Here is a 144,179-nt window from a genome sequence, read left to right as displayed (position 1 = left end):
TGACAATATGTCCCTGTCCATGAGCTCAAGTGAGCTGGGCAGGCAGTGAGCAGGGAAAGAGGAACACGACAATGTTGCTGGGGAGCTGTGAAGGGCAGCCCCAAGAGTGATGCTATTGCGCATCTTTGCCCTGAACAGCTTTCTAAAACCAGCTCCCCAAGGGCATCACTGTGCTTCTCTATCCCTTTTCACTGCCTGCCCAGATCACCGCCACCAGCCCCACCCCAACACCTCAGTCCTGTGCTCGCCTCCTGACTGCATCTTTATAATAAAATAGAATCATTGTAAGTCCTTAGCATGCACTGACTGCTTCCCTAAGAACTTGTATTTGCAAATTTTCTGACAGCCTTTAATTGCAAACAATTCATATGCAACTGCTGGTGTTAAGAAGCAAAGAGCAATTGTTCTTACTGCCAGCTTTGTGACTGCGATATCTGCAGCTTTACTTTCAAATGCAGAAAATAATATATCCAACCTTTCAAAAGCCAAGTCAGACTCCAGGAGATCTTGTTTTGAAATAGAATTATTTCTGTGGGTTAGGTGACCTGAACTCAGGTCTTGAAGGTTGATGTTTTAGAAGAGGCTACCCATGACAAATTGACAGTATCCTGAACAAAACCACACATCATAAAATACCAAGTCTAACATCTAACACTACTACACAAGTGTAACATCTAAGTACCCAGATCATCTAACATCCCTAGATGATCATCTTACTTCTACCTACTGTTTTTATTTCTTGTTTATCTGCCATCTAGACATGCTCTTCCAAGACCTTTTCACCTAATTTTCTAAATATTCCCTTTGCAAACAAGAAGGCATGTTTTTATTCTAATTTAAAGAGAAATATATGGTACATCAACGCCTGACTTTTCTTACAATGGCATTTTCACACACAGAGCAACAGATGCGTCTGTGGCTTTATATACAGGTACAGACAGAAAGATGCTTCTCTCTCCCCTCCCTCCCTCGCTGTACTCAATTCTCATTCATATATACTCAATAGAACAAAGCACATTTCAAGGCATTGTAATGTAGCTCTTCCATCTCTTTATAGCAGCACATTATTTTTATTTGGTATTAATACTTCCACAGGTTTTAAATAGAATCCATCATGGATAAGTCAGTGAAAGGAAGACAAAATGAAAATACGTGAATAAAACAGGACAATATATTGCCAGAGCATGCCAGCTGTTGAAAATAACCTGTTGCCCCTTCAAGCTAGATGACTTGATAGTAATCTAGAAAAAAAGAAACTGACTGACAAGCCAAGAATGTAGTGTCTGTTTATGACAAGACAGGCATACTATTACCTAGCATGTGGCAGTGAGAAGCACCCAGATCGGCAAGGATGGTCTTTAAATTAGAACGATGAACTCTATTAGGGTGTTTAAATAGATTTTTAAATGGGCTACAATTAAGGCATTCCAGCCAGGAAGGTCCATTTTAAGTGTTTTTTTTATTAATTCTAATGAAAGGAGTAGTTTAATATTGCACTGTGAGTTTCACAACAGTGTTATATAAAGGAACCATTTACAACAACTTCTAAAAATCACCTAATAATTATCTTACTGCTCCCATTCACAATACCCTAGACTTCAGCTAAAGATTCCCCTTTAACAATGGATAATGTATGGTAGTATTTCTTACCTTTACTTTTTCTCCATATGGAATTCTTCAAGATTCTTTTACATCCATGTCATCTTCGGCTTCTAAGTCCTAGCTGTCTTTTGAGTCTTTTGAGCTTTAAAGTCTCATGGGTTTTGCTCCTTGAGGTATTTCAATGCATCTCCACCATAGGTTTACCTGAATAATGAATCTGGCTGTTCTGAAGCATACCAGAGGTGCCTGGTACATTTTCTGAGACTCCTGATGTGGCCACAGTGGCCAGGCATTAGCCATGGCCAAGAAAAGATTGAGTCTAGATCAGCTAGCAGCCCAGAGCTTCAATATACAGCAGACCACAGCCTGTGGAGGAAAAAATTGAAATCACAGCCTCCAAAAAGCTCTTTGCTCACACAAGACCCCTTCCCTTACAGTCTTAGGCTTCTCCCATGAAGGATTTTGCCACATTTGGATATGACAGCCTTTGATAAACATGTAAACTTCTTCAGTCCATTCTGATTTAATTGTCTGTGGGTCTTGGTTTTTCTTTCTTGCTACTGCCACAAGAAGACTCCATAGCAGGACATACTACACAACAGGGCTTTCTTAAGTCAAGAGTTTGGTTGAGCTATCAAATTATTAGGATTCTGAGGACCATAAAATCACTTAATTTCCCCACTTCAATGTCTCACTGTTGACTGCCCCACATTTCTTGATTTACAGGGCTGCCATTGAAGAGTTTGCAAAGTAATCAAGGGGTCTGATTGCAAGAATCATTGTTTGCTCATGCTCATTATTCCTCTTATACTCTTTCTAGCTCTGGCACATTTCATGCAACATAGGCATGTACAGCATATATTTGCTGAGTTCTTCTAAGAACTAGGCATTTATCTTACTTAACTTTCCATTTCAGAAAGTTGTGAACTTGCAGATACAACTCCATATCTAGGGCAAGATTGAATGAAGATGGCCCAGCAGGTTACAAGCTACACTTCCCATCTTTAGCACAGCTCCTTTGTACTGCAGGGAAATTAATTTCCTAGGAAGATAGGAGGTATTCCTGCATAACCTTTATTTATGGTGCTGCTGCTCTGAGCTTTCATTTTTTCCATGGGCAGTAGCTGCTATGGGGAAATAAAGGCTTCTAAGCTGCAGATTAGAAGGAACTAGCAGCATCTGAAAAAAAAAAAAAATCTGTAATTATAATAGTAATTAAAAAAAGAACTTCTTTCTAGGCTGCCATGACCTAAAAGCATTGGTCCCAATTCCCAGCTGCAGTCATAATGAGCTGAGAAAAACACAGGTCTAAGAATAGGGCACAATAAGCAATCTTAGCCCTTAGAAACTGATGAATCAGGACAAAAACTAGTATGATCTTAAACAGAAAGAACATAAGGACCACTTTGGTACCAGTCCTCAGAGGTTTGGCTCCTCAGCAAGTTCTTAAGGGAAAACTTACTAACCTCGTTTCTTGTCTCTGCCCATCTAACCAACCCAACCTCTATCAGTAAATTGAGTCCTCAAACAGGTCATCTAGCTGGTTTTGTGGCTAATTTATACGAGTTAGAGAAATTTCCTTATTGTCCATGTTCTCTCCTTAACTTGACCTAGTATTTGCATACTCTCTTGTCTTCACTTGGTTAGTTTAATTTGAAATAAAGCCACAGTTTTTTCTTGCACCTTTGCCATTGCTTCCTTGTCTCCTCTGCAGTTTGAATTCTTTGAAAATACAGTGTGACAGCTGCATGACTAAGGTTAAAGAAAAGCAGAAAGTCTGATTCATTGGTGGAAATTTAGAACAACCTCCTGAAACTAATGGTCACAGTAGAGGGAAATGGTGCAATTGAAGTGAGAGTGCTGGTGCTTTGTGTTCCCCTCTTAAAAGGAAGAAGAGTGTGAGGTCAAGCAGAAGAATGAAATTTAGGATCCCTGGATACATAATAAGATTATTTGATAGATAGTTTGGTACTTTGCTGTAACTGCAATAGTTCTGCTGCCTTTAGCATTCTGAAAATAGGGATCATGAGGCTGAAACATAAGCAGAAAAGAAACAATGCTCAAGGGGGAAAATTAGAAGGAATAGGTTAAAGAAGATGAAAAATATAAATCAGTTTTGTGGTTTATATTACGTATTTTTCATTATAAAGTTTATTCCTGTGTTACATGTGCTGTCACCTTGCAGTTAACACTGTTTTTTGCTTGAACAATGTTATTCCCTTACAATGATATTCAAGCTGTAGCTTATGAACCTGGTATTAACACACAATTATTCAAATTGTGCATTAAGAAACTGGTGCTAAAGTCTTCCATTTGTACAAAAATGGGTCTATTTCTGAAGGTAAAAAAAAAGAAAAGCAAAAAAAGGTATTCAAATTGGTTTTTGAAGGCACGTTCTGTTTGGCAGAGCCCCCTGTGTGGAGACTTAACTAGACGATTATGCTGGCTGCTACGTATTCTGCTGTTGAATCTGTAATTCTATTATTTTCCAGTTGCTAAATGATGGTGAATTTTCTGCCTGCTCTTATCTGAAGTTTCTTCCTGGCTGATAAAAAATCTAAACATACTATGGAGATGCCTGTTGACTTTTGTGAGATTCTGACTCTCAATGCCACTATAACTACAACTTTTCAAGTCCAAGTAAATCTCATGAGCAGCACAGGTAAATAACAAACAAATCAGATCCACTGTGAACCAAACCTAGCACAACATCCCAATGATCCTTGCATTTGAAAAACTGTTCTCCTTGGCCAGTTGTAGTCCTGCGGTCTCTAGGGAAGTCTCTCACCTTTTCTTTATATATTGCTTTCTGAACAGTACAAAAGGAAAATTCCTTTAGGTGATGTGTTAACATTGTCTCTCCACTACTGAAAAGTGGCAGTTGCCACAGAAAGTGCACTGAGCTCCTATTTGGCCACAGTCAGAAGCAGATTCTACATCATTCTGAGCATTGCCTATGGCACCCTCATGACTTGAGCAAGGAATAAACTGTCCTCTAGGGAAAGTACCTACCTCTTGTCATTTGTGACATTCCCTGTAAAGCTGGTGGATGCTTGCCCATAATATCTGTGGCTGCAGACCAGCGTGGCCCTGAAAGACAGGTAATGGCATTTTTCCTATTTACCAGGTACAGCTGGCATTCATTTTCTTTCAGTCACTCAGCATGTCACTCGGTGACAGCTGATGTGGTTAATAGTGTTTAAATGCAAGCTGAAAAGAAGATTTTTTTTGTGGAAATCACAGTTACCCATATCTAATGGCAAGCAGATCACTGCTGTAACAAAAGCAGCAGCATGCCTTCAAGAAGACTTTTTCTTTTGAGCAAATATAGAAACAGATCTCCTTTCTCACTAGACTTCATAAAGCACCAAACATACGGCTGAGAACATTTCTCTAAACAGTGTGATAATTCCAGTCATTTGCTTACCAGTTGCACCCTATATCGCATAATTTTAAATGAAAAAAAAAGGTTTCTTACTCTTGTGGGGTGCTGTTTTTTTCCTGCCTCCTGGGAGACATATATGTCACATGTCTAGAAAGAGCTGGCAGCAGCGGCAGTAGATAGGTGGATTGTATCAGGAACACCAGGAGCTCACAATGCTTGCAATGGCCAGTTAGACTGTGCTGCCTCCTGAATGATCCCATCCTAATATGCCACTACTGCAGAGCTCACTGGCTGTAATCTTGCAAGGCAGCAGAAGCACCAAAAGAAAGGAATGTGAAATCTGCTTTGGGGGATACTTGCTAGTTCTCTGGTTTTCATTCTAAGGCTGGCACAACACATGCAAAATGCTGACATTTTGTCGTCTTTGGAACATGACACAGTTCCAAAGACAGGTTAACAGCAGCGCTCTGTAGCAAAGTTGTTAATGCAAGTAATGACTCTTAGATGAGAAAATATTCTTTCACTATACCTTGAGAAATAGTTGTCTTCCCATAAGCTTAACAAATATTGCACTATTTAGACCTTTATATTTTTACAGCTGTCTTTTGTCCAGCCTATCAGTCTCTGAGCAAAAAACTGTTACAAATAGTGCTGGTACGTAAGTTCAGGTCAATATTTAGCGCTTCAGCCAGCAAAGTTGTCAAAAAGCATTTCTATACCAGAAATGTAGATGCATTAATACTGGAAAAATAAACCTGTCATTAATATACCTTTCATTTTTAGAATTATTGTGATTTCTACTAGAAAAATCAATATCCCTCTTTGACATGCTTTATATCTCTTACAGGAAAGTTTCCAGATGTAGAATTCCAGACAGCTGCACCAAGCTTAAACAAGGCATGCATTTTCTGCTTAGTACTTGTTGATGTATATTTACCTCTTTAAGCACAGGCACACCAGAAGCAATTTTGATTATGTTAATAGCATAAGAAGAACACTGGTGAGGTTATTATTTTTCCCTTAATTTGTGGGGGTTTTGAAAAATAAACAACTTTCTGCATTTCAGGTTTTGAGCTCATACAAAAACAGATATAACAAAAATTCAGGACTGCTTTTTTTCCTAGTATCTTGTCCACAGACAGTAGGAAAGTATTTGTTTATCTACAGCATACACATTTACTTTCTGCATACCCACAGAAGTATGGTACGAACAGATGCATTTTGATGTGATTACCAAACAAATTTTTGACATCAGTATGCTTCAGACAGTATGTTTGGCTGACTGTTTGAATCAGGCTGCTGGCATAGACTGACTCTGCTGGCACAGCTAGTCTCTGGACTGGTCTTGGTTGAAAACCCCAGGAGAAATCCCTCTGTGTACCAGCTGTCCTGGGTTCAGCAGTAGCAGTCATGTTACCTGACTGGGTTTAAACCACGACACCAGCCCAATGTCCACTGACCACAGCAGCCTCGTTTCAGACATCAGCTGGATTAGCAGTCACGGAGATGACATGTTGTTGCCCCTGATGTGTGCTTGGGATGCATGCTCTTGAAGAAGCCACAGTCAGATCAAGCAGTTGTCACTTCTTCCACAGAGCTGTGTTCTGTTTATTGTAGACCACCGTTTCACCTTGAAAAAGATCTAAAGAAACAGACGCAGTGATACTGAAACAACCGCAAAGCTGTTCCACAATTTAAAGCTGTAAGAACAGGCTTTAAGATGACTGTAACTCTCTGCTTCTTTTAATTTACTAGGAGGGATTTTCACAACTCTACTGATTCGCTTGACAAGCCACTTTAGAAGTACAAACCTAAGACATAAGTGTATGGAGGCCATTTCTTTTGAGCTGTCAGTAAAACACTCAGGACCCTATGGGCATGTAGTGGCTGAGGAAGCTCTGTGGAAATAGACCCTTTTTAAAAAAACAACAACAAAGTCTTCTGGAAATTCTTAATTACATCTGCAGATGGCACAGCATCATTAGCAGCATCTTATATCCCTAGTATGGTGGGAAAAAAAAACCTTCTTCACTGGTAAAAAGTATTGTCAAGACACTATATTATGGATGCATTTATTATAATTTATTTGTATAGAATTTATACCGTTGATATCCCTCCTCACTTTCCTTCTTTATTCAGGACTTCTGCTTTTTAATAAGATGTCTAAAACCTTAGAATCCTTTCAAATTATTTCATCCAAATTAAATCTACTGCTTAGGACTTTTTTAAAAGGTAGCATGAAAAATACTGTAGGTTTTCTTTCAAAAGCCAATTTAAACAAACCCTTCAAAACTACTTTCTAAGCATTGTAACGATGTTCATCTAAAGCAATTACAGCTTCAATTAACTGCAATTTCATTTGAGAAGTGTTCATGCTGGAAAAAAGTGAAAATTTCCTTTTCTTTCAAAAAGAAACATCTGAGCACTTTGTAAACAAAACTAAATGTTTGAGATTACCCACTTGAATGCTGACAATGGAATAATTAAACTTCTACCCTTCCTCTACTACACATCAATGTTAATACAATGCAAGTCAGATCTGTCCATGTTTTTCTTATAAGAGTCTAAATAAATAGGTTCTTCAAGCTAAATTTGCCATGCTACGTTAAAGTGACAGTACGCAGTTTGACAATAAATTAATGGAATTATTTTGCTGCTATGCAGTCAACAAATGCATCTGGTATGCCCAAAGCAAAATAATTATCATTACTGGAGACCTCTTCAACCTGAACTCAAAGGTCATTAGGTTGTCAAGAATGAAAGCAAGTTGTAAAGATGTGAATGGCATCTACTACTTTTTCTGCAGGTTACCCAGCTGCCAGGCAAACGAGCTACCCTCAGGTATGAGCATCATCACAACGAAGTGAAAATGATTATACATTCACCACTGTTCCTGTAGAGCATCTTTGATATTAAGTGTCCAACATGATGATTGATAGTATTTATTTAATGTCTCACCTCTCCTTCTCCTCATATTTGATCCATTAATAGGGACAAAAGCAGTTACTCAGCTCATTTAGATTTTCACAACTAATATTCCTCTCTTACCATAAACCTTGCCTCGGACCTGAAGTCACTGCCTCTGCAGTGAATAAGGAGAACATTTTAGACTCCAGGATCACATATGTTTCAAACATTATGGCAAAGGTCATTACTACATCCACTGCAGAAATGAAGGAAATACCATGCTGTGGTAGCCCTGTCTTTGTCAATGACATGTATTTGTAGTGCAAAGGAACAGGGAAAAAATTTTGCCATTAAGAAAAAGTGAAAGAAAAGCACATCAAGAAATAGATTTTTCTCTTGTACCCAGTCAAGCTCTTACAAAAACACTGGATCAACCAAATAGGTTTTCTATTAGACATCTACTTGCAAGTTAATGAAAGTTCCTAATGTAAGCCTACAGGCTAATACTTCGACATTAACACAAACATGGCATGTGACAAAACACTTAGATGGGTACATATCTTTCTCTTTTTTAATGTATTCACTCAGCTGTGGATATTATAGCAAATATCTGTTCTGTAGGACTGATTCGTATCTAGTGTAAATCAATGTGGCTTGCATTAGTTCAGTGTAGCTGTGCTAATTTACACCAGTCTCAGATGTGGAGCATTGATTCTTTTATTAGATGGTAGGATATCCCATTCTGGGTAGTTTCATGAGGCATTGACTAGTAATTTTCTATGTCTACTTTTTAAAGAGAAGCAACAAACTAATTTTCTCTAATTTATGTTAGGGAATTAGTATATTCCTGAGTTTTTCAAATCTGTATTTCTTATTCACCCTCCAACTTCAGCTCAAATTTGCAGGTCAATATATATTCAGGGTGAAAAACATTCTTATATAAGCTCTTTAGTTGTCCTTTGGTCTAGGCTTCTGTCCTTAATAAATTTTCTGATTTCTGCATAAGGTTTGCTGATAATCTCTTCTTATATATATTGAATTAAGGAGAAAGAACTACTCTGAATTTCTCCCACTTCAGAGTTCTCACATACTTGCTCACCTTTTTCCTCTCATGGGGCTCTTATCATTTCTTCTAATGGTTATATAGCTGGTTTTGCAGAAATTTTCATTTTTCCTGACTTGTACTTGAATATTTTTATTTTAATTCAGGTTTTTTTGTTCTTCTTATTTTGAGCCTATATATGTAAACTTATCCTACTTCTATCAATCTCCTTCTTGGCTTGATTTTCATTTGGATTTTTTTTATCAAGCTCTCTTTCAGCTTCAAAAGATATTCAACTATTTCTTCTATATTTTTAATAATAAAAAATCTGATTTGTTACTGTAATGTCTGCTCAATAAGAAGGTAGGGTGAGGCTGAGGGAGATTAAACTTTCCTATTCTTATTCTAGCAGCTTTCAAGTCAATGTCACCAGGCAGTATAAACGTTTAAAGAACAATTTTAAAATATACTGATCCTAGAAATATATTTTTCAATTTGGCACTGTGCTTATTTTAGATTATGGTTACCCTTTGCATTTCATCAATGAACAAAATTAAAATCTGATTCATATTTTTTAGTGATTTTCATATCAAGCCTCTGTATGCATTTACATTGGAATTCCAGCAGATCTTCAAGAGAATTTCTCTTTTCCCACTTTGTAGCTGGTAGCATGGTAAAAGCACCCAAGACAGCTGACTGGAACCATCTCTAGAGAAGTCTGGCACTAGGTATACCTCTAAATAGTTTTGCTCAAATTAAAACAAAGCAAAACACAAATAAACAAACAAACTGTGATATCCCGCAGAAGAAAACTGTTGGTTTTTTTTTTCCTGGCCTCTGGCCTCCTGCCCACCCCAATCTATCTTGTAGTCTCATAAACTTTTTTGGGCTCAGCCAGCTCTTCTGCCTTCTAATGAATTAGGATACAATTCGACTATTTACGAGCTACAGAAGCAGATGGACAGCCCAAAGTTCTACCAACTGGCAAATTTATGAGCCTGCCAAGCCACAGCACAGTCACTTTGACAACAGAGGAACCAGCCTGACCACAGAGGCAGGGCCAGGCTCACAAGAATTAGGAACCAGGGCAATCAGGCAGCCTATCTAATGAGCCATTTGGGCAAAGGACATCCCAAGGAGCAGAGAGTCCACATTTATAGACATGGTAAGCCAGGAAGATTGGGTACAGTCATTCTATGTTCCTGGTAGTCAGAGCGCCAGGTTGGCTAGAGAAAGAGGAGGCAAATGGAAAATAACAAAAACCCTATGAAGCAGCATCTCTGGCATTATCTCCCTGAGTGTCAAAGGACAATACAGGCCATTGCAAAATGTTTCAATCCATCAAAACACCTTTTTTTGACATCCTGTGAGAAAATTTTGTCTTTGAGCTCAAAAGTTAGTGTTGCAAATAACAGAAAATTATACTCTGTTCTTAACGCAGTGCTGAGGAACCTTCTAGGAGAATATAATTATATGTATCAGTATGTGTTTAAAAATGAATAAAAGCAAAAAGAAATGCAAACGTTCTTCATGATTTGATTTAGGAGTCATGAAAGATCAGATAGTTCAAAAAGGAACTCAGGAGTTCCACACACCAGAAGAAAAATCAGTCAAAAATCCTCCCACCCACTTCAGTGTGCATCTCCCTGAGCATGTACCACACAGCTGATAATTTACATGATCATGAAAAACTGTGAAACTGCAGAGACTAGATAGCAGAGACAGTGAATCATAATCAATTCATGCCTTAAGAAGTGGAAAGAAAAACTCCAAAATCAAAATGGAATTTCACAGCAAAGCAGTGCTGGGAGTAAGTAGGAACTATATGCATGAACAGTTAAATTTGTACTATCAGCTCTTGCCTAGTGAAGGAAGAATCATAGGTGAGCTGCATTTTGGATCTAATGTGATAAGGGAAGCTGTAAACAAAGCACAAGATCCGAGCAAGTTAGCAGAGCAGCAGTGCTTGAGAGGTTTCCCATGTGCACTGGAGCTGTATCCCAGAGAGTTTCAGCACTGAGACAAAGCATTTATTCAAATCACTTTCTGTCTGAAAAGGAATTAGAGTTCAAGTAGAATACAGTGAGCCAGGTTAAAGTCTCAGTAGGTCTACAATCACATTGTAGTCTACATATTTCCTTCACCTTCGATGTTTCAAATTATTTGAGAAGTTAAAAAACTAGTGGCTAAATTTTTCAGGAATAACCAAGACTCACTTTTGTATTTGCACTTGAAATATTTCAACAGTGGCTGCTGTGGGACTTACTACACATGAGCTTTCTTTGGAGTTCCTCAAGTATGAAAACTCAAAGTAAACATGGAGATACACAGTTCAATAATTAATTATGGAAAAACAAACCTTAACCCTGTAAAGGCAAGAATTACCCTCTGTGTACCACCCTTGTTAACTAAGGACCAAACCTTCAACATAGCTTCAGTTCATTTAGTGCCTTTATCCGTGGAAAGTATCCCAGCTTTTGGTAGCCCTCTGTACAACAAAGACAGCCGTGATGGAGGCTGTGCAATCCATACAGATAAGAACAGTAAAATAGGAATTATATTTTCAGGACTGCAGATTCTAATGCTTCAGGACTCAAGCCCACGCACTTCAGTCTCCAAATTAATCTCTACATATGAAAGCTGATTTCCAAATGTTTTCACTTAAAGATCTATTTAACAAATAGATGTCCTTTTAGTGAACTGACCTCAAGCTCTAACCTTCATTTTTAAGCTACAGCCTTCATAACAATAAGAATAGATGTACAAACAATTTAATATTTGGCTTGCAGCTTTGGTGATTATGGATCATAATGTTTTCAAAGATATGATGTTTTCAAAGTGAGTAATTTTAGTCACATTTCTTCTCAAGTCTTGCTGATGACCTACATTATATAAATATATTCATCATATACGTGTTATATATTATTGTGTACAAGTAAGTTATATAAATACCTTGCAGATTAAGATCCCTCTTACGTTTTCTCAGGAATCACCCTTAGATGGTGGATATATTAATTAGATCACTGGATATATTAATGAACTTAAGAAGTGAAGCTCAACAGTGACCATACTGCAAGGATGATCTGGGTTTAAACCACAGAGGTTTAAACTGTGACTTGCACTTACAGAAATCAATGTGGGCATAATGATAGAGATCTCATAAATACTTAACATAAGCAAAAAGCAACCTTAAGGTAATTCACAGTATGTCCAGAGGTGGGGACCAGACAAATGTGTGACTGAACTTCAAAAGGCATGAGCCCAGAGACTTCAAAAAGGCAGTTACCATGTTTTCAGTGAATGACCTTAGTAAAGCCACACCACCTAATTCCTTTTTTTTTTTTATAAGATGGCCACCTCACACACAGATTTCACATGTCCTTTAGTCTCTCAAATGACTGCAATTACTGTATTTACATTCCTGATAGAGTTAAACAGATGTCACTGCAGCTACATTTGAAGACAGTGGATTTAAACATACAAAACTGAAGGACAAGTAAAGCACTGCAGAAAAACGGCACCCAGTGGTAATTTTAAATGCCTGTTAGGACTGGCAAAAAAAAAAAAAAGAATCCATCTGGAATACAGTAGGAGAAAAGGCCTTGACATGGCAGTCAGGTGAAGCTCCTGATAACTGGAAAAAGGGAAATACAACCCCCATTTTCAAGAAGGGGAAAATGGATGACCTGGGGAATTACAGACCAGTCAGTCTCTCCTCTGTGCCTGGCAAAATCTTGGAGCAGATTCTCCTGGAAGGCATGCTAAGGCACATGAGAAACAACAAGGTGCTTAGTGACAGCCAGCATGGCTTCACTAAGGGGAAATCCTGCCTGACCAATTTGGTGGCCTTCTATGATGGGGCTACAGAACTGATGGACAGGGGTGGAGCAGTTGATGTCATCTACCTCGACTGGTCTCACATGACATCCTTTTCTCTAAATTGGAGAGACATCAATTTGATAGATGGACAACTCGGTGGATAAAGAACTGGCTGGATGGCCGCACACAAAGAGTTGTGGTCAATGGCTGAATGTCCGGCTGGAGACCAGTGAGGAGTGGTGTCCCTTAGGGATTGGTGTTGGGACCGGTCTTGTTCAACATCTTTGTCACTGACATGGACAGTGGGATTGAGTGCGCCCTCAGCAAGTTTGCCGATGACACCAAGCTGTGTGGTTCGGTTGATATGCTGGAGGGAAGGAATGCCATCCAGAGGGACCTTGACATGCTTGTGAGGTGGGCTGATGCCAACCTCATGAAGTTTAACCATGCCAAGTGCAAGGTCCTACACCTGGGTCAGAGCAATCCCAGGCACAGCTACAGGTTGGGCAAAGAAGAGATTCAGAGCAGCCCTGTGGAGAAGGACTTGGGGGTGTTGATAGATGAGAAAATGAACATGGGCCGGCAGTGTGCACTTGCAGCCCAGAAAGCCAACCATATCCTGAGCTGCATCAAAAGGAGCATGACCAGCAGGTCGAAGAAGGTGATCCTGCCCTTCCACTCTCATAAGACCTCACTTGGAGTATTGTGTGCAGTTCTGGTGTCCTCAACATAAAAAGGGGATGAAACTGTTGGAACAAGTGCAGAGGAGGACCACGAGGATGAGGGCCACTGGAGCACTTCTCATATGAAGACAGGCTGAGAAAGTTCGGGATGTTCAGCTCTGAGAAGGGAAGGCAGTGTGGAGACCTCCTAGCAGCCTTCCAGTATCTGAAGGGGGCCTATAGGGATGCTGGGGAGGGACTCTTCATTAGGGACTGTAGTGATAGGACAAGGGGTAATGGGTTCAAATTTAAAACAGGGGAAGTTTAGATTGGATATAAGGAGGAAGTTCTTTACTGTGAGGGTGATGAGGCACTGGAATAGGTTGCCCAAGGAAGTTGTGAATGCTCCATCCCTGGTGGTGTTCAAGGCCAGGTTGGACGAAGTCTTGGGTGACATGGTTTAGTGTGAGGCGTCCCTGCCCATTTCAGGGGAGCTGGAACTAGGTGATCTTAAGGTCCTTTCCAAACCTAACTATGCTATGATTCTATGATTCCCTGAAAATATAAGGGTAATGGAAAGAAGAATGACTCAACTATTGTATATATATTAAACCTTAGTCGTGGTAAACAGAATACCTATGTTAGAAGTCCCTCAAGAAATGCTTCGTCGTGTTGTAACACAGCCGCAGTCATAGACAGTCAGTAGAGACCCGTGAAGTAGTACACATCCTTTCATTTTCCACAGCATAGGCTTTGCCCTGACCTTACGAAGTCACATTGACACTGGACCTCTAAATTACGTCTTAGTTCCAGGATTATTAAGAGCATTTAGGAAGTGATGGAGAGCTTAGAGCAGGCAAGATGTGATTTAACCTCGAATTTTAGCCCTAGTAACTACAACAAAGGGCTGCAGTTATAGAGTATGATACTTTAGCAGCAAACTCATCAAGAATTAACATTTTATACCAGTCTAATGACCACTGTTGAGGTTAATATGCTATGCAATTGTTTGGTTTTTAACTGTGTGTTTTTAATGGCAATTGTTAACTATCTCTCTTTGGACTATGGTATACCTAACTCATTTATTACTACTCATATTTCTGATAATTTACAGACAATCTTTCTGTTGTCTTGTTCTTTCTCTTTTTGCTTAAATGTGATTTTTATTTTTTTTTTAAAGGAGAGTTTTTTTCCTAGTGTCTTTATATTCTGTTGACCATAAGACAAGGGGTCCACTTTGCCATTCAGTGTGGACAAATGCACCGTCACAACCCAAGTAATAAAAATCAAGATGTTTCATAAGCAGTAGTCACTACTTTGGTGCAGCAATTGCCAGAGTTTGGACTCCTAATTAAAGTAATCTGGTCTCAAATTTCTATGTACTGTATAAATGTGTTGTAAAAAGGAGTCTCTTCAAACAGATTTATGGATGAAGTTTGCAGAGTGTCTGTGATCTACGTTCATTAGTTGGGTAAAGCATCATAATTTTCAAAAGATGAAAGGATTTTCTCTACTTTTTCTCCTGAAGTTTTCACACTTGGTATAAAACAATTAAAGAAAAGGAAATGAGAAGGGAGGGAAAGGTTGCATGAGTGAGGTTCAGGCCTCTGCCTCCCAGATGATTCACAAAGCTGAAGAATTACCTGCTCTCTTGTACCCAGTGATTATTTAAAAGTTATGTGACATGAAAGAACTTCATCACATAACTTGACTTCAGAACACTCTCCTGAGAGGTGATCCCCTTCAAACATATGGAAGACCTGAAGCTGACACTTCAAAATACTGAATAAGTGCTTTAACCATGGTGCTAAGGCAAAAAAGGAAAAAGTGATCATCACTCAAGTTTTTTGGAAAATCATTGTAGGCACTTGCCACCTTTAGCTCTGGGGAAGAAAACTGAGTAGATGGAGAATGGGATTTAGGACACATTCTGGCCCTCAGTATTTCACTGTCAGACGGAGTAGGCATCTTCCTGTTCAAAGATCTAATTTCCGTGAGCTCTCACTAAACATGCTGGTGGTATTCCAATGCATTTTATCTTCCTTATGCTCACTGCAGACCTCCCTGCCACAGATCCCAGCTTCTGCAGCTCAGAGTTTTGTTCTCTGACACTCAGTACTGATACATTTAAGCCCTAATTCAGATGTCAGCCTTAGAGTTTAAAATCACAGTTTTCAAACCAAATTTGGCATTATAAGGTCAATCTTCCTTGAAAGTAGCTTTGGAGAAAATGGCCTGAGGGTCTTGGTCGACAACAGGCTACCTGTGTGCCAGCTATGTGTACCCTCGCAGCAAAGGAGGCCAGCAGTATCCTGGACTGCATTAGGACAAACATTGCCAGCAGGCTGAAGGAGGTGATATTTCTTCTCTACTCAACCCTGTTGAGACATATCTAAAGCGCTGGGTCTAGTTTCATACTTCCCACCCAAAAAGAGCTTCACAGGGCCTGTAGAGCAGCAGCTATCTGTTTTAAAGCATGATTTGATTTTCTTTGCCAACAGGTAATAAAGCCTTCCTCTTTTCAATTCTACTTTGCAAATGTTAAAGAAGGATCACAACTGGATTATGTTTTTCTGCAAACAGAAGGGTGTTTTTTCCTCCCAGGATAGAGGTAATAATACTATGAAAAAACCCAACATAATGATTTCATAAGAAGTCTGAAAATACCTGTTGTATCACTGAAAAGGGCACAGATTTCCATTAAAATCTTCTCATCTCCAACTGACATATCCTACATAAGGTCTATAAGATAAAGTGAATTCCTATCCACAGTTTGAATTCTTTTTAAAGAAATTTAAATAAATTCAAAAACATTGAGATAAAAATGGGAAGTCAAATCTGAACAACCCTGAAGGGAAATTACTATTATGTATTTATTTTGACTGTAGTTACTATCTTACTGCATTCTGAGTCTAATATTGACCATTATCTATGGTTAGATGTTACAGATATTTATTTAAAAGTAAATGATTACAAGGCATACTGTAACAGTCTAGAACAACTGCATTGTTGCTGACATAAGTAGAGTTACTCAGGTACAAATGTTTGTAAGTTTAAAAAAGATTTTACATTTTCTCTTTATTTCTTTGTCACTTCCCTTGCTGACTGCTCCAAGACTCTGCAGGAGAGAGCAATAACCACAAAATCTAATTGTGATTCCATAGGTCAAGGTATCTGTCTCCTGCAACATCAAGTTTGTTATTCTCTGAGTCAGCTAATAAAGGACAAGCGGAGACATGGCTTTCTTACAGTTTTTAGAAAGATCTAAGAGACAGGGTTTGTCTTCTGAAATTTTGAAAGAGATTTTTAAAATAGTAGTCCCAAATGCTTTCAACAGTACATTCGCTAACACCTGATAAAAGCAAATCCAACCAGTCAGCATGCTTTATGCTTGCTTCTAAGTGGGTAATATGATTATCACTAAAAGTACCAACAAAGAAGGCAGAGAAAAGATATTTCTATGTCATTTGACTTTAGAACACACAGATGCTGGAGTCTGGGATACCTAAAAGCTTATGTAATAAGACTACTGTCCTGGGTTCAGCAGTAGCAGTCATTTTTCTCCTTCTTGGTAGCTGGTGCAGCGCTGTGTTTTGACTTCCAGCCTGGGAACAGCGCTGGTGATACTGATGTTTTCGGCTGTTGCTAAATGATGTTTACCCCGACCAAGGACTTTGTGAGGCTGATGCCGTGCCAGAGAGGAGGGGAAGCTGGGAGGAAGCAGAGAACGGATGCCTGACCCACGCTAGCCAAAGAGCACATCATGCTCGGCGGGGGGGGTAACTGGGAGTTACCCGGAAGGACAGGGGCTTCTGGGTTGGACTCGTTTCTTGGCTGGTGGTATTGTATTCTCTTCCCTTGTTATTTTCTCTTATCATTGTTGTCACGGATGGTAGCGGTGGTGATTTGTGTTGTACATTGGCTGCTGGACTGTTCTTGCCTCAACCCGTGGGAGTTGCACTTGTTCGATTCTCCTCCCCATCCGTCCAGGAGCGGGGAAGGGTAGAGCCCCCGGGGGGAGTGGGCTCGATTGCTCTCAGCCCGGCACCACTCACTGGGAGTGAGTGAACAAGCTGTCTGGCTGGGGTTTAAACCACGACAACTACAAACTATTTTCTTACTTATTTTTTACAAATGGGAAAAAGCAGTATCTGATCCACAGAAGACTACAAATTAATTTACATTCATGTGACAGTCTTAAATAAATAACAGAAAATCAGTACCCACAAATAACCTCATTGCTAATGACACTGAATGTTGCTTGCTAACTACTAAGCAGTGTCCAAAGTTGATTATAAAGAGCAAGCTGTTAAAAATCTCATGAAAGTAGACTTTCCAGTGAAGAGCCCACGTGGCATGTTGATAGTACTGTAATAATACTGAACAGAAACTGTTGAATTAATGGATCATAAAACTACAAGAGTTATGACATACTCTTGTACGTAATAATGCTCTTGTACAATAGTTACAATATATAAAATTCTGTCATTGCACTACTCTTTGCAACAAAGGTGCTATCTGGAGAGCTAACAAGTTGGAGAAGACATAAAGCAGTTTCAACTCCACAGGTATATCAGAAAGTATATATACCTTCTTCCGTATAAAAAAAAAAAAAAAGGAAAAAAAAAGCCCACCCTATCTGGAAAAAAATAAGGAAGCCAAACGTTTTTGTTTGCCTTAAAAAAAAACATGTCCAAAGAAGGATCACTCCTCTGTAGCCCAAAAATTGTTAGAAATGTCAGCAGAGGTCTTTGAGTAAAGTAACAGAGGTCAGAGATGCAGCAGATACTGCAAGTTCGTTTTATTTTCCTCCTTCCCCAGTCATTTCACAGACAAGAGGGCACTGTCAGAATGCCACAGCTAACAGTAGCAGCAGTTCCTTTTTCAGTGGTCATATATAAAGTAATCATAAAAAGCCAAATGATCAGGCTTTTAACCCAAACTCACCTTCCAGCCTTAAAATCTCTCCATGTGTTTCACATTAAGTTAAACCAGACACCTGCTATTATCTAGGCTAATGATCTAAGGACTTGTATTACAGCAAAGCACCCAAATGATGTTCTACTGGACATGGTAAGTTGAGTAGTATTATTCTGTTTATTGAGTATTTCAATCTTAGAAGCATAATTCTGTTAGCCTTTTACAAATCTCTAACATTCTTATGACAACACTTGTAAAACACTGAATCATAGAATCATAGAATAGTTAGGGTTGGAAAGGACTTTAAGATCATCTAGTTTCAGTTCCTCTGCCATGGGCAGGGACACCTCACAATAAACCATGTCACCCAGGGCTCTGTCCAACCTGACCTTGAACACCACCAGGGATGGAGCATTCACAGCCTCCTTGGCAACCCATTCCAGTGCCTCACCACCCTCACAGTAAAGAACTTCCTCCTTATATCCAATCTAAACTTCCCCTGTTTAAGTTTGAACCCATTACCCCTTGTCCTATCACAACAGTCCTTAATGAAGAGTCCCTCCCCAGCATCCTTATAGGCCCCCTGACATAGACAGTGGGATTGAGTGTGCCCTCAGCAAGTTTGCCAATGACACCAAGCTGTGTGGTTCGGTTGATACCAACGAAGATGTTAAAAAAGACCGGTCGCAACACCGATCCCTGAGGGACACCACTCGTTACTGGTCTCCAGCCGGACATTCAGCCATTGGCCACAACTCATTGCGTGTGGCCATCCAGACAGTTCTTTATCCACCGAGTGGTCCATCCATCAAATTGATGTCTCTCCAATTTAGAGACAAGGATGTCGTGTGGGACAGTGTCGAACGCTTTACACAAGTCCAGGTAGATGACATCAACTGCTCCACCCCTGTCCATCAGGTCTGTAGCCCCATCGTAGAAGGCCACCAAATTGGTCAGGCAGGATTTCCCCTTAGTGAAGCCATGCTGGCTGTCACCAAGCACCTTGTTGATTTTCATGTGCCTTAGCATGCCTTCCAGGAGAATCTGCTCCAAGATTTTGCCAGGCACAGAGGAGAGACTGACTGGTCTGTAATTCCTCAGGTCATCCATTTTCCCCTTCTTGAAAATGGGGGTTATATTTCCCTTTTTCCAGTCATCGGGAACTTCACCTGACTGCCATGATTTTTCAAATATGATGGCCAGGGGCTTAGCAACTTCATTCACCAGGTCCTTCAGGGCCCACGGAGGGATTTCATCAGGACCCATGGACTTGTGCACGTTCAGATTTTTAAGATGGTCTCGAACCAGTTCCTCTCCTACAGTGGGTGCAAGGTCTTCATTCTCACAGTCCCTGTGTCTGCCTTCCAAGACTTGGGTGGTGAGGTCAGAGCATTGGCCAGTGAAGACTGAGGCAAAGAAGTCAGTAAGAACCTCAGCCTTCTCCAAATCCTGTGTAGCCAGTTCTCCCAAGAGCTTCCAGAGGGGGCCTATGTTCTCCCTTGTCTGTTTTTTATTTACTAGGTACCTGTAGAATCCCTTCCTGTTATCCTTAACATCCCTAGCCAAGTTTAATTCTAACTGAGCCTTAGCTTTCCTAACCTGGCCCCTAGCTTCCCAGACAACATCCCTGTACTCTTCCCAGGCTGCCTGCCCTTGCTTCCACTTATTATAAGCCACTTTTTTCATTTGAATTTTCCTCAGCAGCTCCTTATCCATCCAAGGAGGTCTCTTGGCCCTCCTGCTGCACTTCCTTCTAGTTGGGATGCAACACTCCTCAGCTTGTAGCATGTGATCCTTGAATATCAACAGTCTTGGGCCCCCTGCCCTCTAGGGCTATATCCCATGGCACCTTACTAAGCAGGTTCCTGAAGAGGCCAAAGTCTGCTCTTTTGAAGTCCAGGGCAGTGAACTTGCTGCACGCTCTTCTCACTGTCCTGAGGATCTCAAATTCGACCGTCTCGTCCTGCCCTGGAGCATCACATTTCCAACCAGACCTTCCCTGTTGGTGAGCACGAGGTCAAGCATGGCACCTCTCCTTGTCGGCTCCTCTATTACTTGCAGAAGGAAGTTGTCTTCCACACAATCGAGGAACCTCATGGATTGCTTGTGCCGGCCCGTACCATCCTTCCAACAGATGTCAGGGTGGTTGAAGTCACCCATGACAACAAGGGCCTGTGAGCGTGAGGCTTTTCCTATCTGTCTATAGAGTTCTTCATTCGCAGGTTCTCCTTGATCAGGCGATCTGTAACAGATGCCCACAGTAATGTCTCCCATAGCTATATTCTCTTTAACCCTGACCCACAAACTCTCTGTTGACTGCTCACCTGTCCCCAGACAGAGTTCCATACTCTCCAGCCTATCCCTAACATAAAGGCCAAACCCCCTCCCCACCTGCCCGGCCTGGCTTTTCTAAAAAGCCTGTAACCTTCCATTCCAACACTCCAGTCATAGGAGCCATTCCACCATGTTTCTGTGATGCCTATTATATCATACCCCCGTAGACGTGCACACATCTCTATTTCCTCTTGTTTGTTCCCCATGCTATGGGCATTTGTGTAGAGGCATCTGAGCCAAGCACCAAATGAAGCCAGCTCATTGGCTGGAGCAGCTGGGATATCTCTACATTGCTCTGAGCTTTTATTATAGGTGCTGGCAACTGACTGGGTGTGTTGGGATGGAATGATGCCCCCCTCCCCCAACACATCTAGTTTAAAGCCTCCTTGACCAGTCTGGCAAGCCTCCTACCAAAAGCGCTCTTTCCCTTCTTTATCATCAGACCAGCTCCACCAGTCCCCACTAGACCTGGCCTACAAACTTGGGTCCCGTGTTCAAGGCACCCCAAACCCCTGACTATGACACCACCCTTTTAACCATTTATTAACCTGGCTAATCTTCCTAGCTTTTTTTAGGTCCTCCCCTGTATCCTGGAGAATTGACAAAAAGACTATCTGAGCTCCAGAGCCCCTAACCACTCTCCCAGGGCTCTGTAGTACTTTATGTTACCCAGGCTGTTACTACTATCTATATCCCTAGCACCCACATGTATCACCAGGAGTGGGTAATAGTCAGTGGGACTTACTAGAGCAGGCAGCCTCTCTGGAAAATCCCTGATCCGTGCCCCTGGTAGGCAACACACCTCCCTTGAGATGGGGTCAGGCCAACAGACGAGTGCTTCTGTCCCTTTCAAAGTAGAGTCCCCTACTGTTACACCTGCCACTTTTTCCTGGCAGCACCAGTAGAGATCTTCTTTACCAGGGCATTGGCCGACCGTTTCTGGCTCGAATGCATTTCCTCATTAGCTCCCTGCAGGACAGCAAAGCGGTTCTGCGTGGGGACAACAGATTTAGGAGGAAGCTTCTTGGTTTTGGTTGTCCTTTTCCTCCTTTTTTTGTTTTTGTGGATTTTTTTTTTTTGTTTGTTTGTTTTTTTGTTTTTTGTCACTAATTCCCAGCTTCCCAGGTTAACGGCCTCCTTCTTTCCTCCATGAGTTAGAGGTGAAGCTCGAGGCCCCTGCACAGTCTGGGCCTGGAGCAAGCATTCCTGCTTCCTCTCAGCTTCCCTGACACCTTGCAGTCTACTGACAGCGTCCCGCAGCTCAGCCACCTGCTGCAGGAGGACCTTCACCAGGGAGCACCGAGCGCAGCCCTGCCCATTGCGCACCCTCCCCTCACCAGACCAGTGCAGGCACTCTCTACACCCCGAGCTCTGCACTGCAGCCTCCCCTCTCATCGGCTCTGTCTGGGTGCCTACGCTGGGCACCGCCGGGGCAGCCAGAGCAGAGCTCCCGGACCGGGCCCTGCTCATACACCGAGCGCTCACCATCCCGCTCGCCTGCCCGCTCAAACTGCCTCGACCCTCCCTGATCGCCCTTAAACTGCCTCACCGCACTCCTGGTCGCTAGCGCTCCCTGGGCAGGTTTTTACCCAGTCAGGGCCGGTGCCGCTCCTCCTGGCTCCGGCCCCTGTGAGTCAGCTGCTGGCGTCAGCTGAGCTGCCGGCTCCAGGGCAGGTCCTGTCGAGGACTTGAGGCTCCCTCGGTGGCTCTCGCCGCTCTGAGCTGAGGCTCCTGGACGCTGATCTGCCCCCCCTCCGGTGTTGAAGGCGTCCTCTCGAGGTACTCACCTCAGCAATTGACCAGTTGGATGATTTTTAGCAATTCTAACAAGTCATGAGGAAAACTTCCAATAGGCTCATCTTCCCATTACAGTCTCATTGATCCCTGCTGCCACTCAGCATAAAACCAACACTGGGTGCAACACATCTGGTGACACCAAGGTGCCTGTTTCCAAGTTAGTCACCCCAACTCCTTTTATAATCACTGGAGCGAAACAAGCACTTCTGGATTCAATTTCATCTTGAAAAGGATGTCTAAAATAGGTCAGATGAAACTTATCCTAAAAGTACCTATTTCTTTCCTCAGTGTTTGAAGAGAGCTGATGGCAGCTGACGTTGGCAGACATCTACATGAAGATGCATGTCAGACTGTGATGGTGATTTTTGTACAGAGACAGTCATGATCTGACCTGATGCAAGGGTTGCAGATGAAGCAACTTTCACTGCCATTTGGAATTCTACTTTTATTGAGAGGCCTCTATGTGGACATCACTGAGAATTAAGCACCTTGGGAGGAGCATACTTCTCACCTTTACCCCCAAAGTGGCTATCCAGAGGGGGCAGAGTGGGGAAGGCAATGGTGGCACCTGGCCCTGCCTTGCTTGCTCTGCTACAGGGCATCCTTTGTCTTTTAGGTTGGGATGCCACTACTGCTACCATTGCTGCATTTTTAGTTATGAGGAGAGGATCTCCTGCAATACCAGACTCAGAAAATCCCTTGCTAAGCCACCAGCTGGTGGTCTCTTGCAGGTGCTGTGATCATCTTCGTCCAACAGCTGCCTCATATTTTCAGCAGATTTTCAGACCAGGAACTGGTGGGGGACTACTTGGTTTTAGTACTCCTGCTGACCTGTAGGACCACAATAGTAGAAATGTGTTGCTGAAAGGCACAGAATCCGGGCATTTATCATGCCACACAAATTTACAGAGTTGCTTTAAAGCTGGTAATAAAACAGCCCATGCTGTTGGGTGGCAAGCTATTTCTGCCCCAAGCTGTTAATTTTCCTCTTGACCATGATCTCCACAGGGACAAGGGTCATGAGACACATGTGAGCTTGAGTGCCACTGTGAAATACGTGGTTTTGACTATGCTTCCTTCCTCCCCTTACTTGGCTGGTCAGCCTTTCTGGACAATGATATTCCTGGAAAAGACAGAGAGTTGGCTCAGAAGAGTTATTTCAGTGCCCCCCAGTATAGTAAAACAAATACAAATGTCTTCATCATATTCCATTGGTGCTCAAGGCCAGTTGAGCAGAGAGAGGACCAATCTGAATTTTACCAAAGGCAGTCTGGTGGCTCTGTCTTACTTGAAGGCAGCCTGGTCACCAAAATCAAACTATCCTGGAGAAAGAGATGGCAAAGCAGAACAAATGGAAAAATCCCTTTCAGGTCTCCTGACATCATCCTATAGGCCCCTGCCAAGAGAATTCATTTTGAAAACAGAAATCTTTTTCACAGTCCACTGTATATTTCTCATAAACATACTTTGAGATCTCTTTATGTTTCTCCTGTATTCAGAAGTACTCCCCACTAAGGAAGTAATGTCTGCAGTGTTCTAAAAGTCACAGATTTGTGTAATTATCTTCAATTCATATAAGCTTGTCAAAGGCTCACAAAAGACCTGTTGCACTCAAAGACATTACAGAAAGACACCATTTCAATTATTTGAAGGATCATAGGAATGCTATCATAGACATTTCAAAGGAACACAGAACAAAGTAATAGTGTAGGAATGTGGAGGTGGGTAGGTTTTTATTCACCCTTTCTCTTTACACAGCAATTATCAAGATAAGATCAAAAATACAAAATCCCTCCTCAATACATCAATAAACATGTCACATGAGCAGTGCTCTTGCAGTGTGTGCTGGTCATGTTCAAGTCTGTAATTACTTCCATTTTATTTCACTTTTTCAAAGCAAGAAATATCTGCTTGTTTCACATACTGAAGTTTTTTCTGTAAGTCTCCAGGAAAATAAAAATCTAAGCCTTACCAAAGTGATGTGAAAAAACGCCACTGAATTCTGTGAAGGCCAGAGATTCACACTAAATATTTGGGTTTTAGATAAATCTCCAAGATTGCAAACCATCCCTGGTCCTGTGAAGACCCAAAGCTGTAATCTCCCTCATGGTTATCCATTATCTTCCAAATTCTTTATGCTAAAATGCTAAAGCTCGCAGCTGCCTTCATTCAGTGCTTAGGCATTCTTTGTTCAGGTAAATGCAACATGAATCTGGAGTCGAAGCAGAATTTGTGCTCAGTGATAGTTACTGCTTTGATAGTTAATGCTTTTGACCATTAAATCATGCAGTAAAAAGCACATATGCACCCTCTCCAAAATAGAAAAAAAATTATCGGATAACAGCATGCAGAAAAAGACCACTTCTATGCATGAGACTTTGTTGCTAGGTGCTGTAGTAATAACATTATCTCCCTGTTGTTTGAGTCTGAAAGTCTAATGTACTGGTTCACCTTCTACTTTGACCTATCCCCACTTGTTCCCCATTTTCCTTCTTCTAGTTTATAACCATGTGGAAAAGTAACACAGTCCTATTGATATAAAATGCTCTGGTTTATGTACTATGCCAATAAACCTCTGTGGCTTCATTTTCCTTCCAAACACAAGCAAGCCACCTCTTTTTCCTGTGCTCTTCTTTTATAAAAGTGAGCATTCTGAAAAATAAAACATACAGTATTGCTTTGAATTAAAAATGTCACAGTATGTTTTAAAAGCTCATCCAAATTGGAAAATGCTTTCCCCATGGCATGTTGTAGGAAAATGTTTTGATTTAATTGAGAAATCATTTATGCATTTGCTCTTATTTTATATATTGCTTTTAGTGTACAACAATCTATTTCCCCATGAGAGTTCTTAATACTCCAAAATGGTCAGGAATTAAAATTGAATGTTCAAAGATTTTACCATCTGATGCATTCAGATATCACACTTCTGATACTGAAGTTTAGTTGCCAGCCCCAAATATTTAGCAATTGATTGAAAGCCTTTATTTTGGTCTTGCAGGAGATGAGGAAAAAAGGCTCAGTGTGCAATATGACAGATGTGTGTTCTTGGAAATGTGTGAACTTCAAAGCTTATTATGCAGGGAGATATGGCTAGCACTGTGGACACAGAATATTCAGAGAGCCTTTTGGATCAATATTATAAACATTATGCATGTGTGTGTTCCTGCTTCCCTGATGCAAAAATGCAGGAATACCAAACACACCTAGAGAAAGCATCATTCTCCACAGTACGTTTGCTTATGCCAGCTTACTCTGGTACCAATCAAGAAGGCAAAGTTTGAAGGAAACACCTCTGCTCAAAGCATGTATACAAAGGAAAAACCGGAAATCTGACAAATTTGTACCTGCTCTTCCCAGGATTTCACAGAACAAATAGGTAATGTCTCAGTAACTCAGAAAGTAGGATAAGTGTTTGCAAGGCTTTCCCTTTTTAGTGTTTGACCTGTAATGCTTTGTCCAGAGGATAAATACGCTGCTTTTTAAAACATAATTTGAAAGTCCTAGTTCTCTCCTTTCTTATCCCAAGAGAAAATACTATGCATGCAGAGCTAAAGCCAATGCTGTATTTGGTGTCCCATTTTCCTTGATTAGGCTACGAGTGTTCCTCTGTCTGTTGTGCTTTCTGATCCTTATGGAGTCTTTGTGTTCTCCATGATTATCCCTCAATCACATAACCTAACATTCCCAAACTCCAATGTGTGTGTCATGGCAATATGATTAATCTTGGCATAAACCTCGTAAGACCATTACCAATGTAACACACAAAAAACTTTTTTCTTTTTTCAAAAAAAAAAAAAAAAGAAGTTGCTTGTTTCTTTTTGGTTTTGTGGGTTTGGGTTGGTTTTCTTTTTTTTTTTCCAGAAAAAAAAAGATCTTTGATTTCTTTTTTTTTCATGGTCAGTTTCCCCATCAGCTTTCTTACAAAAATATTTTCCCACACAGATACCTTTTTTTCACTTGCTTGTTCACAGGAAAGGGAATGATATTTAGGTGACATTTACACCAGATATGGGCGTGGTGGGCTATATCATTTCGTGTTACAGTCACTGTCTGCGTTAAATATTGCTCTTATGGCTGCATCATATCTGGTAAACCAAACTGTATATAAACTAAAGCTAAGTCACAACAAATAACTTATTCTTCAAATCCCACCTCTTGTCTCATGTGAGGGAGGTTTATAATTTCCTTTAATTTTATACTCACATTTAGTTGAGGAGGTTTGCCTTTGTGTTTTTCACAAAATATCTGTGGACTGAATATAGAGTTTGATGTCAATACTCTATACATATGCAATTCTAGATTCAAAATTCAAGCTTTGTTACTTACACTTGAATCAGTTACTATGATTTCTGTTCCTTCAATACAAATCCATGTTTTTCCTTTGTGTTAACTGTAAAATGCACATCTACCTGATGCATTGGAGATCTAAAGGCTAGCTAGAAAATTAATGTTCAGATTGAAATTGCTTCAATATTTACACAAGAATATAAGAAATAGCAGCATCCCTCTTTCTTGAGAAGGACAGCTCATAGAGTATATATGAGTGATGGTACATAGAGAACATTGCTTTATCCTGTGTCCATTGACATGCATCTTCTCAAACCCTTAGCATTACTGCACAATTGCAAACTGCAGGATGCAGTAAAAAAGAAAATACTGATTTCCTCATAGACGTTTAGTAAACCGAAGACACTACTCCCGGTACAGTAGGAAAACTGTAGGCACTTGGCACTTAGAAATTGAAGTCTAGTATAGTGACAAAAAAAGCAAACTGGTGAATGGACCCCAAAAGAGGGCTATGTGTTCATTCCCTTCATGTCTTGCTCTTATCTGAGGTCTGTTGCTCTCAGTAGCAGCTCCTTTGCTGCATTTGCATGAGCATGGCATTTTCTAATACAAAAGATAAATCAAACATGAGTAAGGGAGTAACCTTATGCTACAGGAAGCTTCTGATTGCTGGAAAGCCTTCACCAGGCTCACCGATGTTGGTCTCCTGTAAGACTGTCTCAGCCAGCCATGATCCTGCACCAGTGTAATATTTCAGGTTAATAATATTATCAGACGTAAAGTCGTAAAGTCCTATAGCCATCTCACTTTTAACTATTACACCAAATATACACAGGGACTGGAGGTACTGGAGAAGCTAGGTCTGTTCTGCTCCATTGCATAGAGGTGTCCAAGGAACTTGCATGGCTCCCAAAAATGAGATGTTTGGAGATTGTTTAACTCTCTTTTGGGATATTTGCTATCAACAGGGGTCCTAAGGGCTTTCAGCAGTAATGTAAATATACTTTTGCTGGCAATTAGATATTGTTGGGCACTGTGGCTCACACATCTGCTTCCAGGGGTAATTCAGGCGCGAAGAGTTCATCATCTCAGTTTAACACATAAGGACAGTTTCTGCACTGTTGAATGCACACAGGCTTTGAGGTCAAAGAACTTCAAGCTGCCAATGCAGCTCGTACTTTTTTATCTTCCTACGTCCCTCCTGGCTAGATTTGACAATCTGTTATTTTTTATTGAAAAACACAATTAAGCTTACTTTATTAAACATATTTATCAAAATTTTTTTGTTTGTTTTGTTTTGTTTTATTTTCTGTTCTACTCTCCCTTCCTAATTTTCTCTGTTGGTCCAATTTTGCAGCTGTATTTCTTTGGCTGAAAAGCTTTTTACCATAATTATATAGAAACTGTAATTTGAAAGGCCAGAAAATTCCCCTCATTCACTGTATAATGTTTACTGTCATGGAATTATGCATTAATATAATAAGAATTGGCAAACATGACATTGCAGGGAAATTACCTTCAGGTAAAATGCACAATGAAAATGTTATCTTTTATATAAAAGTATTTAGGACACTTGCGGAGTTCCACTGCCAGCCAAGTGCTCGAGAACTTACCTGCTTTCAGTCTAGCACATTCAAGAACTAAATCCCACTCCTCTATGCCACCAGTCTCCTTGAAAGATGCTGTAACTACCCAATGATTGTCACTGCTTATCTCTTTTAGCCACTCTTGGAAATAAATTCTTAGCTACAAGTGATGAAAAATGTTTTTTTCCAGCCAATAGATAACCTTCACTCCTCATCATTTCCATCAGACTTTAACTGCTCCTTTTTCTGCTACTGCTGTTTTTCCTAGAGTCTTCCCACTAGTGTCTTCCCATGAAAGAAATCTAGCACAGATATGAGTGTATATATATATGAGTGGAATAACCTTAATTTATTAAGGTTATATAATAAATTAAGGTATAATAAATTTAGGTTATTTAATTCTGCTCTTTCTAAAAAAAAAAAAAAGTTATTTATTATGAATAAATAAATTTTTACCATTTGGATCAGGAGAAATTCAGAAAATTCTTGGAAATTCAATGCCTTTACATGGCTACAAGCATGGATCACAGAAAAAGAGGAAATTAAACTGAAAAGGCTTTGTCTTATTACTATGGCAAAGTAAGCAATTCCCTCAGGATACCCTGAAGATATTTTATACACTTGATAAATCCCTGCCTGTTAATGTTTGTATGTGTTGCAGTTAAGGTTAGTAGAACTGTAGTGTTACTCTTCCACAGAAAATAGACTACATGCAAACTCTGGTGCCAAATAAATGACAGATGGTTAACCTACATATTACAAATATGAATGTGAAAATAGTTATTCTTTGCAAGAGCATGTATGAATCCCTCCCTTTCCTTTTTTTTGCTCATCCCCAACAAGTTGTTACAAATGTGTTTGGGTATGCTTAACTTCAATAGCCTGAGAAGTTCTCTTGAGAGTAAGTTTGTATTTCTTTAAATTATGTGTCTGTGCTGATATGAGGATCTTGGCAGGGGCCTGAATGACAAAAGCAGCTCATTTTTGTGGGAGAAATTATTTTCAAATGTTTTTTGTCAGCACCCTTTACACAGTGATATCATAATGCAGTTATCATCTAAGTTATGAAAGCAAAGATTTTATATTATGGTAAGCCTGCACACTGCCTGTTATAATGGGATTTTAATTCAGATAGCTTGTCTAGAAACAACGGGATGATGACAAAAATGATAATGCTGCTAATGGCAAAGAGGACAGCGATGTGGCAATTTCCACTGACCTTTACAGATAATGTGTAACTACAAAAAGGCATTGTAAATGTTATGCCTTCAACATCTTTATCTACAGCTGAAATCAAGCAAAAGAAGAATAACTTTAAAAAAAAAAAAAAAAATGCAAACACCAAAATCTTTATACAAAACATAGAAAGTTGATTTCATTAGCCCTTGATGAGGCCAGTTGGGCAATTTAAGGCTAACCAAGAAGGGAAATCTCTTCAAGCATATATTTTAATTGCATACTGGTTGCTTACAAAGCCATCATTCATAAAAATGTAAACCAGGTATCTTAGAAAAGGTCCCGCAGTTTTGCAGTTAATTTTTGTGCAGTCTTTTACTAGGCTTACGGTACTGCAGAGACCTATCTCACTTCCCTCAGTAAAGAGAAGGTTTCTGTAACTCTTTTCCACCTTGCCTAGTTACACAACTTGAAGGAGATGGGTAATGAGTAACAAAGACAGTGATCATAACAAAGTTTGGTTTCCTTTCTAGTTGTTTCTGTATCACAATATATTCTTTGAGGGCTGCACACCCCTTCTCCCTAAGGGTTCACCTATCCTAGTTTGTGACAAAAAATTTGCATGAAACACACTATAAGAATTTAGGCGGTTGGTGAAATGTTTTTGTAGAATTCTAACACATAGTAATAAGTTTAAGGATTTTTCCCCAATTAGAAGATAAACTTCAAAATAAAAGTATTACTCTATTTTTATGGGGTTCTTCCAGACATCTAATTAGAAATTACATATTGCTACTGAAGACCCTTAAAACTGTAACCACATTTGCTCTTAAAGCAAGTATGGATAAGTATGTTTTCAAGGATAGGGAGGGCAGGGAAAGAGAACAATTGCAATTCATAAAAATAGGATGGGTTGTTCACATTTGAAGGGAGTCAATTTTGCAGTGAAATACAGACCGTGAGACAAGATTACTTTGCATGAAAATCTACTGCTACATTCATCATTTCTTCTCTGAAGAAGGTAATTCAGCTGGAAGTATCAAGTCCCCAACAGCCATGCCTATCAAATGAACCACTTTAAAAATTAAGAGGAAAGATAAAAAAAGGAATGACATCTAAACCAATTGCATAAAGAAATCCTTTTGAGAAGGAAATAAAATAAGAGGGTTTATTCAGTGAACAGGAGAACTTACCTCATACTGTTTGTTATTTTTAATAAGCTGCCCTGAAAGTTCTGCAAAGTAAGACAGCTTGATTTAAATCTTTGTTACTATGTCTAATTCTGAAATAAGCAGATTGTATAATAGTTTAAAAGACAATATGGATCTGAAAGGAATTCCATTACCTTTGGGCATGAAATACAGGTGAGTGAACATTTCTTCATGCGCACTATTGTTACAGGCTCACTTGCTCTTGTGAATGCATACTTCATCCAGGAATTTGATGTATCCACATTGTCTGTGATCTACTAAGTTTCAATTCATTAATAAAAGCCTATGCTACTTATACTTGAAAGCATTTCAGCTGTTTGAAATAAAGTAAATGTTTAATTTATCAAACGGCAAAGCTTGCTATGTTATAGTTTACGTTGTTTTAGTATTGCCCTGATTTTTCACTATATGACATTCTCTCAAAGCTAAATATTTGAGATGTTTTCAAAACTTGAGATGTTTCCCACTGCTGCAGAAATTTATTATCCCATTATAAATAAATGCTTCAATTATGAATAGAGCTAATAACCTGCTACTCATATTGACAGGGCCAAAACATATATCACCCTGAATTAGCATTTTATTTACTTTAAGAGAAGAGAAATCAATGTATCTTACCTGGTTCAATATGAAAATATTCCAGGGAAGTATGTCAACAGCACAGACAAACCTGCAGGATACAACTCAGAGGGTGGGAGAGGAACAGAAGGAGCTCTAAAGAGATGTTAAATAAATTAGACAGAAACACAGGAAAACCTCTTTCAGAAGATGAAGTTCAGAGTCAACTGCTTAATGTGATGCAAATGTTATACGATATTGATACACTTCTTAGCTTTAAGACCAGTGAAGTGTTATTGGTGGCTAAATTCTGGTTAATCTAATGTATAAACCAATATAATTGCATATTTATAATGTTCTTAGTGATGGAAATACTATAAATACTAACAGTAGAGACATTAAATACTGTTGTCTTTACTCATGATAGTCTACACATTTTATTTCTTTGAAGGGACTACTGAGAGTTACTTAAAATCCTTCAGACTTTTTTGTTTGTTTTCAGTGGAGTTTGGAGTATAACACTAAGACTGTTGTATCAGAATTCAGTGACGTTTTAGAGAATTTTCCCAAAATAAAACCTAAGGGCCCTAAGCATTACCATCTTATAGGACCTAGACAGATATAGCAACATCGAGTAGGTTAGTAATTTCTCTGTTGCTGCTTCTTTGGTCTTGAGATTAGCAATGGACAATTCCTCATAACACCTAAAATTAAAAGATCCTATAATCATTTCATGTAAAAGTCTGTTTTCCCTTCCTAATCTTTTTGTTCCACAGCCTTCCTGAAACAAAGATTTGAATGAGAGTTTTCCATTATGAATCGCTTCAACTAATACTAGAATACCTTTTAAGAAGGTACAGACATAAGGGGGGGGGGGGGGGGGGGAGTTACTTTGTGTAACAGGAAGAACTGCATTTACCATTTCCAAAATAGACTGCCACAGTTCAGTTGCATGTAGAGATAGAAGAATATTTCCTTTCTTAGGTACCTACTTTCAGATTGCTTCCAAGGCACAAGATTTTGGGGTTTGCTCTGTAAAAGCATCTGCATCTGATGTATTTTTGGTTCTTTTCCCTTCCTAAGCCCTTTGAGCCTATTTCTCAGGATTTGATCCTGGACAGGCACCAGACCACCTACCTGTACTCTGCCTCCAAACTTGAACACTAGATTCAGAGTAACTTCCTCTAACCCAGTAAGACCACCTCCTCACACCTGTGCCTCACTATACAAAAGCTGGGAGACTGGAGCTAGGTGAGTACACTCATCTGCTAAGTGAAATGGAGCAACTGGCTAGAAGCTTTCCCACTATGAAATAATCTCCTAGTGTTTGGAGGATAATACAGTAATAATGTTGCCAGCAACAAGAAAACTATACTAATCATTACATGTTTCCCTGGGTTTAGATTTCAGGGGAAAAAAATCCACAGAAGCAGAAATCTCTTGGAGGGGTTATATGATAGGTAGTGATACCACTACCACATCAATGTCATTTTAAGGAATTTCTTAACACACATTGTGAAATATGAACAATTTTCTTTCTGATTTCAGTGAGCCTACCAAGCTTCTTTATAGCCTACAGGCCTGGTGGTTTATTTCGTTTTCTGGCTTTTGTCCCTTTAACTTCATTAATCTTCCACTCAGGGCAAAAGTATGGATTCATGATTCTCACTTCCAAAAGCAAAAGTACTGATTGACTTTCTCCAGATGGCATGGATTAAATCATCTTAAACCCTTAAGGTTTAATATAAAAAACAGTCATGCTCTGAAATACTGAAATAGACTGTTTAGATATAAAATCTGGGATCCATAGATATTTGCAAGTGTTGTCTAAGACGTAACAAAGAGCTGTGGCCGAGTAAGATAGAAAATTTTTGTCTCATTCTCAGCCTCCTGTTGATGTGGCAGATCTCTGTTTGCTTCAGTTCTTGCACAGAGTCTTACAGCCTGATCCAAACATATTTGGTGGAATTCCTTTTAAAATTGTAATGGCTGCAGCAAAAGGAACACAGAAATAGTCCTTGAGGCTTACATTACCCTGAGCATGGTATAATGGTTATTCAACTGTGCAGCCCCCATTGATATTAATACAACTGGCATGGCTGAAAATCTGCATTTGACTTCACAATTTAATTGGATATCATTTTTCAGCATTTATTCAGCTGGTAGACAGGCCACTGCTGACAGCAAATAGTGCAGTGGTAACAAAAGAAGAAAAGCTGACAAATTCACTACCTTCTTAATGAGTTTAGATTGATGATATGGAAATGACTGTGCACAATGTCATCCTACTGAAAAGCTATTTCCAGCCTGTAAATTTAGCACCATACTGCTCCACAGCATCAGGGTGATCAGATTGTGTTAATTATCAGCCAGGCCCTGATCTTTAAATCAAGGGTAGCTTTGGTACTAATTTGAATGGGACCATCAGAGTGGGTTGGGGTAATAGGTGTCCATAGAAAAGCAGAAAAAGAAGTGTCTCACAAAAAGCTCTTCTGCATGTGCCAGTGACTGAATGATGCAGAGCTCAGTGATAGACTACATTACACAGGGATTTGAACACAGCCTGCAGAAAACAGCTTTAATTCCTAGCCTCTGAACACAGAAGGGCTACAGAGAGACATAGGAAAATATGTTAAAAGTAATGCTTGAGGAAATGATGGATTTTTCTGTTTATTGAGGAATTAAGGAAAAAATGAACTGTTAGGAAAGAAGGGAGATTTTTGACACTTCAGGTGAGCTGGCAAGTAAATGAATACAATTTATGTGGTAAAAAATAAATCTGTCATTTCTAGAGGACCTTTTCTTTCCAGTTTCAGCCATTTAAAATGTTTCTGGGTGCTTTAAAACCTGAGTTAACTTTCCAAATAAAAGCTTGTTTTTAATGAAAAAAAAAAAAATCTTTGCAAAGTAAAGAAATAAAATGGTGGGGAGGTAGTTTGCTTGTTTAGGGGGCTTTAAGAGATCGTTTCAGTAGGCAAATATGGTATTTCTCTATATATCATCTGACATATTTGGAAGAGTTGAGCACTTCTTGGCACCAAACCCCTCCTATCAAGCCTCACATTCATTGAATAAAAGGATCAGACTTTTACTGATAGGAAAGTGTTTTGGAAAAACAAAGAAAAATCAAATATATTCCGATGACCCAAAAGCTACCTTTCTTTTGTCAAAGTGGATGAAATTTCTCACCATTCTGTATTCAATGGCACATATTTTTATTTCTATTCCCTAAAATGCTCATGAAAAAAGGCACTTCCTGCATAAACTGAGCCTTTATTTACAAACTCATGCTAGATGATTTAGGGTGCCATTTTGTGGCATAGATAATACCTATTCCTACACAGAGCATACTACAGGCTGAAGATCAGAAGATGATAGAAAACCTGCAATGAAATGACAGAGAGCATCTTCTACTCTACTGCATAGTCCCTAGCACTCTGGCTAAGTCCAGAAGTCTCATTAGCAGTATCAGACAGAAGGAAACACCTTAAAGATTGTCTTCTTTCCAGATGTTAGTCTAATTTCCATCTGCTAACAGAGGATGATGAGAATTCACAAACCTGGAAAAATAAATGGTGACAAGAGAACAAGTAAAAGTCATAGTCTCTATTTCATCTCAACTATATTTCTTCTTATGCATTTCACTCCTCATTTTAAACCACACTTATCTGGACTAGATTCTTGAATTTCCACATGTGAGATAATGTACCCTGAGTTAACAATACATATAATCTTTTTCTCAACCCGCTGTAGTTTCTGAATGACTTCATGCTGCAAGGAATTTCTTGAATGTTAATTGCTGGGGAATTATCTTGACATAGGTTGGGACAGGGTCTTCTACATTTATTTATCCTGTACTACCCAGAATGCTGTTGGACTACATAAATGCCTGACGGGTTGTAGCCTTGTATCTTACCTACAATGGGCCTAATTTAAATTTCTCTTAGACTGATTTAACTGCACTGGAATCAATAGAATTCCTTTTGATTTTCATTAGTGTACTATACGGGACAGGGATCAGGCTCAGTATCTTGAATACAGAAATTTTTGCTGGGGTTTCTTTTTTTTTAAGGACTGCAAGTAAAGCCCAGTGAAAAGAATGCAATTAGTGCCATTCCAGGCTGACATTCTCTTTTGTTCTCTTCTCCCTTTTTTTATTTTGTTTCAGACCAGCCTATAACTGCAGGCTATGAATCAGATTTTTCTGTCATACTAAAAAGCCAGAGAGGAAAGCAAGCAAAATTAACTCTGTAAAAATCCCTGCAACTCTCTTGAAATGAGCTGATCTGCACAGATGTGAGAGAGGTTAGAATTCACTTTCAGGAAGCTGGAAAAATACAGTGGCATTTCTAACTTCATGAAGACAAAAATGCATTTCCAACTTGTAGAGAGGTAATCCAAAAGTTTTAGATTCCTCCCTATCTCTGATTAAGGTTTATGTCTCCTATCAAAATAAAATGTGGGCAATACCCATGAAGGATCATCAGAATTATGGCCTCAGAGTTCAGGCTGGAGACAGTTTACAGGTGAAGGTTAAAGACATCAGCTTACTAAGAAAGGCTATATCTTGCATAAGACAGAAGGAATAAATGAGTAAGGGTCAACTTCACCTATTAACAATGCTTATTGAATAGACAAACCTGTCTATAAGCCCTTGGAAATTTGTGAGGGCAAAGTGTTCTAATTAGGCTGCAGAAAAAACTACAAATGCATCCAGGACATGTCTTCCAATTCCTACAATTTCTTCTTTATTGCTGTTTGGCATCCCCTTTGAGCCTTGCATTGATTAGGAATTGAAATCATTGCATTTCAGTGTATATGTCTGTCTGTGCTCAGTGCATGATGGCCAATCTTTCTTGCTTCTGCAATACTGCTAGAGGTTTTTTGAAAATATCTCCAAGACTCCTGGCCAGCTGCAGCTTCTCTTAGAATATTCGTTGTGTTAACCAGGGTGAAATCCCTGCTCAGTACTATCCCAACACTGTCTTTTTGGTTTTTCATCTTCAAACTCCCCAGCTGCCTTCATGCAACACCCAAAGGCTTGCGACGTAATTTCAGGCTCCTGTTATAAAAACACTGTTCTGAGAAATTGCTACATAATCCCCATACTATTTTAGACACTTTAAACTGAAAGGAAACACAAAGAAAATAACAACTTTGCCTTACAGCATCATGGGACCCAGAGGAGGCACAAGAGCAAGTGCCTCGGAGTTTGGATGTAGTTTGTGTTATTTGGCCTAACAGCCAAGACATGGTCCGTGGCCTAATGATACTTAGCAGCACAGATGTGGGCACTAGGGCCAGGTAATCAGGGATAGAAACAGAAAGAGAAGCATTTCTGAGACCCTCCAAAAACCTCAGAGATCTGCTTTAGCTGCTATAATAGCGTAAGACAGAAGTAGGGAAGACACAGGCACGGTGGATTCTTATATAACATTTCTTCTCTAGTTTCAAAGAGAAAACAGTGTTATCTAAATAAATGTGCAATACCTCTACCTGGGAATGTAAAGCATGCACATCAGATACAAAGTTGAGCTGTTGAGGAAATATCAGGATTTTTTTCTGTCCAAAGCATGGTCAAAGGGGTCTGAGCTTTTCTTGCCTGGGATTTTTTCAATCTCCTCTGCAATGCTGTCCAAAACCATAGAAGAGAAACATGGGGCTTTTGAAACATGGAAAGGAGGGGAAGGAGAGAGAAATTCTGGCACTCTGTGGACTGAAAATAAATGTTTTATTAAACAGGAAACTGCTTTCACAGGAGTCAGCTGCATCTGACACTTTGGCTGCAGTAAATCTAATGTGAATCTTCAGTAAGAAAGGCATAATGAATAATTGTCATCTATACACTAACCCGTACAAAACCAGCAAAGCTAAAATTTATCATAATGAACGTTTTACCTTTGTGCTGCAGCATGGTGCTGTGAGAAGATGTGGACCAGTTCCTGCACATTGTGATTCTGGGATGGACAAAGGAATATCTGTCTAGAGGAAAGATGTTTTTCACTGTCCACTGTAAAGATGGAAAAGCCCTTAGTGACCTCTTCCAGGCACATGGGATCAGAATAAACTTTGGAGGCAAGTCAGCTCTTCTGCACAAGTGGTTTACTTGCATCTCAAAGACTGCCATGTCTATTGTGCTTACAATGCATTTGAGTTGCAAAGCTATTTTCCCTTAGAGAGAGCACCTGAAGTCATTCTGTCTTCACTGTGCCATAGGTTCTGCAGATGTCATTTGGGTCCAAAAAAAAAAAAAAGAAAAGAAAAAGCTTGAAGCTCATTCAGGGCTCCCTTTTGTAAAGATTTTGACATTGTCAACATTTACTCACTGAAAAGGAGGTGAGAATCTTCTGAAAGTAAATACTACAAGGAACATAATAAGATAAAGGAGACACTTTTTCTTTTGAAATATGTTTCAAAACTTTAAAAGTGTATAATTGGAAAACTTTAATTTGAAGCTTATCTTCAACAAAATCAATACTTGGAATGCTTGGTGAATTGCTCTGTATTTAGACAAGGAAGACATTTTCCCCACTGCTCATTACAAGGTAGGAAAGGACTTAATAAATTCTGTGAGTTTTAAAAGGGATCTAAGAAGTAAGAGTTGAAGATAGACCATTAGACTATTAGTACTTCTGAATCGAGTGCAGATGCTGTATTGAGTCTTTTAGTAAACAATAATTCTTACTAAAGAGGACCATATCCAGCTTGTTGGTCATTTAAAACGTTTGCAATTTCCTGCAAGTTAACATTTTTCAAAGAAAGTGGCTGAATCAAGTAAAAGTAATCTCCTTCAGATAAGGCAAAATCATGAGGTCAAGTCATTGAAGCTGATGTATACCATTGAGAAACCTATTTCCAGCTTTTCTGCTTTGCCATGGTATCTTTTAAGTTAGATAAGAATAATTTCTATGGAGTTTTCATCAATTTTTTATTGTAACAGACCCTTCAATGAAGGCATTATGTAATAAACTTCAGGTCATAAAAAATGGCACTATTCTCATTCTAGGTCTGTTTCACAAAGCAGATTGTGGAAGAAATATACCTAGTTTTCAGACACTGAAATCAACTCTCTATCATCCCTATTTTTATCATTTTTGAAAAACTTAAAAATTGCCACCAGGCAGTTCTCATGCAAAGTATAAATGTATAAATCATGGGAAAAAACAAAGCTGCAACTTTTTTCCCTGCTGGTACACTAACCGATATATTTTTGATAATGTATGAAGCTTCTGAACTAGTAGGATATATTATTTTACTTAAAGGTTAATCTTAGAACAAAATGCTATTCAATTCGCTGATACAATCAAGTGATCTGTTTTACTCACTGCAGCTGATAAAATCAAGTTATCTATTTCAACAAGTGCCCTTACTGCACTGCTGCTGTTCCTGCAACAGTCACCTTGTCATTTTTTGTATTTGTGCATTTGTAATTGACTAAAAAAGTTTCTAGAGTTTTGTTCTGATGAGCTGAGCTAGAATCAGATTCACCCATTGTTTTCCACCTGAAAGTTCAACATAAGCAATTGGGAAACTTATGCATAAATTACTGTAAGCCCTATGGCAACTGCTGCTATCTTTACTGGTCCATGTAAAATCATTTTTCTACTCATGACAGACAGGGCACAGCTTTTTCTTCTCTTGAGGGCATGTAGCTAACTTGTTAATAGAATGCAACCATCACAGTCACTGTCACACTCATAGTCCCTGCAGGGACTTAATCTGAGACACTAAAAATACATTAATAGTTAGATTCAGTTTGAGACCATGGTAACTGTTTCACAGCCCCTGCTACTGGCCAATAAACTCTGGATATCATAGATAATGCTATCAGTGTGTAGCCAACTATCAATCTGTGTAGCCAAGTATAAATTTATGGGGTATTATCATTAAATACACAGATCGTTGACTATATATAGCAATCCTGGTCGCGTTTCTTTTAGATACAGAAAAGGTTCACTGAAAATATGTCTCAGATATGGTTTGTGGGGGTTTTAAGTGGTAAAGTCGCTTTATATGCAGGTTGCATATAAATGTAGGGTCCTTTGCTTTAGAAGGCACTGCACAAGGGTAACACACTCATTTGCATACACAGAACTCAGCCAGGAAGGTGACGAAAAATGAAACAGATTTTCTTAAAAATATTTCCAGCTTCATGACTCAGAAGTCTCTCCTGGGAAGGTGAGTGCGCACAAGACTCTTCACGGCACCCAGCTTTAAACTGGGTTTTGTCTCCATGCACTGGTGTAGGGATTTTTCCAAGGAAGATAGATGAAACCTTCACCTCTCAACTCCTTGGTTTTAGATATTTTTCCACCCATTCTTCCTCTCAAACCCTGACCCTGCCCTTGTCATAAGTTGACTAGAAACCTATCTTATTCCTTCTAGGTCCATCATACACCTCTATGCTTCCCTCATACAATTTGTTCAGCAGTTTAGAACTCACAGTATGCTAAAGCTTCCTCACCCCTAACATACCCCACTATTTGCAAATTGCTGAGACTGTGTAAGTCATCTATGACCAAACTTATTACAGCAAGAAGGAGCTGGCTTCCTACCATGCTTTAGGCCATACCATGAACACAGTACTCAGCCTTTGCAATAACACAAAGTCGTGCCTACATACTAGAAGCATTTTTAAACTGAAAGAGGGTACGTTTAGACTGGACATAAGGAAGAAACTTTTTACAAAAGGGTGGTGAGGCATTGAACAGGTTTCACAGAGAAGTCATGGAGGACCCATCCATGGCAGTGTTCAAGGCCAAGTTGGGCAGGGCTTTGAGCAACCTAGTCTAGTGCAAGATGTCTCTGCCCATGGCACAAGGGGTGGACTAGCTAATCTTTAAAAGTCACTTCCAACTTAAACCATTCTGTGATTCTACAATTTGCTGTTTAAATCAGAAAGTTTCCCAAATCTTCCTTGAGTGCTATTTTCTTACCTATGTTACAAGTGCAAAAAGTAGAAATATGGTATAATGTCACATTTTAATAGACATAAGCTCTCAGGCACAACTTCGATTTCATGTGCGATGTACACTGTAATAAGTTAACTTTTCTTTCCTTAGCTGTGCGATTTGAATTCATGGTTAAGATTCTCTAGCTTAAATTCTGAACCAGGTTTAATTAGCAGTAACATTGATTTGTCTTGTTCTGCAGAGGTCCTGATTGAGCTTTCTACTTATTCATGTAAATGAAATAAAGGAAAACCCTTAAAATAAATGATGTCTTGTAAATCAAAGATGTGAGGGACAGTCCCCTAAAATAATGTGCTAGGTACAGAGTCTGCTCAAAGCTCTCCTCTGTACAGGCACCAAATGGAGGAGTGCTGGCTTTCCTTAAAAAATAATAATTAAAAAAATATGCATTACAGCAGCAGCATCCTCTCCTCATGCACACATAGGTGCATTTCTGAATTACAATATAAATACTTATCATAACTCCTGGCAAGGAGATGATAGACAGGTCTCTGAGGAGGCGGACCATATCCCCATCTCTTCTTCTCTACCTTGCCTCTAGAAAAGACTCCAACCTTTCTATACTCTATTGTGGCAGGTATATGGGGAATGATGAAGGGGAAGAGGGAAGAAGACTGTTTTTCTCAGCTCTTCTTATTGACAGGTCATTTTGCACCCAAAAAGTGCAAAAACCATGGAGTGAGAGCGACAGCAATTACATGGAGTGGAGCTGGGGTTTCAGACCCCATTCACTGCGATTTGTGTGCATTTGACATGAGACCATTGCTGGGTTAAAAAACACAGAAATGAGAATCTTGGGTCACTTTCCTTCCAGGAAAACACTCTAAACATTAAGCTAGCCAGTTTGCCTCCCTTTATCCTCTCCCTATGCCTGCACTTGACAGTGTTACCCCAGGCACCAGCACAGACCCAGCACACTGCTGTCTGTGTCTGGAGCCTGCATTTCTCAGAGGGACCCAAAGAGGCTCCCTGGAACTGGACAGGCTTCCGGGAAGGCTTCCAGGCAGGCTTTCATCCCTTCTTTCTATCCGCTGCATTGTCATCAGTCCATAGCAGAGGAAATAGGAGGGGCTGGCATCCCTTCCATTTATTCCTCTCTTGCAGATATCCAGCACCCCAGCAACGTTTAGTAAGAAACCTGTAAGACACCTTTTGGTGTCTTGTGAAAGTTTTGTTCCAGTTTCAAGGAAAAAACAGCCAACATGACCTGACAAAGGACTACATTATTTTTATGTATGTACACAGTAAAAAGATAAAGGTCTGAAATGTGAGGACAATGAAAGTCTGTGGAAAAATAGCAGAGTAGCCAACAGAGGCAGTGAGATTCCAGAAAAGACTAATTGTTACCTTGTGCCACATGTCTCATTTACTTTATATTTAAAAACACCCCTATTTTGAGCTGGAAGCATTTACTCCCTCTGATGTGTGACAGCCACTGGCATGGCCAGACTCAAGCTTGTTTCAGGCTCCTGGAGAGAGGCAGGAGACAAACCTCTGTGCTCATGAGTGGTTATGAACACATGCACAGGGCATGGACTGGCCCATAACTCACCCTTCTGCAAAACACAGGGAATTGGAGAATGGACCCTGGTTGCATATAAAATTAACAAGAGTCCCGGGAAGAGAAGAATTTTAGTCATTCTGCTGTAAAGTCTAAAAGAGCAGGAGAAATACAGCCCAGACACACTGGGGGAGCCAGTCTGGACACACAGAGTGTTTTCCCAATTAAATAATCTCCTCTTTAAAATTCTAAAAGAAAACACTTGTAAGCTAGGTTGTTTTTCAGAAGTTATTGAAGCTCTAATGATAATAAGAGATTGACCAAAAAAAAAGATGTTTTATGACTTTTAGCTTTGAAAGTCAACAGCTATTAAATACACTGTACTGCCCTGATTAGAAAGATCTTAAGAAACAAAGTTTTCAGTTTTTCAGTTTATTCTGCAAAAAGGGCCTTGTTGACTGCTTTGCTGTGAGTGCTGGTTGAAGACAGGAACAAAGTGAAGTTGCCTCAGAATTTGAAAGCATTGCCTGATGATTGATTGATTATGCTTGATTGATAATACCTCAAGGTGATTCTGCAAACCAAAAAATCCTGTCCTGGTCCCACACTGACGGATTACTGAGGTGTATGAGGTAGACGAATTGCTTGCTGTGTTTACAGACTAATAGTAGAAACCCACCCTTCAAATAAAAATGTCAAGGAGTGGAAAAACAAACATATGCCCTTGGTAAAGTATATTGCTAAGGTGTGTGTTCCAGCAATCCAAATTTACGGTGTTCTGTAAAACTAAATATTAAATTGAGCACAAAATGTTAAAAATGTATTTATGATCTTTAATATGTTTTAGGAAGCAGTTATTACCAGTTTATTTTCTGTTGTTATTGGTGAAGGTGGTGTTATTGCTGTTTTGTTTTTGTTCTTATTGCTATAGTGGAACTTCTTTTCTCCATGGGTCGAAAGAACTTTTTATCTGAGTCACAGGCTCTGTTATTAGATTATATAAAATCCATTCATTTGCTCTAGTCAAATATGATATATACTCATTCTACAAAATATAAAGGGATGTATTCACTCTTCTGAGGAGACACCTTAGGAAAGGGCTTTTTGTTTCTGGTTATCTTATGCCACAAAGTCACTAGGAAAACTTTTCTAAATAAATAACAGATTTCAGGTGAGGACTAAAAGTTGATAACAAGAACAGTGGAGCTCCAATGACCCCAAGAACTTCTTAGAGCAGTAGCTTTCTGTTGAATCACAAAATCAGCTAGGTTGCAAAAGACCTGCAAGATAATCAAATCCAACCATTACCCCAGGGCTGCCAAGACCACCACTAAACCATGTCACTGGGAGCCTCATACACATGGTGTTTGAACACTTCCAGGGACAGTGATTCCACCATTTCCCTGGGCAGCCTGGTTCAATACCTGACCACCCTCTCAGTGAGAAATTTTTCCTGATATCCAATCTAAGCCTCTCCTGGCGCCGATTGATGCCATTTCCTCTTATTCTTTGTTATTTGGGAGACGAGATTGACCCCCACTTCACTACAACCTTCTTTCATTAGTTGTAGAGAGTGATAAGGTCTCCCTTGAGCCTTCTCCTACCCAGACTAGACAAACCCAGTTCCCTCAGCCTTCCTCACAACACTTGTGTTCCAAACCCTTCACCAGCTTCGTTACCCTTCTTTGGACCCATTCCAGCACCTCACTGTCTCTCTTATAGTGAGGGGCCCAGAACTGAACACAGGATTTGAGGTGCAGCCTCACCAGTGCCCAGTACAGGGGGATGATCACTGCCCTGGCCCTGCTGGCCACACTATTTCTAATACAGGCCAGGATGCTGATGGCCTTCTTGGCTGTCTGGGCACATGCTGGTTCATGTTCAGCCATCAATCAGCATCCCCAGCTCCCTTTCTGCTGAGCAGCTTTCTATACACTCTTCCCCAAGCAGGGGGTTGTTGTGGCCCAGGTGCAGGACCTGGCACTTTGTCTTGTTGAACCTCATACCATTGGCCACAACCCATTGATCCAGCCTTTTGCAGTAAGTTAACATGTTGTGATGCTCCAGGGACTGTGACATGCACATTAACCTCTCTGCAGAGGGTAGCCGGCTTAAAAGGTACATTGACTAGTGTTGAAAAGCCTCCACTGAACTCTGGCAGCACACTGAGTTTAGCATAAAACTCTGATGCAAGCCAAGACCACTGGCTGCAGGGTGACTTTCGCATTACCATTATCCAAACGACCATGGGCTCAGTTCCGCCTGTGAGGCTCAGTTTGTAGCTGCAGAGCTCTATTAATCCTATGAAGCAGGCAAAGTAATTTTGCTTGATGACTTAATGTACACAGAACACTTCCCTTAGGTGAGTTTTGTGGATGCCTTGAAACTCATTAGAGGATTATCTCTTGAGGTTTCTGAGCACATGAAACACCTCACAACATGAACAGCAATAACAATATGGGCTTAACAAAGCAAGACCAAAAGTACCATTCAGAGCATGAATAGATTCTTGTTAGAAAACCCAATTCTACTCTGCTATCTTTAAAAACTAGTAAATATGATGAAGCAGCACATCTGTCTAACTGTTATGGCAAGAAGTTATTAAAAAAGTCAGATTTAATGAAGACAGATTTAGTCTCACAGTTGGTATGATTCCAAGCGTGGCTCTCAAACATCAACATGAAAGATCATCTGGTTGCCTCAAAAGAAACAGTTAAAGATGTGTGAAGTTCAGTAAGTGGTTTCAGCCAACTGAGACACAGCTTCTGGTTCAAGAAATAATGTCCCAGGAGCTGCTCCCTTTATTCCAGTTTTCTCACTGGGAAATTGTCTATTTGGATAGACATTTTCTTGGAAAATATACCACAAATTACACTAAGCACATTGCTTCACTTGTAGCATCACTAGTGAGTTCTGTAAGCATACACTGTCATTATTTGAAGGCAACATAAGGATAGGTGGGGGTTCCTGAACTGAAAACTAATCCAGCCTAATAACAATATAGCAACAATAAGCTCTAGTTGTTGTACAGTTATAATTTGATGCCTGTATTTTTGTCTCAGCATCAACCTTTAAAGACCCATATGAGGATTACATGAAAATTCAGAGCCTGTTTTCTTGGTCCACTGGACTGTCACTTGAGAATTAAGCCTGCCAGACACCAAGTGCTCCGGAATGCACATCACACAACAGTATCCTGGGCATTTTGCTGAGTCTTTGAAATGGCATGTTCCATCACAATGTTTTCAAATAGCTGTTCATTTCCTTTTCTCCTTTCTTTCTTCCTCCCTCTCATGTCATAAAGTGGAGAAGAAAGGTGAATTTAGATAATAATATATCATTTCATGTGTCTCTTGGAGTAAAAACAAAACACTTGTTTGGAAAGAAGCTTTTTTTTTATTTATTTATTTTCACAGCAATTTTATTTACTTGTTTTCATTACTCTATAGTTTCTTATATAATGAAGGATATAGCTTATTCTCTTTCTTCTTATACACTTATTTCCTTTGTCACCTGAAAAGTATTGTTCATACATAATAAATTTATCTTCCAGATACATCCTTTTTGTAACTGTGAACAGACAAAATTGGTTCAAAATCCTACTTGAAGGTCAGATAAAGCAGCCTGCTCGGACCTAAAAGTAACCAGTTTCTTGAGTGTTCATAGAACCAGTAGGATGAAGAAATGAAAGGAGAAACTTGGAGTGCGTGTGACATTAATAATGAAAGACAGTGCTTTTCACCTCTACACTACCGATTCAAAATGAAAGTTACTACCCTGTGATCACTATTCAGTGACCCACATGAAATGTGCGGATGACCTCTCTTTAGTTCCTAGTGGGTATTTGTCTGTCTCCTAAAAGCAAATACAAATGTTACTAGTGTCCAAGTTAGAAGTTCAAAAGAGTTGCTGACAACTGCTCTAACACTGTTACTGTTATTTCTAGATCTGTGTAGTTTCACTTTATGGCTTTGTTAGTCTGCAACTTTGAGGAAATAGAAGATTGATTTAAAAAAAAAAACAATAAAATGATGTCAAGCCACATGTTAACTTGGATGGCATACGGAAGTCTGTTTCTATGGAAGCAAAGCTTCTGTGATACATTTTTTCTTGCTTTAGTCTGATGTTCTTATCCCTCACAACACCTGCTTCAGTAACTTTGAAAGACTTAGAAGCTTCTCATTACACAGTCAGCAGCTCACCTGGGATTAGCCCTTCAGTTCTTTTGATACAATCAGTAAATTGCAATATACAGCCCATGAAAGAACTACCAACATTTGTGAAAATGGGAGGAGCCAAGCCCGGAGACCTCATGAATTTTGTGCATTTGGCTCAGTAAAGAACCTAAAATCACATCCAAGATTCTCTGATATTAGAGCCTGAAGGAAATTTTCTGCCAGACTGTCTTTAGGGGATGGATATTCTTGAGTACCTACATACATCCATTACACTTAAAAGTGTGTGAAAAATGTGTTCAAAATACCACTGAAGTCTTCAGAAATCCCATTAGATTCAATGGACTTTGAGGCAGACAGAGATATAGCACAGAATTGCTGTAATTCCCCTTTTATACAAATGCTCTACATGATCTCAGACAGACGACACTTGTAATGGTACAGAAAGGAGAAAGCTAGCCTTTTGGGGAAGCCACTTAAGCGTGGCATAGTAGATTAATTTTTTTTTTGGTTTTGTGATGCTAGAACACTTTTTCGTTTTCCTCTTGGAAAACAGTACAGTAAATCTCCACAAAAATGGGTGTGATGAAAAAAGGGTAGTTGTTTTTTTCTGAATGCAAAAAGAAAAAGATCAGTTTAATTTTTCCCAAGAAACCAACCAAGATCATTCTACTACAGAAGCATTCATATAAACCCACTGCTGCTAACACTCTTAGACCCACCACATTAACTCAAGATCAGACCAGTGCAACATCTCCTATTTAATCTCAGCCCACTTAGCTAGAAGCTGGACAGTAGGTTGTACTGACAGCAAAAGGAAGAAACCAAGTAATTGCAAAAGTGAAACATTAACAGGATTTTAGAGAGTACAGAAGTAGCTGAGAAACTGTGAAGAACAGCAAGTAATACAGAAATGCAGTTCAGAAACAAAGTATTCACCAAACAAATCTCATAAATAATTAAATCTCACGGACTCGTGACATCTGTTACAAGTGACTTTCCTTTTATGATAACAGATGATTTCTCACATCTTGCCAAGTTTATAGTGCTATTACCCTGCTATTTGAGGAATAATTCTTCACTCTCTTTCATATCTGAACTTATTTTAAATTTGTGAGACCTAGTAAATCCACTTTAAAACTGATTTATTACTTCAAGCTTTCAAGCCTAGCAAACTCAAACTGTTCACAGTATCACACAGTATCACAGTATGCTGGAGATTGGAAGGGACCTCAAAAGATCATCTAGTCCAATCCCCCTGCCAGAGCAGGAACACCTAGATAACGTTACACAGGAATGTGTCCAGGCGGGCTTTGAATGTCTCCAGGGAAGGAGACTCCACAACCTCCCTGGGCAGCCTGTTCCAGTGTTCCGTCACCCTCACTGAGAAGAAGTTCCTTCTCAAGTTTAAGTGGAACCTCTTGTGTTCCAGTTTGCACCCATTACCCCTTGTCCTATCATTGTTTGCCACTGAGTAGAGCCCGGCTCCATCCTCGTGACACTCCCCCTTTATATATTTATAGACACTTATAAGGTCACCTCTCAGTCTCCTCTTCTCTAAACTATAAAGACCCAGCTCCCTCAGTCTTTCCTCATAAGGGAGATGCTCCACTCCCTTAATCATCTTGGTTGCCCTGCGCTGGACTCTCTCCAGCAGCTCCCTGTCCTTCTTGAACTGAGGGGCCCAGAACTGGACACAATATTCCAGATGGGGTCTCACCAGGGCAGAGTAGAGGGGAAGGAGGACCTCTCTCGACCTACTAACCACCGCCCTTCTAATACATCCCAGGATGCCATTGGCCTTCTTAGCCACAAGGGCACAGTGTTGGCTCATGGTCATCCTGTCGTCCACTAGGACCCCCAGGTCCCTCTCCCCTACACTGCTCTCTAGCAGGTCGTTCCCCAACCTATACTGGAACCTGGGGTTGTTCCTGCCCAGATGCAGGACTCTACACTTTCCCTTGTTATATTTCATCCCGTTATTCCCTGCCCAACTCTCCAGCCTGTCCAGGTCTCGCTGGATGGCAGCACAGCCTTCTGGCGTGTCAGCCACTCCTCCCAGCTTAGTGTCATCAGCAAACTTGCTGAGTACACTCAATTCCCTCATCTAAATCATTGATGAATATATTAAATAGTACTGGTCCCAGTACTGAAGGCACTCCACTAGTTACAGGCCTCCAACTAGACTCAGCATAGACTACAACTCTCTGGCTTCTCTCCTTCAGCCAGTTCGCAGTCCACCTCACTACCTGGTCATCCAGTCCACACTTCCTCAATTTAGCCGTGAGGATGCTGTGGGAGACTGTGTCAAAGGCTTTGCTGAAGTCAAGGTAGACCACATCCACCGCTCTGCCATCATCCATCCACCGTGTTATTTCCTCATAAAAGGCTAAGAGATTGGTCAAACATGATTTCCCCCTGGTGAAGCCATGTTGACTGCCCCTCATAACCCTCTTATCCTTGATATGCTTTAAGATGGCACCAAGGACAAGGTGTTCCATCACTTTCCCAGGTATGGAGGTGAGGCTGACCGGTCTATAGTTACCCGGGTCCTCCTTCTTGCCCTTTTTGAAGACCGGAGTGACATTTGCCTTCCTCCAGTCCTCAGGCACCTCTCCCGTTTCCCAGGACTTGGTTGATGGCGAGTGGTTAATTTTTCCCTCAGCACCCGCGGGTGCATCCCATCTGGACCCATGGATTTATTCCAGATTGCTCAACTGATCTCTAACCCATTCCTCATCGACTAAGGCAAGTCGCTTCGACCTGACTTTCTTCAGGACTGCCTGCAGCAGAGTAGACAGAGACAAAGAAGGCATTCAGTAACTCTGCCATCTCTGCATCTTCTGTCACCAGGGCACCCATCCCGTTCATCAGTGGGCCTACATTGCCTCTTAGTTTTGTCTGCCATGTACTTGAAAAAGCTCTTTTTGCTGTCCTTGACCCTTCTTGCCAGGTTTAATTCTAAGGAAGCCTTAGTCCTCCTAGCTGCCTTCCTACATCCCCTAGCAGCAGCCTTATATTCCTCCCAAGTGGCCAGCCCCTCCTTCCATGACCTGTAAACTCTCCTCTTCCACTTGAGCATACCCAGCAATTCCCTATTTAGCCACACAGGTCTCTTGGCCCTCTTCCTTGACTTCCTACGTGTCGGGATGCTCCGATCTTGAGCACGGAAAAAGCGGTTGGAAAAGTCACTTTTACCAGCAGAACATTTTTGTATTTTTTTTATGTTATTTTCTTCTCCCTTTCTTGGCTGACAGTACTGAGTACCGGGTCTAAGGTTTTGTATTAATTTTTGAGAAGGAACTAATTCATTGTGTGTTGGTTTATGTCCCTGGTTTCTTCAAGGTGTTCATAAATTATTCTCAGAGTCCTGCTTCCAGTGTGACTGCTTCTTTGTGGATGTGAAGATTGTGCATGGACTCGAAAGACAAATAATTTAAAGAGAGGGAAAAATCCACTGGTTTTGAACTAACAGTCATGAGAATTTCCTAGCCATTCTGATTTTTATATGTCAACAAAAATAGAGAGATAGTGAGAGGGTATAGACAGAAAAATAAAGCACAAGAAAGAACAAATTACCTGAGCGAATTCAGCTGCAGTTCTAGCTCCACTGAATACTTCCAAATACACAGCATGACCCAAGCTGAAATTTTTGCTCATGGATGCTTTAACCATTAATTTTGACTGCCTGTGGGCGCACTCTCTGTCCCAATTAATATTTAAGTAGAATTATTTCAGCGAGGGAAGCTGAATTTCCTGCTCCTCCTCTCAAAAAAAAAAAACAAAAACAAAACCAAACAAAAGACATCATCGGGCAGAAAGTGAAACACTATATTTGCTGCATGCTGAGCATTATAATTAGAGAGTGACCAACTGCTGCTAGTACCACCTTCTCCTACAGGCATGTTTTGAAAGACAAGGACTGCAAGGAGAACGATTTAAAACACTGTCTGTTTTAGATCAAGCCTGCTCCAAGAACTGTTGGTGAAGCTCAAAAGGAAGGTGGCCATAGGGCCAATGATATTAAAAAAAAATGGTCTGTATTTTATGTGGTGTGCCTGTTAACTGAGCAGAGGACCCAAATAGATTAAAGATTTTCTGTTTTCCCTTTTCTCACGCAACACATACTGAACGCCTTGTCAGAGTTGCAGACATGTGTCGGTGTTTACAGGAATAGGTTATAATTTTTATTTTGAAGATGTCTGAAAAAATACACATCTGGGAAGGAAAGCTGCAGAGCAAAGTAATAAAGGTAATCCTGGCAAGCTGTTCAATTTGTATATTATCGTGATTAGCAGGCATTACATTTGCAGCTATTTCTTTCCCAGGAAAGGTAATCCCACTCTGGAAAAGAGGAATAATACATTTCCTTGAACTACAATTTCTTTAAAAAATAATATAAAAAATAAGCAAAACAGTCTGAGTAGAAAAGATCTGATAAAAGATGATATTGTAAACACTGTACAACGTCCTAATTGTATCTACAAAACTTTTCCTTCTTTCCTCAATGTTTCACAAAACCTTCATGTTCTAGCCTGAAGGCAAAGTACTTTTAGGTCATTAAAGACCCATCACTGGGTTTTATCTGCTTGCCCAAAATTCAAAAGCACTGTATGCTTCACATGTTGCCTTCAATACTGTTATCACACTTCAGCTACCCACGACATGGAAAGATGCTTCAAGGACAGGATCAGCATCCTTGGAGAATAAAATGGGTGAGTGACTTGGCAACTATAGACCAGCAGGACTGTCTGAGGAGGTCAATAATTCCTTAACTAAGTTACTGTGACCAAAAATGACAAAACTGCTAACTCTCTAGCTGTAAGACTGAGATGGCAGCGGTATAGTGAGTTGTTAAAAATGACCCAGAAATGGCCTATTTTTCTTCCTATTTGAAATTAAAAGACTCTTTTAACCACTGACTTCAGAGAAAGAATTTTGAGAAACAATTTTTTCAAAAGAGACTGAATTCATGGAGTGTTTATTCATCTCTCTAGTGGATAATAAAAATATCAGTTTTGAATCAGGCTAGCTCCCTTTGGCTTTAATAAGTTCTGTACTTAGGTAGGAACTGAGTAAAGGTGAAACCACATGGTCAACCACGTCCATTTTCCTGCATGTCCGTGCTTTTCTGTCTGAGCTATTGATAACGCTAAGAACATGCACAAACACCACTGAAGAATGGAGCTACATTTTTTTTTGGTGCTACTTTTTGAAATAAATGCTCAGAAACTTTTCATGCTAACTTCATATACATTGGTTGAATAGTACACAATACTTTCTATTCTTTTTTCTCCATTAAGATAGTTATGCGATTTTCCAGCTCTTCTTTTATGCAACTATCAAATCTATGTTTCTAAGACTATTAAGCAGCTGTCTTGGCTCACATGAATTTTAAAAGTATAATTTCTGAAATTTCAGACCTCTTCTCATTATTTTCATATTCTCCATGTATATTGTATGAAACTGCATGTTTATCATGTTTTGTAACATTCTCATCAAACACATCACTTTGACTACCTTTGCTTTCTCTCATCTAAATCTTGTTGCTAGTTTTCTTGTTTCCAGCAGCTCTTCTAATTTCATTTCTATGCCCTCATTAGACATTTTTATTTAAAATGAACATATACAGCTGATTAGAACTTACACTACCTAGAATCTTCATTTGCTTTCTCCTTATCACTATTCTCTCTTATTTCAGAGTGACCATATTTTTGCTTCAAGTTTTATTTTTTCTGCAAGCAGAAAAACAGAGCACACGTATCACCTTTCACTTTTCTTTTCTGTGCTTTTTTACATGCTTAGTACTTTAAATTTTCACCTCAGATCTTTTCTAAACCTACAGTTGTTGAAGATTCAGCTTCTTCTATTAAGCCTTTCTTAAACTGTGTGGTTTTTAAACATTATTCTGGTAATTTTAACTTGCAACATTTGCTTCTATAACTTATAGGTTTCCTCACATGGTTCATGCTTGAGGAATCCTACTTGAAAAATAATGTAGGTGTTTCTAAAATATCCTTTATTTTAGAATAAATTCTTCCTTTAACCCTTTCATTAACCCTTCATATAATACCAACCAAGGCTTTTTAGTCTGCAACATTCATATTCCAAAATTAAAACTGAAGTTTATTCGGTTGGCTCAACCTGTCTATACCTTTACTTAAATGCAGATCCATTAGCTTTTTTTTTTCTAAATCTTCCCAGGGATCTCAATTTTTGAGTCTTATTCCTGGTCTCTTTTTAAACACGGTGTATTGTCCTTACTCATCTGCCAGGGAATTCACAAGTTCCCAGGTGTTCTTGGAAAACATCAGCAGCAATTCAGAAATCCCAGATATTTCTCCTAATGACAGTGTACCCTATCAAGCTTAGCTATGGACCTTGCAATCCTCTCAAAAGTGGCCGTAAGCACATTCAGGATATAATGCAGTCAGGATGGCATTCTCTGTTCCAGAGTATGTTTTCTTAGTGAGTTGAGTGTTGCTGTACTTGCCACAAGATTCATGCATAATTAATTCCAATTCATTCTACCAATTAACTGCCTTCCTAATGTTTGCACAGAGTTACTGGAAACAGTCTTGTTTGCTTCCATCATGAATTCCTTCCTTAGTGCTTGCTTTAGCCTCATTGCTTACCATATAAATCTATATTAGATCAATATACTATGTGTACTTCAGGTTATAAGGCATTATAACATCACAAACGTGCTGTAATATTAATGTGCACAAAACTGCAGTGCAATGTTGTATTGAACAGAAATGGAAAAGCAATCATCATGTACATTTGAGGAAAAGTGTGGTCTTTATTGTTATTGTTTACAAGGTGGTAAAAGTATGGCAGGTCACTGGAGATCTGAATACATGTTTTTTTCTACTGGTAATATAGGTATTTGGACACCAATTCAAAGTTGTTTTCAAATACTTAACTATTTCTTTGCCCATCCCATTACAGAATCATAGAATCATAGAACAGTTAGGGTTGGAAAGGACCTTAAGATCATCTAGGTCCAACCCCCCTGCTGTGGGCAGGGACACCTCACACTAAACCATGCCACCCAAGGCTTTGTCCAACCCGACCTTGAACACTGTCAGGGATGGAGCGTTCACAACTTCCCTGGGCAACCCATTCCAGTGCCTCACCACCCTAACAGGAAAGAATTTCATCCTTATATGCAATCTAAACTTCCCCTGTTTAAGTTTTAACCCATTACCCCTTGTCGTGTCACTAATGAAGAGTCCCTCTCCAGCATCCCTACAGGCCCCCTTCAGATACTGGAAGGCTGCTATGAGGTCTCCACGCAGCCTTCTCTTCTCCAGCCTGAACAGCCCCAACTTTCTCAGCCAATCTTCATATGGGAGGTGCTCCAGTCCCCTGATCATCCTCGTGGCCCTCCTCTGCACTTGTTCCAACAGTTCCATGTCCTTTTTATGTTGAGGACACCAGAACTGCACACAATACTCCAGGTGAGGTCTCACAAAAGCAGAGTAGAGGGGCAGGATCACCTCCTTCGACCTGCTGGTCACACTCCTTTTGATGTAGCCCAGGATACAGTTGGCTTTCTGGGCTGTGAGCACACACTAAAGCCGGCTCATGTTCATTTTCTCATCGACCAACACCCCCAACTCCTTCTCTGCAGGGTTGCTCTGAATCTCTTCTCTGCCCAACCTGTAGCTGTGCCTGGGATTGCTCCCACCCAGGTGTAGGACCTTGCACTTGGCATGGTTAAACTTCAAGAGGTTGGCATCAGCCCACCTCACAAGCGTGTCAAGGTCCCTCTGGATGGCATTCCTTCCCTCCAGGGTATCAACCAAACCACACAGCTTGGTGTCATCGGCAAACTTGCTGAGGGCGCACTCAATCCCACTGTCCATGTCACCCACAAAGATGTTGAACAACAGCAGTCCCAACACCGATCCCTGAGGGACACCACTCGTTACTGGTCTCCAGCCGGACATTGAGCCATTGACCACAACTCTTTGTGTGTGGCCATCCAGCCTGTTCTTTATCCACCGAGTGGTCCATCTATCAAATTGATGTCTCTCCAATTTAGAGACAAGGATGTTGTGCAGGACAGTGTCGAGCTCTTTGCACAAGTCCAGGTAGATGACATCAACTGCTCCACCCCTGTCCATCAGGTCTGTAGCCCCATCATAGAAGGCCACCAAATTGGTCAGGCAGCATTTCCCCTTAGTGAAGCCATGCTGGCTGTCACCAAGCACCTTGTTGTTTTTCATGTGCCTTAGCACGCCTTCCAGGAGAATCTGCTCCAAGATTTTGCCAGGCACAGAGGAGAGACTGACTGCTCTGTAATTCCCTGGGTCATCCATTTTCCCCTTCTTGAAAATGGGGGTTATATTTCCCTTTTTCCAGTCATTGGGAACTTCACCTGACTGCCATGATTTCTCAAATATGATGGCCAGTGGCTTAGCAACTTCATTCGCCAGCTCCTTCAGGGCCCACGGATGGATTTCATCAGGACCCATGGACTTGTGCATGTTCAGGTTCCTAAGATGGTCTCGAACCAGATCCTCTCCTACAGTGGGCTCAAGGTCTTCATTCTCACAGTCCCTGCATCTGGCTTTCGAGACTTGGGTGGTGAGGTCAGAGCATTTGCCAGTGAAGACTGAGGCAAAGAAGTCATTAAGAACCTCAGCCTTCTCCAAATCCTGTGTAGCCAGTTCTCCCAAGAGCTTCCAGAGGGGGCCTATGTTGTCCCTAGTCTGTTTTTTATTTGCTATGTACCTATAGAATCCCTTCCTGTTATCCTTAACATCCCTAGCCAAGTTTAATTCTAACTGGGCCTTAGCTTTCCTAACCTGGTCTCTAGCCCAGACAACATCCCTGTACGCTTCCCAGGGTGCCTGTCCTTGCTTCCACAATTTATAAACCTCTTTTTTCATTTGAATTTTCCTCAGCAGCTCCTTATCCATCCAAGGAGGTCTCTTGGCTCTCCTGCTGCACTTCCTTCTGGTTGGGATGCAACACTCCTGAGCTTGTAGCATGTGATCCTTGAATATCAACCAAGAGTTTGGGCCCCCCTGCCCTCTAGGGCTATATCCCATGGAACCTTACTAAGCAGGTTCCTGAAAAGGTCAAAGTCTGCTCTTTTGAAGTCCAGGGCAGTGAGCTTGCTGCACGCTCTTCTCACTGTCCTGAGGATCTTGAATTCGATCATCGCATGATCACTGCATCCAAGGCTGCCCTGGAGCGGGGCACTAATCTGGGGACTAATCTTGATTGCTTGGTAATTTCTCCATTATTTGTAAGTACTTGGGGCTTAACCTAGAAAAGTATACACTTAACTTCAAGAACATCAGTAGTCTCATCATTATTCCTTATTTTAGGACAGAATTAAGTCCTTTGCTGGGCTGAGTCACACCTAAATGATATAAATTTCAGTCATTGTATCCAGAAATTTTATTCCTTGACATTCAGTGGGTTCTACTGCAGTGGGCTTGGTAGTCCAAGTCATGGGGGTTTACTTCCATTCCCTGAGTGAATAACTACACCAAGATCAAAACTGTGCTCTTGCGTAGTAATTACAGAGGTGATTTGTGTTTTCATTCAGTCCCATCTGAGGAACCCTATGAAAACTGGCCTTCAATAAATGGCAAAGCTCCCAATGGCTTCATTGTATTTACAGTTTCACCTCCAACTTCCTAGTGAGACTCAGTTTGTTAAAAAGTTTAAAAAAGAAAAGTGATTTAAAAAAATAAAAGGGGGGGCAATTATTTGGGAATTGTAGAAGATGTATCAGGTCAATTCTGCCTTTCTGAGAGAATGAAGATGTTATGAGCTCCTTATCAAAGACTGGTCAGAAGTAGAGATCACTATTCTGGTTTTATTTCTTGGGAGTAATGTCTCTGTTTAACATAAAGAGTGGTTGGGTGAGGTTTTGTGGTAGAAAATGAAGGTAGTGGAAACTAAAAAAAAAATTTAGTGCAAAACTTTTTTTTTTTTCTAATCAATAACTTCACACATTGATTGGCAATGAAACTCGGGTCTTCAATGTGTCCATTCCATACAGAAGAAAAGTCCCCCAGAATGCTAATTGCTGAGTATGCTGTGTGCCTAATAAACTGGCATTCTAGACACATGCATTCTAAAGTCCAAGTTTAATTGAAAGATATCCTCTTGCAGTTTGGCAAGAAAATAAGATAAACTGTTGAAGACTTTGCTTGTGATGGCAAAGCAGCTGCTCTTATTTTTTAACTAATCTTAATTTAATGCCAAATCAAGAGACTACTTTCATATTTCTAGTGCATTTAACAAGCTACTTAAGTTTGCAATCATGCAATTATCCTGCCTCACCTGATACTTTTTGTATAGTGAAACATTTGCAAGTCACAGACTGCAAATGTTTTAAAAAGGCTGGTTTCCTCATGTACATCATAGTAGAAAAACCTTATCTTCTAGACTAAAACTATCTTCATCAGTCATGAAGAAGTGGTTAAAAACAAAAGTGTGGGAATCTGAGCAAGCGATTACCTGCTTAAAGTGTAACACTTGGATTAGAATGCAGGAAAATGGTTTCAAATATATTAGTTCAGAGGGCAAAACATTTATGGCATGCCTGATACTATAAAACTGGGCATAACTCTACCAGTGGCAATAAAGTTCTGCCTATTTACATCAGAAGAACAACTGGCTCTGTTTGCTTCTTGTACATTCCTTTGTAAAACAACAGCAAAGAGAACAGATTCTCTTTATTTTTTGAATGTAGTAGCACATAGAAACACAATGAAAGATTAAAATCCCATTGTTATCGGCACTGAAAAGGTGACCGAGGAGAAATATGTTCTTGTTGAAAGGAGCTGAAACGGAATGTGAACTTACACTTAACAGATAAAGGAAGAAACAGAAACATGAGTCTGTGCTGGTAAACACAGAAATAAACACACATATCAAAGCTGTTCTCTTGCTATGTTGATCATTATGTGGAAAAAATTAGAGCAGTAATTCAGATGTCAGGGAGAAGTTATGAAGCCTCCCAATCTAGCTCTCATATGGCATAAGCTGATATAAGTACCTTTTCAGCTTTATTAATCTCTAATGAATATCATGGCTATCCACAACTAGTCAGAAAGCAAGGAAGCCATTTCACTGAAAATGGGAAAACCTTACAGCAAAGGGTAAGACTTCCCTACTGGATGAAAGAGACATAGGCAACATCCCTACTTCACATTTAAACAGCATTTACTTGAACCTAAGTTGTCTACATCTCTATTAGGGACTCAAGACATGAAGTAATTTAAGCTGTTCTCTGCACATATGTGGCCACAAATCTTTCTTGGACCTGAGAGAACCTCATAAAAAAAAATCATCAAAAAATTATGTTGTGTAATAAAAGTCATTTGTAGTTATTTTTCCAACTAGCTCAAAGCAAGCGTTGCTTCACAGACCAAATTCTTTGAGGTCCAAGAACCACTAATACCCTTAAGCCCCAGCAAGGTGAACATATGCTATTGTTTTCAGGATTTGATTTCCTGCAATGTTGCCTCAGGCTAGAGGAACCAAATAAACTTTAAAATTTGATTCATCTCTTTCCTTTTCTCTTTACAGTCTTGTCATTACATCAGGGTTATGATGCAGCTGTGTGTGAGATCGTGAGTCAGTTTAATCTATGGAGATAAGACTCAGCTCCCCTCCTCTAATTCATTACACTTGGAAACTCCTGGTACCTACATAAAATTGATCTAGTTAAGAGCAAATTTGCCTTAGATGTCACTCTGTTTGATTACAGAGAGTGACTTTTTATAAGAGCATGTAATGATAGGACAAGGGGGAATGGCTTTAAAATGAAAGGGCTTTAATGTGAGTGTGGTGAAGCACTGTAAAATGTTGCCAGAGAAGTTTTGGATGCCCCATCCCTGGGAGTTCCAGGTGGGATGGGTCTTTGAGCAGCCTGGTCTATTGGAGGGTGTCCTGGCCCATGGCAAGGGTTTGGAACTAAATGATCTTTAAGGTCCCTTCCAATCCTAACCATTCTATGATTCTAAGATACGTAGAGCCAAAGTGAGGAAAGATTAAAAACTGCAGTAGATCTCCTGTCTTAGAGTAGTGAGAATTAATTTGCTTTTCTCCAAAAGTGGTTGTAAACAGATGCTTTGGAGAGTTAAGAACAGTGGAAATTTGCACTATATTGCTTTCCCTGGATACATTTCTGGGTTCCAACTATTTTCACCTCAGGGACTTCCTGGTCTAGAACTTCCAGAATAAATTCAGTGGAACCTCTTCCGTATCTGAACTTCACTGGGAAGTATTTTCACCTTTTGCTAGTAAGTGCTTGTAATTAGCAGGATTTATATACGGAGTGTCATGGTTTAAACCCAGCCAGACAACTCACTCACTCACTCCCCCCCCTTCTTTCCCTCCCCCTACTCCCGGAGGGACGGAGAGGAGAATTGAAAAGAATGCAACTCCCATGGGTTGAGATAAGAAAAGTTTAGTAACTAAGGTATAACACAAATCACTGCTGCTACCACCAATAATAACAATGATAAAGAGAAATAACAAGGGAAGAGAATACAACACCTCACCACCAGCCAACTGATAACTCCCCCCCCCCAGCCCAACCAAGCACCGACCCATACCTCCTCCAACCCTTGCAGTCCTAGCCCTTCCGGGTAACTCTCAGTTTACACCCTGGGCATGACGTGCTGTGGTATGGAATACCTCTTTGGTCAGTTTGGGTCAGGTGTCCTGTCTCTGTTTCCTCCTGGCTTCCCCACCTCCCTGGCAGAGCATGAGACTCACAAAGTCCTTGGCCAGACCAAAACATCGGTGTTATCAGATCTGTTCTCAAGCCGAAAGTCAAAGCACAACACTGCACCAGCTACCAAGAAGGAGAAAAATGACAGCTACTGCTGAACCCAGGACAGGGAGCTTCAGTCTTCCATCCAGCTTCAGTCTTGGAAGTCTCCAGGACTAAAAGAATCCATGTTGCTTTACCATAAACCATAATGAACAATACATCACAAACTATGTCCAGATTGGAGGTATCTACAAAGGTCAAAGACCTTAGACACAGTAAACCATCTGATTTCTTTCAAAATCAATCAAGCAGCACTAACATGTCCCTTTGAGTATCTGGCCTAAAATGCCAAGTGTGACAAGCTCCCTCTTTCTGGACTCTTGTCCCTTCTCCTTGGTGTTCTGTAATTGCTAAAGTACCAGCTGCTGTAGAAGAGGGAGAGCTGTCAGACTACATTCCCCTCCTTCTCAACTGATAGTGCACTGGCAGAGAAAAACACATTCATGGGGAAACCATTAACTAGAAGCTAATGGGTAGTATCCCTGGCAGTAAAGCACTTAGCAAAAAGAGAAAGACTGCAATAATCAGAACACATTTCCTATAACATTTACCAAGTAAGCAACTCAGTGGCCCTAGGCCATATTATGCCACTCCTTGTTCAACAGATATCCCTACTGACTTCAAAATGGAGCTGTTTTGAAAAACTGACAGCAAGGCAGATCCCCTGGCACACTTGTGCTAAATTTTAAAGTTGAAACTTTACTTAAAAGTTCAAGGAAACATCCTATCACACTGCAGCATGTGAAAGAACTCTCTCTGACAGGAAAGGCAATAAATATAGAAGCAAGTTCTTAAACACAGCATAAGACTATACTAGAATAATTATTATTTTTTTTTAACTTGAAGGCTAATTTTACCCTTATTTTGCTTCCTACTTTTGAGTTTGCTCAACAGATTTGTTGCGTGAAATTTTAATGGAGGAACATGTCAGGAGAGGAAATTTGTCCCTCTCAGACCAAAATATTTTGTGAAATAATAAAAAAAACCTTTGTCCCTCTGAAAAGATTTGTTGAGTTAGCAAAGCTGTTGATATTCACTGTGGAAGATGACACTTCTCAGTGCTTATCATTATAAAAAAATATTTAGTTTCATAAAGGCTTTGGAAATAGGAAACTCTACAACTACACAGATTTAGTAACAGTTACTCACAAATTAATAGAGCACTCAAACATTTTGTGTCACTATCAAAAACAAGAAAAAAATAAGTGTAGTAATCTTAACATCACCCACAGCACTTCTTTTATGAAGGCATTATTTCTTTACAGTAACTATAAATACCCCTTTATTATGGCAGGCAAAGAGGTACAATTACTTAATTATCTACTGCTAATCTTTCTTGCTGCTTTTACTTGGCTTATTTGCAGTAGGACCTATAACTGCTTCCTCCTTTAACCCCAGGGGAGTTGAACACAGAACCACAACCTGACAGTGACATCCCTCACAGGACAAAACTTTGGCCTGGATGTGGCTTCCTCTACCTGTCCCCACACAATATGAAACTGTCCATTTCCTTTCACATAGCTATTTCCCCAACATCTTCCTTTATTGCAAGAAGACAGACCTGCCCTGTTTCCAAGACAATCCCTTACCCTTTTCCCCTTTGGGCTCTTTCCCTGCAAGGTGACCGAGATCATTGCATTGATTACACCAGATTCAAAATGGAGCAACACTGAAACCTAAAATGCCTCAGGCTGCCACCAAAACTGCTGGGCAGGCATAATCAGGGCTTCCCCATCCATTTCAGTGCAATGGGCAGCAGACCCCAGCAGTGTCATCTGTGCCAAGGGGCCCTGAGCCTGATCCGGGGATCTGAGGGGCTGATGCTCCCCACTACCCACAGGCATCTGCACAGCACCCAGCATCTCTGCAGTTCCCAGCTGGGAACAGAAAGTCTTTCATTTCAGCCATTTACAAATATTATCACAAAATTATGGGGAACAAAAAAAAGCAAAACAATTTTGCTCAGTCACATTTCTTTTGTTTTCTGACCCATGCAAATCACACCTGGGGCAGGGGGGTGGAGTGGGAGAAGAAGTGTTAGGCGTGTTTGTGGCAGTAGAGAGGTTCTGAATTAAAATTTTGCCCGTCCTTCTTGATGTGCCCATTACAATGTCTCTACCACTCATACTCCAGTCCCTCAATCTCCTCCCCTGAGTTTCCAAGTTCACAAGAAGGAAGCAGAGCTCATGACAAAAACATCTATGCTGCCTTTGCAGTCCTCACCACCTCCTCTGTGCTGACCTGTGCAAGAGCTGCCACTGTTGCGGCTCCTGTGAGCTCCTTCGCCAGCTAGGCTCTGCCTGGCCTGCTCTGCCCTCTCTCCTCCAGGACATGTACTGCTCTTCTCTGGCACAAACCTGGGTCCAAGCAGTCCTCCTTCATCCAGCCGATGGATGTGAGCCAGCACTGAGCTGCTCCCTCAATGCAGACAAATTATAAATTATGAAAATTTACATTAACAAAAACAAATCAAGGACAGCAACGTCCCAACACCACCACCACCATAAAGTAAATGCTTTATTCCTTAGTCCTCTCAATCTGCAAGCAAAATTATATTTATCTGAGTCTTGCATATTCATGATTTTTATGCTTAGCTGGAGTAGTCTAGAGCTGTTAGATTTCACCTTTCGAAGCAGCGGGAGTCCCTTTGCTGCCTTTAATGGTGCAGAAGAGACATCTAAGGAACAGGAGCTCTGTGGAGCCCCAGTAAAGATCAGGCTGACAAAAGGAAGCCTGCCATGATCCTAGGCAGGATGAGTGCAGACGCCACGTTGATGGTGTCAGCAGGGCCACTGAAGTGAGAATCACAACATTTTTCTTTGATGACAAGCACCATTAAAATTTCTCCTTGCGGGCCTCCCCCAGCTCTGACACATAAGGGGCTGTGACAGCTCAATCAATCTGCTCCATCAGACCCTGAGGAAACCAGCCATCCACAGGGACCATGATACCCACCTCAGGGGCTGAACTGGATAGCTAATATGCCACTCCTTGATGCATAAGGCCCAACATATGATGTTTTTTTCAGATTCATCCTCCCAGATGCCAAAATTGCCAACCAAAATCTCTGCTTCGTTTTTTACCCTCTCTGCTGTTTTCAAGGCTAATTATCAATCTTCTGTCAAGCTTAATTTCTGACCCTTAATTCTACTTCAGCAGCTGGTCCCTCCATCAGCCCTGCTGCACTTAAGTTGTGCTGCTCTTTTAGCTGTGCCCTCCCCATGGACCAACAGAGAAAGTTCAGAGCTGCATCTGCTCAGCTTTGACTCCAGTGCTAGTTGTGATTAGATTCTCCAAGGAAAAGGATGGAGAGCAGCCTGCCTGACACAGTGAGACATGACAGCAGGTTCCCTGGTCTGATGGGGACAGCAAGCAAGAAAATCAAAGTTTTCCTGGTTCTGGGTAATGCTTTTAGAGAAATGCAAAGGAATATATTCTTGTCTTCAAAAATAAAATGCAAATGACCTTTGCTCAAGAAACCAGAGAGCCACTAATCTTTTTTGACCTAAAGTAACTACTCTCCTGTGTAGAAAAGTCCTGTACTATCACTGAAATATGTTATAAATTAATTTAGGAAGGCAAAGGAATTTGTTGCAATGATTGATACAACAGCTCCTGCACAAGGCTCAGAGAATACTTATAGAAATATACGTTAAGTTGAAACTTATTAATATGCCCTCATTTGTCTGGGAAAGTACAAACATAGTGCAATTTTTTCCTCTTGTCAGTACCTCACAGTTGTCATTTTTAGCTCTTCTGTCTGTACATAAATAATGAACATACTCTCACAGATGGTGCCACAGGAACAAAACGTGTTATCTTTACAGGTAAATCCAATGACTTTTTTCTTTTAAATCGTTAAAGCATGCTCACAGAAACAAGAAAATCTACTAAAAGGACATAATTTTTTATATGCTACAGTACTAATTTAGGAAAAGTATTGCCACAAGACAGCATCATGTCAGCAAGTCTAGAAGAGCTATATATAGCCTTCAACATGCATAATAAAATTACTATCCCCACCTTTCTTAGAAAAAATACAGAATTTTTTACCCTAGAGACAGAAAAACTGAATAAACCATTGTCATGGCTCAGATCAGAAGCACGAGCTAGAAGCAGGAGGTAGGAGTGAAAATCATGGGATTTAATTTGTTGTCTTCAAGGTTTACTGAAATTTTTCATCCAAAGAATTTATTCATAAAACACATAGGTGATCTCACCTCATCAGATCAACATCAGTTGATGTGAACAGATATTCACATAATCAAGTGCACTGGGTGAAAATTCCAATTGGAAAAATAACGCATTAAAAAAAAAATATTAAACTCTGTAACTTTCATTCTCATATTTTCAAAATGTCCCTTTGTTTGAAGATGATGAAACCCACCACCTTTTCTTTTAATTTAATCTGATTTTAGGAATTGTCGTGGTTTAAACCCAGTCATGCAGCTTCTCTCTCACTGCCCCCCTTCCTCCCTCTGGCTCCCGGAGGGATGAGGAGGAGAATCGAAAGAATGTAACTCCCATGGGTTGAGATAAGAGCAGTCCAGTAACTAAGGTATAACACAAAACCACTACTGCTACCACCAATGATAATAATGGTAAGGGAAATAACAAGGGGAGAGAATACAACCACTCACCACCCGCCAATGGATACCAAGCCCGACCCAAGCAGTGATCCTAACTGAGGGCAGTTACCTTTTGGATAACTGCCCTCAGTTCTACATCCTGGGCATGGCATGCTGTGGTATGGAATACCTCTTTGGTCAGTTTGGGTCAGGTGTCCTGTCTCTGCTTCCTCCTGGCTTCCCCTCCTCCCTGGCAGAGCATGAGGCTCACAAAGTCCTATGTCAGCCTAAACATTACTGAGCAACATCGGTGTTGTCAGTGTTGTTTTCAGGCTGAAAGTTGAAACCACAGCACTGCACCAGCTACTAAGGAGAAAAATGACTGCTACTGCTGAACCCAGGACAGAAATATACCTCCAAAGTAAAAATAAAAATAAAACCACTATTTTTTTAAATTTGTCAGTCAATCAAAAAATCAGTTATTTAAGTACAGTATGTTTTTAGACTATTTCACTTTGAAGTATTGATATCGATCAAGGCAGTATTATATTAAGACACACTTAATGCAGCAATTCTCATGTTCCTCTAGGAATAAGGACATTTGAGCAAGTTTTATTTGTTAAATGGATATGTCATCCCCATCATAGATATTGCAAGCAAGATACAAAAATGAGTGCAATCATCTCCTCATATTTATGTTTCACTACATAGTAACTTTAAATTTAGAGAACAGGACATACAACAGTTTGCCACTGGATTTATGCACAAATACAATCATATGTGCACATATATTCAAACAAAAAAAATTTTGCCCTGCTTTTTTTCCAGAGGTCATAAAAAGCCTAAAATACTCAGTGCACATTACAGAGCACTACCCTGAATAAGAGCAGAGCATTGCTGCTGAGGAAGTGCTGATGTAGCATCAGCATTTCTGTAACCTATGGCTCCCTGAGAGCCCAGTAATTCACCCATTTTCCTCCAATCTGAGCATATTGAAAGCCTATGTTTTGGGGGTGTATCTCTGTTTCTTCAATGATCATGTGTGTCAAAGTGGTAGGAAATGGTATCTCCAATAGTTGTGTTGCCTATTACACTTGATTTGAAGACTGAGGAATAACATGAACAGGCAACTCAGCGTCCTTAACAGATTAATAAAGTATTTGTGTATCATTCTTCCTTTGGTAGTAAAGGGAATTTGATGATTTTGTGCTTCTGAGTTTTTCACAGGGCTCAAATATGTTATTTCCACACAAAATAAGTACCAGTTCTCCACTAACAATATCCCAGTGGTTTTGGTTCTATCTTTTTAGGGATAAACCTTAACACATGAATTTCATTAAAGTGATCATGAAAATACCTTGTCCTGCTTGGATTTTCAGTAACCTTTGAGAACTGAGAAGGGCCAGAGAATTTCCTTCCTCCTGTTATTTCTAACACATATTCAAAAACACACCCATACACACATACACAACCCCCTCACATACAAATATTTTGTATAGCCATCCAAAGGTTACCATCATGATTCCTACACTCTCTGTAAACAGAGATATAGAGGAAAAAGTGCTCCTGCAGTAACAAGTGGGAAATTATTATTATTATTTTTTCTTTCTTTCTCATTATTCATTCTGCAACAAATTTCCGGGTTTTGGTAGGCTGCAGCAGAGAGAGCAACCTCCTGCAGCCTGGTATAGGGAGAATCATGCTCCCCAATGTTGAAAAGCATTTCCTGGACACTGGTACGGTTCCATCTGACAGAGCATGTGGCTTTATAACCAAAGTAGAGCCATAGGGCAGGGGAATATGTGCCCTAATTTGATCCAGTCACAAAAATCTACTGACACAGAAATCTTTTGCACAGACCTCAGTTCCTCAAGATGAACCAGGCAGCTCAGAGTTAACAACTAGCTGGGAGGAAAATCAAGATTAAAATAGTAAAATTAAATAATAAGAGGCACATACAGAACATAAATTAATTTTTTAAACTAATGTCCCCCACAAGGAACCACTTAATGAGGACAAGGGGATTCAGCTCTATGCTAAAACAACAGGACAGGGTTACAGCATTATACAGAGTCATAGCACAGGCAGAGGCACACGTTTCCCTCTTCTCCAGATCAAAGTAAATCCTGGGCACCTTCAGCCAACTAATTCAATTTCTCTGCTCTCCCTTTCTCTGGACCATTGCCCATGATTTCTTTAGCCTAGCAAATCTCTGGGACAAGGGTTGTCTATTATGACATGTTTGGATGGTAGCAATTCCAGTGGGGCTGAATGAGATCTCTACACACTAACAAGTACAAATGAATAACAACAGAACAAGAACAGTCTCTTTTCTTGAAGCTTTTTAATTCCTTTTTTTTATTCCCAGGCACTTCAGAGTGCTTAATAAGCATATGAGGGAAAGCCACAAAAGGACATTGTTTTGAAAGCAAATGCTTGCTTGCAATTTTCTATGGGTAAGCGAATCATTTTTTAATGTGCAAGTTCAGTAAGTAAAGACTTGGCTACTTCATATTTGAGAGCAAATCTTTCTGGACATGCACAAAACCTGTCAGCCTGAAAAATTGCAGCAAATTGCCTAGCAGAAAACAAAAAGCCCAGAGACAGTTGTTGAAGGAGACCAGTAGAGGACTGTTGCAAAAAGCCTTCACAAAAGTGTTTGTAGGGATCAAGGACTGGGAATACAGATAACTTCAGACAGAAGATTAAGAATTTGCATGGTGTAAAGATGACTGAACAGTGTTCTCATAAAACTTTGCAAAGTTTGTAAAGCTGTACCAACTCACAAAATGCGAGTTCTTTCTTTTTAGGCTATGATATTGCTTTAGCTTCTCTGGCACTACTGTTCTCTAGTGGACCCACTGGGAATAAAAGCAGAGCTGACTTTTGCCTTTTGTGCTGATTTGCTGTTGCAATGTGTATGAGAAGCTGATATAGAAACCATTACATTAGAGGGAGAAAACCACAGTAAAAATGTCCACTGCCTGTATCACCCGGTGATTTAAATCTAACATCCCAAGGAAGTAGAAAGACAGTTCACTGGAGAAAGGAGACAAATGGGTGGTTATGTGACATGGGACACACTTCACTAGATCAAATGCTCGTCTGGAGGCCCTTTGTGTAAATCAACCCTGATGAGTGCCCTTGCTTTCGTTTTATTAAGAAATAAACAATGCAATGGAGAAACAAATTTCCCTAGTTTATATGGAGACAAATATAAACCAATGTTAAGAGAGGAATGTAAATGTAGAGTGTCTATATGCCTGAATTCCATTTACAACACTGATTCCCAACAAACTGGAGATTTCCATCAATTCTGCCCTCAGAAACATCATGCTGAGCTGCAAGAAGATAATTGAATGTACAGCTTCCTCTTAGCCAAGACTAAGCATCATACAGGATCCCCCATCCTGCACTCTCCTAATTTGACAGTCCAAAGTCTGCCTTTATACATAGCACATACAATTCCTCCTGAAGAGGAGAAAAGTACTTATGAGCTATCCTCACCCTTTAAGCAGAACATAATTTGTGCCGTTCCGACTTCTACACCCCACTGCAACAATTGAAAATTCAGGAGCCTAGAGAAGTAGTTTGGACTTTTATTGTTACCTAATACAATGCTAAGCTGCATGTTCACACATGCTGACTCTTCATGGGAGGTACAGAGCTAGTTGCCGTTCACTCCTTTGTTTTCCCAGAGCTGACAGTTAAAAGCTCCATTTTAAACATCTGGAGCAGTAATAGCAAAACCACCAGCAGCAGCACCAAATTCTATATATCAGGGATGAATACTTTGTTTTCCTCAGCAGCATTTTCTGCTGTGCAGCACTAAATGCTTCAGCTGAGCGCATTATAATCATGTGAGTATGTCACCATGCTCTTTTTGAGAATTCCCAAAAGTACCATGTACCACAGGTTATACTTGAAGCAGAAGGTATCTCAATCTCAGCTTTGCACTCACCTACCTAACCAAACTAGAAATATCAGATCATTGAGAAGAAAGCTTTTGTCAATGTTCTATTTCTTCTTATTAGCTATCATTATCATAACTACCAACCCTACTTCAGCAAGAAGATATTAAAAGTTAGATTGATGTCCTGGGGACTTTATAAACTAAATTAGAGAAAGCACATCAGCAGATGGCAGGCACACAAAGATGTGGAAAAATGGGAAAAGACTGAATAGAGATGCTTCTGTCACAAGCACATTGCATGAGGTTTTGTTGTTTCTTTTTTGTCTCAGCACCAGTAAGTACAAAATGATCATAAATGCAATGCCATAATTCTTAATCATACTCACTAAATTGGATCTTCACCCAGCACACAACTGGCGTAATGCTGCTTCACTCCATAGAACTGAGCTGACATTGAACTTTTTAGACTCCTGTGTATTTCCAAATTACATTTCCAACCTGACCGTGCCCCCAGTGAAGTTAAGAGGGATCGTTCAGTTGTTTTTCTTTCAAACGGAGGAAGGAGTTGAGTCCAAAGAAGATTTTTTTTTCCTTTGTAATCTTAACTACCTCATTATTGCAGAGATTCAGTCTAAGTTTAATCCTTTTTCTGTCTAATTCTAGTTTCAGCAGGTTGAGTGTTGGTTGGTGAGCAAGAGCTAGAATAAAAGTCCAGTTTAATTTGCTAGTAGAAACAAAAACCCTCACCAAATATAGATTTCAGAAATATCACCCTTTCTAGGGATGAGAGTCTATTTTTATAAACAAAACCATTTTTAGAGGAGAAAGGACCTGCAATGCAGAGAGAGGCAGGCTCGCACAGCCAGGGAGGTCCAATGGAAACTCCCAATGCAGCTTTGTGAGGGATCCCATTGCGCTGAAGTCACCACTCTCCTTTAAACATAGAGCATCCACGTGGTAAAGCTTTCTCAATTAAAAATACATACTTTGTGTGGAAAAATACTAATAAGGACTTTTTTTTCCTTTTCCAGAGAGTGTGGTTAGCAACCTGAGAAGACTGGTCATCTTCTCCTTAGGCATCTGTGCCAAAAAAGTGTTGTTTTCCCTGCAGCTGAGGCTGCTGTCCCAAGAGACTCTGAAAGCACTCTCTAGCTTAGAAATGTAATAAAATGCTAAAATCTGGAAACTTTGACCAATCTTCCTTTCATTACCATTTTCATACAGTTTCACTGCACATGCTTTCTTCACCACTGCTGCTTTCACACTTGCTTTTTTTTATCTCCAGATACAGCCATTTCTATTTAACTTAATCTTGTAAATCATCTTTTTCTTTTTTTTTTTAAACTTCTTTCAGTATGTGCATTTCTTCCTCTGGCTGCATTGTCCATCTCTATCACAGGTGCCCACACTTATCCAGGACAAATGAAGATCTTTCTCCTCTCTCTAATTTGTGTATCCAAAATCTTTCCCACAGTGATCACCTACTTTGTCAGTTCTTTTATACGGTATCTTCAGATCATTTGAAACAGAAAGCAGGATTTGTGCCCATCACTCCTTGCTGTCCCTCTGCTCCAAAGACTGAGAGTTCAAGAAGTCATTGGTGGCACTATTTCCTACCAGAGTGTCCCATCCAGCTTATCTGCATTTTCACACCAGTCAGCATTGCAGGCATGCGGCCTGATGACCATCTCACAACACCTCCCATAGTAGACACCATGAAAACACTGGACTTCCTGCTTTCCAGAGGACATAGGTGGAACCTATCACCTGCTGAGACTTTTGGGGAGGAAAAGAAGCCTTATGCATGACAGCACTAGCTGTTCACAATGTGTTTGGCATTCAAAGGAGTGGCAGTTATCATGTTTTTCCGCATGTGTTTTCAAGCCAGTCACTGGAAAGGTTTATGAAAGGATGATTAATTTAAAAAAAAAACAAACAACAAATCTATCCAAGGAGGTGCTCAAAGATGAACCTAGGGCTACCCACACATACCTCACACACACAAAGAGAACTGTATCCCACCCCAGCAGAGACATGTGCCAGTGACATCCGTGCTCTCACAGGTGATGTAAACTACTTCAGGAGTGTGCTGGTGTGCACCCTCAATCCAGCCTGTGAGCACAGCGACTGAAAGACAAGAATAAAGACCAGAGGAAACAAAACGGTAACTGAACAGATGTAAGCAAAACTCATTGAATGAGCTGGAACTAAAATGTAGCAGGAGCTAAGGTTTAAGCAGCAGCCAGGGATATGCCTTCTCAGATGAAGGATGGAGCCAGACATAAATATTCCTGTTCACCTTCCAGGAGGGACAGACAAGAGCCAGCTCAGACCTGGAAACTCGGCCAAAGAGGTGGTAGATAAATGCTTGGGCACAGTATCTCACTAATGCAGCTCTGCAACTCAGAGAGCAGAGCTGGCTTCCTCTTGGCTGGCTCTGAGAGTGGACAGAGAAGCTTACAGCTGTCTGCTTCCATCTGCATAGACATGCCTTAAAAGCTCTACTGAATCTTTGCCTACCAACACCAGCTGAGAAGCTTGTCCTAAATTTAGAGTATTAAAACAATTTGGCAGAATAAATAAAACTATGAGGGACCAACACAGATTCTGTATCAAAATTGTAGAAGCACATCCAGTTTTTGACACGTTAAATTACAGCCTAACTTGTCAAATTAGTTTTAAGGTCTCAGGGGAACAAATTCTGACATGAAAAATAAACAAACAGAAAAACAGATTGCCAGAACTAAAGAAACCTTCAGAACCAAGCATACAACAGCCAAGGAAAAGCAGTGTTACTATGACTACTGACAGCCAAAACCACTTCACCCTCAAAAACATAGCAAACAGCATCTGTGTGTCTGACTAGACTATTCGGGGGGAGGACGGACACACCTGAACATCCTCAGGTTTCCTGTGCTTCCTTTGCACTAAGATATAAATGTCAATAGGAGAACAAGATGTAAATGTGTCAAAAATATTCTCCTACATTACATGCTTATTGAAATCAAACATCTACCTATTCTTTAATTTTTTTTCCTTTCCTTTTTCTTTTTTTGCCCGTCTCCAACTGTACAAGTAACCAGAACAATGAACCAGAATGTCTTTAATAGAGGACATTTTATGCCTCTCAGCCCTGCTATGGAACTGCACTCACAGGGAAGGTCTGGAAGGAGCAATGAGTCCTGTATGGTGCATTGTGTTGTGTTATGCTTGTGTTGTGCAATACTGAGCAGTTAGAGGAAAAGTCAGGCTACTTGCCACTCACTGGATGCAGAGCAGCACAGTTCTAGGCATCCACACAGATCCAGACCTTAGTATAGACTTGGCAAATTTTGTGACAGCTAAGTGACAGCTGAAGTAAGACTTCATTCAGATTGCCTGATAATGGAATAGTCAACCATATGGAGGGCTTGACATGTAAATATTATTCATGTGCAGGCTCCAGTGAAGTAAGCAGAATTAATGTGCAGGACTAAAAGCGCAGTGGGGACTTCAGTCTCAAACCTAAACCACAGTGTTTCAGCACCCTGCATTTCTTGCTGTGAGCCTCAGCATTTCCCCCTTCACTATCCCTAGAAACTGAGGGCTGCTTCTTTACCTCAAAGGGTATTCATGAATATCCAGAGTAAATGAAACTATCTGTCCCTACAGATGTATCCACTCCTTCTACATTTTGGCACCATGTAGATGTTGCAAGTACAGCAGGACTAAATCAGTTAAATCAGTATTTCAATAGCTTGAACAAGCAATCAATAGGGAAAGAAAAAAAAAACACAACAAAAAACAACAAACCCAGAAGCAAACAAATCTCTCTTCACCCCTAAAAGTTACATGGATCAGCAGTTATCACATTAGCTAAAATTCCTCCCACACTCCTTTAACCTTACCTTCCACCAAGCTTATGACATTGAACACCCAGGTTTGTACCTCCTTTGTTCACTGGGAAAGAAATAAGATTAAATCAGTTTTATTGCTGTTACACTATGACAATTTATCACTTGTGTAGCGATCAACAGAAGTCAGAATTGTATAGCCCAAGAACCCCGAGTTATGCCCAACTCTGAGGTAAGGGAGGTTGCTCTCTCTGGAGGGTGATGTTTCTTTGCTCTGGGGCAGACAGCCTGGTGCTACACAAGGCTGGGAGGTGCAGCCAATGTCTGGATTATTCCCAGTTCACAGTACCACAGCAGACCAAAAATGACACTTCTAGAAACATGCAGCAAAGTCTGTCTCTCTCCAGTGATACAGAGATCCCACAATGAATGGGTCTGTACTCTAATCCCTTTAATTAAGAGAATACTCAAAGGTAGTTAGGCAGCATGAATATAGGCCCACAACCGTTTTTAGAATTATAGACTTCTGAGCAAAAACAAGAGTCTCAGGCACTCTTCCATGTTGTTACCTGCAAAGCATGGGCTACATGTATATTTAGTACATGAAGAAGGACTTGTGTGCCAAAGAGCTTGTGGGTTTTTCCCAGATAAATAATTTCTCACTGACTTATAAAGAGGAAAAATGAGAAGCATGTAGAATTAAATAGGTAGGCAAGCTCAATCTTCTGTTCTGGAATCCAGCTAAAATCTGGGTTCCCAAATGCAGGGTCTGACTCTCTGCATGCGTTCGCCACTGCCATTCATATTCATCTCAATAAAGTGTGCAGGAAAGAAGTAAGCCAGGATAATTGTGCCCAAATGGTAATATATATGAAAGGACAGGTCTCTGCCCTGCCTGAGGATCTTCCAGTAGAGCTTTCAGAAAGTACAATGGTAATCCAGGCAATTTGACGGTTAGAAATATAAATGGAAGATGGTGCAGCAACTGAGAATCCTAAAGCGAAATAAAGATTGCAATCTTGCTTATGCAAGCCAATTGCATTTATTAAGCTTATTTTTCTGTAAAAAAAAAAAAAAAAGAATCTGTTTTGCCTATTAATATGGGTAATCTTGACAATACCCTTCAGTTCAGCATCAACAATGAAATTATTTTTTCTATATATGTCCTTAATGACTTGAATCCTTCCTGTGGAAAAAATCCCATTAAACTCAGAGAAGTCCTGTGAATGGAAGAATTCCAGATGCAAAACCAAAACTTATTATCACATCACTATGAAAGAATTTGAAGTCCTGCAAAATGTAGTTAATAGCAGCAAGGCACTGAGAAAAAACACATTCTTTAGCAGTAAAAAGTAAACACATTGTGAAGCTAATGTCAACATTCCTGGCACAGTCCACTACCATTCTAAATCAGGTAGTGGGCTATGTGCAAATACCAGTAAAACTGTTAATAAACGTGTATTCACAATACAGCTGACGGTTGCAGTGTACCTTTACAAGGATTCTTGTTTAATAGAGTAATTTTAACTGAAAAAAAACCCAGATTTATTAAAACCTAAAATGCTTGTGAAAAAGAGAAGGTGAGAGAAATGGAAAAAGGGGCAATAAGACAAAAAAAAAAAATAAAGTATTGTCAAACCATTTGCCTGCCATTTATCAATCATTTAGCATATCAGTTTATTTGCAGTTATTTGATTTACAAATGCTGTCAAATTCAGATAAGTGCATAATTAAGAAATAAATAGCCTGAGCACAAAACTGAAGCATTTTCAAATAGTTTTAAAAATCAAAGCTGTGTTGATGAAATATTCAATTATTGGTGATGCATCATTGTAGCTGCTTTAGCAAAGTGCATCATGCAACATAAGGGCCAGTAGGAAAATTTTGCTATGAGTTTCAAAGGTTTAAGAAATAAATGAGTTTTAACGCCCTTAGGTCTGCTGTGTTTTCACAACATAATATTTCTCTCCCTAGTTAAAACCTACACTGTTGTCTGGTTTGGAATTTAAGAATTTGTGTCATCTGAAGATTTTTAACCCAAAATTTCTGAAATGATTTTTTCACACTAAGAAATTAATTGCTTAAACCCCTATTTTTTCATCCATAACAGGTAAAATGAGAACTTGCTGAGCAGGTAACGTATGGATTTCACTGGTAAGATGCTTTCTTTATGTACTTTGGCTAACATACATGCCAAAAATACTTTTGTATAAGAAATGTGGATAATGCCATCATATATTTTTGCTCTCTTGAATTACTGATATATGATGTTCTGTGAAATGGAACAAATAAAACCAATCTAAAGTTCTAGTTTAGAAAAATAGATAGTTATAATTCTTTGGTTAAAATTTCTGGCTCCTTGTCACCTGCATAAACACTCATTTATTCTGTTCACTCATGTCAAAATACACCAACTGCTAGTACTACACATTAGCTATGATTTGTTCTTTTTTTCCATTTGGGAAACAGTCAACTCTTACTTGGAACACGGTTTCTTTCTGACACAAAAATGTGAATAAAATATTGTATAAGTAATCAAACTTATAATGTCTAAGACACCCAAATTTAAATACCTAGATATGTATCTGCAAAGTTTTTTAGACATATGATGTTCACAATAAATTTTTAATACTTCTATTTATAGGACACTTTGCCTCATGGGAGGCATATATGTACACTACTGTAACATTCACAGCAAGTATAAAGGTAACAGCTGAATCTCTGTACTTTGGCAGCACATTGTTTCAACTAAGAAATCTAGACTTTCTATAGAAAATCTCCCATTGAACAAACGAAACACTTTCCCAGGGGACCCAGGTTATATTTTTTTCACTTATATGAAAATTTCTGTGACTGTCTTCACATTCAGAGCTTATAAATCAAGGATTCTCCAGTTTGCAAAAAATGTCAGCAATGGTTTAAAAAACATTTAATCTGACACTGTAACAGTAATGGGGACTGCAAGAATGGTACCAAGCTCTTCATAATATTTATATAAACTGGTTCATCACAAATGAAAATATTATCATATCATTTTCCTTTATAACTTCTTTTTGCCTGACACGATCAAAAAAAGCACTGCAAATACATCTGTGATTCTTAAGGTGAGTAAATCAGAAGGAAAATACTTTAAATATGGCCTTTGTGAACAATTAAACTCTTGATATACTGGGCTTGCCGTACCATAAATGCTAAATTGAATGTGACTTCCAGTGTTTTGCTGCCAGGATACTGTCTTTGCTCAGGGACAAAAAAGAGCAATTAAGCTTAGATAATTTCCATTCAAGTGGAAGCAGATTGTGACAACAAACTTTCCTGAAGCCATCAGAAACCAGCCCAGACATGTTCTTCTGTAAGGGCTGAGGACTGAATGATGCTGCCTTCCTTTGCCTAGTCCATGTGCTTCAAGTTTTCCCCTTCTCCATGCAACCCACCAGCTAGCCAAGTACTTATGTACAATTTGTTGCCAAGAGAATCCCCTTCTTTCAGAGGTCTCTACCTACAACAGAAAGAAATATTTCTTTGATACTGTGCTAAAGATGGCTTTTGCCAATAGCCACAGTTAAAATGCCTGTTATACACAGCAAGCCTCTATATCACAAAATATCCTATAACTTAGAGTGACTGATGGAATCAGCTTTCAAGAGACTTGAGCAAGAAGTGGCAGGTGAGGAGGGTAGAGGGAAAGCTGGGTGAGGGAAGCAAAATGCCCGTGCTGTTTCTGTATCTAACCACCACAGCACCAGTACCTCAGCCACCTACAAAATCACTAACATTTCCCACCCTAACACTATATTCCTTCTTTCTACCACTACCAAAATCAACCCATTACTTGATAGTTCAGCTATGCGAGTAAGAATTAACTCACCCTGTTTCACCCCTGAACACCTACTCACCCTTCTTGTTTAATTTTACAATGTTTCGGGGTCAGTTTTTTTTCATCTCACAGCTGTGGTAAAACCCACAGAAGGAAAAATAGAGTCTTACACATCACACGTTGGAGCCTTACAATCCTAAGATTTCATCCTTACATAAATATAAGAGTTAATACATCTAGTTATATGAAAATTAAGCCCCCTAACTGATGCCAGATCTGCGGTGTTCTTATTACTACTTGTGTTCCAGCTGTGTTATTTAAAGCTGTCAACCACAACTTCAGTGTTTGCATTAGACTTTCTGAAAATGCTTAAGTTCTTTCTTCATGACTCAGTGCTCTCTATTTACTCTTGCCTTTCCTCTCTGAGTCACCACCTCTCTTATCAGCTTCCAGGCTCCTTCCTTTTTTATTAGAATTTAGCACCATGTTCATGCTTGCAGGGTTTCCTGTAAATTTACCAATAGCTTTTACAGTCATAGGTGAATAAGTGCTTCATCAAGCAGATATCAAACAGTTTAATATGCAATTATATGTTGCAATAAACAACATTACTGAAATATTTCAGTGGTATCCTGATGTTTAATGAGATACACTGTCAAGCATGGAAGTAACAAAGGGTTGGTGGCATTGTTAGTAGAGACTTCGTTTTAGATTATTGGTCAACTTTATAGATTTATTTAGGGAGGTTTCTGATTCATTAACCTGGTCTCTACACCCAAACAGTCAGTTCTTAGTATCTAGGATCTATGTGAGGGTATATAATAAACAAAATAGTGAGAGCACACATCACGGATTTCAAGCTTGAGCCAGTTATGGATTTTAACTTAAAGGAGCTCTGGGACATGACCAGACAGAGCACTGCTCTTGCTTTTTTTTTCCCTGTGAGCATCAGGACCAAAGGAAACATGCTTGAGAGGCACGGGAAAAAGTATGAAGGGGTGGGGGAAAGAGCAAACACTGAAAGAAAAGTGATCAGTTGAGACATAAGGGCAGAGATTGATAAATTTAGAGCTTGAAATATCTAGATAACTAGACAAGAAACTACACCTATGTGGCTCTGGAAAAAGAATTTGCAGACTGAATTCTAGAAATAACAAAAGGATCACTATCAGCAAAATTAGTGGTAAGGTTGTGGGCTTCGCAACTGACAAAATGATACACATCTGAGCCACAGTCGTGTACAGCACAGAGTGAGGATAAATGTCTCTATAGCTAGCTCTGTATGCCTTTTGTAGTCAAATCTGGTTCTCAAGAGTTTCCAGGCTGAGAAAAGGTTAAGAAAGGTTCAAGAGACTTTCTTCTGCTAATATGTGGTTGTACAAATCCTGGAAAGCAGAGAGTTAGACAATGCACCCATCTTCAATAAGACATGATCAAAATATTTGTCTCAGAATTTATAGGTTCCTTTTACTTTTGATGGACACCTGTTCTCTTTGAATAGATGTTTCTATGTGAAGACTTCAGATTACTTCTCATGCATTCATTTAATGACTACCGTAACACAAAAAAAAATCAACATTATTTTAAACTATGTTCCTTACAGGCACTACATTTGGTCTGTACTGCAGGAAAAAAAAATGCCTTTGGTTATAGCTTGAGAATTTACTAATATTTGTTTTGGCAAGTATTGGTGTGTTTCAAATCCAGATTTTGCATCCCATATCCTACTGCATCACCCACTGACAAACAGCCACTAAAGGATCAGCTTTCTGATTTTGTTATTGCGCCTTGAACCAAGAGGCAAAATCAATCCTAAAAGAAGTGATTTTTGAAAGCTTTTCAAACACATGAACTGTTCACCTAAATGTACGCACATGCACATACACAGGGAAGAGAGAGGAAAAAAGAGAGGGAAGGAAAAGGAAGGGAGGGAAGACTATTGCTTCTTAGGAGCTCTCTTGAAACAGTACTCTGAACCACTTAAAAGCAGTAAAGAAATAAAGATTCCCATACAAATACTATATAGCACTGAAATAATACCTTGATCCATCTGACCGTGTATGCTTCAGTTAACTGAACCAGTTAGTAAAAAAGGAGCTTGAAAGGCCATAATAGAGTGCTCCAGTAAGGATATTCTTAACAGCTTTTGAAAGATACTAAAGGGACAAAGTCCCTCGCAAATATTAATAACAGCACAGACAGTAATGGATTAATTTGGGGTTTTTTTGTATTAAGAAGAAGTTATAGCCTATGCTTTTTTAGACAAACCTTATGAAAATAAGTTAAATATTTAAAAAAACATATACAATTATACATTGATCAAAGTCCACTAGATACACCTGGGACAACTGACCTATGGAGACTTATTTGGCTTAAATCTACGAAAAATGCTCAGACAGATGGCTAAAAACACAAGAACTGCACTTAACGCAGAACCTACAGAAAATTACCATCCAGAATGGTGAATTTTCTGTTTGAAAACTAAGTCAGAAATTTGTGCCTTCTTTGACAAGCGTTTGTGTTCCACTGTGCAATGCCACATCAAGTCATCAAGGCTGTATACTCACTACGTATCATTTAGATGGGTTTACATCAAATTAAAAAAATGCCTTTCCATAGAGTGCAAAATGGCAAGTAGAAATGAAGGCCAAGAAATAGTAAACACTTCTAGAAATTGCTATAATCCCTATTTACAGTGTCCAATACAAGCAAGCTCTTCCTGAACTCTATGGCCCCAGTGTAAATAACTGTGCTGCAGTTTGTTGCCATGAACCTGGTTTGCCATGTTGGGTCACCTGACATACGGCTCAGGCCAACACCTCTCACTCACTCATTGAACACTGCCATGTAAAATGAGACACTGAGGTTAGATATAAGGAAGAAGTTCTTTACTGGGAAGGTGATGAGGCACTGGAACAGGTTCTCCAAAGAAGTAGTAAATGCTCCATCCTGGCAGTGCTCAACTCTCTTGGACAGAGCCTTAGAATCATAGAATCATAGAATCATAGAATAGTTCGGGTTGGAAAGGACCTTAAGATCATCTAGTTCCAGCCCCCCTGCCATGGGCAGGGACACCTTACGCTAAATCATATCACCCAAGGCCTCGTCCAACCTGGTCTTGAACACTGTCAGGGATGGAGCGTTCACAACCTCCCTGGGCAACCCATTCCAGTGCCTCACCACCCTAACAGGAAAGAATTTCATCCTTATATTCAATCTAATCTTCCCCTGTTTAAGTTTTAACCCGTTACCCCTTGTTGTGTCACTAATGAAGAGTCCCTCCCCAGCATCCCTATAGGACCCCTTCAGATACTGGAAGGCTGCTATGAGGTCTCCAAGCAGCCTTCTCTTCTCCAGGCTGAACAGCCGCAACTTTCTCAGCCTGTCTTCATACAGGAGGTGCTCCAGTCCCCTGATCATCCTCGTGGCCCTTCTCCGGACTTGTTCCAACAGTTCCATGCCCTTTTTATGTTGAGGACACCAGAACTGCACACAATACTCCAAGTGAGGTCTCACGAGAGCAGAGTAGAGGGGCAGGATCACCTCCTTTGACCTGCTGGTCACGCTCCTTTTGATGCAGCCCAGGATAGGGTTGGCTTTCTGGGCTGCAAGTGCACACTGCCGGCCCATGTTCATTTTCTCATCAACAACGCCCCCAAGTCCTTCTCTGCAGGGCTGCTCTGAATCTCCTCTCTGCCCAACCTGTAGCTGTGCCTGGGATTGCTCCGACCCAGGGGTAGGACCTTGCACTTGGCATGGTTAAACTTCAAGAGGTTGACATCAGCCCACCTCACAAGTGTGTCAAGGTCCCTCTGGATGGCATTCCTTCCCTCCAGGGTATCAACCAAACCACACAGCTTGGTGTCATCGGCAAACTTGCTGAGGGCGCACTCAATCCCACTGTCCATGTCAGCAACAAAGATGTTGAACAAGACCGGCCCCAACACCGATCCCTGCGGGACACCACTCGTTACTGGTCTCCAGCTGGACATTGAGCCATTGACCACAACTCTTTGTGTGCGGCCATCCAGCCAGTTCTTTATCCACCGAGTGGTCCATCCATCAAATTGATGTCGCTCCAATTTAGAGACCAGGATGTTGCGTGGGACAGTGTCGAATGTTTTACACAAGCCTTTACACAAGCCTTGGGCAACATGGTCTAGGGTGAGGCGGGGGGGAACTTTATGAACTTAAGGTCCTTTCCAACCCTAACCATTTGTCGTGGTTTAAACCCAGTCAGGTAATTCGTTCGCTCACTTCCCCCCCCTTTTCTTGCCCTCCCCCTGCTCTCGGAGGGACAGAGAGGAGAATCGAAAAGAATGCAACTCCCACGGGTTGAGATAAGAACAGTTTAGTAACTAAGGTATAACACAAATCACTACTGCTGCCACCAATGATAATAATGATAAAGGAAATAACAAGGGAAGAGAATACATCATCTCACCACCAGCCGACCGATAACTCGCCCCCCCCAGCCCGACCAAGCTCCGACCGATACCTCCTCCAACCCTGCAGTCCTCCAACCCTGCAGTCTCCCAGCCCTTCCGGCTAACTCCCAGTTACATCCTGGGCATGACGTGCTGTGGTATGGAATACCTCTTTGGCTAACTTGGGTCAGGTGTCCTGTCTCTGCTTCCTCCTGGCTCCCCCTCCTCCCTGGCAGAGCATGAGGCTCACAAAGTCCTTGGCCAAACCAAAACATCGCTTGTTATCAGCTCTGTTCCCGAGCTGAAAGTCAAAACACTGCACTGCACCAGCTACCAAGAAGGGGAAAAATGACTGCTACTGCTGAACCCAGGACATTATCCACCCCTTATTCCATACCATTCACGTCGTGCTCAGATCCCACATTTTTCAATACACCATCGCTCTCCCACATATATACATCCATATACATACAGACCAAGAGGAAAAATCATTTTCTTAGTGCATGGACCAATCCCTATAATGCTGTCGAGTCCATTCGGTCCATGATGTTCAAAGTTCATTCTCTGTTGGGATGATGGCTGGAGGGAAGTCAGGGCCCGTCGCTGGTGACCTGGAGACATCTAGTTGATGGGCTATAAAAGCATTACACAGCAGGCAACAGCATACAATTGAGTTCACTGGCTGTTTTCCCCTAAAATCAAATCCCCTTGAGGTATACATCGGACTTCCCCATCTTCCCGCATTACCCACCAAGTATATCCAGGTCCCTGAGCAAAAGCAATCCCACGAGTGGGTTTGCCTTTACCTGAAGCAGGAATTACCCAGACTGTCTTTCCCAGCAAATTCTTCATATGCACCACGGGAACTTTGTCCCCCTCTACAATATGTAACAGTTCTGACTGGGCTGGGCCAGCTCTGTTGGCAGATCCTCTGGTGTTGACCAACCAGGTGGCCTTTGGTAAGTGTGTATCCCAATGCTTGAAAGTTCCCCCCCCCATCGCTCTCAGTGTAGTTTTTAACAGTCCATTGTACCGTTCGATTTTCCCAGAGGCTGGTGCATGGTAGGGGATGTGATATACCCACTCAATGCCATGCTCTTTGGCCCAAATATCTATAAGGTTATTCCGGAAATGAGTCCCATTGTCTGACTCAATTCTCTCTGGGGTGCCGTGTCGCCACAAAATTTGTTTCTCAAGGCCCAGGATGGTGTTCCGGGCAGTGGCATGGGGCACGGCGTATGTTTCCAGCCACCCGGTGGTTGCTTCCACCATGGTAAGCACATGGCGCTTGCCTTGGCAGGTTGGTGGCAGTGTGATATAGTCAATCTGCCAGGCCTCCCCATATTTATACTTCAACCATCGTCCTCCATACCAAAGAGGCTTTAACCGCTTGGCTTGTTTAATTGCAGCACATGTTTCACACTCATGAATAACCTGGGCAATAGTGTCCATTGCTAAGTCCACCCCTCGATCATGAGTCCATCTCTGTGTTGCATCTCTGCTCTGATGGCCTGAAGTGCATTGGGCCCACCAGGCTCAAAATAATTCACTGTCCCCTTCAGCAGTTTCTGCAGCTTGTTGCTGGGGACTCCGTACAGCTGCCTTCCATCTCCAATGCTTCCAAAGCACTGGAGGGGCCCAGGGGACTAGATACTTGCCCATACTGTCCCACACACCCTGCCACTCATGACTGTCCAGCTTTGGGGAAAATCTCTTGGTCCCCCCATACCGTCGTCTAACCCCAGACAACACCCAAACCTGACTCTGCTTAACTTTTGAGATCAGACAAAATGGTTGTGGGTAGAACACAGCCTGTGTGTGTGCCAACATGCTGATCCCCATCACAATCAGCAGGCAGGTCCCAAGGACACCCAAAGGCCATTCAAAACCTTCAGAACTCTTAGTTGATGCTGCTGTACTTGTCACTGGGGCTGGTGTAGCTGCTGTACTTGTCACTGGGGCTGGTGTAACTGCTGTGCTTGCCGGCTCTCCCACCACCAGCTTCTCTTTTCCTGAGTCCGGCTCTTCCTCCTCTGCCTTGCTGGGAAATGCTGCCTGGTCTCCTGCATCCTCCTGGGGCTCGGCGGGCGGCTTCCGGGAAACGCCATCGGCCGTCGCGGGGCTGGGCTCGGCCGCAAGCCTCGGCTCCGCCGCGGGGCTCGGCTCTTCCGCGGGGCTCGGCTCCTCCGCCGCCTTTTCCCGCTGCTCGGCAGCCGCCTCCTTCCGCTCCTCGACCGCCCCGACCTCCTCCACCGGCAGCCGTCCCCTCGCGGCCTCCGGCCCCGCTCCCGCCGCCGCTTGGTCCCCGGGGCCGCTCTCCCGGGCCGGTTCGGCTGCCGCCGGCTCCCGGGGCCGCTCCCCCTCGGCTCCCCGCAGCCTCACGAAGATGGAGAGTAGGGTGAGGGCCAGGACGGTGAAGAGCAGCCGGACGGCCACGTACAAGTCCACGGCCACGTCCGTCCCGCCCTGCTGCTGGAGCCCGCCCGTATTACAAGCCATTGCCATAAAGCACAGTGAGACAAGAACCTTAGCCCAGGCCCCATACTTGATAAACACTAACACAGCAAATACCGGCTCTACGTAAGTTACAACATTCTGAAGCTGTGAGATCAAGCGAAAGAACTCTGAGAGCCAATAAATCAGCATTGTGACGAGTGACTATTAATCCAGTCAGATCTGTTCTTATCTCAACCCTTCGTGCCCCACGTTGGGCGCCAAAAAGAACTGTCGTGGTTTAAACCCAGTAAGGTAATTCGTTCGCTCACTTCCCCCCCTTTTCTTGCCCTCCCCCTGCTCTCGGAGGGACAGAGAGGAGAATCGAAAAGAATGCAACTCCCACGGGTTGAGATAAGAACAGTTTAGTAACTAAGGTATAACACAAATCACTACTGCTGCCACCAATGATAATAATGATAAAGGAAATAACAAGGGAAGAGAATACATCATCTCACCACCAGCCGACCGATAACTCGCCCCCCCCAGCCCGACCAAGCTCCGACTGATCCGTCCTCCAACCCTGCAGTCTCCCAGCCCTTCCGGCTAACTCCCAGTTACATCCTGGGCATGACGTGCTGTGGTATGGAATACCTCTTTGGCTAACTTGGGTCAGGTGTCCTGTCTCTGCTTCCTCCTGGCTCCCCCTCCTCCCTGGCAGAGCATGAGGCTCACAAAGTCCTTGGCCAAACCAAAACATCGCTTGTTATCAGCTCTGTTCCCGAGCTGAAAGTCAAAACACTGCACTGCACCAGCTACCAAGAAGGGGAAAAATGACTGCTACTGCTGAACCCAGGACACCATTCTATGATTCTATGTCTTTTTCTTGGGGAAACCTCCACCTGCTGTGGCTGGGAGCCACAGAGTGAGAAGTGGTGTTGTATATCACAGAGTCTCTGTGAAGCACAAGGGAAAAGTTTCTCTCTAATCTTTTATGTCCTTTGAACCCCTGGTCATTTGTGTTTGATCTTCAAAATTATATTAGAATTAGGAAAGATGTATTCAGAATCATTTAATAAAATAAATAGCATTCCTGATGAAATCAAACTGGAACTGACATTTGCAAAAACTGTGTTGTGATCACTGTGGTAAGCAATAGACAGGAACAGTATTAAATCTGATCACAGCAACATGCAACAGGTGTGGGATGTGCTCCAATAGCCTGTTCTGAAAACAAGACAGAACTCACTAGGTGAAGGTTGTTAAGGTGATGCAGGGCTTTTCTTCTAGTTTTGTCATCTCATATGAAGTGCTTATCAAGTATGTATTAACTTTTATAACTTCTGAGAAATGAGCAACCTCAGACAAGCTCCTGAGAGACAGCTCTCCATTCCATGGCAACTGCTAACACAAGCAGGCCGTGTGTCAGTACAGTGACAAACATTTGGAAGAATGAGCTATTCTGATCTGCTGTGTGATTTCACCAAGTAGAGGCAGAAAGAGATCAAGAAGGTGGGGGTGAAGGACTTTTAGCAGTTGATGACAACCTTGTTCCACATTACACTGCAGAACACCAAACAGTGACAGGCTGTGTGCCTAAACAGCTGTCTGCCACACCACCCACACCACTTGTTTGCTGCCACAGACTGCATCTGTGGAGTTAAGTATGCCAGAAAATTCTGATGCTACCAGAGACAGAGGGTGACTGTGCACTGCAGATCTGAGGTGATTTGATTAAGGCCTTCCCAAGACACAAGCCAGACAGAAACAATATGCTTATCCATTTCTCAGTGGTTTACAGCACATTTTTGCATGAAGCACTTGTAATTAGTGATTGGCTTCATTTCTGTCACTCACAGGAACACCAAAAATATTGTCATTTGTTTCTCGTCAAGGGCCACTGAAAATTCTGATATACATTTACATTGCCTTTAAAGGCTGTTAGAGCTCTACATTTTCCCTACAACAGACTTAATACAGAGTAAAATGAGTGACAAAAACAACCATTCTCGGTCTCTGGGATTATTTGATTCCTTCTCAGCTAAAGAATTAATAATGCAAAAGCCAGACATTTACAAGTCATGGGGTGCCTTCACACTGATGGAGTGGCTTTCATGGAATATTTATCTTCATTAGTACATTTATTATATTAGTAGGTCCTTTGCTTATATCAGCCCCTCCTTTACTGTGTTCTTTTTATTGCTGTTAATGCTAGATACATTAGCATCAGCATGAGCATCTAGATGAAATCATTGAAGTTTATTTTGAATAACGTCTGTCTTAGTATGCAGATCTAGCAACTGAAACATTACTCTCAGCAGAACTGAGAATGTGCTCAGAATACATGTAGTCAAAAGCACCTTCAGTGTATAATAGCAGTTATAGCCAAAGCCAATCCAATTTCCCTTCTCAAAACTGACTGAACAAGGGAGTCCCATTATTTCTAGCATTTCTGACACTATAAAAGAACATTTCTAACTCAAGTCTGTAAACTAAACATGACCTGTATTTGAAATTAATCCCTTGCATGCTTCATACAATAGAAGCACCTTTCTCAGTTGCTATGAAACTGCTGAAGTCAAAGAAAGAAAAGAAACCTTCAAAAGTTATGTGTCTTTTGAACATTGTCTCTACGGAGCCCATTATTTAAGTTTTAGACAATGTATTATAATCACTCTTCTCATAAAAGAACACTGTTATGCACACAACAGCTACAGAAAAAATTATGTATTGCTCTGCTTCTGCAGCAGAATTTACTCCTGGTTTATATACAGCTAGACCACATAACAGCTGTTACATGTTGCACGACACTATTTGCTACTCTTTTCCAGTACGTTTGCATGTCTTGGTGTGCTTGTCACACGCAGATCAGGTCCACGTCCACATTTCAATTCAGGCATGAATAAAAAGGGCTTTGAGTATCCAAAAACTTGTCTGGGTTGGTTTGTTTTCCCAGCAATGGTACTTGAACCCCTCCAAGTCTGCAGTGGCAGCAAGCTCCCTTAGAAATTAAGGGCAAATGGAGACTTGTCAAAATCCTGTGTCACTTGAGCACTTCAGAAATGTGATATCCTAGCCATCTGAGCAATCCTTGCATTCAGAGCAGTATAAGATTTGCAGGAGGCGGGTGCTTAACACCTGTCAATGGCTATGTCAGCAGCACTTTTGTAGTCATGATGGCCAAAGGCTATGAATAAAGCAGGTGTTTTATGCAGGTAATATTTTCTATTATTCCAAACCAGAAGGACATCATTCAAACAGTTTCTTTTTACCTTCCAGCTAGGTTGGGTATGGTCTAGGAAAATGGCCTAATCTAAATACATCAAGTCCTTACTTCAGTAACAGGGTGGAACAGCTACTTCCATGCAATGTAGAGATTCTCTTAGTCATTTAACCAACAGCAGCCAAGACTGCATACTTCCAGCAAATCAGTTCTTACTTCTCATCTGATGCATGTTGTTATGCATAGTGAAATTAACCAAATAACAATGACATAGAGCTTAAATGAAATTTTAATGACAGTATATTATCAGTTTTGTGTTGCCTCCTCCTCATGCTCAAATAAGAATGACAGCTTTCAAAATTTATGAAGCTTGATGTGTAGGTGCTGCAAAAGACTTTGGTTACTGTAAGCTTGAACAAGTGAAAATAGGAACTTTCTAAAGACATTTATGTCAGCTCTTGAAAAGCCTACCAATAACAGCACACCATCTAGACGACAGAGAATAACATATTTATCACATAAAAAGTGCCTTAAGACATTCCTCAAATTCACCAAATTAAACCAAAAATAAATATATGTAATTTTGCATGTTGTGGAGGACAGGTAAGCCAAATCTTTGGCTTAGATGTAACCTCAGAGGAAAGAATTAAGAGGGGAAAAAAAAATATATATATATAAACTACTTGCTCAATATTGAACGGTAATTCTTTTCCCATCATTGCTACATACAGAAATGGGTTTGAATTGAAGTCATAAAGCCACAAAAGACAAGGTATATTAAACTCCCTATAATTGCTTTGAAATCTTATTTTCTCCAACCTGAAGGTAGTAATCTTGTGCCTACTGTTTTAATTCCTAAATGTGATTTATAAACATCTTATATTATCCTAATCTTTCGCTGCTGTTTTGCAGCAATGGCAAGCATACACAGAAATTTTAGTGAAACACTCACTACAAACTGTAAACACAGAGGATGCTAAGGTGTCATGTACAGTACTGATAGAGGTTAATACCTTCCACAGTCATTAGATTTGGATTCAGGGATGTTTGCACAGTAGTCAATTCAGATAAAATTCAGCTGTGTACTAGCAGCCCATAAAAAAGCATATGCATCATTGAATCTCTCAGGTGTACCTGGGTCTAAATGGGATAAAATTAATCTCTCTTTACAGCATCCTTAACTCGCATGCAGGTCCCACTAAGTTGGCTTGCCTGGGGGCACAGGATTATGTATGTGCCTGTACTCAACCTCTGCAGAGGAAATTATCATCTCCCTTAAGACACGCTAATATGCACATTTAAAGTGCTGAAGCGGAAGAAAGCTGAGCGCATATGTGTACTTCAGTGACACATAATGACTTCTGCGTAAACAAAGACTAGGAAAGAGGGGCGTTTATGGACACATGATGGTCTCAGCAACTAATGCTGATGAACACCCTGATCACACACACACACCGAGTTGCAAGAACCACACCAGAGCTAGGTAAACCAGCCAAAATGTCAGAGTTCAGCAACAGTACCCAAGCCAGAAAAGTTAACACTTGGACTTGGTCAGAGATGTGCACTTCCTGTTGTGTGACACCCTAAAATACAGCATTGCTACAAAAAATGTTATTACTAGAAAATTAAAACATAGAAAAGAACATATATATTCCCCCCCCCCCCATATAGTTTTGTTGCTTACTTTTGTGGGTAGAAAATGGAAAACAGATGAATAAAAAAAAATTACTGTATTTCTACTCAATATTTTAAAAGATAAAAAACTCTGCTCTCCATTGCTGGAAAAATTCTTGCAAGATTACTATTGAACAGACTAATACCCACTATCGCAGAAAACTTCTACCTGAAAGTCAGTGTGGTTTCAGAGCTAATAGAAGTACCACAGATATGGTATTTGTTCTCAGACAACTGCAAGAAAAGTGTAGAGAACAGAATAAGGGGCTCTATGTATCTTTTGTTGACCTCACCAAAGCTTTTGACACTGTGAGCAGAAAAGGCCTGTGGCTGATCTTGGAACGATTAGGTTGTCCCCCCAAGTTCCTCAAAATGATTATTCTGTTACATGAGGATCAGCAAGGCCAAGTCAGACATGGCGATGCACTTTCTGAGCCCTTCCCGATAAACAATGGTGTGAAACAAGGTTGCTTTCTCGCGCCAACTTTATTAACAATCTTCTTCAGCATAATGCTCCAAAGGGCTACGGTAGACCTCGATGAACAAAACGGCATTTATATTCGATATTGTACTGATGGTAGCCTATTCAGTCTAAGGGGACTGAAGGCCCACACTAAGACCCTAAATCACCTAGTCCGTGAACTGAATTTTGCTGATGATGCCGCCCTTGTTGCCCACACAGAAGCAGCTCTGCAGCGTTTAACATCTTGTTTTGCAGAGACAGCTGAGATGTTGGGCTGGAAGTCAGCTTGAAGAAGACAGTAGTTCTCTACTAATCTGCACCACAAGAAGATTATCATCATCCCCACATTACCATTGGTGAGTCAGCATTTCAGCTATCTGGGAAGCATTATTTCCTCGGATGCCATGATCAACAAAGAGATAGACAAGAGAATAGCAAAGGCATATAGAGCCTTCGGAAAACTCCATAAAAGAGTCTGGTGCAACAAACACCTGAAGAAAAGTACAAAGATTAGTGTCTATAGTGCCATTGTACTGTCTCCTATTTTATATGGGTCTGAATCATGGGTCATCTACTGTCATCACCTGCGACTTCTTGAACGCATTCATTAGCACTGCCTCCTTACAATTCTAAACATCCATTGGACTGACTATGTGCCAAATGTTACTGTCCTCGAACAGGCAGGGGTCACCAGTATCGAGGCCATACTGCTGAAATTGCATCTGTGCTGGGCAGGGCACATCTCTAGGATGAAGGATCACCATCTCCCTAAGATCGTGTTTTACAGTGAACTCGCCACCAGTTGCTGAAAAAGAAGTGCCCCAAAGAAGAGATATAAGGACTCCCTGAAACAATACCTTAGCCTTGGCCATATTGACTACCATCAGTGATCCACCTTGGCCTCCAATTGGGAGACTTGGAGACACACCATACATAATGCCGCTGACTCCTTTGAGAACTCGCGCAGAACTAGTCTCGAGGAGAAAAGACAACATGGAAAGAATCGCACCCTGCCTATACCACCCTAGGAGACCTCTCGGTGTGCTTTTTGCAGCCGGATTTGCCTAGCTCATGTTGGTCTTTTTAGTCATCAGCACGCTTGTAGTAAGCATGGGTAAAGCCCTTCCCAAATCTTGGTTTGCGAAGTCAAGCCATAATGATGTTGATTTTAAAAGAAAATGCTAAATCAACATCTTAAAAATATTCCAGACTTTTCCACTCCTCTGTGGAGTTTCCAAATCTCTGTGGTGGAACAGCACCTGTTCTACTCTGGCAACTGCCGCCCCGCTACAACAAAGAGATAGAAGGGTTTTCCAACAGCGTACACGGTCCTAAAAAGTTAGACATTCCTGTAAGACCCCTCAGTATAGCAGTATGAGTTCTCAGTCACCCAGACCTACTCCATACCACATCCAAGACCTGTCTTTGAACAGGTCTAACTGTTCAGCCTGCTCACATTTGTCTGCACACAAACCCAAAGGCCAATTTTGACTTTTTTTTTTATTTTTTCTACACTAAAAGCTACAAAGAATTTAACAGAATTAAGTACATGTGCATATTAATGCAGTAAGGTCTGCATTTAACCAGAAAAGATGCTCATAAACAAGCTATACTTCTTATGGGGATTTTAACTTTGCATTTCATATTTTATTTTTTCCATTGCAACTACAAAATAAAATTATAAACTTTTAAAAGAAAAGTGGTACACTTTTAAAAGAAGTAAAATGTAGAATTAGTGAGAAGTTGCTACTCTCCAGGGCACAACGTTTAAAAATGCAAAAGTACAAAGATGAGGACTTTCTGGTGTTAAAGTCAAATTCCCATGCAGTATTATCTTTCATTATTACTAAAGCAGCTAGACTTTACAAGTGCACAATGACTAAGTTAATATGAGGTTTAGATGCTTAATTATATTCCCTTTTGTAGTACCATCTAGCACACCAATTCTTTTTATATTCCCATATGATAAACCGCACATATTCCTCTCTAAGCAAATGTTACACTAGTCAAAATTTAGTCTTTGTTTAAAATCGAACCACCATGTAGAACTGCAAAAATAATATTCATCAGTCTGAAAAACAGCACTCAAAATAAGAACACCTGCACTTTTTAGTTTTAGTTTTCTCATTTTTAGTAATATTTTGAAAATAATACTTGTCCATTTTTCAGGTTATTTGCACAGCTCCTGCCTACAAAACTGTCAATTGTTTCAAGAAGGACAGATTATAGCCTGTCAAAAAGCTTGAAATTGAGCCAGTGACAGCCTGAAAGCTATTACAGATTCTGAAAACATATTGCAATGCCTATACATTTTTCTTTGGCAGCTGATTACTGGAAACTTCTCTGCAGCACAGGTATGGAGATGCTATAGAGATTGAATTAGAAAATTATTTAGAGGAAACATTAATTTCACATGACTGGATGCCTGACTGAGGAAAAAGACTCTTGTATTATCCCTAAGACAGCACTGGCTTCATATACAGAGAGCTGAGTTTTACAATCACATATATCACTCCATTCCACTCCTCTCCCTTCCCTTTGTCACCTGCAGGTAGCAATCATGCCTCTCTGATAGTTTAAGTAAATGGCTAAAAAGGTTGAATGGGTTTCTGTAAGCCAACTGCATACTGAAACCATCTGGGTCCTTACAAAAGATAAAATCAGATCAATGCTCAAAATAGCAATGGTGTGCACAAAGGATACAATTTAGTAAGGAATTAACTGTATGTATTACTTGACCCAGAGATTCCTCCGAAGTGACTCAGTGAGCATGAAAGAACTCAAGAAATAAATGCTTAGGATGCTTTCCAAGGATAATTCCAGCATACTGCAACTTGAACTCAAACACCTTTTGTTCTTGCTCTGCACCCTACCTCAGTCTCACCATTGGAACACCCACGGCCTAATTTAGCAAAAACACTTGCCTTGCACAGCCTTTACACTTGTGCAGCAAGTTAGCTCCCACCCTGAGTTGAGGACCTTTGTGTCTATCTTGCTGTTTAGATGTGAGAGAGTACAGAAGGTAGAAAGCAGCGACTTAATAGACCCTGAATATCAAAAAATACCACTGCTGTTCTACACTTCCCCAAACCTGCAGTCTATCCCAGTAGGAACATACAGCTTTCTCCTTCTAACTCTGAAGCTCCTGTTTATGGCACAATCACCTGCTCCATTTGAGCGCAGTACAAGTCCTTGGCTTAGTGTCTTGAAAATACTGTCCTTTCATGATGAGATATTCTTTTATATACCTTTACATGCTATCTCCTTTATCTGTCTGAACTTGGACAATCAGTCACAGTGCCAGAATTTCAAACAAGTTGATGGGGTGGCCTCTAGAATTTTGTGACTGTTCACTTCATTTGCAGCAGTTTCCAGTAGGTATAGGCCATTCTTCCCAAAGCTAACGGGTGGCACTGGTTTCTTCTGTTTTTCTTATCACAAAGGAAGAGGTGAACCTGTTACAGCAAGTTAAAGGGTGAAGAAGATTAGATATTTTTAGATAAGTTTATAGTGGGGATTGAGCACGTTAATTTAAACAGCTGGCAAAAAGCCCACTGCAGCTTTAGTCATGATGAATTCTCAGATTATTATAGGACCAGATGGACTTTGTCCTATAAGTAATTGTGTATTCTCTGGAGTGGACAGAGGGCCATTGAACCATCTGTTCTGTTGTTGCAAAGAGTGTCTTATTGCTGTCTGTGTCTGCTGTTTCACTACTTGATTCCCTCAAGCCTACTTTACATCAACTTGCTCAGACACAAAATGCCCTCTTTTTTTTAAGTCAGAAAGAGGATGTGTTTGCCAGCCAAGCCTGCCATTCCTCGTTCTCCTGTCTTCAGAGTCTGCTACTTTTCTTTGCTTGTTTTAGCTCCTGGAAATGTATGAGAATGGACAATAGATTTACAGGTCTTTTAGCATTCTGGTGGTACCACTTGACAGGGTTTAAGTGCAGTCAGTAACTCAAATCCATGCAGCCCGCTCACTCACTCCCCACCAATAATAATAATGGTAAGGGAAATAACAAGGGAAGAGAATACGACACCACCCGCCGATACCCAGCCAGACCGAGCAGTGAACTAGCCCTTCCAGATAACTCTCAGTTTAAATCCTGGGCATGACTTGCTGTGGTGTGGAATACCTCTTTGGCTAGTTTGGGTCAGGTGTCCTGTCCCTGCTTCCTCCCGGCTTCCCCTCCTCCCTGGCAGAACATGAAACTCAGAAAGTCCTTGGCCAGACCAAACATTTGAGAAGTAACTAAAAACATCAGTGTTATCAGCGCTGTTCCCAGGCCAAAAGTCAAAACCACAGCACTGCACCAGCTACTAAGAAGGAGAAAAAATGACTGCTACTGCTGAACCCAGGACACCACTCAGTGCTGCCAGGAGTTAAATTCCTAAACAATAATGCTTTGCTCTTGCATGGAATTTTTTAACAGAAGAATACAAAGCTTTACACACAAAGGTCACATCACTAGCCCTATCCTACAAATGGTGAAATTCAGGTACACAACAACACAGTCAAGAATCATAGCATAAACCCAGGAAATTCAGAGATACTAAGAATAATGTCAAAAGAGACAGTAGGAAAAGGGTACACATGAACCTACATAATCATTCAGCACAAGCCTATATATGAGTGCAAGAAATACAGTAAATAAAACAGGACATAAAATTCCTTCTATGTCACCAAAACCAGGAGATTCAGTGGGATAATTCATATGGCTGAACTGTAATTACTTTTTATGAATATAAAAGGATATACATCTTGGTCAGGGAGGACAGACTGCAAATCAGGGGTCAAGGATGTTAACCATGTACCGTACATGGAATGTAAGACCTGTTGAACTCTCTGGGTTATGTTTAAAAACCCCATGTCTTTATAAGACTTGAAGTCTATCGCTGAAGTCTTTTAACACTGAATCAGTACTGTGTCATCTAAAAGCACTTCTTTCAGCATCCTGCAAACATTATATTTCAGAGTTCCCTCTCATGCTTTATTGATTTCCATATATACATATAAATAATTGTAAGTGGGGCCAATTCCAGGAGAGTAACTGTAACCATTAATTTATATATGACCTTGTATCTATCAAAGAATTCCTTAAAAATATAGGATCATGTGCAAAGGATCAAACAAAAACAAATCAGCCACTCTATTCACCAGTGAGGCACTCAAATTGGGTGAATACTTTAGTATTAAGATCCATTGGGATTTGCTTTATCTTTAACATCTACTGCTATCCCTGAGCAGATGTACAAAACTTTTCTGGGGCTAATTATTCTTGCTTCTGGAAGATCAATTTTGAACCTTCTGGACCTTCTCAGGTAATCAGAGATGAAGAGTTTTTCATTGTTAGGTGAATGACATCCTTCATTGCTCTTACCATGGTTGAGATACACCAGTATCTATTATGAATAAACTACATATTCTTTAAAGACTCTCAAACGTGGAGTCAGTTTTTCTTTGTTAAAATCTGTGAAATTAACTAATTTAAATTCCATATAGGCCAGTGATTCAGGGAACATGAATAGAGGTTTTTAATATTAAAACACCTTTGTTGAACATCAGGTCAATTAATAACAAGATCTATGTTAAAAGTCTTTTTCTAAAGGATATGAGGTTTGACTTTTCATGTCTTTTTGAAACTAACTTCAGATTTGTGAGTTTTCTCATTTTTATCATTTAATCCACTAACAGAAATAGAATTCCTAAGGAAATATTGTATTATTTCTCAGTCTTTTCTTGCGTCTTGGTTTCATCAAATCATTATGCAGAAGAATATTCTTGCTTAAGTTAGCCTATAATATATTAATTTTCCTCAGAGAAAATAAAATCAACTGGCTCGTACCAGCATGGTCCCCAGAACAGCAGAGGTGCATCCATGACAGCAGATGAGGATCTAAACTGAGTCTCAGAATTGTACATAAGTTCCAGACCATAATTAACATGATCCTTCTGTTCACTGTGATTGCATCCATAATCATTTGTCATTTAATTCACAATTCTGTTCATTACCCTGTCTCAATGTATGGACAGCAGGGGTCATTAGTACATGTCTCAAAGGTTCAAATTCTAAATTATATCTCAGCATCTTTCAGGGAAGTGGCTTTTGACTTTGTGACCTCAAAATCTTGTAATTCCTTTTTTCAAAGTACCCTCCAGAGGCTTTTCTCACTTAGTAACAGTAACCACCTTGACAGAATTTAGAAAATTCACTAGTACCTTTTAAAAAGCTACACTGCAATAAAGTCATCATTTAATTTTGCTAACCTTATGAACAGTTGCATCTCTTTCCTCATGTACCAGGTACATTTATATTGCTGCACTTTATTTAGGTATAGTGTGATTCAGCTTTTCAAATATTTCTGAATAATGTGATGAACAAGAGTTAAATATAAAAAACCTCCAACAACCAAAATTCACACTTTTATGTAATAGGACTCAGAAACATTCTCTTTTTTTTTCTTTCAACTGCAGTAGATACATATTTCTGTAAAGACACTTCAGAAAATTATTCAAACCACCTTTTTCTTAAAATCACATTTTGAAGGTGAATTAAGATTATGAGGTATTGATTTTCTGTTCACCTCTCTTTACACCTATCTGAAGGACAGCAGAATTCACCTCAGGATTGGCACTTTCCTGGCTATATGCAAAAGAAAGTAGATTGCCATGGACTCAAAAACTGATTTTACAGAAAATAACAGGTCCAGATCCAACTGGGAATTGGATTTCCTTATGCATGGCAAAACCCCAACAACTTCTTCAAAAATGTCATTGCTACAAGAGGTAAGAAGGAAAAAAGTGTTCATGTAGGATGTGACAGTCAAGGGAATTTTATCAAAATTAAGTGGATGACCCTTCCTTTTTGGTAGGTGGCCAAGATAATAGGAAAGGAAGACCTAACAACACAGTTCTCAACAGCCTGGTACACTCCTTAATATTGATCAGAACACATCACAAGAGGAACGAACATGCACCCTCAATAGACGGTCATCATCCAGCCACCAACCAGTGAGACACAAGGCCTAAGATGACTCAAATTCCCCACAGCTGTGGTGACAGGTCTAGCAGTAAAGGAAGGTCTGGGTGTCCTTAATTGTGGACTAAGCAGGTTGTGGTACCAGCACTGTGGCCCACATAGAGACCACCAGAACTAATATTAACATACACAATTTTACCTCATGCAATATCCTCAGGAAAAACAGAGCAATGGAGAACTTGCACATACATTTCTCAACCACAGTACAATGATGTGTCCCAAGACAGAACATGAAAAGAGACCCCGTGCAGAAACCCTGGTGCATCTTGTTTACATCTGAGGGAAAGATGCTGGCCTCAGAACACACTCACATAGCAAGTGGCATTGCTGCATATCATCTGCTGTAACCACATCTCTCTGAATGCAGCACCAGACTCAAACTAACAGCATTCCAACAAATGGGAGAAGTGTTACGCCATCTTATTTCTGGAGGTTGAACACTGTGACGCAGGTACTGGTGTCTGACAGTAATGTTTCATTTTTCTCTTAAGCCTGTAAGGTGTTGAATGCATGTGAATCTAAGCAGGGGAACAGAAGTATTTTTGCAACAAATCATATCAACCTATCCTTATGGGCTAAGGTGTGTATATAAGTAGGTGACTGAAACATTAAGGGTTCCTCTATCATCACATATACAGGATGTGGTTTTCTGGGGAAGCTAGTACTCTACTGCTTGCATTGCCAGCATAACATACTGTATGATTGACAAGAAATAAAAATTCAGAGTTCACAGAATATACATCTACACAACATGAATGCACATATAGACTGTTTTCTTAAAAAGGTGACTAAACCTTTACTAAGATTTTGCAGAGGTATCACAGAATCTCTTTGTAGCTGTCAAGTTATGAACAGGAAAAAATATTTACATTCCAAAAACCAAACACAATTTTCACTGTATTTCCCATACACAAAGAGTAACCATAGATTTTTTTTATATGTATGAATTACTATTATTTATGGGAAATAAAAATAACATGTGTGTTTCCATGTATAGATACATGGAGGTGGAAAAGGAGAAAAAAACATGCTGACAGTGATGGTGATGAATAGTATACAGAAGGTATTAAACATGATAGGTCCTGAAATCCCTGTGGGATGTGAATAGTTAATAAATTTCCTAAATACTTTACAATTGTGAGAACTGTTCTGACACCCATCAGCTTTCATTTCCCATCCACATTATGCCAGATAACAACACACATTTTATTTCCTCTCATCACAACTTATAACACTTATTAATTTGTTGCCCACTGTAATTGATACTGACATCAGTAGACAGCATAGACTTGAGATATTGGCTTCCTGGTAAGTCTAGAGAGAGCCTGTCATACTCCTGACTCACACAGAAATTTGTTAATAACTATTTGATGCCATCAAACGTAGAGCAAATATATGTTACTTCATCAGTTAAACTACCCAAAAATTCTGTTTTAAGGAAATATTCTCAAAAATCAATAGTAAAAAGGCTAACCAGGATTTTAAACTAAATTTGAAGGGCTTAAGTGCTACGTAATATAATACACAGGCATTCAAAACAAAAATACTGTGGTTCAGAAAAGGGCCTTTTTTACTTCAAAATATTCTGGTTTATTCAATAATATAACACATACTGAAGAACAGGGAACAAAAATCTTTGGGGGTCATTTTAATTTTCTGAGGAAAATAACTTCTCTGACTACATAAGTCAGTTAAAAGGATACCATGACTGAATTCTGGTTTTGTGCATGTTTGATTGTTTCTGTTCTGGGTTTTGATTTAATTAAAACTACTGGCAGATGGAATATCTTCTCTGTATCTCTCTGCCAATTTTTTGTAGTTCTGTAGTAACATTTTCCTCATTTAAAAATGCTTTCTCCTTTCTGGTTTCAAAACATCCACAACAATAACAGAGAACTCACTATAGAGCAGAAACAAAAACCCAAAACAAACTGGCTGGCAAGGAAAGAAATAAGCACATAAAATAAAAATTTCCCCTAATTGTTCTTAATCAGTAGTTTTAGGAGTTACTTGTAATAAAGATAATCAGCGGTGCTTGTCAAAAGCAGGATTTTTAAGTCTCTTTAAGAAAAATACAATTACTTCAGATCTGTGTTAGAGCTGGAGTCCTGTATTCCTGTTTACTGAGTACATTATTAGTAACAAAGGTTCAATAACTGAGGCAACAAACTACTGAGGATATTGGTATATTTCCCATTTCTTGGTGCTGCCAAATGAAAGCTTGTTGCTGGAAGACACAAGCAGTCAAACCTAGAGCTCAGCACACAATTAACTGCATGAAATCCCATAGTCTATATTATGCAGAGTCCAGTTACAATACTTAGTTGTCCCTTCTTGCCTAAAATCTAACTACATGAAGCATTTCTGTCACCTCTATCACTCCCTCCTCACACAAATTTTGAAAGTGACCTACATGTCTATAAATTTACCTGGGTATTATTCACGAAAGGAGCATACACAGGTTTATAAAGTATGGCAGCCACTAGAGCTCTCTTCGCATGTGCAGCTGCTTTGGGAAGCATCTGAAGCATCCTTTCTTCTGAGCTCTTCAAGCACCTAAATCCTAAATATGAATGTCACAAACTGGAGAAACATTTAATGAATGGTTGCAGTATTAAACGTAATTCATCATCTTTTTAATCAATGAAAAGCTTTTTTGACTTTGTACTGCTCATAGAATTCACATCTATTGTAGTCTGCCACATCAGCTCTAACTGCCTGGATTTACATTAACTTTCTTTACTTTCCAACATATATTGCAATATTTTTCATTCAAAATTTTTAAGAGATCAGAATTTCCACTCGTATCTTGTAGCTCATAAACTGAAATGGGTTTGACAATAAAACATAAGTGCTAAAAAGCTTTGAATTTAAAAGTGCCTCAGAAATACTATTTGCCTGAAACAATCACTTTTTCTGACTTTTTATTTTCAAAAGGCTAGATAACTATGGCAAAATCTATCACTCTCATTGTGCAGACAGCAAAGAAAATGTGTCTCCAGAGGACACTCAGCATGTCAAGACTTCAGCCTCCAACTGGCAATGAAGAATCTCTTTCACATGTAACCTGTGGCCACTGCTCTGGTTTGCACTTATTGCAACCTCCAGGAACCTCAGATGGGATATACAAACCTACTCCAAGTATATGTTCATTAGAAGAAAACTGTATAACTTGGAAAGATTGGTAGCTAAAATGTTGCTAGGTTACTTAGCAAGTAACATGGCTGCTGTTCTGAAGGGCTTGATTTCATCAGTGGATCATCATTGCAGTTCGTCTTATACCCAACACACTTTCCTTGTGACAAAGTCGTAACCAGACCTGATGCATAAGCAGAGAGATTTCCGATTACAGATTTCATCTCTCATCCTCAACTTCCGAGATGTCTTGCTGCTGTGGCTGCTACTGTTATTAACTCATTTAACAGAGCACATTTCAGAACCTTTATTCCTAGGTCTGTCACTTACTTGCTACACAGACTTGAATAAAGCCATACTGCACAGTGATTCAGCTTCATAAGCCTTAGCCCAGGGATTAGAAGAATAATTCCACTTTGAAGTGCATGGGGTGCATAGATGAAACTGGTTTTATGGGAGCAAATTGGTACGTTGTCACTAGTGAAATTAATACTATTCTCTCCAGAAAACAAGTGAAATATCCATCAGATTCTTTGTTTAAAGAAATATGCAGGAGGAAGAAACAATTAGACTTTGTCTAAGAAAAATTAGTAATCTATTCTACAGTTTTGTGCAGTGTGTGTAAAATATGGACTACACAGTACACTGAATTTAGCTCCAGTGAAACCCATGATGAATTCCAATCTTTCTAGGCAAATTGCAATAAACCATCCAAACCCTATTTCCTGTGTTCCTCTCAATAATCTTTAACAGTTTTCAGCTGCTATTTTACAGCCTCTATCTCTAAACTTTTTGAATCTTAAGTATCAATTAAGTTCATTTTTAAACCACAGATAACAAAACGTTATTATTATTTTGCAGGAGATTTGATCACAGTGTTATTTAGACCAGTCTGTAATTTTCTTGAACAATACTGAAAAGTGTCAGCTGCCTTTCTCTGTACCCCTGGCTCCCACATTAGGCTTCTCCATTTTTTCAAGTGTGGTAAAATAATGCCACCAAAGTTTGCTGGCATTTTTTCTGGAACTGCTCACAGCAACTTTCCCAGCGCTTAAAAATAACATCCCTGATAGACTCAGGCTGCACTGTCTTGGGCAGATGGGGGGGGGGGAATATGCTAATTTTGTTTTCTTACTATGAATTTTAGGCTATATGTTCAAATTAATCCATGTTTCTTTCAAGATTACAGACTTAATTTTTTCTCCTCATTCTTCATTTGGAAAGCAGGCATAGCTATGGGGCACATTATACCCCCTGTATAGCTCCAATTGCCAGAAAGACTGACTAAATTCCAAAATCCTAATATGTCATCTCTTCAAGCACACGGGAGTAAGACCATCTACACAAAGGTGAGCAGTAAGTGGTAGTTACTGTGCTGGGCAGAAGCAAACCCCACAGAAATTCTGTTGCTCCCCCAAAGGTGTCATGGGAATGCCTTTGTATCCCTACACAGCATCCCTAAGCCCTTCCCATCTCTTGAAATCAGTAATGCTGCAATTTTGCTTCTTTTGGTGGAGTGACAAACGTAATCATTACACAACATCTGTGACACAGCTATTACACAAGCAAAATGCCTTGTCAACCATAAGGATTTTGGTAACTTTCAGTAAATCAGTACTTTTTCCCAGAAAAAAAATAAAAATGTTGGTTTGTTAAAGTTTGAAAATATCAACCAGGCTGATGAATTGCAATTAATAACTTGATTAACTATCTTAAGTAGTTTATCATCCTGAAATTACAAAGAAATTTCTCAGTGATTTGGAGCAATGTCACAGTATCCCTCTCTCTGCAGCAAAAATGCACAGATTCCAGCTTGAAAGAATTATCAAAAAATCAATACTGTAGTGTGGGACATTTTTTTTCCTGCAGATCAAAGATATTTCAAAGTGCTTCCCAGTTTGTCATAATAGATGAATTACATGTGGTGCGTGTCTTCTCTGCTAATCTGTACCTTTTAAAATATTTATCTGATCAATATTCATCAAGATGTATCTCTTTTAAGTCGCTTACCACTGCTGAAACACAAATCATTGAAATAACAAATATAAACCAAATATATCTATAGGAGTAGAAATTACACAGATAATAAACAAGCCATCAAAGCATTGAATTTGGAAGCATTTGTTGGTGTAAGGTACTTTTAACTTTACACAGACATTAGATGTAACCTACTTTCTGTTTAACTGTCTACCATATATCTCTTCAAGGTGACTGCAACTGTATTTTATTGATCTTAACCATGCGTAATCACTGGTACAATTCCATAGCTCTGAGCTGAAGACTGTGGAGAATGTTTGTTCTCAAAGAATAATTTGCCCATGACAGAGTTTCCCCACTGAATTGAAAACCTTGCATCCTGAATAATGATCATCCTCACTGCTGAAGAACATAAGCCACTGTCCCGGGTTCAGCAGGAGCTGTCATTTTTCTCCTTCTTGGTAGCTGGTGCAGTGCTGCGTTTTGACTTTTGGCCTGGAAACAGAGCTGATAACAAGGATGTTTTGGTCTGGCCAAGGACTTTGTGAGCCTCATGCTCTGCCAGGGAGGAGGGGAAGCCAGCAGGAAGCAGAGACAGGACACCTGACCCAAACTGACCAAAGAGGCATTCCATACCACAGCACGTCATGCCCAGGATGTAACTGGGAGTTACTCGAAAGGGCTGGGACTGCAGGGTTGGAGGAGGTATCGGTTGGTGCTTGGTTGGGTTGGGGGGGGGAAGTTATTGGTCGGCTGGTGCTGAGGTGTTGTATTCTCTTCCCTTGTTATTTCCTTTATCATTATTATTATTGGTGGTAGCAGTAGTGATTTGTGTTATACCTTAGTTACTAAACTGTTCTTACCTCAACCCATGGGAGTTGCATTCTTTTCGGTTCTCCTCTCCGTCCCTCCAGGAGTAGGGGGAAGGAAAGAAAGAGGGAGGAAAGGCAGGGAGTGAGTGAACAAGCTGCCTGGATGGGTTTAAACCATGACAGCCATGATCTTATAATTGGGTTCTAAATTAAACAACCCTGCAAAGCACTTCTGCCATTACTTATGTAAGCAGGCTCAGTCAAATGGGTAAGGATTTGTAGGACTGGTCTTCTGGCTCTGACCTGGGATAAGTCGCTCACAGAATCCTGAGTGAAGACTGACAAGAAATAAGGCTTTCTACTTCCAATTTCAACATTGGCATGATCCAGCCCCTGGGAGCTGGATCTCAAGCCCCTCCCCTGAGCTGAGTGGGAGATCCCAGGAGCCTCAGAAGGAGGCCAGTGGGAGTACACCCTAGCTTAGTGGTGTGTAAGGAATGAAAAGGGGACAGCCAGGGCTACCCCAAACCTTTCTATCTTATGCAACTACTTCCAACATGCAGCTCACAACCCACTCTGCATCTACATCAGGTGTCTAACTGTGTAATTAGGAGAGCTGGGAATCTAATGTATGCAGCAACAGAGAGGGAAGTCTAAAGAAGGGAATCCATCAATTCATGTTTTGAACTTCAAATAATAAGAAGCGTTGGACAGGGCTTATAAGGAATGCCAATTCCAGATTTCAGCCAGAAAGAAAATGCAAATCAATAATAACATACAGCAGAATAAACTAATTTAATTGATATGGAACTCACAAAACACAGTTGTTCTTCAAGGCTTCTGACATGCCTGATTGCCCCATGTTTAATATTTTGCCTCAATTATTTAATACAAAAAGGATCTTATTCATTAACAGAGTGGCACAGTTGACTCAAGTCTACCATGCATCATTATTTTTATCATACTGCTCTATTTTGGCTAGCATATGATTTCTCTTGCAGAATTATTGCAGAGGTAAGTTTTAACAGTATTTGCAGTGGGATGATATTCAGGCAAACAAACTTTTTAAATAAAAATTAAGGTTAGTTTTGACAGATTCCTATTCAAATCAATAAGCAAATCCTTTAGACAATTAATAACTGCAATATCACTCTGAAATATTCTACTGATACTTCTTTGTTATTTATCAGTTACCATTGTCTGTTGCCTTATTTTCCTGTCTTGTCTTGGTATTTCTAGACCATCTTTTCTTCCAGTTGCTGTGTTTATTTCCTTCTCAGTTTATTTCCATATCATAGCTCAGTCAATTAAATGTTGTATCTCACCATGCAAGACTGTTACCCATCCCCATGTTTTCAATCCTTTCATGGGAGGGGGAAAAAAAAAAGCAGCATATTTTTTGACTCTGAGCTCTGATTTTATTCATTGTAGTAGTGACAACTGCTTCAAAAAACAGATCTTCGTTTTAGCATTCCATAATGCAAGGTGTTTCCATTCATTGTTAAATGCATCATATGTTTCAGTCTCCTTCAGAACTGAAATTTGTTCTAAAATTAAATTATATGGTACCTGGAATATCTCTCCAATGTAATCTAATCCTCTGTGGTATTTCAGATCTTACATTTACATCTTGCACCCAAACCAGCTCTAAGCAAGCCAGGAAAAGTACAAGAAGCAGCATCATTGTGCTAGCAGCCCTGTACTTTGCTTTGGATAGCTGCATCACCTCTAGGTGTATTCCTGTCTAGTGACTTCAGTAGAGTCTGCTTAACCTCCTCGATGAGCGTGATCAGAAGCAAGGGACAGCTAACAAGAGAGGCTGGATAGAGGAATCTCTGTAGTGTTGTGATAACCACCCACCATCTCCGATGTTGTTGGCATCACTAATGGCAGCCTTCAGACTGTTCAAACGGATGACAAGAAATTAAGTTGTTGCAGAGTAGCATCCCAGAGAAACTTGTGTCACTCACCTCACTCTTACTGACCATTTAGACTGCAAGGCCTAAGATTGGTGGGTTGAGATTAAGAGATGAGACAGATCTTAATGCATAACTAAAGCCCTATTCACTGGCTTAGACTGCAAATCACTTAAGAAAGGACATTACCTCATCCCCAGTCAAAAGCAGGTTGTACTCAAAAGTTAGCAGCATCAAAAGTGGTAACTCAAACAGCTCAGAAACCACCATGACGTATAATTCTTGGTTAGAACCAGACCCCACCATCTTGAAGGTTGCAAAGACATCCAGCAGCATATTGTCATTTCACAGGCATTCTGACAGAAGGGAACTTGCAAAGGAAGCAGTCTAGTGAATAACCTATAGTCAGCAACACACTGATGTCCTTGCGAGTTCTTCACCTTTATGTCTTGCAATGTTATGTGCTTTTTACAGTCAATATTCAAAGCAGTGCCATTTCTCCTGCATTATTTCTCTCACATAAATCTTTAAAAACATCATTGCACATTAACTTCTCATCAGCCAAGTTGTTTCAAAGTGGTATCTCAAGAGGTTAAGATAGAGTGTAGCAAAACCCCAAAAATAGCTTATTAAATGATCCTTTATTTACATAGAAAAAAGATTTCAGGAATAAATACCCTTTGAAAGAACATAATGCATATAAAGGAAAAGCAGACTATTTGATGGTTAAAAAAATACAGCAGATTCCTTTTTTTGCAGCTTAATTAATAACAGGCTCTGGTTTTCTCAAGAAACACAAGGAATGGTAATCATACTCTGTAGAAGTCACCTGTGTAATTATTCCTGGCATCTATTACATTTTCCATTATAACTTTCATATTCTCTCAAACCATTTTTCTATGCTAAGGGCATCTTTCCTTTTCTAACTGGCTGCAATTTCACAGCAGGATGCATTTAGCAGATGAGAGACTAATTTCATGTTCTCTAAATTGTCATATTTATTGGGAGCACCATAAAATGACCACTAGGATACCTGGAACCTCATTCTCAATTACAATGTGTCCTACATTGATTTAAAAATTGATTCCAGTAAAGCTGGCAGCTAAATGACAACTCCAATTAACTGATATATTTCAAATTATATAAGAAATGTGAAGAAAATAGGTCCAAATTTGAGACAGGCATTGGAGGACACTAATCATTTTATTATGAATAAAAATTATTCTAAGAGAATATATCACGGGTTTTGTGATCAAAGCCAAAGTGTAAATTAGTTCACTAGTTCACTGTCACTCACAGGAAGCAGAAATTCTTTTTAGTAAATATTGAGGACACTGGAGAGCCATGAGGCATTTACATTACTGTCTGAATGCATACTGTTTAACGCTTTAACAGGACAATATTTTTGTTGATTTGGGTCCTAGGTACTTTGCTTATTGAATAGAGTTCTAATTTTTCAGCAAAGATTCCCTACTCACCTTCCCATGCATTAATGCTTTCAGATTATCTGTCCACGACCACAAATAATGTCCTTGATAAAATCAAGGTAATTCAGTGGCCAAACTTCTAACTATCACTAAAGGCCTATAAACATTTCTCATCATGAAAAGAGTTTGTCTTGGGACTATTCTGAAGTCTTGTGCCCATCGAATTGCTACTGAAGATGAAAAGGTGACCCCAGAGGTAGAACCAATGGAAAACAGTTCCTATAAAATCAAAGTCCATGACATAAAACTTTTTTTCAGTTCCTTATACCACTGACCATTTCCAAAGTTGGTGCATCTCTCCTTTTCTTGTACAGCTTGTGCAGAAGCAGAGGAAGTGTAAATTTGAGTTATTGGGGCAGATGGTCTAATGAAAGTCATTGTACATGTTTTCACAGTATCACAGTAGGCTAGAGATTGGAAGGGACCTCGAAAGATCATCTAGTCCAATCCCCCTGCCGGAGCAGGAACACCTAGATAATGTTACACAGGAATGTGTCCAGGCGGGTTTTGAATGTCTCCAGGGAAGGAGACTCCACAACCTCCCTGGGCAGCCTGTTCCAGTGTTCTGTCACCCTCACTGAGAAGAAGTTTCTTCTCAAGTTTAAGTGGAACCTCTTGTGTTCCAGTTTGTACCCATTACCTCTTGTCCTATCATTGTTTGCCACTGAGTAGAGCCTGGCTCCATCCTCGTGACACTCCCCCTTTATATATTTATAGACACTAATAAGGTCACCCCTCAGTCTCCTCTTCTCCAAACTATAGAGACCCAGCTCCCTCAGTCTTTCCTCATAAGGGAGATGCTCCACTCCCTTAATCATCTTAGTTGCCCTGCGCTGGACTCTCCCCAGCAGGTCCCTGTCCTTCTTGAACTGAGGGGCCCAGAACTGGACACAATATTCCAGATGGGGTCTCACCAGGGCAGAGTAGAGGGGAAGGAGGACCTCTCTCGACCTACTAACCACCGCCCTTCTAATACACCCCAGGATGCCACTGGCCTTCTTAGCCACAAGGGCACAGTGTTGGCTCATGGTCATCCTGTCATCCACTAGGACCCCCAGGTCCCTCTCCCCTACACTGCTCTCTAGCAGGTCGTTCCCCAACCTATACTGGAACCTGGGGTTGTTCCTGCCCAGATGCAGGACTCTACACTTCCCCTTGTTATATTTCATCCAGTTATTCCCTGCCCAACTCTACAGCCTGTCCAGGTCTCGCTGGGGCAGATGGTCTAATGAAAGTCATTGTACATGTTTTGGTTACCAGCCATGCTTCTAGTTCCTTACTCTAGATTGTAACAAATTTTATGAATGAGAGACTAGAGAACAAAGCAAAAAGAATTCAAGCATTCTATTTTACCCATTTTTAAAGTGAATAGACGTTAATTGTTTTTTAGTTAGACTTTGTGTGGGTATTTATGGAAGCTATGATTTTAATAGCTTTTCAAAGTAAAAACCAAGCAATAATGAAAGAAGTCAATTGGCACTTCAGGCATAAAATTTTATATTATTGTGTTAATATTGCTATTATGTATAATTTACCAATACCTCTATTGAAAGGCTTTGTGTAGTTGTAGGAACAGAGAAAAGAATAAAATCAAGCACAATAATGACTGAGAGGAATGTAAGTTAAGGTATAAATGAAATTACGGAATCATTACAAGCACTGCTGGAACTGCCTGAAGACAAACAAGAAAATTGCACTGCTCCAGTAGAAGAGCAGAGTAAATGCTCTGGTCTCTGAATACATACTCAAAGCACGTCTGTGCCCTTTACCACCCAGGTCAATCCAGATGTGCAGCACCGACTACATTAATATTCGTAGACAGAAAGGAATCAGTTCTCTGACTAAACTTCTCCAAGAGAAAGCCTCTACCAACCTTACAATTTGCAATGATTCTAATATATTGAGATTTGAGCATTAGAGATTACCGAATTAATTTTATTGTGATCTTGACTTAGATACTGTGGTTTTCTGTCTTTAATTAGCTTGGCAGAATTACAGATTGGAGTGTAATGATGACTAGCTTAGATGTGTGTTTGGTTGCTCATCTTCTCAACAAACTCATACAAAGCAGATAGCTTAACCTTTCAAACTGCATCAGTCAGCACCAAAGGCATAATTAACCCCAGGTAAGAAATCTGCAAGCCACATTGCTTGGTTTCCAAATCAAAACATTACATTCCTTGGATTTCTCAAGAAATTAGTTGTGCTTATGGCACAACAACAAAATGGCAGATGAAATTCTACTTTTTTAATTTAATTGACTTTTGCCATTTACTGGGGCTTTTTCTGGGAGGGTGGGTGTACTCTTAGCATTCTGTCAGTGAAGCTGAATGCCAAGAAGCTTTAATTACTCATGTAGTGCTGACACTTTCACTGTGTTCATCTCTTTGTACAGAAGGAATATCACAGACTCACAATGAGACAATTCCTGGCAGCTGTGGTCATATGAAGCAGAACTAGAGAACATGACCACAAGGCCTGCCAAGAAAAATTCATGCAAATGCTTCTCTAGAAATCTAATGCCAAAGATAACTTCCCTTCTTCCATCCTCCTGCATCTGGCCCCCACCATGCAAGCTTCTTGCCGTCAGTAAAGGCAACTATCAGACTATGGTGGCTTTTCATGCAAGCCCTCACTGATGTGGTTCTGAACTCTCACTGGCTAGCACTTAGTTAACAGGGAGGCAAGTCATAATATACTGTTGCAGCAATCTGTCATCACAGGAGGTTTAAGATACAGCTGCTTGGAAATTGTAATAAAAAGGCCAATTTGTTAAGCCAGGAGACCTCATTCAAAGCATTTCAAGCACAGCAAACCAGAAGAAAAAAAGCTCCAAACCTTTATTCTGAGATAAGAATCATTTTTCTGTCCTTCATTTCATGTGTATGACTTCTCTGAAAGTAAGCGTCATTAGTTATTTCCAAGGAAAGAGCATTTTCCAAATAAGAATTTGGAGGCATCAGTTGTTCAATTATTGAACTTTTATCACACTGCAAAGCAAGAACCAAGTAAGAGGCAAGACAACAAATCAGCTATCATGCACCTGAAGAAAAGGCCATTTCCAAGGTGTCAGTACAAATGTTGCACTGTATCTGCCAGAGAACACTTAGAAAAAATATAGGACTCATAAGAGAATTTTGTGGTGCTTTAGGAATTGCAAGCAGATTAAGCAGCACAGCTTCCTTGGTTTATAGGTGTACACCCCATTAAATAGAAACACAACTACACACTAAAATTGAAATCCATAAATCCATACAATAAAATTTAATAGCCAGCAATACCAAATGTTGCCATTGTTCTCCAAGAAGTACCAAAAGAAATTAAAGGCACAACAGAAACTTTTTTTTTTTTGTAATCTACTAAGATGTTTTTCTGTTGGTTCTAGACACACTTCAGAAGCATGACATAACAGTATAAATCACACTTCTAATATGACATAACAGAGAGAGCTTGCTCATATGCACATAAACCATTTAATTCTATGGGTCAGCAACATGAATTAAGCCTTATACGTACTTGGGATAATCCCATCTTTGCCTGAACTAGTTTGTTAGTGGGAAACTAAGCAGTGTATTTGTTAATTTATCCAATTTTCTCTTGTCTTCAGGAAGCAACTAGCTGGCATCTGCATGCCTTTTACATGACAACAAGGATTGCTTCATTATATCATCAAATGTCTCAGGGAAACTGAGACTTGAATTGCTCTTAAATCCATTAAGTGGCAGAAGGAACTGAGCTGTGGGGCTGAACATACATGTGCTCTTCTACTGACCACAAACAAATACTGAGGAAAGGTGGAACATCTGTTCCCTATAGCCCCATCCCCTGCAAGAGAGAAAATATAACCAAACACCTTACAACAAAGAGACAAAAAGAGACCTAAAAAGACCAAAGTAGTACTTGGAAAACAAGCAGCTTATTCATCAAAACACAAGGATTTAGGGAAAACAGGCATACAAGGTGCTTCATGCCAAATACAAGGAGAAAAATGTACACCTGATGGATTTCTGAAGAAATTAATAGAGAAGATCCAGTTGTCAGAAATATAAATATCAAGAACAAAAGGCAAAATACTTCTATCTTAGAAAACAATAGAAAGTGTAAGTTCTGAGGGAAATAAGGTTTGTGAGAAGAGGACAAAGGGGCTTGTAAAAGTACAAAAGAGTAAAACTATTTCTGATCTCACCACATCTATTCTCATGCAAGTGTTAGAAACATGGAAGATTATAGTAGAGATTATTTCAGAATCTGTAAGAAGATCTGACTCTAGCTGGGAAATTCACAAAGTCCTCCAACCAGAGAGATAAAGTTTAAAAGAGGAAAATTATTCTGGGGACATTTTTACTTATCTCTGTATAATTACAGTATTTGGCAAATTTTATTCATATTTTAAAATAATTTTAATAGAATTAATCTGTATTTTCACACATTTTCACCATACATTTACTCCTTGCTACCATTTTTATCAGCTCCATCTGTACATTTAACAAAATTTTGGGGTACCTTGGACCTTGCCTTTTCTGCCTTCTGTACAGCAGGCTTCCATCAAAACTGAAAATAATGCAAACTGTTAAAAACTCCACCTATAGCAGGTAAAGACAATGAGAATATAAAATACTTTCAAGACTTGCCCCAGAGGTGAAAATACACATTACAACTTATTCACAAAACATTAGAAACAGAATATCAGGAACAGAATGATGCTGTAGTGTTTCATTCTGCACAAATCTTACCAGTTACACACTGCCAAATTCCTACTAGTTTACTTCCCATCACACTTAGATTAGATTTGTCAAGTAAAGGTGTTAGACAGGCCCCCAATTCTACCAGTTAAGAAAGCTCTAAGAACTTCAGTATGTGGGGTGAAAGCTCCAAATCCATCAGTGCCACTGGACATATTGAGCCATTTGGCACTTCATAGTAGCTGGAGCTAGGAGACCAAAATATTGTCATGACCTGTAAAGTCAGTGGAGGGAGAAATCACCTTCTGTACCTATATAGCTCCGTATGTGGCTGCAAAGGGCTCTGCAATGGGGGCTGTCTACAACCACTGCACACCCAAGGCAGAACTCATGTTCTGAATCTAAAAATTGATCACATAATCAAAATTAATGAGGCCGATGACCTCAATAAACTTGTAGCACATTGTTTAGCTATGTCCAGCTGTAACAGTCAGGAGTGAGAGCTTTTTGTTGGTTTTTGTTTAGTTGGTTGGTTTGGTTTTTTTACACGTAGACAAGAAACACTCCAAACCCATCAAATACTTACGCGAATCAACATGCTATGCTGCCATGAAAGATTTCCTTTCCTGAGCATAAGCATTGCATTTCCTTTCCTCATAAGCATTTACTGAGCTGATATAACAGACTGTCTCATTAAAGATACAGCCACCTCACCAAGAACAATGAAACTCTGCATCCTCATGTTGACAGTGGTGGAAAATAATGATAACCACTGACTTTTTTTATTTTTCTGTTACTGGATTTTGAGGGATGAGGAGGGAAAAAATATCTAGGAACAAACACAGAGAATTCTGAAATCGCTCCCAATTTTTTACTGACTTTGACAACTATATCAGGTAGCTAAAAGGCACATTTCCAAAAAAAAAAAAAAAAAAAATTTTTTACAATAGCAAAACACTACATAGTAAAGAAAAGGAAGCAATAGTCTTCAAGTGTCCCAATAGACTTTATAAACCAAATTCCTTCTTAAGCCACAGGAAAATATTTCATCCACCCAGTGATAGTAGCTACAGAGTTTGAGATTATACTCAATTTTCCTGTCTTAAAAAATACTAACAGTCACTGGAGTGAAGTGTTTTCAGAGGTGGGAGAATTCCTGTCACAAAAATATTTAAGAACTGGTTAGACAGATATCTGTCAGGAATAGCTTAGTTGTGTTTGATCCTGAACTTCTTCACATCCCTTTCAATGTTAGAGATCTATAACAGACATTAAAATACAATTACGCAGCTGCCAGGTGCAGAGTTTCTCCTGTAACAGAGAACAGGAGAGAAACTCTGGTCATGTGTTTCACTACACATAACTGTCACATTTTATTTATATATTTATTTTAATGACATTTCAAAAATATACTTCATCTCTGCAGTTTCAGAGTATACTTCTTCCTATCCTGCCACATGTGACACAGGGGAGGATTTTCCAAAACTGATCTTAGATCCCAAGACCTACCAACTATGAGAATGATCTGGGTTCATCAGTTCCTGAAGTACTTGTGAAAACACCTATTTCTGTGCTAATAATTTCAGTGTCCCTCAAAGGGCTGCCTATCACTCTAAGAAAACTGATGATAAAATATAACAACCTATCAAATCATGCCCAATGGTGTCTTGTAGAGCAAGAGCAACACACCACAGGAGTACAACATCATGCTTTTCTGACTTAGGTTTCAAAAGAAAACTAAAAATCATCTTTTTGACTGCACAGACATTTAAGTTGCTTTATTCTAGCATGGGAAGAAAAAATTTGGTAGTTCCTTGAGCTACCAGTCTAACAAATGCTAAGGTACGGCAACTGGAGGTCAAAACCAGGCATCATATTAAATTTTGTAAAATGTAGAAATGAAATACAGACTTCTTTCAGTAATCCATTTTAGAAGCTACTTCCCCAGGGACATGCTGGATTTTCCATCACAAAGTCTTTAAATCAAGACTGAATGTCACTAAAAACTGTAAACAATAGCTCAGCTGGAATTAGTGGCATGATTCAAGAAAAATTGGGTGCCACATTGATATACAAGAGGTCAGACTAGCCACTCAGAATGGTGTGTCTGGTCTTTACATTCATGAACTAGCAGTCAGTGAGAGAGCTCCACAAATCTGACAAAGACTTCCATTTCCAATGCCTTCCAATGGCTGCCAGAACAATAGAAACAAAGGGTGATGAACACTGATAAATGAGACATTCACATAACAAAAGCTTAAAGGAAAAAGTTTTGTCTTGAAAAGAGTTATGGTAGTGCAGACTTTCTTCCTCCTAACTGCCTACTACTAAGTTTCACTTGGAAGTAGGTTTTGTTGTTAGCCAGAGTACTTCCACTATTTTTGCTGAAATTAACACAGGTGCTAATGTGGAAGGATGAGGATTTTCTGTGCTTCCTTCAAGAAATACAAATCGCAAATCACAAAGAAAAATAATGATAACCATAAATGAAAACTTTGGAAATCAATTGCTTGAAAAGTAAAAGCCTGCCTTGACAATGTCTTATAAAATGTGATACTTCCTCTTTAGCTAGCAATTATGATTATTTCTCTTTGAAACTGTCAGACAAATGTGCCTAAAAGATTACACAGGATACCACTACGAAAAGCAAAGGGACATATTTTGTAAATTATGGATGTCATTGCAAAATGAATAATTCTATACATTTCTTCACAGATTACTAATTTTTATCAAACAAAACGCTAAATTTTTGATTTTTCTTAATACAGGATCAAAGATTATGTACATGGTTCTAGCAGACACTGCAGCAGTCTGCGATGACCAAAAACAATGTACAGCCCAAATTAAAGTTACATGTTTTATATGAAACGTACTATTACTGCTAAATATGAGGGTTGAGTAAGCCTGCAGCCTTATGCTTAGCGTTATAAATAACAACCTTCACTTCAAGTGAGACTGTTTGGAGTTGTATCTGTTTTGCCCAAATGATATGCAAATTCTATATTAATCGAAAAAAATTATAATGAACATCACTGCTTTTGAACTCTGATAGTAAGGGCAGAATCAACTGAAACAGGTACAGCTGGTTTGTAAATAAAAGTTTTATTATTGCATTGTTTCCCTTTCTTATAAGCTACTCTTGAGCATAAAAAAGCAAACTTTTGTGTTTTGCATGAACAAAACATTGTGGGGTTTTTACTTAATAATTGGCAGAGGACATCTTCAGAATTGTAAGTAATGACTTCAGACTTTCTCTTTTATTTTTTCCTTTTTGATAAAACTAATCTTCATTATATAACCACGTCTTTTAGTCACATCATCTAAGATGATACCTGCTGAATCCCAATCTATCAGGCTTTTAACCTTGCCTTATACATATAAAAACTGGTCAGAAAGTATCTATTCTTTGCATCTAAGAGAGTTTAAAAAGTCATTCACACAGAAAATTGACAATCTGACAACTCAGAAACACTGGCTGCGGTCCCTTAAAGGAAATAACTTGGTGTTCTAGTTACCCCTATTAGACGGTGAAAGACCCTCCCTGTGAAAAGGCTGAAAGAAAAAGAAAAATGTTGACATAGATCAGGACATTCAAAGTTGATATGAATATCAGCTGCTGCTATGTGAAACACATATGACCTAGGTGGGAGGGTCAGTTCAGCTGAAATGAGTTATACGGAATGCAGATGGATTACAGAATCTGCCAACCAGAACCAGGCCACAGAAAAGGAAGAGTGATAGACCTCTAAAATCAGTCATGTGCTTGTCAGCAACAAACATCGTCATGAAATGAAGAACGTGAGAATAAAGGAGGTTCCTGACTCTTAAAAGGTAATTTCACTCTATTCAGTCCTGACTCAGTCTGTTTAAGTCAGAAACTGTATTACTGTTGATTTAAACAGAATATCACTATGTAAACTTTAACTTTATGAAAATTATATCAGGGCATAATGATTAAATCATACTGCTATCACCAGGAATATCACCTGATTTAAAAGAAAAACATAATAAAATCTCTATAGCTAACCCCCAAAAAATCTAGTATTTTAGCATTTATCAGGCCTCACTCCAGCAGAAATAGGAGAAATTGCTGAAGAAGTAAGCACAGAAAAGATGCAACCAACCTTGACTTCTCCTCCTAGAGTGAAACCTTCATCACCTGTAAAAGAAAGTCCTTTGACCGGGGAACCAGGTTGAAAACATCAGTTCCTGACACAGAAATACAAAGAAAGATAATAAGGAAGAGTACAGGAAAAGCCAATAACAGACCAAGGAAAACCAAATAAAATAAAAAATCCCAACACAACAATTGCTGAAGCAACAAAAAGTCAGGTTCATGAGAAAAAAGAATAATGAAAAAGAGACAATAATGTGGAGAGCCAGGGTTTAAAACAATGACTGTGGTTTATATCGCAACTCACATATGAAATTTGAAAGAAATGTGTTATTAGAGCAAAATATTAATCCATCAAACTGAGGCAGAATAATTGAGTCTTGGACATGATTTTGGAAAAAGAATGTTTGTAACATTTGTACATTCACTAGCCTGCACCATTAATAATTATTATTGTGAACATTTTCACCATTTGAACAAAATAGCCATGCTTGTGACATATAAATATGTTATTGTAAAGGCTTATTTATTTACGATCCCAGTTCTGAAATACTGCTTACACAATTTTACACAATTCTTTAAAGACGGGCCTTTGCGATAAGGCACCTTAAACTCATGGTCAGCAGAAAGTAGCTCATCACCGCCATATCTCATCTTAACCACTAGCCAGTGAGAAGTACCAGTACTAAACTAATTTTCTGCCTGTATCAAGAACACTCATCCATTCAACAGTTTGAGAGGTAATAAAAGGCTCAGTGGAAGCAAATATTTTAACCTGATACACACTTGATCACTAGACAGGGGAAGATTCACTCTTCAATGAGGTGTTAGTAGATGAGTCACATATAGATGAGTACATCAGGAATATTTCAATCTACAAACAATGAAGAAATCCATAATTTCACAGGAGGACTGTGAAGCAAAAGGTGAATAAGCTCCAGAGGAAAGAAAACAAGCAAGAAATACGCAACCATGAAGCCTATAAGAAAAGATGAAAGGAAAACTAACAACGAATGTTACTGCACCATAAGAGCCATCAGGCAATGCCCTTACTTGTGCAAATACCCCCAAAGCCAGATGTACTCATCAAATATCAGACTTTTGAGTTAATTTCCTTTTGTCTTTCTCCAAGGACAGATTGTCATTTATCCAAGGACTATGCTGAGTACAGTATCTAATAAACCTTGAGGAAGCATAATACGTGAAGGAATCGGTTTAGTTTCCTTTTCATAGAAAACAACATTGTATAGTACCAAAAAGAATGGATAACTGGGGAGAGGGAAAGTCTTGAGTCTCACTTTTATTTTCCTATATATGACTCCTTTTATTTAATTTTACAAAAAGAAAACTAAACCCTTGCATTTAAGAACCACTAACATTAATTAACATCAGAAAAACCACAGTGAAAGACTTCCATCCCCCAAAATTAAAGATCTGTACTCAATCTTTCATTGAAAGTTTGATGAAGAACCCAGTAAACACAACAGAGAGAAGTACCAATACAATTCTCAAAAATTATCTTCAGTAACAAAAGACAAATTGATTCAAAAGTCTTATGCCTCTGCCATCTCACCCCCATGCTGGTATCACCTGGTACAGTGCCATGAAAATGCCAGAAGCAGAGTAAGAAGGGATACATTTCTTTGTTGATGTTTTTTAATCTGTTCACAGCCTCTGCCAAATTATTGAGTAAAGGAAAAATTAACATTCTGCTGTACAGGTGGAGCTGTGCCAGGGATGAAATAGCTGCACAGCAAGAACAAATTCAAGAATTAAAATGCACCACCTTTCTGCTGCTAACTTTCCCAATTCCATCACAAACATCTCTGTTCCTGAAATGTGCTAGCAGCTGTCTACCTGTGTGAGGAACAAAAGAGAGCAGGGAGTGAAAAGAACACATCTGGGGGAAGCTCAGAATAAAGAATGAAGGTAAAGAACAGTGGCAATAGGGATTTTTCGCTGTTTTTTTCTTTTACTTTGACAAAGTACTAAAAAGAAATCAGCTTTAAAATTGGGAGTGTCATTGAATCGCTTCTGTTATGATCTCAGCAGCCTTAACTGACTAAATGTGTTAAGTCTTGACAGGAATAGGAGTCTCCCAGGAAAAAAATAAAAAAAGTAGAGCACTGCAGAAATCAGTGCCAAGAGCTGCTACTGAACCAAAGCTGCAGCATGATGTTAAAGAGGTACGGAACTGCAGAAGGTACCATCTGTTGTGTTTAGGTCTGAGAAGTCGAAGGTCTAGTTAAACACGAAACACTGTTCTAAGCAAGATACTTTATTCCTCAGCCCTAAAAGCTAACGCCTTCTCAAGCTGAGCAGATCAGATTAGACCCATACCTCCATTTCGTATTCAGCCACAGGTTTTGTGTGGTCAAAGAATGCAAGTGCTTAAGTGGAACCAACTTTTAGACCAGATCACTCTTAACTTAAAAATAACATTGATACATGGTCTAAGAGCTGTGGGAGCTGACCAAACAATCCATGTGCAATATAAACCAATTTTCTTTGCACTGAATCAGGACTCCCTTTCCTGCTCACATGTTTTGGTAGACTCACAAAGAAAACTGTGGATGGTGTATGAAGTCCATCCCAAGGATAGCCACTCTTCATGTAAGAAGAAAAGGTTTCCAATACAGCGCCATAAAATTAAGAGAAACAACCAACCTTGGATATGCTGTAGACAATTAACAGGCCAAAACCCTGTGCCTCCATGTCACTGAATGTTGATCTACCTGACTTTAGCTAGAGTAAGGATGTGTACTGGTGAAAAGGAACTACATAATGATACACATAAGGGAGATAGAGGGAGAATTTGTGATTTCCTGAATTATCCCTCCTCCTCTTTCACTAACATCAAATACACTCATGTAAACAAAAATATGCCTATATGTCAACTATTAACTACTTGAATATCATCATTATATTTGGCCACTTTAAAAAAATTTTTTTTTTTTTTAAATATAAACATGTATAATTCCCAAGGTAGGGAAATTTCTTCACACAGCTTTGAAGATGTTAGAGAAAGTAAGATTTTTCTCTTGAACTTTTCATGCACTTAAACTTCTGTTTCTAACCTCCAGTCAAGATTTCTCCTCTTGTATAAAATTTCATGCATTTAAAATTCAGCTACTTGCCAATAAAATAGCATCTGTTTAAACAAAAGGAAGAGATTAGTGGTGTCTACTGTCTGTGATAGGGAAACAGCCAAGCTTTGATAAAACTACGCTTCAAGTTTGCCTTCACTGTTTTCAAAATCTGCAGCTGTTCCCTCCAACTTTCTTAAACCTTAAGTTTTCTTACATGACCCTGAACATTTACAAACCTAAAAAATTGTAAAGGCAAAATTGCAAGCGCTTGTAAACTTTCTAAGGCGATGCATTTCAAAGTGTTCCCTCTGACTTACTTTTTATGGGCCCTCTCATTTAAGGTATGTTAGTTAAGCTGGGGAGCACTCATCTGAGACATCTCTTTTTTCTAGCTATAATAGCATAGATCTGCATAAAAACCCCTAGAATTTATAAGGGTTTACTAGTTAACCAGAAATACTCATCATAAGGGTAAAATCAAAGTGAGAAATCCATTACCAACTCTTAAATGCAACTGAACTTCAGCTTTTTAATATCAAGAGTTTTTTTCTAATAAAAAATATTTTATTAAATTTTTTGAATAAAAAATAAACTTAAAATGTTCCCTAAAAAAATAAACAAATAAAAAGAATCTTATTTAAAACTCCTTTTCTGAGATTCATCTATAACAGCACAAATCAGACAAAAGAGTAGAGCACTGTCAGTTACCTGAATCTAAAACTGATGGTCACAGAATCAGAATACTTAGGGTTGGAAAGAGATTTAGATCATTTAGTTCCAATCCCCCCACCACCTACTATGGGTAGGGATGCCACACACCCAAGGCTCTGTCCAGCCTGGCCTTAAACACTGCCTGGAATTAAGGGATGGAGCATTTACTACTTCTCTGAGCAGCCTGTTCCAGTGCCTCACCACCCCCACAAGTAAACAACTTCTTCTTTATATCTAATCTGAACTTCCCCTATTTAAGTTTGTATCCATTACCCCTTGTCCTATTGCTACAGTCCCTGAATGATATTTTGCCCCTCATTTTAGTGGTTCAAGCAGTTCTTTATTCCCTTACCCAAAATGCAGAGTGATTAAGAAAATCTATTTCCAGCATGAGCAAGCAAAAGTAGCTGTTTTTGCCCAGGTAGAATCAGCCTTATTAAAAAAATTTGAGTTCTAACACTCCAAAGGACCCTCAGTATATTATAATACTGTGAAATAACTTTTTTTTTTATCTGAAGATGCAAGGAAGTCCTGAATTTTCCTTCCCTTATTCTTGTTACTTAAGTTATAAATGAAAATTTCTTACTGCATAAACGCTATTGATCATTTAAGTGCTTAGTCCTGGAACCAGGCAGACAATAAATTTGCCGTAGTGTGGCATGCACTGACACAGATTTAAAAGTACTCTAAGTCTTTCATAGCAACATTTAAATTATGATTGCTAGAATGCATACAATGCTTAATTCTTAGTCTCTTTGTCAATATGCCCTTTGCCAGGAGTATTCAGAAGTAGGAAAGCTAGGATTTAGAACATGATCTATCTAAACCTTTGAATGCTATAGAGGCCTTGCTTATGCAAAGGTTTATAATCTCAATTAATGCTGCACACCATCAGATCAACAGGCTACCTTTATTTAGCTCCTAAACACCTATGCTTACAGAGCCAGTTGCATCTCAAGTTGAGGATGTAAATCATCAAGGCTGTTGATCAAAAGCGATTACCAACATCCAAAAATCATTAGGCAGACCAAAAAGCCTACAAGATTCAGTTCAGTATCATTTAAAAATAACATGTTTTCAGTTCTTTTCTGCCTTCTGGGATTGAACTCCACAGGCACTACATCTTTTAAACTTTCATCTAAAAGAAGAAGGAATAAAAGCTGATTAGATTTTTTAAAAAAAAAAGAAAAAAGTTCAAGTTCTTAAATATTTCCAGGAGGGGGTTAATGCTCTACACAGAGTGGCCAGTACGACTGGGCTCATGATCAACCCAAGATATTGGCATGCCTAATGTAGCCACTTGAGTTTTGTGCTCTGTGTAATGGTCTCAGAAAGCCTCACACAACTATCAGATTTTAAATGAAAAAGTTGATGAAAATAATGATGTAAAAAGCTGATGCAGCAATAACAAGACAAAACATTTAGAATCTCTGACTTTTGATGCAGCTCAGAGAATCTTGCAAGACACTAATTAATGCATAATGGGCTATAGTCTCACTAGCATAGAAAAATGCAATCAATTAGAAGTGAAATACATGACTCTGTAAGGATAGCTCAAAGATATAATGGAAATGGAGATGAAGGGGGGAAGCAATGCAGACTACAGAAAACAAGTTAAAGCTTGCCAAAAAAAAAAAAAAAGTAAAAGACAGCAAAACAGAAAGAGTAATTGCTAGCTACAGGGGCTTTGGGGTGTGAGAAAGCCTTTATCAATTACAGAAAAGAAAACAAAGCAGCCCTGTGCTTGACTAGGTGGGTCCCCTTTCTCTCAGATTAACGAGGCATTGCGTTAGCACAGCTGAGAACAGATTTTTGCCTTGAGACTGTAACAGTTCCATGACAGTAAAGGTCTCATGGCCTCTAGGAACTCCCAAGGGAAAGAGCAGAAACTTCTTTGCTTCAGTTAATTAAAAAAAAATATGTGGAGGGAGAACTCCAGAGAATATACAGCAAGGAAAAAAATTGAATCATCAAAACACTGATAACTTATTTTTCCACCTCTAATTCTTATTCAGCATGATTTCCATTCACAGGCTTATCAGAAAACTGTTGCTCACTGACAACTTTTGTTGAAGGTACAGAAGATACATTATCTATATGGAGAACAGATTAGTGATCTCTCTGGGCCAGATGAAACAATTCTGGCTTACAACACCTAAGTATATGTGTGTCATCATTATCCATAACATTATCAAGTCAGATTTATAGCTTGTGACAGTTCTGAGGTGTTTAGGAAAGAAATAAAACTAAAATCCCCAAATGCTTCCACTATTCCTTATGTAGCCCGTGTAGGAAGCACTCAGACTTGCAGCCTCTGTGGTTTGGGGAACTGTTATTATTTTCCTTAGTGTTCTTCTGGAGGGGGAATAGAAAGTGGATGAAGAGGGAAGGCTGTTGACCACCAGACAACTCAACATGATAGGAAGGAGCAGTGCAGACTTTCTGCATAGTAATTACACTACAACTCCCATACCAGAGACCTTTATGACCAAGGACAAGACCTTTATATGGAAGGATAATGGTATGTTCTCTCTAGCCTTAGATATTTGCAATGACTGCAATCCTAGGGAATATATCTGTTGTCCTATAAAAGTTTGCGTTGATGTCTAATTAAATTGCCCATGCTCTAGTTTAAATCCAGTAATTCCTCCTCAGTTTTCAATTAACGAAAATAATAGGTAACTACTCTGAACTCTTTATGAATTCATAGACACCTATCAAGTTTCCACTCTGTAGCCTGAAGATGTTTGTTTCTCTAGACTCCTTTCTCTCTGGCAATTATAATTTCTAACTCTGCAGTCTCATTACTAGTACCTGTCTGTTTTAATCATTTCTTTGAAAAATATGCTTTCACAAATCATTATTTCTGTTGAGGGTTCAGTACTTAGGCCAGTTCATTGTTGCTAAGTGGAGAAGAACCACTTCTCTTTTTTTAATATTATACCACAACTGTATTAGCTTAATTTGAATTTGGTGCACTAGGCACCATCTCTGCTAGCAAATCTTCCACTGATGGAAGAATACTACATATTCATATACCTCTTGCAAATTCCACTGCTTCTCTCCTAATTTGATAATTTTTATAACAACCTACAACCACAGCTGCACTGTATAAAAATAAACCCAAAACTGACCAAGCAAGAAACCTCTCATCCCAGGCCAGATTTACCAAGTGCAATACCTTAAGTATAAGATCAGTACAAGAGGTTATCTAACAGCAAGGACTATATATGACATGTGCATAGCACATTACATAGTCTTCACTTAATCATCTTGATCCCACAGGCCAAAATATGCATCTGTGTAACCTTTAACATACCAAGAAGTTGTACGTGGCTTAAGCACCTGGGAGCAGTAGAAAAACCACCATGTGGTTTTGTTGTAAGGAACTTCAACATGAAATGGGCCACTGCAACACCAGGATCTCCACTTGAGAGTACAATATCCCACACTGACACTCTCTGCTCCATGCTTTTCACCTCCTTACTGTGCCCCATGGGGACATACACAAATGAAAGGTCCAGCGAAGGGAACTAACTCTCCATGATTAGAAAATAAATGCAGTCAGGCTGTACACTGTACCTCTCACACCTTTCCAACACATGTATGCATGTTCAATATCAGAATAATCCTACTTAAGGTACCTAGGCTATAGGAAATCCTGCAGCCTTTCTGTTTTGCAGTTGCAGCACTCACTGGCTGTGCCTTATCTGGACACCACTACGTTATTTGCGAACACTGGGAGGAGCAGCTGAGTAATACCAAATAGCTGCAATTGTTCCAGCCACAAGTACTCTGCATGGTAGCTGGGGATTAGGAAAATTTATTGAACAACCGCTGTAACTCAGCACTCCCTGACATACTGGAGTCACTCTGTATATTATTATGCTCCCCATTTCACAGACCACAACAACTCACAGCAAACTCTAATTTCAAAGACTGCTAAAGATGCTGATATTTACTATATTTTATACTGAAATTACAGTATTAAACACGAGTGCCAAGAATAATTTCTAGCTGAATCTTTATCTTACTATAAAATTCACAGGAAACACATAATCACAGACAATATCTTTAAACACAGATCAGCTATGTCATGTATGTATATACATCTATGCCAATAAAATTTCTAAGCAACTGCAATACACAGGCTTTCTTTCCTATTTCTACTAATACTAATGGAGGGTGGGTGCCTTAGAATAGTACTTGTATGTTATTTGGTCACAACACTGATTTCCTGAATTCACATATCACATTAGCCCAGCTACTGACTCTGGAGTTTCTGATTCGAGGAAGAACAACTCAGTTCCTGAAAATTGAGAAAATAACTTTTCTTTCTTTTCAATTGAAGGAAAATGTCTCACTGCCCTCAAGGAGATGTGAAGATGAAAGTGCTGTTCCATATCATCAGTATCACTTTAATGATTTCAGTATTTTTAAAGACTTTGCTGTTGACTTGAAAATTTCAGTCTACTCATGTAGTCCAGTGCAGATGTCCTCTTCGAGGTCTTGGTATCATTTAAGCCTTATTGAGTCCTCAAGGTAGCTTCTGGATGAAATGCACTCCCTTCTGCATTCCCTATGAATTTTCCCGATTTAGTTACCACTATTAGTGCAGCTCTCTCCCCAGGCTGAGAATTATTAGGACAGAAATACCCGTTAAACAAGCTACTATGTTCTTGTGAACAGAGCTGTGTTGGGTGCCTCTGGACATTGTGCAGTTTAGACCTACCCTCAAACCACCAGCATCTTTGCTGCACCACCAGTCCTGCTTTTAGGAAAATTTTGCTCCAAAGAAGGGTGAATGCCATGGAATAATGGACTGCTGGTTTGCAAATACAATCAAAGGAATGAAAGAGAACTAGCAATGAACAAAATGGAGTTGGTTATGTAAACTTCACTTACTTGTCACATCCACAAAGGTAACCAGGTGCCTCTAAAAGTTATAAGCCACAACTGCCTTTCAGCAGCCTTAGCACCTAAAACGTCAGCAAACAGTAGAAGTCTTGTTTCAGCCTATGTAAGAATAGTTAGAATGGGAGGTACTAGGAGCAGGAAATGTAGTTATTGCATGCATTCAAGTTCCAGGAATTTCACTGGGTTCTACATGCAATTGGTGAGCACTTCATTCAAGCATGAATCTTTTAGACAGATTTTTAGATCTAACAGGACTTTCAAAAATTACACAGGAGATTTTCAAACTGCACCTGAACTTCTCAGATCTTGCAAAACGCATTATTTTAATATAAGTACAGGTAAGACTTGGAGTGATTGTGGTATCAGAATGACTCTCAGTTCTATAATTGCAGTTTAAGGCAAAATGGGTAACACTGTTCCCGCAGTTATCTCACTGAACTCCATGGAAGCAAAAATGAAAGAGAATTTCCTTTCTATGTTTTGTCTAGAACAGAATGTTTCCAAAGTGGAACAATATATATTATACTCAGTGACTCAAATCCATGTATTTGTATTTCAGAAAAACTCAGGCTCTGTTGGGCTAATTTGGTTTAAATGACAAGGAGCTCTTCTAAACTGATAGATTGTACTTGGGTGGTTGAAGAGGATTTTTTGCAGATTCAAGCTGAAACTTGAAAGGTCAAAGGTCAAGGAAAATCTCTCTGCTGTATCCAATGAACCAATAAACTAGATACTCAAGGTATTTGGTAATATTTTGTTCAGGAAGGGAGTACAAATATCTTCCCCTCCTTTTCCTTGCTGCAGATTTCAAGTTACGCTTCTGACATGGTAGTAAATCCAAAGATAGAAGAGCATTGAAAAATATATCACTCCATGAAATAGAATTATTTTATTTCCAGTCACATGCAGCATTTTGAAGGTGAACTCTATTTCATTTTCTGATGGTACTCTTTTCTTTCTCTATTTGAAAGCTTTGTGCATAGAAGAACAAAGGGAAGTGATTTATTCTCTCCAGATGTAGTTAGAAAAAGGAAAATACAATACAGTAAACGCAGAATAGATCTGACTAAATAGATATTGTTCTACAAGAAAAGAAGACATTTAATTTCTTGAAAGCAGTATGACACTGACAAGTTTTGTAAAGAAACCCAGTTAGTAGAGCCCAATCTAAATGCTCTATTTAGCACATGTAATTCTGTATTATTCTACTAGTCATGTATCACTGTAAAGATCTTGTGAAGAAACAAAATGCATAGATTATAGGTTTGACAAGAACCACTAACAGATAAGAGACCATTCCTCTGCTGTTTCAGTCAGTTGTCATTTGAGTCACAATCTTGGCAAGCTCTCAAAAGAATTGGAGGTTGGCTACCCCTGCAGTCCTGTTGAGACTCTGCTCCAGAATGCCATTTCTCCCACAACAAAAAAAGCTTTTAATTAATTTCCATCTCAAATGCATTCACATTTAGTTAATATGTCTTGGTTTTTCTACAGTTATTTCTCCTTTTTTTTCTTGTATTAGATAATTATTTTGCAGTTTAACTGATTACAAGTTGTATTTCATGAATTATAAATGGTTACACTTAAAAACAAAAAGGTTGCATTTAATTTTTATGAGAGAGGCTTGTGTTGTTTTCTGTTGCTAGATAACACTGAAAAATGCTTAAACCCCCAAATTAAAAATTGCAATTCTGCTGTAAGGACTGGATTTCACAAACTGCAATATTTGGCATAGCAAAGTTAACAGCTACCCAGGGAGAAATTATTTCCTTTATACATGGGCTACATATCCATTAATTCCTTCTGCGTGCCTCAAAATTGGGATTAAATTGCTGGTAAGGAATCAGTGTCCCTTTGCCTAGAGATGTGTTCTGCTTGATTGAGTATACTGATCTCAAGGCTCCAGTGTGTTCTTACTCTGAAACTTCTTGGTTACATAGTACTTTAACATTAATATTGTGGCTAGATAAATGGTAATAAATACAAATGTTTAAGACTCCCAGCCACAGGCCTCAGCATTTCTTAGACTGTAATAAACAATTCCTGATGTTTCCTAGGGGTATGGAAGAGGCAGTTATTAACGTCTGCCAGAAAGGATATACTGTAAATCCCATAAGCACAAAATATTACCAATTATAGCAGAGATATAAAGATTCACTGGAGGAAGAATTTGTGCTTAAAGAATTCTGTGAGCATCTCTGTCAACAATCAGGTGCTACAGGCATTTGCAGAATTTTTCATCTCACCCTGGAGACATGTCAGCACCTAATTTTGCTCCTGTCTTTCACCTTACTTTTTCCTCTGCTTGCCCTTTCTTCTAACCCTCTAAGTGCTGGCATCCAATTGCTCAGCTTCTGTTACAGAAAATTATATTCTCTTCTCACCCACTAATCAAATGGTCAGCATAATCACCTATTTTGCAAAACGTCGATTCTCTGCTTTTCCTTGGACTGTGTAAATTCCCATCTTCCATTTTCCATGCTAGTGCAGCCTAAAGAATACTTCAGAACTATATGAGAAAGAAAAGCAGATGTGGGAAAGACCTGCTTCAGAGCTTGGAGCACGAGAGGAGTAGAAAATCCTTAAAGAGGAGGAACTAGGGACCCAATCTCCTACATCCCAGGAAAGATACTTCTGCTAAATGGGATCACACAGAGAGGTAAAGCACTTACTTTGGATGCTTTGAGCTCTCCTCCTCACTCAAACATGACAAGCATACCTTTACACCTGATTAAAAGAAATCTGAATTTATATATGAACCATAGCAGTTGGGGGGTTTTGTTTGGTTGTTCTGTTTTTCTTAGATCATTCCTGAGAATCCCACCTACTTCAGAGTACAAAAATTCTGAATTCTGAATCTCAACATCTGCTGCACATCTAAAGAGAACCACAAAAGCATTCAGCTATAATTCTCCAGAAGGTGAAGAGGTTATTTTCTGTTTTTCATGATCAAGATACATGAAAAAATCCACAGGAAGATGGTTCAATCTGGTTCCAAGCTCTCACTTTTTCAGTGCAGTTCACTAAGTGATTTACCTTATTTCTCATAACAATGTCTTTCTACTGCTAGTGCTGATTACCACGGATTCTGACCCTGGTTCATCTCAGTTATATAAAAATATGGTTTTGCTGAGAGGCCATTATTAATGGCCATTAACTTCTCAGGCAGAAGATCATTGCTTTCTCTATGGAAGAGATGCACAGAGTGAGGAATGGGACAGACCTCACCACACGGTTTTCAAAGCTCCCTTACACTTAGGTCTGAATTTCCCATTGTGTCAGAGTCACTTCCCCCCCCTTTCTTGCCCTCCCTCTGCTCTCGGAGGGACGGAGAGGAGAATCAAAAAGAATGCAACTCCCACGGGTTGAGATAAGAACAGTTTAGTAACTAAGGTATAACACAGATCACTACACCACACAAGGTTTTCAAAGCTCCCTTACACTTAAGTCTGAATAAATTACTAGTTTCCCATGTGAACCAAAAAAGAAAAAGAAAACAAAACAAACATCAAACAAACAAACAAAAAAAAACCACTTGTTTTCTTGATATTTAAACTTAACCTCTGAGATACAGAATAAATAAGACATTCCTGTAACTGATCTAAAACAAAATCCAAGTTTCTAATCTCCAAATATCATTTTCACATTAAAAAACAAAACCCTTGCAAAATTTGTTTTATTAAGAAATAACTGATGCTAAAATATTATCTAACTAAAATGTTACCTTTTAACCTGTCATATAAATAATTCTATGGCAATGTAACTCTATTCCCTAGAGAACATTCAGCCTTCAACCCTCAGCAGGTCAGTCTAGGCATCACTCAGGTTTCACTTGGGCTTTAATTTGAGCGTTCAGAATGCATACAGCTCAATTTAGCCCTATCTGCAGGTGATTCTCACCCAGTGGTTACGTCTGAGATTTTTCTGACTAATATCAGCAATGACGGAAATAGAAATCATTTTAAAAGAATGCACTTAGGGAGCAGATAATATGTGATTAGATCATTATGTCAGTGTTGAAATCTTGATATTTTTTTTTTTAGAATAAGGTATTTGTTACCTCTTTTATTAGTGGTCTGATGTTTACTAAAGGTTGCAGCTATTACTACCAATGAACAAGAGCCCAGTTCATCCTAATTCAGCTTAAAAGCTCACTTTTATCTTTTTTTTTCTTTTTTTTTTTTTGCTTAATATAGGTCATAATGTGTTCACACCATCTTGGTTTTGTTTCATGCTTACTTTTTTGGAAGCGAGTATATATATTGCAGTATCTGATGTCTGTGACAGTTTTCCTTGACAAAATGTTTAACAAGGAGTTGCGGCTTCTCTTCTCATCCTCATGGAATTTTTCAATATGAGACATCTGTCTTGCTACCAATAGCACTAGAAATTAAAATCAGCTTTAAGAACTACTATTTAAGGTTCAATACACATGATCTTTTAACACCCTCTACTTGCCAGAACAGGAGTTCTGTGAATACTACTATCTCTAATCACTGCCGAGCAGAATCACACATGCCATCTGGCTAAAGCTTTGCTTAGCAATAGTTTAACACTTAAATTTTGCCCAGTACTGCCTGCTAAGGTGACAAAGCCATCATTAGTAGTTTAGTTATTTTTCTTTTCTGCTTTGCACTGTTTTAAAGACAAGTAAAACCACATTTTGAATGGAATATTGATGCATTTAATTCTAGGAAATGCAGTTTATAACATAATATTTTTTCACCAGGACTGTGATACAGATGTTTTACTGAACTGTGCATCAATATTTAAAATTCTGTTCTCAAATGGGCAAATATTGATTGATATATCCAACTACTTGCAATAAGAATTGGTGTTTTATGAAGTGTGTCTTCCAGCTGTCTATTTAATGGAGAAGTAAGATTATCCAATTAGCACAAAGCTGGCAGCACCTCAGAAGTTAATTATAAATACTTCCCACAATGTAATCTAATGACTTAAAGTACACTTTATTTATCATATCATTTGGTGTGAGAATGTTAAGTTTTGTGCAATTTAGGAAAAGTTTGTGGTTTAAATCAACATCAGCAATTTTGGTTTATGCCTGATTTTCTCAACCAAGTATGCCTGGAATGCTGCTATTTTGGCAGAGGCACATGTATAAACTCTCCATATATTTTTAGAAGGTAATGCTTTCTTACACAAACACACACACAAGCAAAGCAAGCATACTCACCATAAGTATTTCTGTCCCCCTGAAGTCAGTGAGATTTTTTGCATAAGCATAACTCTAAAGTACTGAAGAGTGAATAAGCTTTCTACTAATGGCTTCTGTAGCTCTCTCCTGTTTAGCATCAGCGTATCTCTATTAAAAAGAAAGGTTTGATTAGGGCTTGTTCTAGCACCAAACATTGAAGGACTCATATCATAATCCATCATCCTGAAGATACAAATGAATAAGGCAAGGTCTTCAAGTGCTTTTGCAAAAGTATGAAGCACTAACCATTTTCACTGATAAGACAAGTATTACTGGGACATTAAAAGCTGAAATGGTTCAGAAATCTTTAAAATAGCACTTTGCCCTACATTTGAGATTAACTGAGATTCCCACCTTTCCCTCAATACTGTTAACTCTTTGAAGCAGAATCCATCATTCCCTAATATGGTTCTGTATCGTAACCCACAAAAGCCTAATTTCTATTTCAAACTCTAGATACTATCAAAAATTAAAATTAAAAATGGCTTTTTGATATCAGAAAAAAAAATAATCTTAAAATGAGAAATATATGCTTCATTGACCAAAAGAAAATGCGTAGTGTCTATAGCTCACTGGAAATTTGACATCAGGGATAAATACTGCATTAAGTTACTGAAGGGTACATATATATGACTAAGAAATAAGATTTCTTTTGAAGTAAAGTTCTTTATAATTTCCCCTAGTTGTTTCAGTGTAAGGCTGCATCACAAAAACAGCTTGCATATGAAATAATAAATAGCCAGATAATAATACTACAAAGCAATAATTAACATGAGTGCTTAAGATAAAAGGAGCTGAAACATTTCAAGCTGTAGCCCTGTTGACTGAAATGCATCTTTTCAAGAGCACTGATCCTCAAAACCAAGTAAAATGCATAGATAAGACATCTATAATCTCCCAAATGGAAGGCTACCAGAGATTACACTTCACATACCAAAAAAATATACTTGTTTAGTGTTTGCACAGCTCCAGACATTAGACAGCTTCCTCTGTTTTGGAGAAAAAAAAACCTGGGCATATCCTGATATTCCAATTTACAATCTGCGGAGACAAACCTAAACAACAACAAAAATCTCTGTTCAGGCTTTTTATGACTCTTTTGCTCTAAGGTTTTGGGCACAGACTCTAACAGACTCCTTTCTTGGCCGTAACTAAATATTTTGCACTAATGTATTTATATTCACTTTTTCCAGTTGGAACAAACTTTGAATAAAATGCGTGATCTCACCTTGCATCTTCTGATTTTTTTCTATGCTTTGGTTTATTATTTTGTTTTAACAAAGGAGCAAAATTTAGTGAAACATTCTGTCATACTTCCCAAATAAATTGTGGAATAGGCTGCGAACTGAATAAGCAAATCAAGCAGATTTATAAAATAGCTCTCTGCTTTTTGTCAGTAACCAAAACACAAAAATCTTTGCTTCATGTGTAGCGTGATAGATGCAGAAGTCGATTTTGCTACAGGAAGCAATAAATTCCTTTTTCATTTAGATTAATAAAAAAATGAGATCCCTAACTCACTATGGATAAACAAATTCTTGCCATCTATCATACAGGTAGCACAGGCAACATATTGGAGTGCTTCCAGCAAATGCAGCTGTTGCTTCTTCTGGTTAGAAGACTTGAGCTGCTCTTCAAGGTAGGCATCAGCTCTGAGCTCACAGGTCCAGCAGCTGAGTAGCCCAGATTATTCAAAGTTTTTATTAATACTGCCAACAGAAACCATAGATGGAATAGCCATGCAAAGGACACAGCACTGACACAATGTGATCTTCTCATTTCATTCTACAATGAGGAAAACATGGTTTAAAAAGACCTTTATCGGTGTCCCAAACCTATTAGAAAACAAAGCATGCTGAAGAGACTGGCAAGAAAAGGAAACAAAGACTGCAGCAGACATTTAAAATGGGAGCCAGGTTCTCACCATTAAAACCTGATCTCCTTGCTGACATTAGAAAGGGAAAGTGCATATTACAACTCAACAGAACCAGAAGATAATACCAAGTAGCATGGCATCTTTTGACTTTCCAATGGGCATCCATATAGACAGGCTGAAATACAAGACAGAGACCAGCAATAAAAACTTACTTGAAATATACTAACTAGTGGTGGCAGGAGACACTTCTGTGAGAAACCTGTATGGAAGTTGACACTACAGAAGTGATGGCTTAAAGACTCAAGTACAATGGAAAGTCGTGGCACATAGAGGGGTACCATTGTGGTTACACTTGTAGCATCACACAGGTCTTTGAGATAATTATTTTTACGTACAGTATGCTAGGCATGAATTAGCACCATAGGTGGCTGCATTTGAACTTTGTTTAGGAAATGGAAGGAAAAAGCAAGACGCAAATTGAGAAAACTTTGCTCATGAAGCAATACACCAATTTACTGCATCCGATATGTGAGGGACCCCTATATCTGCATTTACAAATAACTTTTTTAACAAAGCAAAGGCAATATTGTGCTTGGCAAGGCACAGCATGCTCACATTCATACTAATGCTCATGCTGCTTTTTCCCCTCATTGTGTTTGTCAGCTGTCAGCCTCTATGAGAGAGCTGGTGAAGTAAAATTAAGGGAATTCAGTTTCTTCAAAACACTGACATTCAGGAACTGCCAGGGGCTGAACACACAGGTGCTGCAGTAGAAACGCACTGAAAGGCAGAAGACAGCAACAGAAAGGCACAGAAAAATTTTAGAGAGAAACAAGATACAGATAGAAAAGCAAAATTACTGCGTGGGATACAGTGCAAAGTATAGCCTCAAATTTTCAAATGCTGGTGTCTCATGGGTAGTGTTGAATCTCTATTTTTCATCCCCAGGAATTGGCCTGACTTTGCAAATTCTTATACAACACAGTCAGCCAGGTGGTTATAGTACCATAAGAAATAAGGTTTGTATCTATCCTGCACAAAAGTGCCAGCCCTGTACCACTCAGATATGAAAACAGGATCTCTATTCCCTGAGATGTGTGTGCAGCCTGTCTTCACAAGTGTGGGACTTAACCATACAGCTCATTTCAGAAAAGGGTTCAGGATCAGACTCATATTTGTGCACACTGGCTAAGTATAGAAGAAAAAAAAATGCTTTTAATCTGCTTATTTAAATCAGTACCTTAATTTTTCTGGGTAAGGGGCTAGTATTCAGGGTGTGAACACATCAGCAAGGTCTCAAAAACTGTAAACCTCACAGCCAGAAGGGGAAGAGAGGGAGGCATTCTCTCCCACCACCTGGTTAATGTATATGTGATCTCAGACTGTGCACCAGATGCGATGAACCAGAATTTATCTGACAAACTCTGGTATAATGTTCATCATCAGGAAACAAAGAATTTACACCAGCAGGTCTGAAAACAGAATCTGACAGACTGACTCAATATGATCAAGCTGTTCAGTCAGCCAGGCTCTTCTAATGCCCACAATGGGCGCTGCTAAATGGGCTGTTAATCTGGGTTTAAGTGTCTTCATATATACAACAGGATGTTGTGCATGTGTACAGTTAAGCATGCAGTTACATATTTGCTCCAGCTGAGATGCTTACATGAAGAATGAAATACCTGAATGAAGTTGGATTTGTTTCTGACTTTTTTTGCTTGCTCATGCCAGGGACAGAAAGAATATGACACTCCATGTGGGTTTTTTAAATTAAATGTAACGCTAAACAAGTTGCTATTATTATATTGAGCCAGCATATGCTACAGTCTACAGCTCTGACCAGAACCCATGAACGTACCCCATTCTTAGCTTTAAACACCTATCCTCAGTTAGTTCAGCCTCAAGCAACACAGCTTTCATCATACATTAGCCCCAGAGGTATTTTGCAGGGTCCTGGACAGGTTTCATCTCCGATGCTACTATAGGCCCATTACTGCTTGCTGAGCTAATTAACTTAAAACTCATTCTGCTGGTTTAAGCTTCAATCAAACCTTCAAATCGCAGAGTAGAGCTTCTCCTTGTGTTAATTTTTCACAGGCACCAGGGTTATGGTAAAGCCAGGAAGGGTGTTCAAATTTTCAAACATTCTCTATTCTGCAGTCCTGGGGATACCAGTGAACTGAAGCCACACCACAAGGCTTCTGACCTTTTTTATTAATCATTATCAATGACATATGTATTACATAGATGTATAATGCTGTAATTGGCATAACTGAGAAGTCATTGCCAGTGAGGAGTACTGGAGATGTTTCTGGAGGAGAATTTTTGTTGTATTATTCACCAGACTAGCAGTAGACTGAGAAGTGTTTGCTGCAGAAAGTGATGAAGAAACTCTAAAATCACCCATTTGAAAGAAGGCAGGAGACAGACCAACACATAGACAATAAACAATTACAGGATAATAACAACATAAGATAAATGAAGAAAGGTTGGATATGGATAGCTTTGATAGATTTGAACACAGAATTTCTACATACTAAAGATATTAAACAGATGGCTCGATCTCCACAAGATAGAGCAAGATTTGACAAGACTGTAAAAGATCTTAGGAATCAGAGTAAATGAATTCCCACTTGATGAAACCAGTCCACAGTCTTGACTATATAAACAGCTGAGGAGTAAAGAGAGAGCAGATTTTTACCTTCTTCCACATATTTTGAGGGTCAGTTGTAAAGCTGGGCAATATTTCGTTTTCCTTACTTTTAAAATTATGTGGAAAAATGAGGTAAGAGACACATAAAAAGATCCAGCAATACATATTTAGGGTTGTAGAAAATCTCTTACAAAAAGAATCTGAAAGAACTCTAATTGTTTAGTTTATCAAAATGACAAATAAGAAACATCTTGAAAAACACAGTACTAGATTGCAAGAGCCTTTGTAATCTAACAGGACAGGAGTCAGATAAATAAGAAGACATGTTCTTAACTGTATTTTAAATGATACATCTGCAGAAACTGGTGGTGGATTCAGTAGAATGTCAAGATCTAACGCCGAGATTGGCTCCCGTTCTGGGGATGATAAGCTTTGGCTGAGCTTTATCAAAAGCACTCATCAAATATCAGAACTCATTAAGGATTCCAGGACTGAAGGTGAAATTCAGCATGCACATCAAGGATCAGACCACATGATCTCCTTTTGGTAAGCAGTCAATTACATAGCAGCTCCATTGACCTCGGGTCCTTTGAAGGGTCAAGATGATTCAGGAGACAAAAGGTAGTTATGCGTTGTTTTGTTGTAGACTTTAATTGCATAGAGGAAAAATGTCAGAAGAATCTATTTTGAACACTTACTTCAGCTTTTCCTTTTTCCTTTTTTTTTTTGAACTTTTGTCAACTTTCAGCCTTAGTCTGAGGATAAAACAGGATAAATCTGATTGCTAGAATGAATACTAGTTTTTTTCCTCCCTTAGTTATGAATTTCATACTAGCTCTGTAGGACCAACCCTGGAAGAAAATTAATGGTCTGATTATACAGTATTGCAGTGTCTCAGGTAACAAACACATGACAGCTATTTAAACAATACCTGGGTAGCCAACCGGTAAGGGTGGCATTAATGATTTTGCAGAAAATTAACTAAGTACATCTATCACTTTGTCATGTACGGTAAAAGAAATCATCAGTCAAAGAATAAAAGGAGAGCAGTCTAAGCTTTCTCTTTTAGGTTCTGATGAAATCTGCTCCAAGAATCAATACACTTGGAACAGTAGATATCCTGTTCCTAATTCAGGCTGATTAAATGTAACCGGAATAGAAAGGGGAGAAGCAGGGCCACTAACTGACCTGTAAGCAAACGGAAGCATATTACAGGTCAGCAAAACACCAGGGATTTACTAAGGCTACCCAATGGGCATGCCCTAAAAATCTATTCCAGGGACTTAGCTACTCCAGTTATCTTCAACTGAGTTTTCACCCTGGCCAGGGACAAGCTTAGAAAATCCTCCTACTCACACACTGATTGCACTCCCATGATGTGGTATTCCTGATATCTTCCTAAGAAAGTCCATATTGAAATTATCCCTCCTTAGAACAGATTCACACCTGGAGTGAATTAGCACCTTCAGCTGTAACCTCAGTTTACAGGAACTGGGGTTTCAACCAGCTGATTTTTACAGATCCTCACTGCAGTTAAGTCTACATGGTTCTCTCTTCTTCCTCATGTGAACAGCAGACATTGTACACACCCTCATCGATAGTTTTTCCATTTGCTATGTGTAACACATCTCCACAAGGAAGCTCCTAGCACCTGAAAAGCTTTTTTGATCCTTTTTCTTTTTTAAGACAACATGCTCTTTGCTGAAACCTTATCTTTCTAATAGGGACTGCAGAGTGGTATTGGTCAAAACCGTAACAAGAGGTGAAATATTTTTGTTTGGAAGTGTGTTTTAAAATTATTTGCTGCTTTTCTAAAGTTTGGTTGGGTTTTTTTTTCTGATTTCTAACAAATACATTTCTACACATTTTAGATTCTTTTTCATTTTCAATTTTGGCTTCCTTTAAAGAAGGAAAAGTAGCAGAGGAAAGTAAAAGTACAAAGTAAAACAAAAAAGGTAACACCAGAAAGCCAGAAAATTATACCTGAAAGATTCTGAGTAGTTTTCCCAGGAATACTTGAAAAATGCAGCTATCTTTTAAAAACCAAAACACAACAAAACATCTCATATTTTAAAAAAGTCTGTATTCTACTCTATATTCATTTTACTTGCATTAGTAAAAATATACACTGAACTCTTTTTCTAAAGAACAGTGCTTTATAAAAAGTCATCTATAAAGATCATTTACACCTTGGTTTTAATTATTATGAAGCAATATATCGGTTTTGTTTATCCAGGTGTGAAGATGCAATAAGGAAATATATCCCTACTTTATCTTCCTAGAGCTTTGTTGTTAGCAATTTCCTCCTCCTTCTTTGAAGTGCCATATATCTCTTCAACTAGACAAACTTGTTATTGTGCAATGAATTAACTGCTCGGGAAATAGCTTGTGTCAGTTTGAGTGGCAGACAGGAACAGGTTGCTCTTGCAGCAGAGAGCAGGCACAGCACCTGATAGCAGCCTGCTCAAATTCCACCCTGAAAACTTGTGGGGTGAGCGCTGCTAGTACCACAGCCTGAATCTGCTGTGCTGCCTATTAAGGGATTCAAAGACACTCTGGTTCTTCACCTTTTACCACCAGGAAAATCAGTTCCAGAGGGACATATTGGAACTTGCACAACCCTGAAGGGAACTCATTTTTGCAGTGGCCACTACTGCAAATGTCTTTGAAATTAAATAGGTAGGGGAAAAAATTACAGTAACTTCATGCTATGCACTGTATATCTGCACCAGTGATTTCTGTATTAGTTCCTCAACCATTAGCAATTTGATTAAAATACTTAAGAAATGCTGTAAGGAGTAGCATGTCCTTTGAGCACCACTGGCTTATGTTGCTCATCTTGTTAGTTCTGTACATAAAACCTGCACAGGACTTCACAACCGACCAGCTGCAGGCTCAGGTCCCACTCCAGCAAAGCATGTAAGTGCACAGCCCTTAAGTGACTGCAGGGGGATTATTTGCTTGCTTATAGTTAAATGCACACTCTAGATGTTTTGCTGGGTGAAGGCCTAAATTATTTCAAGGCAAGGCTCCAGTCCACACTGCTTGGGGCATCAGGAAAGAAATATTGGTATTTCTCACTGCTCATTCAGCTTGTGCTGATTTTCTGTTCTCACTGGGCCAGATAGCAAGGGGCAATTACTGCTTCACGTTTGTGCAGAGTCACCCTGTCCCCCAGGTAGCACTGGAACAGCTGCCCTCCTGCTGAATCCTCGTTACTGGGGAATGCAGGCTGCTCCACTGTAACAGCATTAAACAGGACTGGGGGCCATCTTACTCCAGGAGTTTTCTTAAGCTTTCAGCTGCTGTTGATTTATTTCTTCTTCATGTGGCATGTAAGACACTTTGCAAAGAAGCCTTTTCAACTTGTCTGCTAAGAGAAGTAGGCTGAATTGTTTTCTGTAAAAACTCCAGGAATCCAAAATCTCTTGTCTAAACACTGAAGCAGCATAACAGGATCTCCCACAACATTTGGATTATGTCAGTAATGAGAACAAGCTTCCCAAGATACATCTGACCTTAAAACAGTAGGAAACTGACACACGCCTTCTTTCCCTTCCCAGCTTAATTTCCTGCTCAAATAAATAGGATCCGTCCCCTGATCACTCATGCAATCAAAGTAGTCAGTCCCCGAGACATGCACACTGTACATATGAAAAAGCATCTTAAGCCTTTGGGTTGTAAACACTTATGGCTAAATGTTTAATATAGATCTGAGCCTGTAAGAAAGAGACAGACCATGTGAACTATGGACCAGTGGAGGGACATCTGGAGCATTTCTGCAAAGCTCAAGTATGGGTTACCTACGTTCTTTGGCCCTGATCTACAATCAGGGTTGATTAAGAGGCACTTGGATCAGGAAGAGAAGGCAAAACTATTTTTACTGTGGTGCTGTTCTCATCTGAGTTACTTTTTACCTTCCCACACATGAGCAGCAGATGCTTCAATGGCTTCCTAGATTCAGATTCCCCCTACCCCTTATCTGTAGACAAGTGTTTGCCTATCTCACAGAAATTCTGCAAAGAAAAAGAATGAAGAGCTGAGGAGTACTGACATACAAAAATAGGAGATTTATAAGTGACTTAGATAAGCCTAAAAAGGCAAGTGTCCATTTGCAATAGAGACCACAGTAACTACCAACCTAGAAATATTAACATCCTCAGGAGCACCACAAAGTCTCCAGCTTGTGTCCTGCAGCCCTCCCATGCCTCTTCCCACCTCTTTCATTACAAAACATGACATCGCATTAATGTGCCCTCAGCTGCCGATATAAACAAAAGCTATACTCCTGGCTGTGAAATTTATGTGACTGATAACAACAGCTGTAACAGCTCTTCTATGCTGTGATGGGAAACAGTAACATAGGAAAGCTATCTGTAATGGCCTGGGTAAATCCAACTTCTACTCTGAACACAAGTTCAGGTGCTCAGAAGTTCACAGCTGCTGTCCTTTGGGAAGTCACCCCCTCCCTGTAAGGATGCAAGGACATGAAATTGCAGCCCTATTCTTTGTCAGAGTAAGATCCCAAATACAGCTGAGAATCAGGCACAATTATGTTTCTCTACCAAGTTAAGGGAACAAAGGAAAAATAAAGGGAGCAAAGTCAAAATAAAGGTAACACTAGCATACCTTATCACCAAAGCGTTGCACAGACCAGCAGAAAACCCATGGACATTCAGATGTCCTGCCATATTTCTTTTCAGAGGAATAGCCTGCTCTAAACAGACCTTCCTACCTCTCTGCACAGGGCTGCAGATACCTCAACAGGAACAAAAAAAAACATTTTCATCAGAGTGGCTTTCTTCTTTGCCTTTTAAGAATGATGCATTTCTTGTTCATTTTATGGGAACACTGAATATTTGGAGGCCGAATACATGCATCTGTAAGGCATCCGAGATTCCTTGTGTAATACCAAAGGGAAAATATGCTGATCCAATCACTTTGGTAATGCATCACAGGGCACTGAAAAGTCAATAAAAACCATCAGAGCACAAAAAGGCAAGCTGTAATCAATATCTGATCTTGATACGGGCTTTCTGGTAAAAAAAAAAAAAGAAAAAAAATCATTTAAGACTTAAATTTACTTCCTTGTGTGCTCTGGTTAGTGGAAAAAAATAAAAAATAAAAAAAAAAATGACAAAGAAGAAACCCAAGGGGCTCTTTCCTAGTTTATTTCTTTACCCTGACTCCTTTTTCTTTCCCTTTATCTGAGAAAGCAGGCAAATATTTTGGTACTAAGTCAATTAACCAGACAGAATTTGGCAAGAGCATAGTATTCAAGTCTTCCATCTTCTGCAAGTCAAATGCTGTTATGCGCAAGTCACCTGCCTGCCAGCTATTCAAGGGCAGAGAAAGTCACTGCAATGAAAAATTGCTTGTGCTTTGATAAAGGAAAAATAACCTCAAATATCTTAGCCATTCCATCCTGATCCAGAGGAAATGTTATAAATTAGTTACAGCTATGGAAAAAAATAATGGAAAAATAATATAAATAATTTACATTTTGGTGTTTATCTTCTTAATTAAGGAAATGGTGCAATGTTTGACTAAGTACAAATCTCCCTGGCAATTTCTTCTTAGAGATTCATTGTAACACAGGATAACCACTCTGAGAAAAATCTATCACTCCGTGAGTTTAAAGATAACCTAATGTCCTGGGTTCAGCAGTAGCAGTCATTTTTCTCCTTCTTGGTAGCTGGTGCAGTGCAGTGTTTTGACTTTCAGCATGGGAACAGTGCTGATAACACCGATGTTTTCAGTTGTTGCTAAGTAATGTTTACCCTGACCAAGGACTTTGTGAGTCTCATGCTCTGCCAGGAGGAAGCAGAGACAGGACACCTGACCCAAGCTAGCCAAAGAGGTATTCCATACCACAGCACGTCATGCCCGGGGAGGGGGTAACTGGGAGTTACCCGGAAGGACACGGGGTCTTCTGGGTCGGACTCGTTTTTTGGCAGGTGGTATTGTATTCTCTTCCCTTGTTATTTTCTCTTATCACTGTTGTTGGTGGTGGTAGCAGTGGTGGTTTGTGTTGTACATTGTTTGTTGGACTGTTCTTGTCTCAGCCCATGGTAGTTTCACTTTTCAATTCTCCTCCCCATCCCTCCAGGAAGGGGAAGGGGAGAGCCCCCAGGGCGGGGCAGGGGGAGGACACGCAGGTCTCGATTGCTTCCAGCCCGGCACCACTCACTGGGAGTGAGTGAACGAGCTGTCTGGCTGGGTTTAAACCATGACACCTAAGCAATAAACTTAAACTAGGCACTTGACTATCAAGCAGTAGAAGTCAGATAACTGCCGCAAAAATATGCTGGAGGATAATAGGCACATGCTTTCTTATGAATGGTCCCGTTTTACTCTGAAGTTTGCCCTGCTGTTTATCCATCATTAGATGATGGTAAAACTTACTCCTATCAAGTGTCAGATTTAATGGTGGCTTTTGCTAGAATTGACACTTTTCTGCATTTTAATGCCTTTGTCTTTTGCCATTTTAGATGTTTATAAAGTCAGCTGTATGTATACTTCATAGATGCTTTCAAGTCTGTCTTTGTACATATTTTAAATATTCAAATTTCCCTTCATCCCAAGTCTTTAAACCCTGGCTGTTTACTTTTTTTATCCATTATACATTCACTGGCCACACTCCCTGCACAGTGACCAAAATGAAAGTGTATATTTCATCCCTTCTATGAATATGTAGATTGCAGTAGTGTCAGTTTTAATCTAAGTGTAAGGTGTTACACAATGATTACCTAATACATTTCTGAGTATCTGATGAGAATGTCTGTCTTTAAACAAAAAGCTGAAATACTACCAGTAAAGATGCAAGGAATAATAAATGAAAAATTATCAACTGTAAACAACATGCAATGCATTTCCAGTGTGGCTTATCACAAGGTTTTTGTCCATGCTAAGGTTTGCAAGACATTTCATATACGTTAAAGTCACAACTAACATATAATTGGCAACATACTAAACAAATAACATCTTGCAAAAGTGACAAACTGTTTTTTTTACCCTCCCCCCCCCCCCCCCCCCCTTTGTGAAATAATGGCAAAATACTTGGGCAGTCTGTAAATCACCAGCTGAGAAGGCTAAGCAATTTTTTTTAATAAACAAAGAACAAAATTGGGATATTTCAACAGTACCAACATGTATCAACACACTGTTATTCTACAGGTGCTGCTCAGCTGTCCATTTGCCAAAGACAAGCCCTGCCAGCACCTTTGCAGGTAATATACTCATTACCACCCACTCGACCACCAAGCTCAGTGAACTGGGAGGCATGACAGCAAATCTTGCCAGTAGAAAACAGAGCAAAATAGGCCCTTTCCATGTCCATTACAACTTCATGCGCTGCCCTGATGGATGATCCTTCCACACTAGATATATATGACTATACATGTTTACAAACAATACCAACCACGGGAAAATTTTAACACTACTTATTCCAGAGCTTCACGTCTGTATTTTCAAATACATTTCAATCCTATTTTCCCTTCTGTTCATTGGGTTCTTCAGGCCTTTTACTTTGTGAAAAAGTCCAATTGCCCAATGTTGTTCCTTCACCTAAAACTTGAAAGCTAATCAGAAGGGATTATGAAATGGATGTGCATTGCCAGAAGAGGGAGAAAGAGGAACCTTTCATGCAGTTTTCATTAAGATATGATCTCTGAATTTAATTCCTCAATAAAATTCCCTCCTCAAAGTCTGTGTTTACATTTTCTGTTTCTACTTAACCAGCTGAGATGTCAAAAGTTTTGCCTGAGAAAGTTACCAAATTTTGGTGAAAGAAATTCATAGAAAACTGGAAGCAGACATGGAAAAGAGCTATTAAACCATTGTCCTTATGGTATTGGACTGTTTTCTGCAACCTGTTGTCCTGTCCAGTCACTAATTGATGAAGCTTACATTAGGTGTCTCGAGAGATCACATTGCTGCCTAAAAAACATCATGGAGATAACATGGCAGGGACAAGATCAAGAAAATCATTATGACTACAGTTGGTGATACTGCTAAGTTTGCCTAACACAGCAGCACAAAATTGCTTTCAGTTGCAGTAAAACCATTTTTAAACTCTTATGAGCACTTTTCACTTTTGAAGCAATGATCACGTAGGAAGTCAAGGAAGAGGGCCAAGAGACCTGCGTGGCTAAATAGGGAATTGCTGGGTATGCTCAAGTGGAAGAGGAGAGTTTACAGGTCATGGAAGGAGGGGCTGGCCACTTGGGAGGAATATAAGGCTGCTGCTAGAGGATGTAGGAAGGCAGCTAGGAGGACTAAGGCCTCCTTAGAATTAAACCTGGCGAGAAGGGTCAAGGACAGCAAAAAGAGCTTTTTCAAATACATGGCAGACAAAACTAACACCAGAGGCAATGTAGGCCCAGTGATGAATGGGATGGGTGCCCTGGTGACAGAAGATGCAGAGATGGCAGAGTTACTGAATGCCTTCTTTGTCTCTGTCTACTCTGCTGCAGGCAGTCCTGAAGAGCTCTGTACCCCTGAGACCTTAGATGAAGTCAGGTCGACGGAGCGACTTGCCTTAGTCGATGAGGAATGGGTTAGAGATCAGTTGAGCAATCTGGACATCCATAAATCCATGGGTCCAGATGGAATGCACCCGCGGGTGCTGAGGGAACTGGCGGAAGTCATTGCTAGACCACTCTCCATCATCTTTACCAAGTCTTGGGAAACGGGAGAGGTGCCTGAGGACTGGAGGAAGGCAAATGTCACTCCAGTCTTCAAAAAGGGCAAGAAGGAGGACCCGGGTAACTATAGACCGGTCAGCCTCACCTCCATCCCTGGGAAAGTGATGGAACACCTTATCCTTGGTGCCATCTTAAGGCATATCAAGGATAAGAGGGTTATGAGGGGCAGTCAACATGGCTTCACCAGGGGGAAATCATGTTTGACCAATCTCTTAGCCTTTTATGAGGAAATAACGCGGTGGATGGATGATGGCAGAGCGGTGGATGTGGTCTACCTTGACTTCAGCAAAGCATTTGACACAGTCTCCCACAGCATCCTCACAGCTAAATTGAGGAAGTGTGGACTGGATGACCAGGTAGTGAGGTGGACTGTGAACTGGCTGAAGGAGAGAAGCCAGAGAGTTGTAGTCTATGGGGCTGAGTCTAGTTGGAGGCCTGTAACTAGTGGAGTGCCTCAAGGGTCAGTACTGGGACCGGTATTATTTAATATATTCATCAATGATTTAGATGAGGGAATTGAGTGTACTATCAGCAAGTTTGCTGATGACACTAAGCTGGGAGGAGTGGCTGACACGCCAGAAGGCTGTGCTGCCATCCAGCGAGACCTGGACAGGCTGGAGAGTTGGGCAGCGAATAACTTGATGAAATATAACAAGGGAAAGTGTAGAGTCCTGCATCTGGGCAGGAACAACCCCAGGTTCCAGTATAGGTTGGGGAACGACCTGCTAGAGAGCAGTGTAGGGGAGAGGGACCTGGGGGTCCTAGTGGATGACAGGATGACCATGAGCCAACACTGTGCCCTTGTGGCTAAGAAGGCCAGTGGCATCCTGGGGTGTATTAGAAGGGGGGTGGTTAGTAGGTCGAGAGAGGTCCTCCTTCCCCTCTACTCTGCCCTGGTGAGACCCCATCTGGAATATTGTGTCCAGTTCTGGGCCCCTCAGTTCAAGAAGGACAGGGACCTGCTGGAGAGAGTCCAGCGCAGGGCAACTAAGATGATTAAGGGAGTGGAGCATCTCCCTTATGAGGAAAGACTGAGGGAGCTGGGTCTCTATAGTTTGGAGAAGAGGAGACTGAGGGGTGACCTTATTAGTGTCTATAAATATATAAAGGGGGAGTGTCACGAGGATGGAGCCAGGCTCTACTCAGTGGCAAACAATGATAGGACAAGGGGTAATGGGTGCAAACTGGAACACAAGAGGTTCCACTTAAACTTGAGAAGAAACTTCTTAGTGAGGGTGACGGAACACTGGAACAGGCTGCCCAGGGAGGTTGTGGAGTCTCCTTCCCTGGAGACATTCAAAACCCGCCTGGACACATTCCTGTGTAACATTATCTAGGTGTTCCTGCTCCGGCAGGGGATTGGACTAGATGATCTTTTGAGGTCCCTTTCAATCTCTAGCATACTGTGATACTGTGATACTGTGATCATTGCCCTCTTGCCAGTCTTTGTGCTCACTGGGAGGGGTCAAGTGGCCATCTTTGATGCTAACATCCAGGGTTGCTGCCAGCCCCATACTGGACCCACCTAAGAGTACACATAATTTTCTGGTAGGTGCTGGAAATGGCTCAAGTCCAGTCAAGCAAAACCAGCCATTAAAAAATAGCTTTTCTTTAGTCAGTAGGCCACAACCAGCAAACACTGCCTTCTGAGGCTGCTTAGCCTTATCTACCCCATGTCTCATATGCTACTTCACAGGTCCAGCTCTTCCCTCCTGGTAAGACCCATGAGGTCATTGCAGGTTTCTGCCCTTGGCTCTGTCTGTGATACAACTGGGAAGATATTCATTTTGCTCTTTTTAAAATTCAGGAAATAAAACTCTATGTTAAATTAGGTTAAGTTCACAAAGATAAATATTCAAAAGTTTACAAATACCATCATTACAAGCTGTCTCTGAAGGCTTGTCTCACACCGCCTGTGCATTATCTAATGGCCTTTTAATTTCCTGATTGTGTGTTATTTTTCCCATAGGGTCTTCTTGTTCCTACTGATGCTCCTTAATGTAACTAAAATTGCCTTCTCTGTACTGGTGTTTACACCGTACTTGTGGGACTGTATCTTCAACCCCTGTACATTACCACTGTTCCCATAATTTCTGAATTATGGTACCACATATCATCAGAGACTAGCCCACAGACTGTACAAAGTTCCTTCACACCTGTAGACTGGAATATCACATAATCATTAATCTGACCTCACCATCCAAATTTTTCCCTCTTATTCCTTAATCACTCTGGTTGCTTAGCTGCAAAACGTACCACAGCAACAAATCTACAGAAAAGGGTATCTTATCTCTGCTCCATGGCATTAGGTCCATATTGCTACCCCAAACTGAAACACTGGTCTCTGAACATCAGACTAGTGCATGTAAAGAAGTCTGGCCCCACAGCATCATCCTGAGAGACCACTTATGCCAATATCTTGCTTCTGACAGTGACTAAAAGTGGATGATTAGGGAAGAACATAAGAATAGTGCTGCTGCCTCATCATGTTCATTCAGCTTCTAGCATTCTACAGCTCAGGGGCTTTTCAGCTGGAGCTCGTATTTCTACACTTAATTACCCATAAAGGGCTTCTCATCCATGAATTTGCCCCATTGTTTTTTGAAGTCATCCAAAGTTTTGGCATCAACGATCTGTTGTAATGGCAAAATCCACAGTTAAGTCATATATTTGGTGAAAAATCACGTTTCTAGCACTACCTTTTTGACCTACCCAATTAACTTAATGCTTAATCTTAATGCTGGTTTGTTTGTTTTAACAAGAAACAGTGGATATCCATCCCTATTCATTTTGTCTATGCTACTTATAATTAGAGATCTCTATTTTCTTCTTTACCAACTTCAATGAGCTAATGTTGTCCCTTCCTAAACATAAGTAATTTCTGGGAAGGGACTCTTCACTATGGATTGTAGTGATAGGACAAGGGGTAATGGGTTCAAACTTAAACAGGGGAAGTTTAAGGTAGATATAAGGAAGTTCTTTATTGTGAGGGTGGTGAGGCACTGGAATGGGTTGCCCAAGGAAGCTCCATCCCTGGCAGTGTTCAAGGTCAGGTTGAATGGAGTCTTGGGTGACATAGTTTAGTGCAAGGTGTCCTTGCCCATGGCAGGGGGATTGGAACTTGATAATCTTAAGGTCCTTTCCAACCCTAACCCTTCTATGATTCTAATTCCATACCTTTGATCACGTTTTCTTCTCTCTATATGGCAGCTGTAGTTCGTGTAACTCGAGGTGTGAGTGCTCTACAAATTTAGAAAATGGCTTTATTCTTTATTCTCTTAATTCCTTGACTTGTAATTCCTCATATTCAGTGTGTACTTTTATTTGCTGCTGAACCTGACCCTTTTCATAGAACCACAGCTATTAGGAGATCTGTTGAGTGCCCTCAGAACTTACCCTTGTTTATTTGAGGTTCAGATTATTTTTCCACCAATGCATCATTTTATACATCCACACTAAACATCATCAGTCATTCCGTAGTCAATATTGTGAGATATTTCTACACATATTTGCTGCCAGTTTTCATTTTTATCACCCTGATTATCTGAATGCCATTGGATAAATTTAACTGTATCCCTTTTCCATGTTATTTAAAAATACACCTTACAGCACAGAACCTCAAGTGTCTCCAGCAGTGACAGGTCTCTACTGAGAAAACCAACCTCTACTTCTACCTTGTTTCCTATTGTAAATTCACATTAGTTACTATAATATCACAGCTATATATTGGAGGTCATTAGTGTTCCCAGGATGCCCTAAGTACACTCTTGTAACATTGAACACCGTAGACCTTTATCCCTCCTCATGGGGTGGGGGATGCTTCTTTTCATTTCCATTCCACATGACAGCCTAAAGATCCACTTTCTGTGGCACTGCAAAATGCCTATGAATGTAATATCATGTCCATTATTCTCTGTTATTTTTATAGTTAGATGGAAATAGCTTCATTTCTATAAAATCACTCTGCTAATTTCACAGAAATTATGCCATATGTGACATTTGTTCCACTATTTTACCAAACAAAAGAAAGAGCTAAAAAATATATTCCTCTTTGTAAATGTTAAGAGCATGGCTCTTTAGGTTTAAATAAAAAAAAAATACAGGATTGTTATACACTTTGCTAACAGATTTCTTTTCCACTGGATTACTGTTAGTAGTCTTTCCCTGTTAACAACAATCAGAAGGAAAACTTCTCAGCCTACAGCATACCTATAACAACTCAAAATCAACTGCTATTCTCAATATACATTTTGCATCAAAAAGTCAATATCAGTGCAGAAAAAGTGTCTTTTGTATGCTGAGAAATTCACACTTTCAAGGCTGAAATTAAAATTTTCTCTTAATGCAGCTCATCCAGCCTTCTACCAGAAACAAGGCTTTGAACCAGTTACCCTATCTAGACTTTTCACTCAATAGTTTTCCTTTTTTTTTTTTTTTTTTTAATTAAAAACCTCCTTTGTGAATATTTTTGAGTGGTACAAGCTAAAAATTTCAAAAGCACCTATGTGACCTGAAAGACCAATTCTCACTTTCAAAAGGACAGCCATGCAAATGTCTAACAATCAGTGGCTTTCAGTGAAACAGAAACGCACAAAGGTGTGTGAGTATGTTTACCTTTTGAAAAGGAGATGTTTAGCCCTAAATTTCTTCCAGCTCCTGGAATGGCAAATCAAGTATGTTATAGCCTTAGTCTCACTTCCCCACAGATGAAGTCATCATTGAGGAAATAAAGTTGTCAAACCC

Source organism: Pezoporus occidentalis, unplaced genomic scaffold, assembly GCF_034315485.1.
Source record: "Pezoporus occidentalis ecotype Australia unplaced genomic scaffold, CSIRO_AGI_Poc_V1 ctg34, whole genome shotgun sequence".
In the NCBI taxonomy this organism is placed as follows: Eukaryota; Metazoa; Chordata; class Aves; order Psittaciformes; family Psittacidae; genus Pezoporus; species Pezoporus occidentalis.
The sequence above is the reverse complement of the archived record's forward strand: the minus strand, read 5'-3'. Positions refer to the sequence as shown.